Raw genomic sequence first — 135,924 nt, forward strand, 5'->3', positions numbered from 1 at the left:
CTTGTAATGCTGAGCGCCGGAAATTCACGTCACTTCCGGCGCTCTGCATTACAAGCCGGCACCGAGACCGAACAGGGAAACTCGCCGCAGAGGAGAGAGAGAGGGGCGCCGAGCGGGTAAGCGAAAACCACTCGGTGCCCCTCTCTCTCTCTCTCCTCCGCTTCAAAAAAACCGCTTGGGGCGGCAAAGTGCCGCCCCTTCTGAAGTGCCGCCTGGGGCAATTGCCCCAGTCGGCTCCATTGTAGGGCCGGCCCTGGCCACGGCCACATAATTAGTAGCCATCTCAAGTCTATTCCTTTTCATGATTTCCAATTTGGCCACTTAAACATGTCATTTTATAGACTTATTCCTTAACGAAAACTTGATAAAATATTGTGCATCTATAGCTTGAAATCAGCTTGTTTTGATGGTGGCCGTGAGCGACCATCAAAAAAATTAAATGGGTTAATGCCATCCGGCATTGAGATGGAAGGTTCCCTGCGAGTTCAGCTGCTTGTCCATTAGTTTCCATGGAATTGTTGCCCAAAGCAACTGTCAAGAGTGGCGGTAAAACGAATTTGTTTTATGCGACAGCTGGAGGTATTCAGAGCAACCTTGTGAAATTAGCCTCCAAAATCTAACGTTAACAGAGACCGACGAGCTGCAGAATACAGCATTCTGTGAATAAAGCACAAGGACAGATGAATTCATCAAGAGCTGGGTTAACAGAGGGGGAGATTTTCTGATTATAAGAAGCTCCGTTATTAAATGTGGCTTTAAGGTGCTGTCCCACTTACACAAAACATTGCACGCCTTTTATTTTCCTTCAATGTTTATTCACATAAGGAAAAAAAAAAAAACTTAAGCCTCTCGGTTGCCATAGTATCAACCAAACCGTCACGCTCGATTCCCAATTCATGATCCGGGAAGGTCTCGCACACTGCTTTTATCAACAGATTTAATCTCCGCACGGATCAGGATAGTCAGGCGCCGCCATCTTCACACGGCTTGCTGTATCACCGCACAGCTACACATGACACGCCGTTTATCACAACGGTCTTTCCTAAGACCGGACGGCGTAATGAGAAGAGCGAGACAATGACTGCTATTTAGAACATCTGAATAAATTACACAGTGAGTTTCAAGCAAAGCACATTCGGCATTTAAAAAGGAAAATACACATTTTATCCGGCAGGTTATCTGCAGTATGGAGATGCTGGCTGCCAAATGATAATTAGTGACCGATTAGTTGTCACAAAAAAGCTACTTGTCACAAACTGCCACGCGAGCCGGGGAAAATATGCCCTTTGACAACAGTCTGAAACACATGAGCCATATGACCCAAGAGAATGCAAGATATTAGAGCCAGATACATACGAATGATCCTTGCTGGCTAGCAACAGCCTGAAAAGTGGCCAAAACGGCTAATATCACAATCAAACAGGAATGAGACATCCAGCGAGTCTGTAAATATCATTTATCCAGACATCCCGTGATCAAGTAACCTCATGAGACCCATACTTAACCAGGACAGTTCCCTTGCAGGTAAAAACTTGTAATGCATGTCACGTGTTATACTCTCCAGTTTGTGATCCTCAGTAGGGGAGAAGGTAGATGTATTACACCAAAGCAAGTCAAGTATTGGTCCCATGGCTTCCAACGCTCACAGAAGGGCAGCTTGTAGACAAATGTCATCTGAGTAGGGGTGACAGTGCCTGTAGGACACGTTACAGGCTCAGTACCTGCATTTGGTCTCAAAGTAGGATGATGTAAACCTGGGGTCTTCAAGAATTCTGCCAAGATCTCTGCTCAAACAAGTTCATGCAGAAGATGGGAAGATCTTGGCTCAGGTCACCTGAAGCAACTCCCACTGCTGGCTTGGCAAATCAGACTGACACGAGTTCATGAGAACTCTAGGGGGGTCTGTATCCAGACAGAGTCCGCTGCCCACGTGCTGTAGAAAGTATCCTTTTAATTTCCATTTCTATAGGAGATAAGCATCCATAAGACGTGAAGTTAGTAAAACAAATATGGGAAACCTGTTAAGGTAAATCTTAATGATGGTGCCCAACATTCCCAGGCAGTCAGCATTTCTTGCGACACAGGTGTAATGTTTCCAGCACATCTCAAAATACATTTTTGCCAGACAGCGAGGAACTATTTTATGGAACTAACTAACATCGTCTTCTCCATCAAAGTGTGGCCTCCATAGCCAGCCCTTGTCCTCAATAGAATATACTGCAGCTGGCCCACATATGCTAGGAAACTGCCGGGCACCGATATAGTAGTCTTGCTGCTTAAGTTAGGCTGATCAGGGGGCATCTAAGTGGAGGCCGTGCTAAAAGTGTATCATGGAGAAAGCCGTTTAATGATCCCTTCTTCACATGGACATTCTGAAAGTATCAGTGTGCAAATATATTACGCCTAATGAGTCCTTGTTTGGACAGAAGGATTGAGTTCCCATCTAATAAGATACTGTTCTTCTAAACGGCTTATATGATCAGCTTTACAGATCCAAAAACTCTTCAAAGAAAAAAAAAAAAAAGGACCTTGTCCCCTATCTACACCACTAACCACATAAAACAAAGGTACCCCCTCTTTGGGCATTTTCAAAGCTTTAAGGTGAGAAATATATAGTATACTACAGTTACCTGTCTGCTGTCCTTCTGGTTGCAAGGTTCAAGCATAACGTGGGCTTCTGTAGAGAATGAAGTGATCGAGAGACACTTGTCTTGCTGACGGATTAAGGATTCGCTGAGGACCCATTCCTGGAAGAAAAACATATCAGAAAACAGATCAAATTCTACTGAGATTATAAAACTTGCATCAAAAGGAGATGTGTGGGCTGGTAGATGGCCTCCTCCCCTCCTACAGTTTATTCATCCCACGCACCCACTTGGGTATATATATGAAGTCTGGTATCCGGGGCGTTGGTTCACAAGCTGTTCAATGAGCCTGCAATTTGGCTCATACATCCGCTCCAGCTCACCCACCTCTAGTGCAAATGGCACTTGGCCTCCCCGTCTTGTCTGTAGAAAGCAGCCGATAATGGTATTTGCCCAGCCCGAGACTCGGCGATTAGATTTGTTTTTGTAAATATTGCTCTTTGGCAGAAGGCTGCTAGACATTCCATCATAGGAGTAATTAATGATGTTATACATTGGCAGGATTCCATTTAACGCTCGGAATTCTGACCAATGAAGGAGAAAGCCATAGAAACGTAATGATATTTGTGTTTACTGGACACAGTGCACATAGATAATACCCATCATATGTACTTCACCTGGGTGTCTGGCTAAGTATTCTCATCCAAGCTAGTATAAGAAAAACTTAGCAGATGTATGGCCTGTGATTGGAAGATCTGTTGCCCTCTCTCATAGTTAGTCTGATAGTTTCTCAGTTTACCCTGATGACTTAATATATCAGCACTAGTGATAAGATGAGGTCACATTGCCAACAATATTTTATGAGAAAGACAGACTTAAGTCTCCTTTCATGTATGACTTTTTCATTATAAATGGTGGTGGAAATTTACCAACGGTCAAAAATCCTGTTAGGCAGCCAAGCCTGCTTGCGTTCCTCGATGTCTGGGAATGTGGTAACCCCGGAGAAGGGTGTGCTGTGATTAAAGAGTGGCCCAAAGCACTCCTCCCCTAGTGTTTAGCCTCTACCCTTGTCCTACTCTTCCTCCTTGCCCCCTCCATTAAGAATTTTCACCCCACTCTCCAGGGGAAGAGATTAAATAGCCAGGACACAATCCTGCCTTAATATTGGTTATAGGATAGTGTGTTTCGTCAGACCAATGCCAGGGTCGGGTTCAGACCAGGATGGCTCATTCAGCAGACTGCGTTCCCTTTATTTTGTGCCAATTACAGGGAGATCCATGGTCTCCCCAACCGGCAGCCCTTTGTGGACCTTTTTTCTCCACAGCTACTGGCTGGATACACGTGGACATAACATTGTTTTTAATCTTATGCCGAGTGTGGCCCCCAATCTGTTGGAGCAGCAGATCAGGTACGTATAGGGCCATTTGCCATAGGTATGACAGACTGCCTGCATATCAGTATAAAATGTTATAGAAATGCATAAAAATGTAGCAGCCAAGCACCCTTGTGGGATTTAACGCTTTTCCTTGCTGCCTAGACATTCAGTGCCTCACCTGTGTAGCGGGTGTATTTTTTGCTGTTCCCTTGCAGACTCCTAAACCGGCCAGGACATTCCCCGCATCCTCTCCCCGAGACTCCAAGCAGTTGCTTCCCTGCTTTATGATCCTTGTAACCGCTTCCTTCTCTGGAATTCTAGAAAGGAGGACAAGGGTCAGATGAGGTCACATCACAGATTATTCCACCCCTTTCCCGTGTACTCACTTTAGCTCAGGATAGACATTCTGCAGGTACCACTGGAAAGACTTGCAATTCAATTTTTTCCGCAAATCCACCCTCTCGGACACACTGCAGTAAGAACAAGAAGTACACACAATTAACAGTGTTTAGATACTTGGAAAGCAGTACCAAAAAGGAATCACATCTACTAACCCAGAAAACTTCAGACCACATTTGCTCTAGAAAGAAAAAACATGGCAGATTTCCACTCACCTCCCATAGGACTTCCCAATGGCAGATGGTCGAGCTTGGTAATAGTACTGTTTATACTCGTCCATCCACACTTCAGCTGCGCGTTTGGTGTTTCTGGATCAAAAGAGATCTGGTTACACAGGCTAAGTCAGGATCTGAAAATAGCTTTGCCTTGTGTATGATCAGAACACAGAATATCTTGATGGCCCCCCTTGGACATTCACTGCCTAAACCCCCCCCCCCCCCGCCCAGCAGATTACTGCCTACTTCTATCAGAGTGATAATCGCTAGAGGGGACAGACAGTCGTGAAGTGTTACATTAGCATCGTAGAGTCAAGCCAGCTGCCCACATTCCCATAAACACCATTATTGAAGGGTAGGCTTGGTTAGTTAGCCTTTAAATACTCCGACAAAAAGCTTTCACTCAACAATACTAATAGCGTCATAAGCTTTAAAAAAATATGTCATGGACAGTCCTCCAGCTACAATACAGTATTCGTTTTATTAGGTCCAAAAAGTATGGACTTCTCAGTTGACGGTAGCAATCCATGTCTCGGCCACCGGCTCTTCCTTTACAAAGCGGATTGTATTACTTATTCCAAACCCATCACACATGACACTAAGCCTTATTGGCTCGCGTATGCACACTTTGCTTCAGACAGCTGTCTAGCAGTTATTGGGCACCATTATAAGCTCATAAAGCATGCTCTGTGCAGGGCAGCCCTGTAGCATACCCTACTGTAAGGAGACGGCATTTACAAATATAAACAATAGACTTTTGTAATGTTGCTTACCAGTTCAAATAAGCAATATTAAAAACCTATCTAGCATGTATAATGTGGGACCAGCCAGCCTAATGCGTTTTTCAGTGCATTTTTCACAGGCAATTAACAGCTGGAAGGCTCCATGGTTTTGCGTTCAGAGCCGTACACGCTGACTACATGCATACGGACACCCAAAGGACCCGTCTATACGTACTTGATGTAGGTCAGTGCATTTCCATCAGGGAAGTCGTAAGGGTGACGTTTTCTGAAAACGTGACCGACGCGGCTGCAGGGCACGATCTCCAAGCTGCCAGAACACATCCACACGCGGAAGGACAGCTCTGCAACATGAGCAAACATAACATGGCATTGATCTGGGCCATGAAATTCAAGTGTTGCAATGAGTTTAAGCCTAGAATGTTGTATGATCAGGGGACCACCAAAGAACATTGACCTAAAAATGATATCGATCAAGAAGAAAAAACAATCCGAGAAACAGTTCTCAAACGAGTCTCCAAAGGGTCTCTAACAAGTCTCCAAAGTTTTTGGTATATGGATATGTTTGTGTAAATCAAGATTACGTTCAAATAGTAGTTACTAGTGTCTAAATGAACACAATAGAGTGGTTTATTACATAATTTGAGAGCCAAAGTGCCATACATCATTTCAAAATGGGACACCTGGGATGGGAAGGGGCATGGATAGCGTAAGGACGAGTAGCAGGACCTAGAACGTATCACCTGGCTAAGAACACCTGGATACGATTGTCTCGCGGATGACACGCACACGTGCACTGGGATTACTCAATTTCACAGCTTGCGGGGTGGTAAGGGGAGATCCGCCGATCCCTCTAACCAACCTGTGATCCTCGCAGCCCCAAAAGAGCGACAGTGGGGCAGCGGAGCAGGACAGTGCCAGAAATTGAGGCTGTCCCATTTAAGACTACACAGTTGAGATCCACTTTGCATTTTAACCATTTAAAAAGAAATTGAAAGCACTTTTTATACATTGTATTTATACAAATTTACACATACACAAATTACTTGTGCTGTTAGGGAGAAGTCATAAGATCAGTTATCCATATTTAGGATTATTTATTGATTAATATAATGCCATGATGTCACACAGCTCTGTATTAACTGGTTATTGTTTGGGATATTGAACCGTAGGAGTTAGGAAAGTCTCAACCGACGTGGATCTGTCATTGACTGTCCTTACCGTAATAAACATTTCCTTTGCATATAATGAATCTTTAATTCCTTTTGATGGAACACAACGCAAAGACAAAAATATATACATTATATGCATACTATGTGATGACATAAGCAGACTTTCCACTGCTAATGCCCCAGTACTAGAGACGTGGGGTAAACTATGCGCTGTTAATGTTCCACAGTATTTTTCACTCCAATTCATCGTTTCTCTAAGTCTCATAAAAACCATAAAGACACACAGGAGACCTTAGTGCTACCCAGTGACAGCACATCGAGAGATTTATGGGCAGATACAGCGTTTTAACAATGAGTCATCCCGGTTTAATGGTGCAAGATAAAAATTGGGTTCTAACAGCAACATTTGGCAGTTTTCTTTAATTGCAATGCAAGTAATTTTACACATCATTCATCAGAAATTCATTCCTAAACAAATGACATCAATCGCGCACTAGAACGTGCAGCAGTGTAGAGAAGACCTAATGACATCATCATTAGTTAGACAAGACAGGCATTCAGAGCATTTGTATTTGGGAAAGAAAACACTCTGGAAAATATTACTCTCTTTAGATGTCTTACAGCTAATTCATGTTCCTTATCACGGCGCACTCTCCATCGCTACATCATAGAAGCATATTGGAAATTATAGCTATTTTTAAACTCTCATTTTACTGGAAGGGAGTTTATTTCCAAGGGAGAGAAGTGTTAGAACGAGGCCATAATCTAAAATGCAATGTAAAGTAAGGAAGTTTTACATTGCCAATAGGGCGAAAGAAATGGAACGTGGGATAGGAATATGGCTCCTGAACAGTGGCGTAACATCTGTAACCAGGTCTGTCTCCTCGTACCGGTTCTAAACGGTTTATAAAGGGCCCTTTCTAAACAATTTTGAACCAGCGAGGGGACACGTTACATTACGTGACCCCGGGGTCAGACAGGCTGACCACACACTGAGCAGCTGGACAGAAAGCTGCAGGAGCGGTGAGAGGGAAGTGGGGTGAGATGGGGTGTGTTAGCATGAACGTGCGTGTGTATGTTATTCATATAGCGCCAACAATTTACGCAGCGCTTAATACAATACAACAAGACGAGAATTGACAGACTAAGATAAACCGATACATTAGGTGGAGAGAGCCCGGCTCGCAAGCTTACAATCTTGAGGGAATGAGGTGACAAACATAAGGCATAGAGAGAGGGTGAGAGGTAGTGTGGTGGTCGTATCAGTGACAAGGAGGTTCTAGCAGCTAAGATGGTGCGGCTTCTCTGAAGTGGGATTTTAGATGTTTCTTGAATGTTGGGAGGGAGGGTGAATGCTGAAGGTTCGGTGGAAGTAGATTCCAGAGATATGGGGGCAGCCCGAGTGAAATCTTGTAGACAGGCAAAGGAAGAGGTGATGAGTAGGAGAGCCGTAGCCCATGGGAAGAACATAAGGATCCAGTAGGAGAGTATTTGCTTATGAGGGCAGAGATATATGGGGAGGCAGTGTTATGGAGGGCCCTATATGTCCGTACCAGAAATTTAATTCTAACAGTAATTGGGAGCCAGTCAAGGGTTTCACAGAAGAGGGAAGCAGAAGAGGAGCGACGTGCAAGGAACATAAGCCTAGCAGCGGCATTTAGAACAGACTGTAGGAGAGAGTCGAGACAGTGGAGTGCCAACCAGAGGAGTGTTGCAGTAGTCAAGACGGAAAATGATAAGCGAACGAAGCAAAGTTTTTGTGGTTTCTTGGGTGAGGAATGGGCAGAGGGACCGAGTGTGTATGAGTAAGTGTGTAATTTGTGTAAATGTATTTACATGTGTGCCAGAGTATGTTGGAAGTGGGGCAAGGGGGCAAAGAAGGCAGACTAGTTCAGGGGCAATGATGGCACAGGCCAGCTGTTGAAGTTGCGGGGCCCCGGGGTTTCCAGTTACGCCTCTGCTCTTAAATTTAAGAGGGGACCAACAACTGATTAAGGTCTGAATTGTTACATCAGGAAAAATGGGCAGAAAAGAGGCAAATGGTTCTTATCTGTCATCTTATGCTATGGTTATTATCATAGAAATCCATATTTGTCAGGAGATAAGAACCGCACGACCGTTAAGTCTGTTTGCCGTGTGCTAATACAAGAGCAAACATCTCCGGGTAAAAATAAATCGGTAAAGCCATCCGACAAGGCTGATCAGAGAGAATATTGTAACGCCTACGCTATTGTGATTGTTGCCAAATACATCAGCCGACTGATTCCCACTTGCCGTCGGCCACCTCCACATCTATTACATTGCTTTATGCCTCATTTGCGGTCTCAAAGTAAAAAAGTTATTGAGCTAATAGGTTTAATATTTTTGGATCTATACAAAAAATAGCAAAGTTAAATTAGATTTCTGGGTGTCTGCAGTTTACAGAATTAAATTAGTATTTTTCTCATGGGTAATTGGAATGGCAATTACGACGTAAATTGAGGAATCCTAAAACAGTTTAAGATTTCACATCAGCAATTAGAGGGCTTATCTGATGTCAGATTTATCTATCTAGAGCCATAAAATGCATTTCCAATTCCATTCAAATTTCTGGAGATTATAAATCAAATCATAAACTCACCAAAATTCTCCCCTCCCCAGATGTCCATCTGGGTGTCGTATTTTCCTAGGTGGTTGAACCAGGACTTGTCGATGACAAAGATACCCCCAGCAATGACAGGAGTCCTGAAAACAGAGATATGCCATAAGGTGCTGCTGTCGAAACATACTGAGCTCTCTACATAAATAAAAGGTTAAATAAATTATTGTGATTAAATAATCACAAAAAATACGTTTTTTTTCAGTTGCCTCTATGGAGACAACCAGTATCTTTTTGCCTGAAAAAATTAAAGTTATGGTTCATTTTATATTAAATATTTTTTGGGAAGTGTCTCTGCCAAAGTAGTAACATTTCAAAATGATACATTTAAACAAAAAAAATGAATTCCGCTTAAAAGGTAGAACACCTTAAAGGCATTGGCAGCATCCCAACACCCAACTCCACGGCCACCATCTTTTCTGAGTGCCAGGATACACATGACAACAGTTACAGGTTATGAAGGCTCGGTATATAGCACTGGATACTATACATCCTATTCACGCAAATATTTACAGATTCCTATACCTTATAGAGACCGTTGGATCAGTGCGGGACATTTTCTGCTCAATGGGAATTTGCTCCCACTTAAAATGGAGGCTCCAGTCAAACCCTAAGCAAAGACGAGAGGATAGTGTTTTTGTGTTATAGTGTACAGAAAAAAGTCATCTTGGAGCAAAGTGTTCTTATTTCCATCAGTGCGACCAGCAAGAACATTCCATTATAGATCATTGTGGTGGGACCACTTTCTCACCTTTACAGATGGATCATATACAAAAAATAAAGGACTACTTATATGTACAACAAGCTTTTCTCTAGAACTCACCACCCCGGAGATCTGCAGACGCGGCCAGGTAAGCAAAGTTGTCTAGGCTGATGACATCGATGATGGGACTCACCACCCTAGTGTGATCCTGGAGAAGACAAAGAACAAGATTGCCCTTCCCTGCACCACACAGACCCTTATGTCTTCGACAGACTACACGGCTATATACACACAAACCACACTCACCTCCTTAACTCTCTGAAGCAAAGGCTGAAGCCATTCAGTGTTCACCTCGCAATGGCTGTCTAGGAAAGTGAGGATGGGAGCCGTGGCGATATCTGCTCCTCTAACCCTCGATCGTATGAGTCCTAAGAACGAGAACAAGGTGAAGTCCCTTAGGAGATATCAAACTGGAGAGACATTAGGAAAAACATTACAATTGATAGGACAACAGGAGGAAGTTTATCTACACGTCCATGATAACATTCCCATACACAGAATACCAACATACAACGTACTGCAAGCACATGAAAATGTGTATTACACTATTTATAGAGCGCCACCATTCTGTGCTACAATGGGCTACACTTATTAGGCTTTTCTGCATGGCTAAAATACTCACGTATACAGCATAGGTCATTAATGTGGAAGAGAGTTTCTCATATTATGCATTTTTAAGGGTGTAGCAAACATAATATAATCTCTTTGCAAATTCCATACGCTCCCAAGAGCATCCCCTACATGGAGCACACTGTATGAAGACATTACGTACTATAGGAAAAATCTTCACCTACAGATAATTCATACACTGCACATATCATTCTCACACATGCACAGCACTAGTCAGTCATGCTGCACGCAGACCTTAACGCATTCTTCACTGTACAACATTGCGTGTTCTCATGGACATATGCACTCTATACCTGCCAAATGTCTGGTATTCCAAAAACTTATCGCTGCGCTTGGCTCCTAATCCATTTATCCAGCTCTCCTGGCACGTGGCCCAGGTTTTAATCTGGGATTTTAACTCTTACTCGTGTCAATGACCCACAGAACAGGGCGTTTTTTGCTTATGTCATCAGTTAGTAGGCTATATTAAGAAACTATATATTCCACATTTCGCCGACTTCCAACGTCACTGCGTTATGACATCACACCACAATTTACAGTGATGGTGTGACCACAAAAATAAGCACCGTTCCAACATACCCACCATGTTTATGATATTTTAGCATCTTTTTGGAATGACAAATTATATCGAGTAATAATCAAGTGATGTACATCCCAAAGTGTCGCCATGACTGTAGCTTATAATTGATTAGCGAAAGTAGCATTTGCAAACATTTAACAAAGCACAGGGGTTGTATGTAGATATAACATGCAGAACGCAGCAAGTAGTAATGAGCAAGGTAATATGGAGTAAGCGTAATCTTGTCCCTGCCTTTAGTCAATGTCTTATCTTGTTTGGCCTTCCAGTTGACCCTGGGAGATGTCAGACTTACACAGTGCATGGAGAGTACAGAAAAAGCTGCTTATGGACCACTGTTGGGCTATAACCTGCGATCCTCAACTTCTCTATAAGGACCATTGGAGTTTTTGTCCAGCAACAGCTCAGATATTATAGGGCGCATGCACAACGTACACTCACCTTCTCTACGGCTGTTCCTTAGACATTTAACCTTTGGGATTTTCGTGAGGAGCTGGCAGTCATCGGCTATGGTAAGAAATAGAGTAAGGACAATATTTAACATCTTATTGCAGTTATGATTCACCACACAGGAAGGGCTCCCAAATGTGTTCCATAGGAAGGCTCTGCTTTCACTTATCATATTAATCAGACTGACAGCACTAATCCTCTTAGCTGAAGAGCATCCAAGCTCATCTGATCACGCCGAAACCTCCATGAAAGCAGAAGGCTCTTATTCCTCTGCAGCAGCGCAACCCATGCTTTCTACCCGAGACCCGTTACAAAAACTTTGGAGAAAAGCTACAGCATGTAGAAAATACCGGATTATTTATAAATTCATTAATATGCTGGGATTTTGGTTCACGTGTTTCCACAATGACATTAATATTTTAATCAGATGACATAAGAACCCAATTGGTACAATTGGATACGAAATCAAAGTCTAGAATGAAACATCTTGTTGGCGTGCCTTTTTTTAAGCACGTTTATTTTTCTTTTCTTCTAAAATACAGCGATTTAGACCTCAGCGGGAAGCAAAACCATACAGTTGAACTTCCATTCGGGGGGGGGGTCATAGACCATTTGTTTTGTTGAGTGGTGAATTACAAAAATGTTGTGATCTAATATAAAAAAAATAAAACATTCCGCTGTTGATTGAGAAGTTTAATAAATAAATATATATATATATATATATATATATATATATATATATATATATATATATATATATCTCATGGTGGTATACTCATACCAGGCAAACATTGAGGTCCTAGAAAAGGGATCAAGAGAAAGGGGATCCGGGTTATAGAGAGGAACTGTCCCTCCTAAATAAGAACATCTGTTTCTCAAAGAATAATGGCTTGGAACATGTGCCTTAGCGGCCGGTCTGGAAACGTATTTATTGTAACAATGCTCCAGCAACTCAATAAGATGTCAGATATAGGAGTCGCTGAGTGATAGCGTTCCAGCAGCTGTGGATGAGCAGCGTCTAGGCTCGCCCTAAGCACGGGGCTTGCCATGGTTATTCTAAACCATGTTCCTGGTGCTTATCCACTTATTCCACACGGTCAGATCTGGACACCACCTCGACCTGAACCGAAGCTGGAAAGACCTGTCCCCTATCTGCTCAGTCCAGCCACCCATCTACCGCCTGCTGGTTTCAATCTGTTACACCTTATGTTTCCCATAGTCTGTGATCCCTACGGACCCGATCAGACACCACTCACATCTGTAGAATTCATAGTTCAAGCATTTGTTTCAATAACTGTCGTGGCTATAAAGGAACATTAACGTTCCCCGCCTTTACTCATAATCAGATCCACGGTAATAGAGCCCCTGTCTTGTGTATATGAGACACTCGTACACATAAATAGATCCCATCTGTTGTACGAAGTAATACGACTCTTCTATAGTCACATTGCAGTTATTTGTTTCTCTCCCACAGAACCTCACAACATGTTCAACGTTTGAGATCAAGTCAAACAAGCTACTCACGATCTGCACTGAAGTCATCCACCAAGATGATCTCCTGTATTAAACTGGGAGGACTTCGAATTAAAACACTATGGGGGAAAAAAAAAGGAAAACTTCATATACATAGAAATATGTTTTACAACCCAAACAATCAGCATGTAGCACATCATACAATCAGCATGTAAGACATCATACAATCAGCATGTAGCACATCATACAATCAGCATGTAAGACATCATACAATCAGCATGTAGCACATCATACAATCAGCATGTAGCGTACAAACAAGATGTCAAAGTTGCCAATAAGGGCAGTAGAGGCTAGACCTGAGTTAGGCTGAGCTTGACCCAAATGGCTAAAGAGGAGTGTTAGCCCAGCTAAGATACTGCCTCGTTATGCGAGATTAAGTCAGCTTTTGCCCATCCTCGCTCCCTCATCTGTAGTGAAGACTCATGACAAGTGCTACAAATAGAGATCCTGCGTCTAAAGCTCTCCACTCATGCGGTTCAGGGAGTAGGGAATTCATGTTCACAATGTGCGTTTTAAAAGACCTCGTATTGTGATGCAGATTGTATTCAAACCTTGAGTTCTAATCAAGTGGGTAGTCGGTCTCAGCAGAAGACTCAATGAAGCGTTAAAACACTAGCCAGCATACACAAGTACTCCCAGTGGCAAGAGTATGACGTCAGGCATTATAGAGCTTTGCTAAAGCCAATAGACACAGCCCCGGATCCTTATGCAACAAGGAACTTCATCCCTTAAAAAACAGGTAGCCAACATCAGTTGCCACCTGCAATACCAATCTTTATATTACTAGTACCATTATCAGACTTTTTAATACGGGCCGGTATCTCCTTTCCATATTTTGGAGAACAGGCTTTATGAACCTTGCCCATGCCCTGGTATCAATACCCCCCCCCCCCAAGTCAGTTTTCCACTTACAAATCATCATATATAAATATACGGTATATGCAAGCCATGGGGGAACCCACCTCTTTATGGTCCGCAGTAAGGTTGAGCGAGCCTCGTTATGAAAGGTAATGACGACGCTGGTTGGAGGTAGATCCGGATTATAGTGCACGGAGGTACATCTGGTTAGAAAGATTATAGACACAAGTCAGATTTTTCATTATATATAAGGGTATTTAATGATTACTGACATGTTCTAAACTGCCTCTCATCAGTGGTAGAGGGTAATACAGCGGGGGGGATTTGAACATACATGGGGGAGACATATGGCTCCTGAATCTAAGACGAGACCAACGACTAATGTCCGAGTTTCTGCCATTATATTCGGTTTCTCAGGGACTTGGTACTTACGATGTTATTTACCTTATTACTGATGGCATTAGGCTCACCTCCCAGGCAATGTAAATGTCCCATATTGTGTATGTATATATATATATATATATATATGGAAAACATTACCTATTGCACGGTGCAACACAAAGCAGCTTAGAACATACATGCGCAACACCTGCACCTTATACGACCTTCCATATGATTCTCCTCTCTATGTAGCCATCTTTTGTAAGTTCTTGAACGATCTTTGTATTGTTTTATTAGTTATGCACAGACCTAGAACATGAGCTTTCATGCATGAAATGACATTTAAATGTCTGAAAATGCTCAATTATCCAGACCAGATGAATCCTCATTCATCCACACACCGGTGGCAACCGCACAGCTCATTCAGATACCTCTAGAATAATAGATCAGAAAACTCTGGGTACAATTACATACAGAAACACTGGTTTTATGCATGTTGGCTGGCAGTAATGGGCATCTGGAGCTTATAGACAATGCTTACAATTAAATATACCCTGTTGGTTCCCATGTGCCTCTCAATCCAAACACACGGGCACGCTAACCAGATTTGCTTATATCTAAAAGGGTTTTCTATATACCGGTAATGTCTCGTGTCTCGGATCGGCCGGTCGCTGCTGAGTTTGTCGCTCTCCAGCTGATTGAAGGCGTGCTGACGGTATGGATCTTCTCCAGCCTTAAGAAACTTTGAGGACAGGTAGGCCTTCTCATCAAAGCCATTGATCTTCCCCTTCTCTGTCTGGAAGGTTGAGATCACCTGGAACAAGAACCATTGGTTTGTCTGAAACTAACAGATCATTCAGAAGCTTCTTGGGGAAAATATTGACAGCAAAGCTAAAAACGTCAGAGCGAGAACCGATGTTTATTAAGAGACTGGTTTGGGTTGAACTATGCCTGGATGATGAAGAATGCCAATGGCCACACATGGCCCTGGAACATTGGTCCCTTTTGACCTATCTCCAGATCCTACAAATCGCTTGGACCTTCAAAGAAAAAGAATGATGGGAACAGAACAGAAAGCTTATCCATAAAGATGCGTACATGACTTACTCTCGGTCTGAAAAGGACTACTGTACTTTGAATCTTGTTACAATCAGTCATTCGTTTCCATCATTCCGTACTTAATATATATGATTTATGTATTAAACTAATAGCTGTTCACAAAGGTTACATTAGGACCCTAAGTGTACAAATCCCTAGTCTATAGATAATAGTTTTAAAGGAGGAATTATGCCCGGAATAACTTTCAATGTAGAAGTTGAATGAGACTCAGTTGGAAACAACGTTGCATGTGTATGGCTTTAGGCAATCATTGGAAGCCAGTGCGCTCGGCACAATAGGATTTAAACACATTTCCAGAGGAAAATCACAAAGCAACTATACATCGTAAAGAGCAATGGCCGCAAAGCAAATGATTTCATGTCTGATGGATACGTTTTAGGATCTGGCACCGGAGTTCAGAGAAAGACATTAAACACCTTGTTATTTAGAACCAGAAGCATTGCAAAGCCTTAAACTACAACTGCAACCCCCTTAACTTCCAAGACAGGGGCCATTTTTACCGCAAAGGCGAAAACAGCCAGCTGGACCCATCTGACCGAGTTAAATGTATTCCGGGGAGTGTTGACTTAGGAGTACTTTAGGACCAAGCCTACCTGGCACACCAAGCAAGTGGCCAATAGGGCCACATAGTCCTTCATACTACTGCACCAGCGGCAGACCAGGTCCTGTAGGGTGTGGACGGCCGCTTGCTGGATACCCAAGACCATACACTGCAGGTAGAAAGCCACGTGTGGCCACTGACATTAAAGTGCGAGGAGCCACTAAGTTATCGCCACTCTGGCCCGGGGCTATAAACGTTTTCTGTAGGTAGTGGTGCTGCCAGTTATTTGCTAAACCAATTGCAAGCACCTTCTCCTACCTCCATCCACGGAGTTATGTTTCAATGTATATCCAAGATTTCCACTCCATATGGAAGTCCTGTGTATGAGTCAAGCAGAGAATGCCTTTGCGCAAGCAGAGATCGATCAGCATCTTACCCACCAGGGGAAAGCAACGATCCAATCGCTGCCTGCAGAAAGTTCCTGCACGCTGGCAGATGGTCCATAGTCCGATAAGCTTGCCAGAATGCAGAAAGAATCAGATACCTTCTTACATGCATGGATTGGACATCGCAGCGCAACAGGTGCCCCCACACCAAATGCCCTATACATTAAGTATACATTTCATTTTACATTAAACATTAGGGATCTAAACTCTTGGACTACAACTCCCATCACCCTAATCCAAATTGATGAGAACATCGAGCTGTAACCTGTGTCCACCAGAGATTAAAAAAAGTGTCATAATTGTAGAAATACACATTTTATGGCTAGATTCAGTTTCTTTATGCATTATAACTCATCTTACTCGTGTATACCCTGCGACATGTTCTGTACGGTCACGTACGTGGGCTCTTTGTACACAACCTTCCAGGCTTTTAATAAAGATTTTTCCTTACTTTTATTATCCAGTTAGGCATTTAATGGGAAATTTGAAAAAAAAAAATTGCATTACCTTATATCCGTGAAATGATGCATGGCGTGTGAAAATAGGTATATTTAGGAATATTTAACCCAACCTGGAAAAAAATATATGGATTTCTACCGTCACCTAAATAGAACTCTTGCCAAACTCTGAAAAAGACACCAGCTTCGCAGGGGCACCAAAGGCAAAATTACCCCAGCATTCAAAGGGTTAAATCTACAGGAAGCTCCAAAAAAAAACAAAAAACACAACTGCACTTAAGAGTTTCTTGGTTAAAAGTCAAACATAATTAAAACACAACTCTCATTTGCACTTCTGGCCAAATATTTGCACGATTGAATCACTCTGGGCCGAGCTTCCGTCTCTCAGCAGATGTCGCTGAGCGAAGCAGAGCCGCGCTGCTCAGCTGACAAATGATGGGCCGTACATCACATCAGAAATATATTGCTTTTATTTCATTTTAGGTTTTTTTTCGGCTTTTACTTTGACATATTACACTCAAATAAAATTTCCCATGAATAAAAATGGTAAATAAAAATTAGCATCTTTAGTCCTTTGCCGATGTGTTAGATGAGCATTAAAGCGGATCGGTGACTATTACAATAAATCTGTCAGACGGGGGGGGGGGGCAAAACTTATTTAGAATAATTTTCTGTACAGCAAAAGGGAGAACGGAGTAACCAGATTTCCCCTTTTAATGAAGATGATTCTAAAGGCAGTATCATGAAGGGCAGTCAAGTGATATATATATATTTAAATTGTACAATGCTATGGAATATGATGGCGCTATATAAAATATGCACCCATGCAGCATGCATCTTCCATACCTATCCCATGTTATAGTGAACATCTGGCCACCTTAAGGCCCACCAATCACAACATATTAACCCACCAGCCAATCGCTGAGCTCACTTTGGAGAAATTACCCACCACCCCCTCAGTAAAGTAAATCTTTACATTACACGGCTCTGACCCTCTCCTCCTCGGAAATAAACGTCCCTCCTGTACTTTGTTAAATCCCTGTAAGTATTTAGATCACATCTCTCCTCCTCTCCTCCCAGCCGGACATATTGATTGGAGCTTTCATCAGCACACGATGGGAACAGACATTCCATCAATAACATATAATATATATTATATTATATGTTATTGATGGAGTGTGTGTATATATCTATATATTATATATAAACAGACACCTGGATTTACATTACACATGTTCCTAGGTTTAGAAGTAGCCCTGCCATGTTCTCTAATGGTTTATATCAAAGGGCTTTAGGCCTGGCATAGGGTTGAGAAATGCCCCAAGGAGCAGGATATAGCCAGAAATGGGCAAAGCCCAGAGACTATTCTAGATAGATGACTTATAATAGGTTATACATATCATGAAATCCTGTACATGCTGACTGTCTAGCGGCTCTCTGGGATAGTCCTCGTTTCTACTATAAGATTAATAGATGTGCCAGGGCCTGGGAGAACATAGAAATATACAGCATTAAGTGGAGGGTGGGACAGCGTTATTACATAGTTGCCCTGAGCCGGACACGGCGCTGCGTACACATAATTGGTTCAATGAGTCCAGATCACTGGCTGACAATCACCAAACACTAAAACTACAGATGGTAAAAGCCAATTAACTCCCTTCGACGCGCTGGAAAAATCCAGACTGCATGCGCAACATTTTCTCCTGCGCATTTAAATAGCAAATACCTCCCAAGTGTCTCTGATCACGAGTGACAGTCCCCCATTAGTAACTAAATCCCCCTGACCTTTCTGGCAGGTATGAATGTATCACCATGTGCTAATCAGTCTACATGATAATTCCTCCCCATTACATTATCTCCCACCTATTAAGTTACTGATTGTTTAGGCAGCCTTTGTAATGGCGGGCAATTATAAGGGACTCTGATCAGTTAATGTTCCGCCACCCTGAAGCATCCATGTCGGCGTCCTTACCCTTATTGTTTAAGCTATTTGCCAAAGTTAAATTGCGAAGCAGAGCAGCTTGACATTGGGACTGTCCTGCAGGAAACAGGACAGTTGGGAGTTTATGCAAAAACTGTTAAACTGTATATTCTGTATAAGGGATAGTCCAGGAATACTAAAGTACAGCAACTGTTAAAATTCTCACCCGCTGTTCTTCAGACAGTCCCGTTACACACCCCACCCATCAGTTAAGTAAACCGACAAAAAACTTTTGCAATGAAGTCACAGGGCGTTCGTTCTAGAAGGAAAGCTTACATTTTAAAAAGTCAATATTTCCCCACACTTACTATTTTTACATGAGATTTTCTGTAGTAATCCAATGATTGAACAAGCAAAGGCTGGGTACGTTTTATTTCACCATCTCCGCTGTCAGCCGAGGTAAATTCGTTTTAGTGAATTCACCCATAGCCGGCGTTTCTCTGCTTGTCAATCAGTTGGATTGTTTCGGAAATACTTTGTGTATAAGAATGTCTCTGGTTTTTGCCCCAACCTCAGAATGAAGGGGCAGATCTCTGGGCGACAGCCTAAAGCCAACTCCTATTTATTCCACACCGCTGATCATACGCAAGGCCCCCCCGATTGGAGCTTTTGCTCCTAGTTTTTTATGGTTGACTATATTCCTGCTTGAGGACTGATATTGGCGAGAATCTTCACGAGGGGCTATTAAAGAGTTAATATTCCAGCTCATACAGAAAGTTCCCAGCTAAGTCTATAGGCATTTTGAGAAGTTCCCAGGACCGGCTGCCCAGAGATCCTCCGGAGGCTGGAAACAGAATGTGGGAATATATAGAATTACGCGAGTATACGCAGGAATGTACTGTGTGCATGAATGTATCTATGTGCATGTATGGCACTTGGGGGGGGGGGGGGGGGAGAACTCTGAAATTCAATGCCAAATTCATTTTATTTGGGAGATACTATACCAGCTTATTGTATTTCTTATTAATGGTTTGGAAAAACCAGATACATTTTAATTTAAACAAAAAAAAAAACTTTAGAAGTATAAACAGAATTTGATGGCAGATAAAGACCAATCGGCCCATCTACTCTGCCAGTTGTTCCTGCTGTAAAGACACTTTCAGGGATCCTTGATCTAATCTTAAATTCTGGACCCATGCATGTTTCACATTTACTTCTTAGAGGCTACCACTTCTACTGGTTGACTGTTCCAGTTATCTACCACCCTTTCAGTAAAGTAAAACTTTTCTACATTACATCTAAGTATCTGCGAAAAGCTACTTATGAATATGGACAAAGCTAACCCCAGTTAGGGGATGGAAGAGAGCAAAATTATTTAAAAAACACATATATATATAAAATTGCTCTCCTACATGGATTGAAGACGCTAACCCACTGCCCCAGGGAAACTGCGTTTCACCCCGACTTTTGTTGAGGACCCATTTTCTTTGTGGAAGTTGATTTTTAGCAGAAGGTGGCTACTCCCACCAAGCAGGGGCAATAACTTGAGTGGCGTCCCTTTAAATTACAGGCAGTGCTGCAGGCGCTCGGTCCAGAATATACATTGAAATTATTTCCTTTATTAATGCGTTCATCTTTCTCCCGGCTACAACATCTGCACAGTTCCGAAAAGTCGTTTCAACTGCTCAGTGGGCTGCATTTTTTTTTTCATTTAATGGCAAAAAACCATACATTGAAAAATCTAAGTGATTGCATTACAGAATGATAAAAGCCTTCAATAAAAGAAAAAACATGAACTAGATCAAATATTTAAATGGATTTATTTTAGTCACCCTGGATACATAAGAGGACAATCCATATAATGAAATTATAAAATCACTTTCCACATCAAAGTCCTCGAGTATTAATACGTTACAATAACAGTTTAATGCTGAATTCATCTTTCATGTGCTTTTAACCGATTTCAATTTTGGATAAGAAGAATTAGTCTCCACATATTTATATAGGAAAGAGACTAAAGAGGCATAGAGGAAGCCAAGTGGTGTATTAAACATATGTGGATCACATGCCAAGAATAAAAAGGTAGTGTGCAGCTGCACATATCCAGCCGTCAGCCTGCTTAGGTCACATGGCCGCTGGCCTTAAAGCACCATGTCTGGCCCGTCATCACTTAACCAACTTCCTCTCCTCTAATTCCTTCCCAAAACACAGCCCCCTACCCAAAACAGCTCAAATGCAGCCCTCTACCCAACAGCCCTCATACACAAGTAACCAATGAAACTCCGCCAAAGCAAAAAGTCGATTCATCTAATAATCCTTGATCTCTGCTGCTTTTGGATCACCACCGCCTTGACTCTTCTATAGGTATAACGAGAGTTCTCTCCTGAAACTGTCTAACCATTCTCTCTGCCAAGACATCACCACCTCTTGTGTTGGCGTCTCCCAGGGACCAGTCTTTGGTCCTCTGGTCCCTTTGGATTATCCAAGAGAAATTATAATCTACCCATCTTCTCCCCTTCTCTAATGTTCCCCATTACCACCTGCTTGTCAGCTACTCTTTGATGTCACTACGCCACCTGAAACGATCTCCCAAAAACCTGAATCCTCAATCTCCATTAACAATACCTACTAACCAGAACCAGTGCCTTGGGCTCATCTTCAACTCAAACCTCTCCATCCCCCATTCAGTTCAACAGATCCTGCCGCTTTCACCTAATAAAAACCATCTCGCATCTACCTATTTCTCACTCAAGAAGCCACAAAAACCCTGTTCATTTTCTTATCTCAACTATTGCAACACTTTTGGTTGGCATTCCTTTGGATAGACTGGCAATCTACCTGGCTATGCCCATCTTCCATGCACGACTCTTCTGCTTCTCCGAAATCCATCCATTGGCTCCATATTACCTCAAGCATTACATTTAAAATCCTTGTTCTAATATATAAAGCCCTCCATACATTCTGCCTTCATAACAAATCACTCCCCTACTGGATCCTTATGCACTTCCCATGGGCTACGGCTGCCCTCCTCACCATCACCTCTTCCTCCATCTACAAGATGTCACACGCATGCCGTCCTTTACTTCTGGAACTTTCACCGAACCAGCTTTAACCCCTCCAGCTTTAACCAATCACACAACCTATTCAACCAGAACCTATTGACATCAACACAACTCCAACACTACCCTGTCTCCACACCTTGTGTTTCTCCTCTCCCAGTTCCCTGTAGGTCGTAATCTTGCGAGCCAAGCGCTCTCTACACAAACGAACCCCACTAATTGCTTCACTTGGAGCTCAAATCCATTCCTGACATGGCAACTTATGGCTCATTTAGATTTCAATGACCATGGGAATTATCCATGTTTTATCTGATTTGACCTCCATGTTCCATAAATAGAACCCTCTACTTCTGCACAATCAGTTTCCTTACAGTCAAGATGTTCCATAATTATTATATAATACAAAATAAGGACGACCATCTGTTTAAAGCTTACAAGTGTACCGTTTCCGAATTGCCCATCCGTTCTCAAGCCTGGAAAGCCAAGTGAGATTCACTTAGAGGACCTATTGATTAGCTGTAGAGAGAAAGGAATAACGGCCTTTTAATTTCCACAACCTCATCATTTTGTTAGAATTCACAAGACCTGCAACGCTTAACCCAACGACACACGCGCACACGCGCACACACACACACACACACACACACGATGGCCGGTACCCAACGCGCCCATCTTCCAGGAAAAGCTCATCTCTATTGTAAATTAGAATTTGGTTCTTCTCGGTCACCGCCATTTAAATTTATGGCGTTTATGGCTTTCAAGCAACCCCCCTTTTGTCGAGAACATGATTGCCTCTATCTAGAAGCTAGTCGGTTCCTTCCGTTAGATGGATGTGAATGTATGTGACGGATATACCTTGCCAGGAACATAGTCCCGGCGTTTCCAGCGGTGTCAGCATCTCTGCCTCGGACCTCTCTGGGGGTTAATGCAGCTGTACCAATGGATTTGTGCCTGAATTACAGACAGAACTGTTATGGATATAGCGACAGAGTACCAGGATTGGACAGCAGATAACGATTTGGCCCATCTAGTCTGCCCATTCTTTTCGTACAGACGCAGACCTTAATCATCACTGGGTCTCAGTTTCAGGAGAACATTATCTTAATGTGTTAAGCTCTACCACTTCTGCTGGGAGGCTGTTCTACTTATTTACCACGCTTATTTTAGTCTTTCCTATTTTTATCCTGCAAACCATTCGCCATTTTAATCGCTGTCCAATACATCAATAGATCAGATGAGGTCCCCGGGACTGTACCCAAAACTCTAGGGGCAGAGGGGTTAGGATCCAAAGAGGGGACCCTGCCTCCCAAAGACCCTTGGAAGGTATGCAATGGACAGGGTAGGGTTATTTGAGTCTTTTTTGGGACAGCAGAAGCACTCTGGTTATACAAGTTTAGTGCTCTGGGGTATAACATGGGGTTAATATGGAAACACCTGCTAGAGAATTGGAGACCCAGAGAAGCTGCAGACCGTCCCTCCTAGCTATCCTGACACTGAACGGCAAGCCTGCGACCGCACATCTCACAGATAATAGCTGGAGGTTAGACTGCTTTATTGATTCAACTCTCAGGAGCCTCAGCCAGCCAGAACAAACGTACATCTCGTTAATAACCTGCTGGATCCAGTGGGGGATCCGAGGGCCCCGGTAGAGTCCCCTGAACCCAACCGGCACCTGGTCGGCTGTGGAAAAGCATCTTACATAGCAACCAGGTGTCATGATTTTGTTGGGAAAGTCCCGTAGCATGGCATATGCATTGCTGGCCTGCTGTCTGAAGAAACAAACTGCTTGATCATGCCTCCCAACTGTCCTGCTTTGCGTGGGACAGTCCCAATTTCGACCATATCCCACCGTCCCGTCCGATGTCCCCAGCATTCTATAACTCTGAACACACAGCAGTAAACGTATCAAAGCAAATGACTGGTAAGCAGCTAACAAATCACGGCTACTGCTCGGCGAGAGAAGCCACAGGAGACGTAGTGAAAGATGATCAGGCCGGTTATGAAGAAGCGAAGCCTCGCTGCCATGGATACCAGGAGATATCAGCACAGACATGGATTAACAGCCCCCCCCCCACGCCTTTGTCCATGCTAAATATACCCGTCGTCTCAACATCCAGATTTACTATCAATTATCAGGTTTAATTATTGCACAAAGCACTCTGATCCCTTAAAAAACGGGGGGACATCAGAGAAGGAAAGGATGTTGGTCCCATATGGGCGACGTCTCTAGTGAGGAGGACCAGGAGATGCCACCAAGACCCCTCTCCCTATAGACATGCGCCGCCATGATTCCAGATCCCGAGAACAGTCCCGTTACCGGGTAAAGGCAATCCTCCCCTCATCCCTGCACAAGAGGTTATCACACATCACGTGAGGCCGGGTTACAGGCCACGGAAGGACCACGAGGAACCCCGCGATAGCCACGGTAACTGGAACTTCCATCCAGAGCTCCGAGTTGGCTGGGACCACATTAAGACACAGCGCCCAAGACTTTCACCGCGTCATTGGAATAAGTCGATAAAGTGCTTATGTGTTAATAGCACCAACATATGCTCCAGCGCTGTACAATAGTCATGTTGCCTCAGGGGCAGCTTTCTGACAATAGCCAGCCTCAGAAACCAAGCACGGGACAGTTGGGACTAAAAGCAGGGGGGCCGGGGTCATGGGGTAGCAGGAACACTACAAATACCACACGGCCAGAAGAGTGAAATACTCCGCATGTGTAGGGGCAATTAACGTCCGTTAACCCTTCTACTGCTGGGCTGTTGTGCAAAACCACAAATTAATATGAGCTTGGAGGAAAGGAGAGACGGGAGACGTGATAGAACGAGAGACCATAACCTAAATCTTTACGGAGATGGCAGTAGTTAAGTGGAACAGCCTGCAAAAAGAAGGGGTAGAGGGTAATACAGCGAAGGGAATGAAACATGTTTGGGATAGGCGTGTGGCACATTAAAGCCACCGAGCAGGACTGGAAACCTCAAAGAGGGCTGAAGGGCGACAGGAAGATGAAGGGGTCACTGGAAAGCGGCTCGACACCGAGGATGAAGTCATGTCTTAAACATTTAAAAATTAAAGACTTAAAAATGTTTTTTTTTTACATTGTTTTAGTCACTACAGCTGGGGTATGATGCACCGCCCGCGAATTGTTGGCCCAAAAATCACTTAAACATTTTAGCCAGGACCATAACACTACTTTTTCCTCCCCACGTTTAGATCAAAGTGCTACAAAACCTGAACCGATATTTTAATTTAAATGCAAATATATAGGCTACTTTTGGATGCGTGCATTTGCCGATATTTAGACATCCCTAGATTGCCTCTTCAGTAGGAACAAGGAAACGATTAGACATATCGGAAAAGAGACCTTCGTAATCGAGTCCGGGATACAAGCAGAGTGCCGCCATTTAACAGAATCCACATATCAGACCCATTCAGCCCATCTAGTCTGCCTGTTTTTCATGATTTAAAGACCATAATCAGTCCTTGGTCCCGTATCAGATTCAGGATAGCTTCATGCCTAACCCATGCATGCTTAAATCCCCTTACTGTATTAGCCTTTACCACTTCTGCTGGCAGGCTGTTCCATGTCTACCCCTTTTGTTTTAAAAGGGTAAAAAACCTTGGGTGTTTGCCCCGACATGATAAACATTCCATACCTAGCCCTTGGGTTCCGTTACTTCTCCCTCTTGTTTTCTAGATTGCCATTTAAAGAAGCGCCCCTAATGCGACTGTCCAATACGATATGGATCATAATGATTGGGATATCATGTGCCGGATTAGGTACCCCGGCAGAGAAATTACTTTCTAGATTGTAATCTATGCCTCGTCACCCGATGTTCCATTTCATATAAAATGTATCAATTCTTGTTGCATTATTATCCCCGCAGCGCAACAAACATCACTGACATTTATAAACAGTAATAGAAACATTCATCTCCTGATAATCCACGCTTCTCAAAGCTGGGGATGTTGTGTATATATATATTGGGACAGCCTGTTAGTTCGGTTAAACATGGAGATGTTCAAGTGTTTACTGGGAGGGTGGTAGATAAGTAGCACAACCTTCCAGCAGAAGTGGTAGAGGGGAACGCAGTACGGGAATTTAACCATGCATGGTACGGGAATAAAGATAGCGTGAATCTAAGACGAGACCAAGGACTGGATGGGCCGAATGGGGCCGATTTGCTGTCAAATTCTATGTAGTTCTAAATTATAATGCACAGAGATAAGATGACAAAGTAGAGGCTGCTGCATATCATACACGTACATATATATACCCTATAGAATTCTTTATCGTATAGAGATGGGGGAATGGGGTGTAAAGAGGATATAGATAGGAGGCACTGTATGAGGATTGGCAAATAACTTTTGGATTCTGCTAGCCCTGAGTAATACAAGTAACGGGGGTATTAGGGGGTTAAATAAAGGCGAGGGGGATACAATGTATAGCCGGCGAGGGGGATACAATGTATAGCCGGCGAGGGGGATACAATGTATAGCCGGCGAGGGGGATACAATGTATAGCCGGCGAGGGGGATACAATGTATAGCCAGCGAGAAGATGCTGTAACATGGGACCGGATCCCCATCAGCTGCTCCTACTTACAGCATCGGTGCTGCTCCGGTCCTCTCTGTGCACATCCTGCCTCCCGGCTGGGCGACTCCTGCCTGGAAACCTGCTGGCTGCTGCTGGTCGGGGCTTGCTGTCCTGCCATAGGTAATAGAAGGTGCCCAGGATCCAGGCTACCGTCAGGATGGCTATGGCATTAGCCCTGATCCTCCTCATCCTGTGGGCTGGATGGAGGGCTTGCAATGAATGGGGAGGAGGGCAGCCAGCAGCTCCTTCACATCATCTATCTGCTCCCTGTGTATCTTCTCTCCTCCTCCTGCTTTCACTTGGCTCTTTTCTACCCCCTCTCTAGCCCAATATCTACCTCCCTTCCCCTCTCTCCCCCCTCTCCATCTCACTCAGCTGTTTGTTTTAGCTCAGTCCTGCAGGGAGACTTGATCCACCCCAGGGTCCTAATGTCCACCCAGATGAAGCCACATTGTGACGGCCCTTTAAGTGGCCACCATTGGACGATACAATGCAAGACTATTTTAAGCCACTGGTCACTTTCCTTGCATTTGCTCTTAAGTGATCACATTTAAAGGGGACAATGACTTCAATATATTACACTCAAATCAATCTCTTGAGTCATTGGAGTAAAGGGTTAAATTTCATCTATCTATATATAATATATATATATATATATATATATAATATATATATAATATATATATATATATATATATATATATATATATATATAATGTTGTATTAGACATGATTGGAAAGCAGTCATTGGGGCTTGGAGATGATAGGAAGGCAATTTTTCCCCAAAGATATTAAAAAAAGGTAATTTATATAAAAGCTATTTTTCATAAATTAGGTGTTCTCAACCATGTTGAAGAATAGCCACAAATGATACATATTTCCCAAAACATAAATATATAGGGTTAACATTGCCTATTTGCATGTATTTAAAGGTTATAAATCTGTATCCTTTAGGGATCAAACAGCTAGATGAATTAACACATTTATGTATATGCGCCATCGCTATATAACGTATTGGCTCGAACATAGGCCGCAATTTTTCACCCCACTTTAAGTCTTTAAAGTGGGGGTGCGGCCTATATTCGGGGTCTAGCGCCCGACGCCTGGAACATGCAGTCCCGGGCAGGCAGCGGGGTTAGGATACAGATCCCCCGCAGCGGTGCAGGGGACCTGCATCCTACTCTCTGATGCGCTCAGACAGCCTCCCCTGCCAGCACTTCTCCCGGGGGGGGGGGCACGGGAGATTGTCCAAGCGCATCGCGCAGACGTTCACCAGCAGCGGCTTTGTGTGTAAACAGCCTCAGCTGACAGCACGTCTGCACGATGTGCTTTAACAATCTCCCTTGCCGGGAATTCCCACGGGGGGAGTCCCGGCAAGGGAGATTGTTAAAGCACATCGTGCAGACGTGCCGGCAGCGGAGGTTGTTTCTGCTCACATCGCCGCGTGAACAATCTTCCTTGCCGGTACTTCACACAGCAGAAGTGCCAGCACCTGAGGTTGAATACGTGTTATGTGTAGATGTCCCCCGCCGGCCCCGTGGAGTCTGCACCGGTAAATCTGGTGGGGGGGGACAGAGTGGCAGCATATCCCAGGGGGGGACAGAGTGGCAGCATATCCCGGGGGGGGACAGAGTGGCAGCATATCCCGGGGGGGGACAGAGTGGCAGCATATCCCGGGGGGGGACAGAGTGGCAGCATATCTCGGGGGGGGGACAGAGTGGCAGCATATCTCGGGGGGGACAGAGTGGCAGCATATCTCGGGGGGGGACAGAGTGGCAGCATATCTCGGGGGGGACAGAGTGGCAGCATATCTCGGGGGGGGACAGAGTGGCAGCATATCTCGGGGGGGGACAGAGTGGCAGCATATCTCGGGGGGGACAGAGTGGCAGCATATCTCGGGGGGGACAGAGTGGCAGCATATCTCAGGGGGACAGAGTGGCAGCATATCTCGGGGGGACAGAGTGGCAGCATATCTCGGGGGGACAGAGTGGCAGCACATCTCGGGGGGATAGAGTGGCAGCATATCTCGGGGGGATAGAGTGGCAGCATATCTCGCGGGGATAGAGTGGCAGCATATCTCGGGGGGATAGAGTGGCAGCATATCTCGGGGGGATAGAGTGGCAGCATATCTCGGGGGGATAGAGTGGCAGAATATCTCGGGGGGATAGAGTGGCAGAATATCTCGGGGGGGGCAGAGTGGCAGCATATCTCGGGGGGATAGAGTGGCAGAATATCTCGGGGGGATAGAGTGGCAGAATATCTCGGGGGGGGCAGAGTGGCAGCATATCTCGGGGGGATAGAGTGGCAGCATATCTCGGGGGGGTACATCTTCAGGACAGAGTGGCAGCATATCTCTGGGGGCAGACTTTTTTCATTAAAAAAGCACCTAACCTTTAGGGTGCAGCCTATATACGGGTGCGGCCTATATCCGAGCCAATGCGGTATGTGCCATCACTATATATGTGCGCCATCACTACTACACCATAGAGAAAGTGACAGCAGAACACCATATATACATTTTTTTGCATTAAAGGGCATGCTGGGAGCAGCACTGCTTATTAACCGTTAATCACTAGAACAAAGTTCAGGTACAAAGTGAAAATGCCAGACTAAATTCCTTGGACAGATGGTATGACAGCAGGACTTCGCCAGGCATGACACTAAACCCTGGGATTTGTGGCACGATCTCGTCACAAGTTCTCAGGTCTAACAATGAACACATTTATGTATGCGATACTCTCATTTTCAATTAAAATGTTGGCCGCTAGCGCAGTGGACATCTTGCCCTTATATTTAATGGTTCTGCAGAAAGGATCGAAGTGATGTCGTGCAAGAAATTGTTACTTCACCGAGGGCAGACAAGGTGGGGCTGGATGCTTATTTGATACCAAAATGATGTTTCTCTCTGAACATTGGCTCCCATAAGAGATCATCTAACAATTCTCCTTGGCCACGCTACGCAACTTATACGTATTAAAAACCTGATTAATGTGTATGAAGAGAGTCATCTTAACCTTATTTCTTCCCTCCTAGTTTGACTTTTAGTCTGTGTGGTAGGTCCCATGGTGTGAAAGCTGGAGAGGAGCCATGGAGCCATGTATTTAAACATTACATTTAAACAGGTAATTCTATAAAACGGCTATTTTTCATAAGTTAGGTGTTCTTAACCATGTTCATGAATAGTCACAAATGTTAAATATTTGCCAAAAGAAATATATAGGGTTAACATTGCCTATTTGCATGTATTTTAAGGTTCTAAATCTATCATTTAGGGATCATACAGCTAGATGAATGAACACATTTATGAATACGTGCCGTCGCTATATACGTGCCGTCGCTATATACATGCCGTCGCTACTACACCATACAGAAAGTGACTGCAGAACACCATACATGCATTCTAGGAGTATTTGGTGTTAGCACTGGCCCTGGCAATAAAACTCGAATTGATGTGTGTTTAAACAGCAGGGAATGAGCCTAATAAATTAGCCGTGTAAATAAAGTTCAGTGTATTAACGGCACTCAGATAAATGGATCCGAGAAGTTCATGAAATCTTTAAGAACCGATCTTTAGGAAAATATCCCTCTTTAGGATTCACATGGGCGCCGAAAACCCAGTTGTATTTTTATTTTTTATTTATTTTTTTTTTTAATTGAAATGCAGCAAAACAGCCATTCGTAGAAATGTTGAAAATTGCTTATGAGAAACATGGTATTCATAGCAGAAATGACTTTTTTTTTAATGCTACTTTCTTGTAATAATTTGGCTTGAACTTGTGTTTTTTTTGTAGTTCCCCTCGCTATAACCTCACCAGATCAGTGGCTTACATTAAGATACATTTTCCCAATCAGAAATACGATTTTACCAGATTTTTATTTTAATTAGTATTTCAGTGTAGGAAAGTAGAAAGTCCTAAAAGAATAGCCAGTAGTATTATTACAGGACTATTTCCTTGGTAAAAAATAGAGTTTGTATGAAATGATTCTAGTTTTTAGCTAATGCACCATTTCCAGACAGCAGTTTATTAGTCGTGTGTGTGTGTATTCTATCAGTTATTTCAACCGAGTACACCAGGCATTGTTAGAACTCCTTATCATACTGCATTATGGTAAACAATAGAATGACTCAGTGTTAATCACCAAGTCAAACACTGACTAATGAAAGCCTATGGAGGAACGGACTTCATTAGCATTGCCCTAAAGCATCAGCTCGGTGTGGTCTTTGAACAGGGAAAGTCATCCAAAAAGCCATTTTTAAGGGAGGTGGCATTGCTTTAACCGAGGGGAGTCAAGGGCCCAGGAGTAGTCAAATCAGCATGGTAGGAAAGGGTAGATGTGGTATGAGAAAGCAGGGCATTTCTAGTAGATTGGGCTCAGGGGTGGAATAGTAGAAGTCAGACCTGGGGTTACAATATCGCATGGCTGCATGATTATGCTGGCTCATGCACGAAGACATAGAACCCACCTGGCATTGTAGTTTTAAGAGGGGGTCAGGTTTAAGGCCGGGTCACCATAAATACACCAATGCTCAACACAGCCCACAGGCGATCAGATATATAGAAAGAATGAACACGGGGACAGACTATGGGTGGCAGGAAAGTTGGACAGAAAGCCAGTGGGCGCTCGGAAGAACAAACACCAAGTGGGAGCAGAGAGAGGAGCAGGGACGCAGTCTCAGAACATCTTGCAGAATAGATGAATAATTGTGGGGGCACAAAGAACAAACACGTAATTAGAGGCAGTGAAATAAGAATCGGTGGAGAGAAGTAGTGTTTGCTCTGCCCGAGCTACAAAGAGATGCCAGGCAGATAATGTCCCTCTCAACGGGGCATCTACTGTAAGGGATGGCATGGGGCATTTGGATTAAAAAAACACGCAAAATTACTGAACTCTGATATATGCTCAGCAGAGGTATAACAGTTATTTGTGACGCACATCAGTAAATAGGGCAAGGATTTGTAAGAGTCCGTGTCAGTGTCTCCTGACCTGCCCTTTGTGCAAATAAAGAATTTTCCAACAAAGTGTATACACGTATATAAAATTAGACATGCAATTATTCAGCTAAGGTCCGTTGGTTACACTATCTGTGCCCAGTATGTAACGTGGCATTGTGTGACATCACAATTTCATGTGCATTTTAAGTAGCATCAGCGTGTAATGTGGCATTGTGTGACATCACAATTCCATGTGCATCTTAGGCAGGATCAGCATGTAATGTGGCATTGTGTGACATCACAATTCCAGTGCATCTTAGGCAGGATCAGTATATAATGTGGCATTGTGTGACATCACAATTCCATGTACATCTTATGCAGGATCAGTGTGTAATGTGGCATTAAATGACATCACAGTTCAACAAAATACTCAGGCTGCCGACCGTCCCCCACAAACTCATATGTACTAAAAACAGCAGCCACAGGAGAAAGGGTCGCCGGTTGATTAAATAGTGGAATCGGGGTTAAATAAGCCACCCGCTGCTCAACGAGTGCAAATGTTTACTGCCCATAGATCATTTCGCCTGGAAATTAAATTTGATTTGTCATCTCAATGTTTACATTTTTCCCCTATGACATTTGCCCCCGATTGCGATATTTCTCCTGCTTTACAGGTTCCAAGTAAAAAAATGTATAAAGAATTACATAATTTGGAAGAAAACATTAAAATACTAAAAACTACTAAAATAGCTTGTTTCAATCCTACATTATCCCAGATAACGCCTACGAAATCACACAAAACTAAAGTGGCCACCGCCTGAGTTAAATTGTGGCGGTTCAGATTTTTTTAGGATAAATTCAGCAGTTCCTCTGATTGTTCTCCGTCGGGTAGCACTGTAATAAAAAAAAAAAAAAAAGACCATGAGTGCTAAGATTTTCGGCACAGATTTAAAATCAGTAAAAATATAAAAGATATGCGGAAAAACAGGGTACGTGGCGCCATACTGCCATTTTCAAAGATAGGCTAGAGGGAGCGCTGCTGAAACTGAGCTTTTTATGGGGAAGCACAAAAACAAATTACCTTTAACAATAAAGCCGGCACTTTAAGGCCAGCAGCTCCCTCGTGATGTCAGCTGGTGTGCTAGAGAAGGGGGTTGAGTTGGAGGGAGGAAAGAGGGCCACATGTGGACAGCCAAACAAGGAGTCTGATTAGAGATATTGCATAGGAGAAAAGCGATTCACTCTTACAGTAAAGCCTTAAAAGACGCACAAATGAGCCATCTGTGGTCAGCAGCCATGTTTCTTGGCACGCAACTCATGAAAGGGGCTAATCGGTTGCCGGGTTGCACAAACGTAACCATGGGGATAAATTATTGGCACCCAATTCTCTCTCCTTACCGATGGGGATATTGCGCAGCACCTTACAAAGTACTGCCGCCCTTGGGGTATTAAATCAAGGACTACAAACGAGGGGAAAAAAGCCAACTACGTGAGCAGAGGTCAACCTTTAAAGCAGAAGCAGCCATGTCCATGAAGCGACCCGTCTCCGACACGTCGCCGTGCACAGCTCAGACAATTCTACAAGTCTACCCCACCCCAGAAAAATCCCATAAGAATAACCCCTCACTCAGGATATGAGAGTCACATCCGGCCAGTATTAGAATTTCTAATACAAGCTTGCAAAAAGTTTGGTTGCCTCGACACGCTTATAGCATATGTATTAGAATGCCAGTGTTACTGTGCTGTTGCCATGGCAATTCAATACATTAAACCCTACGGGTTAGGGATACCATCTGCACCCAGTTCACATACCCCTGCTTGCAGTCATTAAACAGCACGGCTTTGCAGGTTTCCTTTGGCACAGAGAAGGTTAACAGCCTCAGCTTTATTCTTTCTCCTGCGAGAATTCTAACCGTTCACAAAAGATCCATTCATGGCCGGCTCAAGAAAACACCTAATGCCTTACTAATGGCCGCGTCTGTCATATCAACCCAAGGACAGACAACAGGACAGCTGCTGGCCCATCGACGGATCTCTACGAGCAACGGAAAGCATGCATTTCATTTCAAAGGGTCAGATACACATATATACATACACACATACATATATATATATATATCCATATCTATATTAGACACTCGAAGGACAGATCATAAGAATAAGGACAGAAGCTCAAACAAAACAATTGTTTTCCAAAAATCAGGAAACGCAACATATCAATATAAAATAAGCTTTTCATTTGACTAACATTCTGCCTCCATACCAAGCTTTCACTAATCCACTTCACGGAAGAGGGAGCCGGGCCCCGGGAGGACCCCAAGGGAGCCGGGCCCCGGGAGGACCCCTCTTCTGTGAAGCGGATTTATGAAAGCGAATGACGTGGGACTTATTGTTTGGACTCTTGGTACTGCACCACCGGGGGGCTTTTTGATTTGAACCCCGCATCCAGACACCATGTTACATACAATGCAGTCGTGCTTCCTTTAAACATTTTCTCAACCCAGTCAAGTTCAGCCAAGAAATCTCCCCGCTGCGCTCCTCACATACACAGCCCTCCCCGCTCCGCACCTCACATACACAGCCCTCCCCGCTCCGCACCTCACATACACAGCCCTCCCCGCGCCGCTCCTCACATACACAGCCCTCCCCGCCGCTCCTCACATACACAGCCCTCCCCGCCGCTCCTCACATACACAGCCCTCCCCGCCGCTCCTCACATACACAGCCCTCCCCGCCGCTCCTCACATACACAGCCCTCCCCGCCGCTCCTCACATACACAGCCCTCCCCGCCGCTCCTCACATACACAGCCCTCCCCGCCGCTCCTCACATACACAGCCCTCCCCGCCGCTCCTCACATACACAGCCCTCCCCGCCGCTCCTCACATACACAGCCCTCCCCGCCGCTCCTCACATACACAGCCCTCCCCGCCGCTCCTCACATACACAGCCCTCCCCGCCGCTCCTCACATACACAGCCCTCCCCATTACTCCTGAGCTCACTGTGCCTATATGTTGTCCCATTTTATGGGAGTCTCTTACCGCATGTCATGGAGTCCAGGGGCAGGAGAAGAACCGCACACACGTGCAAACACAGTTCCTAGCAGTTGGAGATGGGAACAACTGCAGCGACAGAGGACGGGTGCACGAGGGCAATAACTCCAAAACGCATAATACAATATGTTGAGGCAAAAGGAGTAGTCAGGAGCGGCCTCTAAGGTTCTTGCTCAAAGAAAGAGGCTGGAGGTCAAAGTATTAATATCAGCGCAAACAGGCACTTCTGGCACACTGAAGGTAGACTGAACAACTAAAGGAGGAGCAGGAGTGGGTGTGGCTGTATATATAGGCATCAAGGTAGATCTCTCACACCTGGAGAAGGTCTCTTTAATTAGCAATGCTAATACCCTGTCTGTATGGAGGTAGGAGCCAGGCCACGCCTCCCCACGGCAACCCAAATGTGTCAGCAAATTGCTGTCCTGCATGCTGTGGGCGTGTTCCCATCACTCCTAGCAGGTGGGTAAGAGTGAGGTTGCTCCTGCCATCTTGGATGTTGGCAAGGTCGCCCATTTTAAGGCTTTGGCGCCTCCATCGATGGAGGTAAGGCAGCTGGGGACATGACAGGTCCACAATTGCCCCATGCCTCTCCTGCCCCATCACTGCCAACCTTTTCATGTTCTCAGCCTTAAAATTCCTATTAGGTGTCCTTCATATTGAATCCATTGTCAAAAAACTCCACATGACCCTAAACCCCCGGGAACGTTCTGCAGATAGCACGCTTTGGTCATATATTCTCCCAGTTAATAATGCTGAGATCCAAAATACTTATTATGGGCTCACTATTCTGTTTTGAAGCCATTTAATAATATTCAACATTCATTATTCAACATATATATTATTAAAGTATTTACTATTGAAAGTAATATATTTCTTATGTCATGGATCTAAATTCAAACATTTCCATATCAACGTGCTTCCATATGAACCAAACTGTACAGATCGATGTGCCGAGTGCTTCGTTCTAAATGGTCTTCCGTCTGCAGTTGTTTTTCCATTCCATTCCATATCTGCTGTTTTCATGAATCTCAACTTGGATTCCTTCGATATAAACATACTCATCCGCACGGTAACTCTACTTTAATACGGTAATAGCCTGTGTGGGCAACCGTAAGTGCAGCGTCTGCCTTGGAACAGTACAAACAGAATAAAACATGATATTTTTGTGCTGGCCGCATTTCAGTTTAAAACATGACTTACATAGAAATTCATAACATGCTTTGATTAGTGGTAGTCCAAAACTTTTCTACAGTTGCTGGAAACTTAACAACAGGGGTAGATAGGAGCATGAGCCCTGGTACAGGTATGAGTCGGGGGGTGCAGAGGGGTCCCAAAGCTTCTGGATTCAGAAATGGGCCCTTTGAAGCCAGCAGCACCTCATTCAAAAAGCGAGGTCAGGCATCTGACGTGTGCCTAGAAGCCCCCCGAGAATTTAAATCCGGCCCTGAACGGAGCATGTATTAATGTCTAAAAATAACTCTCCCCCAATTTTTGGGAAGAGGCTGGCATAATGTATACAAACCTTGGGCACAGCACAGAACAATGCCTAAACGCTCCCGTAGCGACTCTCTCCCCTTCATTCTCTTCCTCCCTCGTTTATTTGTTCCGCACAAAGCCAAGGCTTCGCTATCAAGGTCTCTATGGAGACTCAGTGTGGGAGATGTTGTGTAGTGTAAAAAAAAAATAGCATTTTCAGTCCAGAATTATATATAAAGATTATGCGGTTCAATAAATGTTGGTTTCGATATTTTTCTTCCATACCTCCATTGACTAAGTAATTATTCCAACCGCTTATTCAGGACCGCATATGAAACCTTTGTGTGCGGCTCACGTGTATCGCTTGGCGTAGCCTAATGTAGCCATGGGATCTATACCTATATAATTTCTGAATGTAAAGATATGTTGCAGGAAAACGTGACAATAGAGCGCGCTTAGCTGGATTTAGGTGTACGGGGTCATAGCAGATACACCATTATAAAACACTTGGCCCTATGTAGAGACTGACTTACAGAACTTAGTACATTAGCCGAGACTGGCCCTCTGGTACACCGGGGAAATGCCAGCGGCCATGGATCTGGCCAGCGGCATACTACGTGGCAATAAAATCGCACAGTGCAGCCGCGGATACATCATCTGCCGGCCGCTGGTCTTAAAGTGCCAGTCCAGCCCTTGGGTACACTGGATCAATGGCATGAGAAACAAAGAGATCGACTCGTATCCATGTCACGGGATCATTATGCTTTTGTTCTTTGTTACCAAGTACCGCGTGCAACGCATATTTGAGGCATATGTTTGAAAACGTCCCCGTCACGAAGGCAGAACACTCAGTGCCGGCGCATCCGTACAAATCTCCCAGCGTGACAGATGCTCCGAGACAAAAGTAAAAAGTTTCTTCCAGATGGCGCATAAAAATTTGGAAAAGTACAACACTTATAGCCATTTTTAGATCATACAGCATTCCGCCGACAGCTTTACACTATGTACAGAAAAGACGCAAGCTAACAATACCGTTTTTTGTTTTTTTTGTATTTGTTTCCCATATCTATAGTCCCCGTGATCATCCTTAAAACAAATGAAAGGAATAAGTAATAATAAATAATATTGGAAGTGTTCTATATGTGTTTCAGATAGCCTTTTGTGTTATGTTTTACAAATATGCCCTGCCCAAGATTTAATTAAAAAATAAAAATTGAATGGGTCAGCGTTTACACCTCTGGCTTCCAATGCCATCTGCTGGCAACGAAAGAAATGCTCCCATAATCCCACCGCACCATCGCCCTGCATGTTCCTCACATCGAAGAAAAAAAGAAACAACGCGTCGACAAGAAACACAAAACAAAAGTAAATATATGTTTTATTTCTTATTGTGCTGAATGCAAACTTTTATTGATTTTGATTCTCTGTACTGAAAAGAGAGTGGGAGCTACTATGTTCCCATCAGAAGACCCCCTTAAAGCAGAAAGACCCCCAGTGAGCTAACAACATCCCCATGCACGAAAGTGTACTTTGTCCCTGTGCGAATTTCAAAAGGGACATTTACCTAGCGGCCCAAAGTGTGAAAGGGGGGGGGGGTGTAATTGACTTTTTTAGGTAGATCTTTTATTCCCTGGCTGTTAATCGGATTATACTGAATAACCAGTTTATCGTCTGATCATTTTTGTACGACAATTGTATTCATTTTTTGATTGTGCGGTTTGTGTCATATGAAAGAGCGTATCGTGTGTGACGTGACGGCGCGCGTAGTTTAAAGGCTAGAGCTGATGGAAATTAAAATGCTCCACGTGCATAAGAACATGTTATGGATGTAGTTTAGCGCACCTGCTTTTATCACATTTTGTTCCAATAAACTGTTATTTGCAGACATGGAGGCGGCCATTATTGTCTTGTAATACTTTGGGTGACTTTCCCTGATCAATCACCACACGGAGCTGATGCTTTACGGCAATGCTAACAAAGTCCATTTGCACATAGGCTTCCATTAGACTGCCTAGGTTATTAAGATTGAGTCACTCTATTGTTCCCCATAAAAGGAGTCAGGGTGTATGTCTACTACATTGGGCTAATACGCAGCGGCCTGAGAACATTATGCAAAAACTAGAACTGCTTTAAAAAAACAAAAACAAAAAACAAAAAAAAAACCCACTATATTTTAAAAAATCTATTTTTTTTATCTGATGCTAAAAGTAAAAAAGCAGGAATCCCATTTACATGAAAGTAAATACCGCTGGAGAATACGTATCAAACCTTTGTTTTAAATACAAACACATCTGTAATAATTTTGAGTATACGAAACAAGGAACGAACCTTTTTAAAAAACAATCTTTGCTACGCATCCATCGATTTCCCAAAGCACGCGACACAGTTACGGTAAGCAGATAGATACAGCGCAGCGGCTTGACGACATTTGGCTGAAATCCTCTATGATGGCACCCGAAGGTGGCTCTTGCGGTCAGTATACTCAAGACGGCCCCAAGCTATGCCCACAGCAGGGCACGCGGACACACAATGACTGCTGACGTAAAGAACCAAGTCAGCTGCCCCCGGCTTTGGTTAGTTTGCTCTTGGCCGTACCGTTCACCCATTATGCTGCTGTTATACAAAAGGACTCAGGCGGCTGTACGGATGTAATCACCGTCAGAACCACAGCACAAAAGATGACAGGCCACGTGATTCATACACAGTAGGGGCTACTTAAAGGGGCAGTCCCATTAAGTATCCCCCCTTTTTAATACTAGATTAAAAATGCCGGTTTTTTTTTTTTTTATTAATACTTAGTTTTGCATAATATAATCTCTTCAGGCAGTTGCATATTTTTAATATATATATTTTTTTTTATTATTTTTTTTTTATACAAAATAAATACCACTGAAAGATAAGGATATTTTTTTCTTTAATGCATTTGTGAAGATTAGAGGCACAGTCAAAGGAAAAATTGTCATTTTCTCCGCACAAAAATTATAAATAACTTAACGGGAGAATTAAAAAATAAATAAATAAGTCTTAAGAAAATGAGAAATCGGTCAACGGGGAGTCACAGATTTCTCACGCACAGACTGCTGCATCCCAAAAAAACTAAACTATTTAGGTCAGCCTCCACTCAAGGAGGACACACGTTTCATAAGAATATAGAAAAGATCCGTCTGCTAGATTACTAAAAGGATTCAAGAATGCAGCACAGAGAAGGTCAGCTGGTCCTCCATAATATTAAAGTAAAAAAAAGGTCGCTCTCAAATGCACAGTACATTTTCACCGTATGCCAAAACAGTTTTAGCAGAAAATGTATCTCAATCAGAGTTAAAATTGAAATCATCCTTTATCCCACGAGGGTTAAGGAGCTTCTATAAAACTGTTCTGGTAAAATTCAAGGATAAATACATATTTTTTTGTTTTTAAGTTTTAAACAAAAGAAGAAGGAAACTATGGTAACCAACATCCACAAAAATGAGACACATTTTAAGGAATCCGTGGCTGATCAGTGATAAGTCATTAAATGCGTCTATCATTTTCAACCAGATGTCCTTACAATGCGGCGTATAAGAAAACATGGATGAATCCAGGTTCAATTAAGTTTACGGCAAGAACGGGTCTTTCGATGCGGGGCTAGCCCACAGGGATAACCAAGTTTTCACCGTATTTCCTAAGCAGCTTGCTGTGGTTGTGATCCACAGACCAGTGCGGAGGGAGATGCTTGGGCTGCATGGTGTCCAAGAAGTGCCGACGCCACCGTTTCTCCAGCCGCATTAGAGATTTGAGTCCGCCCTTAGCAAAGCTCTGCACCACTTTCAGCCCGTGGGGCACATAGGTTTCGTTGAAGATCCTGTAATCATGAGAACAAGTAAGATATTAGTACGTTCGCACACAAAGTAAATAAAACGGGGCAACAACAGTACTAAAGAACGCAAAGAAAAACATCATGTACAAAGAACACACAACGATGAGCAGAGCCTCGAGGGATTTTGGAACCGATCCAGTCAGGCTGTCACGTGGTTTAAAACAGACTGACAGCAGATCCGTTAATGCTGTCCATCTAGGCTGCCATTTGTTTTCCTGCACGTGGAGATGTCCCCTGTTCGTGGTTCACAATGGGAGAGGGGCCTATTACACATTCTGACACATCCAATAAGTTTGCCTTTGTCCGTTGGCATATCCAAAATTCAGTCACGCTGTTCTACACGACGCATACGATTGCTTTCATCACCTGACTTCGGACTCTTGCACGGAAGCAAGACATCCCAATCTTTTGAATACCTTGGGTTTACAGCTTTACGTTACCTGGTTTCAAGGTTTGCCGTCTCTTGCAGTTGTTCTTCTGCGACAGCGTCCACCCCATAAAAGTCTTTGATTTCTGCCAGGAGCTCATCCCTGCGATGCTCGGGGAGCTTGGATGCGTTTAGGAGAGCCCTGGCCGCCGAGCGCACCTGCCTGCGCACCGGATCTTCTAACATGCGCACGCCTTCCTCGCAGCCTATGGGGGCGCTGAACTCCTCAGACAACCTCTGTTTCAGGGAGGTATCGTGGTAGTTGGACACCGCATGGCATGACGTGCACAGCAGCAGCACGTCGTGAGAGTTGTGATCCTTCATTTGAATAGGGAAGTGCCGCCGGTACTCGTGGGGGACAACGTTTTTCCTGTTGACGTACACAAGGGGTACGGTGAGAAAATGAAATGCTTTGAGTTTCGATCATGTCGCGGAGTTGACGCCAACTCACCTTATATAAGACTCTCTTTTGCCGCACACTACACAAAGGTTCTCTTTCACAGTCAGATAATAGTCCACGTTGGACTCCGGACGACCAGATGGTTCAAACCGTAACCGCACAATAAATGGATCATTGCTAATCAGGTCTAAATAAGAAAAGCACAGCGTACGAGTTTAATAGGTAGATGACACAATGGAAATACAAAAAATGTCTAGAACGTGCAAAAGGCAAAGGTGAAAGATGGATTATTCTAGAATCTATAGCTTTTGTAGTGCACTCACTTATTTCCAAGATCTCGGCACTCACCTGAGCGCTCCTCTCCTCATTGCTTGTCCACATATTAAATGATAAATAAGTATATCACACACGCAGCTTTATTATGGCCTGATAAACACTAACATTTCTGGGGACTTCATGTTTGGGCAGCGGAAGTATTGGTAACCTCACCTCCAATCCCTTTATCCAGGTACCACTGAGCCTTCTTACGATCACAAGTACACAGGGGTTGTCCATCAGGAGCATGCAGGAAACAGTTATCATAAAGTGGTGACTTTCTGTAAAAGAAAAAAATACAAAAATGTAAACCTTTTTTCAAACTGCTACAGAAAGCTTGGCCCATATTATCGCCTACTCAAGCAAGATCTAAGGCTCTCAAACATTTCACACAGAACCCACCCTAAAATAGTCTACCTTGCAGAGTATCCAACTCCAAGTGGCTTTTTCTTATTCTTACGTGGGTCTTTCCCAGGAGAACTTTGTTTCTCGTCGTTGCCCTCTTTTTTCTGCCTCGGTCCTCCGTTTGCTCCGCCATTTTCAATACTGCTAGACTTTGCTCTAAAAGGGATATCTATCAAGTCCTGGCACTTCCCCAGCAATGATTCCCAGGGGCACGGGGAGTTTGCCGAGAAGAACCCCAGCAGCTGAAGAAAAAGGGCAACAGAGACTTGGGCGTCCCTTGCGGCGTACAAAACCTGCAAATAAACACCACGTATAAGCAGATACCTCCTAGACTATCTTGCTGCTGATTGGCCAATTGATGCGGCTAATCAGAGGCACCAGGAACCAGCACTCCATATAGTGGGTCTTTAAACTTGACTGGGTGAACATTTGAATGTGATGTTTTGGGAAGGGAAGAGGCTCATTACGATGTACACTTTATGACGCTTATCACATGGCTAAAGAAAAGTGGGGTATAACAAGAAGCAATAACCCAGCAAGACACCCACCTGATCCTCACTAAACTCTTCTGCGTCCCAGTTGCTGCAGCGCAACTGAAAGGATTTATCCAGGGGGAAGGATAAGACGGTCTCCGAGAGAGATTTAAGGCTTAAACCGTTTTGAAAAATGTCTCTTCTACGCAAGGGGGGAAAAAAATAAAGAACGTTAATATTTAATACATAGGGGGGGGACCCAGACTTTATCCACAGTCTCCAGCCAACGTCAGGAGAGTAATTAAAGTGGATCACCTTATTGCTGGAGTGTTGTGGGTCAGCGGTACATACTAACGTGAATTAGAGATTTACTACTTATTGCCATCATGAGGCCTTCAGGCCAGGAAGCTAATTAATGCTAGTTTTACTACAAAAAAACTAAGTAAAATAGCTCATGACATTTAAAATAAAAAAAAAATTTAAACAAAGGAAAAGCAAGTATAAAAATATAGGTAGTTTAATTGAATTGATACGAAAAGCTAAAAAAAAAAAAAAAGTTTGTTTTTGGGGAAAAAGGAGGGGGGTTCTATGCAATACTTTGTTACAGTAACAAAGATGGAGCCCGTGACAATGAGCAGTCTGTACTGTGGATCCCCAGCGCCGTTTGGATGCCCTTGATTCTGCTCATACCACACAGTAACGGAAGATGGTGTTTTAGGATATTTCAATCAGCGCGTGAAACATATATACCTATGTCTCAGTGCAAGATAACGGACATCCACAATCCCTTTCACAGAAAGACCGTAGTCACCCAGAAGCTTCACGGAGTCTTCGTAGCATCCAACCCCAACTTTGAGGATACGGCTGTCTGCCAAGAGATCGCGGAGTGTGTTTGGGATGGGATCTCCAGAACGAGTCAGCTGGGGCAAGCGAACCAAGATGGAGAAGCCACTGTGCGAAGCCATCTGAAGCAAAGAAACCGGGTTTGTCTTTCCTTCCACGGATACCTGCGTAGATTACAAAGACAACTTAAAGAGGACCTGTCATCTGAAAATGTGGAGATGACTGGGTCCACAGAAGGTAAGTGTGACGACATATATACACTGTGCTAAACACACAACACACAGCAAAAGTTTTAAGCAGATGTGAATAAACGGTTTCAAAACTAGACGTTCAATTAGTAAGCAAAATGCAAATTTAGTGAACAGAAGTAAAAACCTAAATCAAATATTTGATGCGATCACTCTTTGCCATCAAAACAGCATCTATTCTTCAAGGTAGACTTGCAGGTCTCGGCAGGTAGGATGTTCTAAATATCTCGGAGAACTAACCACAGTTCTTATGTGGCATTAGGCACATGTAACCCCAGACAGACTTGGTGACGTTGAGATCAGGGCTCTGTGGAGGCCATACCTTCTTTCCGCTGAAGATAGTTCTTAATGAACTTGGCTGTATGTTTGTACAGGTGCCCAGTCCTTCGGCTAACAAACCGCCTTCTGCTGCAGCCAAATATTCTCTGTGTTTTCATAAATAGTTCAGTGGCTTGGCCCCGTTTCCATGAAGACCACCTCTAACCACACGTCTTCATCCAGTAGATGGGTGTACAAGGGTCCCACTGCTTTCTGCCAACGCAGAGCTGATGGCACTGCTGGACAACGCCCAAGTGCAAAGGCAAGTAGGCATGATGTGCCTTTCATCTGGCCAACGACCGCCTCTTCTGGTCTCCCTTAAAAAGCTCTGACGTGGTATAACTACCTTGTGTCTTGTTGCTGTGCTCAGTCATTAAACGGTCTTCAGAAACCTCACCTTGTTTGTGAGTTTGACTGTTCTGTGCCGTTTTATTCATCCTACACAACGGTTTCTGGTTATAATTGTGTTTTAAACTACATAATGCATCGATGACTATTGGTATCTGTTTGGTATAAACGCCTACAAAACCCCTGAAGACAGTACTGATATAGAGATGTATATTCTATTACTCCACACAAAGCAGGCAGCATTTTTGTAAGTAATACACTGTGATACATACCCATTCACAATCCATACCAAGCACCGGGTATTCGGCGATCTCTTTCATCATTAGAGGCCATACTTGCTCCCATTCATCTGTTTGCGAGACCACGTTAATGTCTGCTTCCAGAATCTGCTCTGCTGAAGAAACGCCCGAGTACGCTACCCGCTCGATATGGTTCTTCACACCGTTAGTGCAAGTAACCGCTCCGGCACTTGTGTTAGTTTGGTCATTCGCAGCACGGAGCTGCCTCCTCCGGTGATTTATAAACTTCCAAAGAACAAGACATCCTACAGTTGTTCCCACCAATGATGCCACACCAAGCGTTAACCCAGGATGCCTGGGCATTTTAACCGGAATACCTATAATCCAAAAAATAAAACGATAAAAAATAATTACTTGAAATCAAAATACAATAAACTGCCTAGCGTTTGATATAACTGGCTACAAGGCGTTTTAGTTTCAGTGGCACTAAAGAGACATGTGGATTTTTAGTTTTCTTTGTTGAATAAGTGCCCTACACAGCTGCGCAAGCAAATATATATATATAGATAGATAGATAGATAGCTATAGATAAACATCTATATACAAGATGCTGGAGCTCAAAGCAGCCAATCAGTTGCAGGAAAGCGCTCGCACTGAACTCAACGGGAGAATTTTATACATATGGGACTCTCATGAGAGCCGGCGGGGCAGCTGGGGACGCAGAAATAATCTAATGCACGGAGGGGGGTCTCTCCATGCATTGTTAGAGGGACCACAAGAAAATGTAAAGGGTATATATATATATACACACATATACCTTATATTTTATCTACACCCCATGCAGTGCCTCACTAAACTTGAGAACAAACATTGCCCCGCACAAGGTGGACGTCTCATTTGTTGACAGCGGCAGGCATGCCTGCCTGCCTGGCAACCAACTGCAACAAGGAGTCATATCCTTGGCCTGTCTAGACTCGTTACCCCCAAGCCCTGCTGTAAAACGGGGTCCTCTGCGGAAACAGGTACCAACTAAAAGGCTTACACACCGTTTCACAAACCGGCAAAAAAAAATGTGCTTTACCGTAAACTATACGAATCGTTCAAGTGCCAGCACACCGGCACTCCATAATGACTTCAAACGACAAGCATACCCGGTACCCAATTACCTGGTGGCTGCGTCCGCACACACGCAGCTGGCACGCACTCAAGCGTTCCACCGGCAGCCCTCACACACCTCCACTTCCTACGATGACGTCATCACGCCACGTACGCTGCGCTCCTATTGTACGGAAAGCCGGGCAGCTGTTTAACCCTTAAGGGCCCCGAGCTGTCTAAAGTCCCACGGTGACAGGGGCCAGCGTCACTTTACTTAAAAAGTAGTGTTATCGCTGGCATGTGGCGCTGTTACCGTGTATAGCCGGGGTGCGCGCACACGATAAGGTACATTACACGCACGTGACATGATGACATGCATGTGTCTATTAACATTTAATGCCTTAGCCAAGAACAGCCCTGATGTTGTTGGAACGCATGGTCCAATCCACGGTGATCATGAGTGTTCCACGCGTGGGAAGCAATCAATGTACTAAAAGTATCTTATGTCACAGATCCGGGACACGTTGGGTATACTCCCTAAAGGGGGGGGGGGAGCGGGTATGGCTTTAACCCTATCACTCCACTATTCGTTATGGCAAGTTTCCTAGTGAGATTGGATGAGCTGGCCCCGTATAATGTATAGTGCAAGAGACTGGAGACGTCCCACTGATTTAATCATACATTATCCAGGGCCAGCCAAGCGCTTCCTGCAGCAGGAGCTCACTGGGGTTGGCCCTTCGTGATGTATAGTGAAGTCACGGCGTACCTGTGGCATTGCCAGTGCTGGGAAGTGTGTGTGGGGCGCTTTGTGCGGTACGCACCGAGCTCCTGCGGGGACGGATGACAGGGCTCTCCCGCTGTTAGTGCGATGAGCCTGCCCGGTCAGGGGGAGGAAGCTGTAGATCAGCTGAGGGAGGAGGAGCTCGGCCCCGCGAGCGGAGGATACACAGCTCGGTGTGTACTGCCGAGTGTGCGCGAGGAGGCTCGGTGGGCGCAAACGCACACAGACCGGTCCGGTAGCTGCCACCATGAGGCGGAATAAAGGCTGCGGTATGCTGTCGGTGGCAGGCTTCCTGTCGCGCAGGGAGCTCCACGGGGATCCGTTACTGAAGGAAGACTTCCAGAGGAGGAGGCTGCAGGCCTGCAGGAACCTCTACAAGAAGGACCTGCTCGGGCACTTCGGCTGCGTCAACGCCATCGAGTTCTCCAACAGCGGGGGCAGCATGCTGGTGTCAGGCGAGTGCCCCGTCCCCGAAACACCTCCCCACCCCCCGGCCGCACCCCGAAAACCGGGCACCGGGGCGGCCACTACCCCCGGAAACATGCCGTGTCACAGGCCTCACCCCGACAATATCCACCCCACGGCTTCCCACTCTGGGCTGACAGCCCCCCCGGTCATTCTAACCCTTTTCAAGGATCTTTACAATATCTGGCATTTATGACCTACGTAGCACTTTGCATAGGGTCTAAAGTGGCGTGGTTACCATAGCAACCAGTGGACTGATCCCGTGTCGCCACTTTGGACCAGAATTGCGTTTGCTGCGTGACTTCCTGTGTGTGACGGGCCCTATAGATATCATACAGAATGCATGCGGCGCACACGCGTTAGCCTTCGTTTGCGTGTCAGCCACCTGCCCCAAAATACAACAATTTCCCTCCGGCCATCTGAAGTGTTATGAAGTGTAAATATTACATATCGGCTAACACAAACAGTGACAACGTACAACATGAGTGCGAGCACACGTTATCGCACGACACACGTTATTATTGTATTATTATTATTTATATATATGTTATGTGTTGTTGTTATTATGTTGTGTTATATTATTATATAATATGTTATCATATCGTACTATGTTATATTGTATGTTTTCTATAGCGCCACCATATTCCGCAGCGCTGTACAATGGGATCTGGGGTAAAACACAGAATATGACGGCAGATCAGACCCGTTCGGCCCCTCTAGTCACCCGTGTTTTGCTTTCTACCTGTTCCCATGAATGTTTAAATTCCCTCGCTGTGTTGGCCTCTGCCGCTCCTGCTGGGTGGCTGCTCCGCTAATCTACCCCCCTCTCGGTAAAGGACACCGTGAAAGAGACCAACATTAACCCTGATTTAGCCCTTGTACTTGTAATGTTAAAAGCAGGCAGGCGTGGGGAACCCATCAACCATTCCATGCAACGCAGCTGCTTCAGAACCTCTTTAAGAGTAGCTGTTATTTCCTTACTTATTTCCACATTTTATTTTCTTAAATGTAACTTACTACATGAGGTGGGAAGTGTGACATCATCATCCCTTTCTCCTGTATGAAAATATTTAATATGTTTTTTATATAGGAAATAAATGATAAATGAAATGAATATAGCATGCGTTGGGAATGCCACGTTTGGGGTATACGGTTACAATGTTGCAATACCTGCTCATCTGTTAATCCACATTGCAGGGACCCTGCCGGGGTCTCTGATGACCCCCTGCCAGCCGATCATGGGTACTGTGATCAGGAGCACTGCCGTCTGATCGCTGCGTGATCTGCTGCACGGGGGATCAGAATGAGAAGGGGGGGGGGCATTCAATATATAACCTTCTGTTCTGTACATTCTCATTGTCTCATCCAAACATTATCACACCTGGAAGTAGATACAGAGTTTGTCTGCCCAGTTAATAAGGTACCGTCTGTTACAGGAGGAGATGACCGGCGCGTTTTGCTGTGGCATATGGAGGAAGCCATTCACTCCAGAGCTAATCCCATCCAGCTGAAAGGGGAGCATCATTCAAATATTTTCTGCCTGGCGTTCAACAGCGGAAACACGAGAGTCTTCTCTGGGGGTGAGTCTCCTCGTAATGTTACCAGCAAAGCACAATACATCCCTGATAGATGTCTACAACGATACTTACTTTACCGAAAGGGTGGTGTATAAACGGAGCAGCCTGCCGTGAGAAGCGGTAGAGGCTAAAACGGCGAGGGAATTTATCCTCTCCGCGACCATACGGAAAAGCTGTGCTAAGAAGCCCAGTACGACGTACCGGTACTTCCTGACTTTGCTGCAGCGACAGGGACATCCCCTGCGGCTACACGGGAGATCGTGATGTCTAATGACAGCCTGGACTCTCCTATGTTGGCCCTCCCTTCCCACGAGTCCTGTGGGTTAGTAGGTGTGTCACCACATGTCCCCGTGATGGCGGTATTTGGCAATGGGGGGTCCATCCCTGCTGGGGATGCAGTAAAAGTCTATCTGGGATTTATTAACGATAATAATAATTAAATAATATGGGAGCATTCTCTGGTCACATGTATTATCTTACACGGTAATGTGAGGTTACAGTAGACCTGGCGGGCCGAAAGACTTGACGGCATGGCAGGCTCTAACAGTTGTGCCATGGGGGCTTCCTCACGGGCGAGTCTTTGTTCCAGATGTTTCCAGCCCCGGGCTTGTGACATCAGCGCGTTGGCTTTGTAACCCGCCGGTGTGACTGTTCACGCTGCGAATGCACCGTTTCAATCTGTAAAAGGTTGTCGTTCGTTTCTTCGAGTCATAATGTCGTGGAAAACATTCCCAATGGAACGAGCGTGTCCGGGAATGATGCCCAGCGGCCCTGATCAAAGATGACATCATCGCTTTAATTAAGCGTCGATCAAATACGCATAAGAGAGGCGGACGTGTTTATTCACGGATCGGACTGTGTTCACGTCGCTGATCCATGTATGCCATCCAATCGAGTTTTTCAATGAGAAAGCCGCGTGTTTGATCTTTTGGCAGCACCCCCCATGTTGGCAGGCGCCATCGCTGGCATCTGTCCACGGGAACACATGCACAGACATGGGAAGCAGCCCTTCGCTCTCAGGTTTGAACAGAGGCGCAGCTGCCCGTGCCATTTGCCTGCCAGGGGGCATGGAAAGGGCTTAGCTGCCCTACAGAGTCTTTAATGTATAAAGAACCCATAGTGCAGGGTTAGGCTGGGGCAGAACATTATTATATTTTCATTTAAAAGGAAAAATGAAAGAGACACTGCAGCCATCATATGTATTATGTATATGAAAGCTGAGAGATCCCTTTCATTCTCTGCGGTGCCGCTCCAGCATATCTCCCCACACGTAATATACTTTCCGCCGGTCAGGTCCAGCGCTGTCTAGGCTGGCGCTGCCGGTGGGGCCCAAATTAGACCCTTGTGCATATGCGCAGAAAGTACTCCCCTTGGGAGTACTTTCCTATGATTGATTGGCTTCATGCAGCCAATCAGAGGTGTGAAACGTCAGGCAACAGCCGGAGTGGGAAGCTGCAGCTCTGCAGCTTCTGCAGCTTCTGCGTCTCCCTAAGGTAAGTACTTTTTTTATTACAAGGTACGAATGCATTGTTGGTTCAGGGGCTCCCTGGTATTCTGGAGTGGTCCCTTTATCAACAAATTACACCAGGCAAGCACACCAAGTTACAGTCATAAGGACACCTTAGAAAGGGTGTTTGTTCTTTGCTTTAGGAAAAGGACGCTGTTCAAAGTGCCGCTTTTCACCTGTTGCTGGTTAATTCGAGCTCTAAGTGCTTGTTTGCTCAGATTTTATTTATTTTCTAGGAAATGATGAACAAGTGATCCTTCACGATGTTGAAAGGTATGTAGCGTTGGTGGTGCCCTGATCCATGCTGCGTGTGAATCAAGCTTTTGAGCTGGATTTATATGTCTTTTGTTGCTTTCAGCGGCGAGACGTTGGATGTTTTTGCCCACGAAGAGGCTGTGTATGGCTTGTCGGTCAGTCCGGTCAATGATAACGTGTTTGCAAGCTCATCTGATGATGGGAGGGTTCTAATATGGGATATCCGGGAGTCTCAGCATGGAGGTAAGATTTATTATTATTAATTATTATTATTATTAGCTCTATATAATTCATGCATCCTTAGTAATAATGGGACAGCCGCTTGGACACTTTCCGGAGGACAGGCCTTGAGGGCACGTGGCTACAATGACCTGGGTGAGATGGGATATAGAACTTGGTTATGGGGCATGACGTGCTGTATTGACCAGTGTCTCTCTTGCACCGCCAGATCCCTTCTGCTTGGCTCATTACCCATCGGCGTTCCACAGCGTCATGTTTAACCCGGTGGAACCCAGGCTCTTGGCCACGGCTAATTCCAAGGAGGGAGTTGGACTTTGGGATATTCGGAAACCACACAGGTAAGAAGCTAGCCCTCCCCGTACGCGAACTGCTAGTACTGCTATCAGGGAAACGTGCTGGTGCAGTAAAGGAGCACTTAGTGAAGCTCCCAGCCCGGCGTCAGGACATGGGGGCCCGTTCCCTAAATAGAGAGTCGATGGGTGTATTCAGGAAAGCTGGGGCTTCTGCTTAGTCCTTTCATTATTCATTATAAAGAGCCAACACTGGCAACCTTCTCCTGCAAAAAGGTCTGAGCTAGTGTAATGCATAATTCAATAGGTGAGGGGAGAAATCTCACTTATTTAACTATTTATAATACAGTCAGCCATGCTACCCCTGCAGCAGAAGTGTATTGGTGATGTCCTTCATAATTTAAAGAGAAGCCAGGGAGCTTTTTCAGGAACTTTCCCTTTAGTGAAAAAACCCCGATCTCCCAACAACTCATCGAAGCACTAGGGTTCTTTTCTATATTTGCCACGGTCTAATTTAACAAGTGTCACATAAAACGCGGTGAATACCCTGAGATTAAGAACATCATCTGTGGCTTCCTCAATCCTTATAGCGGTTTTTAACTTTTTTTACTGTGTGCTGATAAGGTTGGATATACTATAATCCCATTGTACAGCGCTACGGAATTTAATGGCACTATATATATAAGAATATATAATATTATTCATATTGCAAATGTTATTCCATGTCTCCACCAGCAGGGGGAGTGATATCCCTGCTCAGTGAGGGCAGCCTCCTCTTGCTCTGGTTACTATCACAATCTCAAATCCGAGGCGATCACCGCAGGTCCCGACAAGAAGCGCGACCGTTCCAGACTTCGCAGGGTGCCACATTCCTAAAATTGCTGGCTTTCGTGGGAAATGTGGGCTTTTCTTGTAAGGCGCACACAGAGATCACAGAGCCTCAGGGGGAAACAGGCAGAACTATCTTGGCTTTAGTCTCCGTGAAAATCATCCAAGTAGAAAAATACAGTCTGGATCATTTTGGGCAAGTCTGTAAAGCAGTGCTTAGGTGAGGAGTCCCCAAAAAAATAGTTTTAAGTGAAAGGATAACACAATTCCACTGATCCTCCGCGATGGCCAAAATCACATAGGGACCCTAGTTAATAATATCCCACCAGTATCAGAGTAAAAGCACCCAATGTTCGAGAGAACAAAAAAAGTCCTTTAGACGGTAAGCAAGCACTTTAAAAATAAATAAATATATATATATATATATATATATATATATATATAATAAACATGTATTATCTGATGTAAATTTAAGATGACAATACGTTTGCATTCAAACAATGAACGTATATACTCAGAGGCCAACACATCATCAGATATGCCCGTGGGACCCTATATATATATTTATATATATATATATATATATATATATATATATATATATATAATGTAATGATTGGAAAGATCAGCAGACACTTTTTCTTATGTGCGTAATACAATAGACTAAGGAGCAGTGAGGTTTTTTGTCTTTTTAAGAAGCATGCTAGATACCAGTTACAGGGAATTGTTTAGTTGGTAGCCTCCTCTTCTATGTCTTTAAACCCTGAAGCTAGAGGAGTTTGATTCGGCATGTTAGTGCATTCCAGAGATAAGATGGGGGGGGGGGGGGTCTCGAAGGTAAGAATGAAGCAAGGTGATGAGAGAGTGAAAGCATGGGTCGTAAGTAGAGATTGGAATTATTATTTCGAGCTGTTCAATTTACTGCTGTCCTCAGGCTTTCAGATTTATGGAATACAGGATATGTTAGAGTTGACGAGGAAAGCTTTCACAAGAACTCCCAGGCAAAGTTTCAGATTCTGAATCTCCGGAAAAGGGGTAGTGGAGAATGCCATTCATTGCAATCACGCCGGGTCCAACCATTCTGCCACTTATTCCTGCACGTTGGTGTCTTTCTTGCTTCTTTCTTGTTTTCTGGAGTCCCAAGGTTCCTATAAACTGTTCTGGTGCGTGATGATGATGTCACAGGACGCCAACCTGACCGCATAATTCTATGAATCATATTATAGTATTAACGTTTTGTTATGTTTCAAAAGGCTTCAAAGTTTGCAAAAACCTATCGTCACATGAACTCGATGTGTTTCCTCAGCTCCCTGCTACGATACGGTGGAAACCTTTCCTTGCAGAGTGCCATGAGTGTTCGATTCAACAGCAACGGGACTCAGCTTCTAGCTCTTCGCAGACGCTTGCCTCCCGTCCTGTACGACATTCACTCGCGTCTGCCTGTATTTCAGTTCGACAACCAGGGCTACTTCAATTCTTGCACCATGAAGAGCTGCTGCTTTGCAGGAGACCGGGACCAGGTGAGACGGCCCTTAGGCTTTGACAGTAGATATCATCAAAAGCCAGATCAAAGTAGCTCTTTGCCCTCGGGTGGTTTCTTATCAGCACCTACCATACCTATACTTAATTGTAGACGTTCACCGAGCTCCTTTATCCTTCACCCCTGGCAAGTTTCCCTTTTAGCCTCCGTACTTCTCTGAGATAAAGCGTCGTTAAAATGGTTTGTATTGAAAGCAGACTGCGCAGAAAAACGATGGATTATGAGTTTCAAAATGGAAATATGTTTACTGGTTCTTATCACTTAGCAGTCTGGAGGGATGTGCTTTTCCAAGCCTGATTTATGTTGGAAGCAGTTGCGTTGAAGGAAAGGACATATAATAAAGCAGGGGCGTCCAACCTGCGGCCCTCCAGCTGCTGCAGGACTACATCTCCCATATTCCTCCTTCTAGAGTTTATAATACATTACATTAACAAGTGGAGGTAACATCCGGAGCTCTGGCGTTGCAGTAATAACCGTGGACCAGACTCTCGTAGCGCCTCGTTCTATCAGGTGTTAATATTTCTGTTGATGGGAAATCTTATTTCTCCCATTTCTCTCGGGAAAGAAGGAAACCAGAATAAGTGCCAAATGACGAGTGCTGGCCAAAGAGCTTTGAATGTTTGTGTGTAGGACTAGATACTCGACTAACAGTAGCTTTAGTAGATTAGAAGGTAAGAAGACTCTGCGTGTTCTGATCTGACTTCTGTATAAAGGACCGTCTTGTCTATTGTAAATTCAGGGTTCCAGGCATGTTCCAGGCATGTTGATGGGCTTATGCGTTATGCTCCATGTGTACCATGTTGCAGTTTGTGGCAGTGAATGAGTAACCACAAGTCTTTTGTACGCGTGACGAGCCCCGTTTCGGATCTTTCTCCGCGCGTTCGAGCCGCCAAGGAATGCGTCTTTCTATCTGGAGCCGTAACTCTGCCAGATGCTTCACAAACCCAGCGCGCTGTCAGCGTTCCTGTAAACAGCAAGACATGGGAAACGCTTAAGTCCATCTATGAGAAGAATTCCTCGGCCCGGCATCCAGCGCTAATATATAATGCACATCAGTCCCATACTTAGCATGCCTATGGATTACTGCGATGAGAGCCGTAGCCTGGATATAGGGCGCGTTTTATAATCCCTGTCAATCTAGTAGTAAGATGTATCATAAGAACCAATTAGTAAGGCAGTTATATTCACCGCTTCTATAAATAAATAGCACGCGGTTTAATATTAATACTGGATTTGGTGCATTAATCTATTCTTCCATGTAAGGCAGCCTGCTGCAGACGTTTGCCTTGAGGCTCCTACACCCATCTAATAGTTTTCAGTGAAGACATTCAGCCTCGTTTAATGAAAGCCTTAATCCCTTCTCATTAGGGGTTTCATAGCTTCCGCGCACGTTCCTTCCAGGCATGTCCTCGCTGCACAGAGCCTCCATCAGACAAACCGTCGGGACCTCCTTCTCCGTACGTAAAAGAGGCAGGAGGTGAAGACCACCAACCCCATGGGCCACAGCCCACGAAATGCATTGCAAATGGGCCCAACGTTTTTTGACGCCAAAAAATTATTTACATTTTTCATACAGAAGTTGGGAAAAAGTAAAAAAAAAAAGTTCTTTTAAGTTAATATATATATATATATATATATATATATATATATATATATATATATATTGCGTTAATAAGAATAGAAGTTTAAGCAAAGTTATGGTCCATCTCTTTTTTTTCAATAGGTCGATGGGGTTTCATTAATAAGAAATAAATTCACTTTTTTATATTCTTCAAATAATGACGGATGTGGTTTGGATTCCCGGATTGGATTACTTTAATATATGGAAAAATAAGAATTAAAGCACTTATCTGACACAGTAAATGCAGCCCTGCTGCAGCAGCTGCCCTCCTCAAAGTGGTCCACTTGCTGCTGAGCAGCTGCTTTTGGGGGACAAAGGAGCTCATGGCAGTAGCTAGACTTTAATATCGTGCTGCCGGCTAAATATCAGCCCTCTAGAAAGTCATTCCGAATGGAACGAGCTGTCGAGTGTTATGTAAAACAGACGCATAACTGTAATTCCTTAGAAAATACGGAGCTGCATCATGTTTCCCAAACCTCATTACATGCTCAAGGGGAACCTAATATATCCTAATATATGCCCCCCTGTATCAGGCGGTAGGTGATACCCCCCCCAGGAACATGCGGAGAGAGCCTCCAGTGATTGGTAGAACGGTATGAAATAACCCTTTTATTTATATTTTATGTGTTCTTTCAGTATATTCTATCTGGCTCCGATGATTTCAACCTGTACATGTGGAAAATCCCATCCAGCCCAGAAGCAGGTATGTGAATGTCATTATGACTTAGGATGGATCACAATGTAATTATGACAATATTAGGGACGTTTAATATATACGTAAGAGGTTAATTGGCTAAATAAGCAGATGTTTTACTATAAGCCGACTATATGCCACGAATGTAACTATAGAACTATGTGGTTTGTGTTATTTCTATAGGTGGAGCCGGGAGAGTTGTGAACGGGGCTTTCATGGTACTTAAGGGACATCGTTCAATTGTAAATCAAGTGCGTTTCAACCCCGACACCTACATGATCTGCTCCTCTGGAGTGGAGAAGATTATAAAGGTGAGATCTGATCATTTATTTTTGTCTTCATTTTTTTTATTCGTCTTTTTTCCGTTATTATTATTATTATGTGGCTTTTTAAAAAAGATAGCCGCCCAACACGACTGCGATCAAAGACAATATAGAATGCAAATGCAAGGATCCCTTTGTGTAGTCCCATAGAAAAGTTACTATCAGTGCTTTGTAATGCATTGTGTACATCTGTCCATCCACACACCCGTGGTAGGTCTTCAACGTCCACCTAAACTTAAAGGGGAGGAAAAATAAGGACCTATTGCCCTGTTTTGGGTTAACGTGTATAGGTGAGGTAAGGGGAATGGATATCTCGCTAAGGAGATATTTGAAAGTGAGAGTTGGCCTAGAGCTTTTTATTCCCAAACTTGGTTCTGAATTAGTGTTTAGCTAGCATTCCGTAAAGTCTGTAGGCCGGCGGGATCCCATTAGAAAACGTTATGATCCGTGATCTCCTTAAATACCAATTCATTTCTGTACCCTGCTCTAGCACATGTCTTATTTTGCAGATATGGAGCCCTTATAAACAACCTGGATGCTCTGGAGACCTCAATGGAGAAAGTGAAGATGACTCCCGCTCCTTGTATACTCATGAAGAGTATATTGGTCTTGTGCTCAACAGTGGAAGTGGTTTGTCTCATGATTACGCCAGCCAGTCCGTTCAGGAAGATCCACGAATGATGGCTTTCTTCGATTCTCTGGTGCGACGGGAGATTGAAGGTTGGAGTTCTGATTCCGATAGCGACAGCACCATTTTACAGCTTCACCCTGGCGTCAGTGAACGTTCAACTTACAGCGACTCCGAATCTTCAGCTTCTTTACCTCCCTCGCCAGTGCAAACAGCAGGGTTGTTTGACGAGACTGTCACTGCTGAAGAGTCCCAGAGGTCAGCAGAATTCCCTTCTACAAGACAGGAGTTGTCATCCCATGAGCTACGCTTATTAGCATTAAGAAGATACAATGATAAGCGGCTGTGTGCCCCCTCCAACAACTCAGACACCGACGAGAACGCCTGCGAAACGGAAACCGAGAATGAGCCTCTTCCTCGGCCGCAGTCCCCAATTCCAGAGGAAGAACTTTCCAGCACCAGTAGCAGCGACGAAGAAAGCAACCTCAACGATAGACGTGCCACAATGCGTCAACGCAACGCACTCCGCCATCGCCAAAAAATGCAACGGGAGGAAAGAGTCAAACTAAGCAATGAAAGCGCGTCAACTGTTGTTGGCGAAGACGTGTACGATTATCCTCAATTAACGGTGGATGAACTTTCAACGTCTTCGGATTCATCACCCGAGAGAAGTCGGCCAAAGGAGGTGGGAAGAAAGTCTTCGTTTTGTTCTAGCATAAACTCCGTCGAGAGAAAGATATACAAAGCTTATAAGTGGCTGCAATACTCGTATACATCCTACTCTAAAGGGAAAGATGGAGAGCCATCCAATGCAGATGGGGAAGGTGAAGAGGGAAGGCCAGGGTGTAGCGGAAGGCGCAGTGTATTGCCGCATTCAAATGAAAATGACCATCCCGTTGCATCTCCTGCACAAGGCGACGACGTTTCTTCAGACACAAAGCATTCTGCGCAGAGAGATTCCACGCCAGAAAGCCTTAGTACTTGTCAGAGCTATCAGGGTGAGAAACCGCTTTCCTCAGAGGATCTAGAGAATACTTCACAAGACAGCGGGTCCATAGAGTGTTCCTCAGAGACTAAGAAACTGAATGGGGTGTCCATCCATAGAGAAGTTTCACTTGGTTCAGGAGGTTCTTGTAGTCAGTGTGGAAGTGAAGAAGCACAAGGCAGCCAAAACTACCAACAGACTCTAAACCAGCGATCCCCATTAAGCAGAGAGTTTCCTCCTCCCGTGAATACAAGCATAGACCATTCTGTTAAAAGCCAGGAGGAGGAGGTAGAAGGTGATCAGACGGACATTCTCTGTACACATCATAGCAATGGACATTTACATTGTCATTCACCAGTCTCTAGTAATAATAGACAAGAAGCTACGGCGGCATTATCTTGCTTTCACTCCAATTTGGACGGTGCCGTCCCGTCGCAGGGGGCATCCCCGGTGCATAGGGACTCGTGTCTAACGGCAGTAGGTACGCACACATGTACCAAAGAGGTCTTCACGGATCATACAGACGCCGGTGGATACCAGGCATCCAGCGGAGTGAAAAGGCACCGGCCGGATCACGAAGAGCCAGGGGACTCTTTTTCAGAGAAGAAAAGGAAAACATAAAAAGTACTAAAAGTTATGCAGTCGGGTTCAGATGTGTGGCTATGTGTTACTGACTCTCTAAGTCAATATATACCTGGCTTCATTGGTTTTGAACATGTGGCACAGCCAAAGTTTAGTTTGCACTAATGAAAACTGTTTCTCCTTTAAGCTATTTTTATAATTTCCTCATTCCCGTTCTGTTGATATTTGAGTGAATGGGCATCTGGCGCTCCCCCACCCCCACCCCCATGCTCTTGGGGGTATCTTTGATACAGAATATAAAAACTGTGTTGGTGGCTTTTGTTTTGTTACCTTCTAAGTGATGAACAATAGAGGAACTTACCATCAAATTCATTTCCAAACAAGGCTTTTTTTATTTTCTGAACAAATTTCTGTATTTAGTAATTAATTTGTTTGCAACAAAACAGCTTTCAGAATTACCCCACAGATTAAAGAAAAACCCTTCTCCCACCTATGTCTTGTTTGGGTGTTCATTTGCAGAATGCTTCATCGTGCTCGTGTTGGTTCTCCTCTAGTACACTCGCCCAGCAAGGATAATCTTGTACAAGTATCGTGATTGTTCACTACGGCCCTGCAAAAACCTTGATTTTCTGATCTAGAATAAAGGTTCAGTTTGATCTGAACTTACTTGATTCTGAAATTTTGAATCGGCATATGGCAGCCGATATAGCACCAGCTCCAAATGTTATTTCTGAAAGCTTATACCTTGGCCTAATGTATTTTGGTTCATTTGGGAAAATTTTCCCTCTAATACAGCTGTGTATTTAGGTGGAGGAATGCCCTATGCTTGGCTCAGGACGGCGCTTCAGCTGCTCCTCACCTACTCTCTGCCAAGTGCCGTGATGTCATAGAAGCGCCATGATGTCAAAGACACATAGAGAAGATACAGCATGCTTTGGAGGTTGTGCCGCTGTACACGGGCCAGTTACAAAAAGAAAGGACCCTCTAAGTCAGGGGTAGGCAATCTTTGGCTCTCCTGATGTTGTAGACTACATCTCCCATAATGCTCTTAGTCATAATGCTGGCAAAGCATCAAGGGAAATGTAGTTCAGAACATCTGGAGAGCCGAAGATTGCCTACCCCTGCTCTAAGTAATCTGTGCACTAGGGCCTGCCGGTGATTACACGACCGCTGGGTCCTGTCACCTAAGCGGTGGTGTGTCTTGGCCGGCTGCTGCCCTAGGCTGGGTTACCAGCCTGTGGTATAATTCTGGTAAACCCAGATTGCAGACCATCTCATAAAAATAAAGACTGAGACCAAGTAGTTGCGCGGGGGTTTGGCAGCACGTGGCTAGCTAAATAAACTTAAAATACTTTATGGTAAAGTGCTGTATGTTACCATAGAAAACAACATCCCACTTATTACAGTTCTTGCTTAGGCTGTTATCGCTTCCGCACCAAACTGACAAACTGTAATTATTCAGCAACTTGGTAAACTGAGCACAGACAGCAAATGTGAGCTACCTGAAAGAAATTGCCAGAAATGTAATTAAATGGCCAGAGGCTGTATGTCGCAACAAGCGCTGCAGGTTTAACCCTTCGAGTGTCGGGGGGTCAGGACACATTTCTCCCTGTAGGACGAGCCATACAAGTAGTTTACGCTTTCCTTAGTGCCATACCTGGGAACATTCAAGCTTCAGCTACCGTTTTTCCTGATGGCGGTGTGCAGACGTTGGTCCGCAGACATTGAAGGATTGATAGCGGGTGGGGAGGGAAGCATGTCTCAACGTGGATCACGCCACATGGGGATTCTCCGCAGAGACCAGAAGAATGGGCGCTTCACCGGGGAAAACCTGTAAAGTTCCCAGGCATGTCTCGTGCAACCTATATATATTGATTTCTTTTCCAGGACAAGTTGAGTTATTCATTTAATGGATACCATGTATCCAATCACACAATGTAACAATAAATATACGAATAAAAATATTTACCCATATCTATGCCAAACCAAATAGAGTAAGTAAAACTATTCGGCGTTCAGACTTTACAGTGACTTAACCTTCTTGTATAGAAGGTCATCAGCTGGTCGTCAGCTTTTTCCTCCACTTTAAACATCAAGCTTTCCTCTTTCTCTAAAGCTTCTTCATCATGAAGGACTGGGCTGGCCCTGTATCATGTGTAATTCAATAGACGAGGAGACTTAAAAGAGCTGTTATTAAACTATACATCATACAGGGTCAGCCAAGCTCTTCCCGCAGCAGAATCTTGCTGGGATGGCCCCTCTCATGATGGACAGTGACATCAACGAGTTAGAACCAAAACTCTCCTGCCAACACCCTATTTAGTGAATAGACCCCATAGCCAAGGCATTTAATGCACATCATCCTCTATTTCCCGCAGCTCCTTGGTGAAGATTACATTGGAAAGCTCTTTTTCCTCCCGTTCCACTAGAAGAACATTCAAAGACACAAGACTCTGCCTGCATTGTCTCTGCACACTCCACACGTGCCGCTAGTGTTCTAGAGATTGTAAAGATATTGTGACAAATATCTTGAAGGCAGAATTTTTAAACATGATGCATCAAGTTGGCAGCTCTCACAGCGCAACAGCAATCATTTTCCTATTAGTGAAACCAAATGGTGTCTATTAGATTGTAATTAGCATGAGCAAAAAGCTGGAACATTATAGTTTCCCTAATGTCTGCATTCAAGCAGGGATATCAACCATAGCCGAAGCACCAATTGGAAGTCTTATATAGGATCACAACATATATAGAATAGTAAGGAGTCAGCTATAGACAGTGTGACCCTGAGAATCTGACTCTTCACACTGAGTTTGGGGCAAAAACCCTGAGAGTTCCCAGATATGTAAATGTAGCAACAGCCGGGGCAGTTGTATTGCATTCGATGTGGCCGCTCACGCCCTGGTTTTGATGTTAAAGGTGCTGTTTCACCTACTCTTCTGACTTTAACAGTTTCATAACCCTCTGGAAGAAACGTATTGGCTTCATCCGGCTCTTCCAGAACCCCACGTGTGTCACTAACAGACTTCACTCTCCGTAGCTCCTGTTACAGATATATATATAAAAAACTGTCTCTGGAATGTATTCCTAAAACATCTGAAATGAAGCACCTTCCAGATGGTGTGTTCAGTGCTGCAACATGTTTCCTCCGTCAGTCACATCTGTAAATCAGATGTTTCCTCTTTATCGGCCCCGAGGTATATCTCTGAAGGCATTTCAGGAGAGCTGAGTGCTACAGCATGCTCTGTCTATATTTACCAACACCTTTAAATGTGTGCCTTATTTTGGAACGCGGGGAGCAATGAACAATGGGATAAGATGAAGACGTTAAAGGTTGAAGACGTGGTGCATTTGGACTTAGTGTCTATCTGTCAACATACTTGGGAACTCTTGGGTTTTGGGCTCCAGGTATCACTTCTGATTACTGAGCCTCCAGCGCAGTCTTCGATCTCTCAATGGGAAGACTGGTGTTTGGATCTGCCTCTGCCCACCTCATGCCCATCCCCAAGCCTCCTGAAAGTTACTTCTGTTTCCACACACAGCTGTTCTCAACCCCCCATTCTTATACCAAGTCCCTCCTTTGGACCCACAACTCTGTGTTTTTCTTTCCTTCCCTGATGTCACCAGCTCCTTGGAACTCCGTGTGAACGGTGCGTCTGAGAATGTCATCATGTCCTCATGCTTGGGGACTTCCTTGGGTGGGCTACCTACGTGCAAAAGCAGGGCCTGCCGCAGACAGCCTTTAGTAGGTGAGGAGCGGGAATGACGTCTCTGCTGTCCCTGGAGAAAGAAGAAACTGACCCGGAGATACAGAGAACCTTCCCCCGGAGACTCGGGGTCAATCCCAAAGAGTTTCTAGGCTCAATTGTGTATATAGAGCTGAAAATGTTTTTTTTTTTATAATGAAACGATGTAAACTAAACACGTATGACACAAATCATAGAAAAAGTCCTAGTAAAGCCCATCCCTTGACCACACCCACTAAAATTACTTCACATGGCCATTTGACATGTTAGGGATGACATCATACCATGACATGACTAAACGTACAGTATCGGTTTGTCTTAGTCTGTCCATTCCCGTCTCGTCATACCCCTTGAATATATGTATTGTATTAAGCGCTGCGTAGATTGTTGGCGCTATATAAATAAAAGATAATAATAAGCCAATTATTTCTTGCCTTTTAAACTTTTTTTGTTTCATAGCCCAGCTTCCTGCTCAGATGATGTTGAAAGAAAAATTGCTTCCCCTGCATGCTTAAAATAATACAAATACGACATATATAAACATATGCATACGTGGCTTTTAGGAATATTTAAACATCTAATTCCATTTACAAAGTTACAAATATTCTCTCAATGACTTGTCCGTCCAAACATCTAAAACATCTAATGCTCCAACGAGGAAAAACCTTGCAAGTTTGGCACAAACCCAGAATATAACGGCAGATAGCTGTATGGCCGCTGTCCAGGCTGCTGTATTGGTGGCCCAGGTGGACCTCTGGGTGTAGTGCTGCCCCGTTCTGCCCTGTGTTGGCACGCAGTGGGGACATGGTAGGGAGGGCAGGTAAAGAATGCATTTCTAAGTAATAAAGTACCCACATTAATGCATGGCTGCCTGGCGCAGTGTACTCTGCATTTTCTATGTGATCAGTTTAACCCTTTCATTCAGGATGCTTATGGAAAATGTATAAAATAGGATTACATTAAAATCGTTGCTCTGCATGGTGCGTTTTTAATAAGCAGTCTCGGTAACAGGGGACATCTGGTGATTTGTTGCTCCCGTTCCTTTTATATTAAACATAATAAAGTATCTAGACTTTTTATTTCCACTAATTATTCATCCCTTATTCCACGTCTGGCATCCACCGGCGCACCACGTTCTGACAGCTAGCACTCTCATCATGACCGGCAGCGCTCCTGCTCTGGCTGGGCGTGATGGGAAGTTGCAGTTCAGATGAGGCACCAAGTGCTTCTACTTTGAGACGCTTGACCTTTGTGCCCTGGGATTAGTTGAAATTTGCAAATTATAAAAAGGAAACATTCTATGTAAATTCAAGACACTTGAAATAGCAACTAAGGGCTGAGAACTGCTGAGCCTTTCATTTAACCCCCACCTATCCATTGGTTGCTATGGTGATTGCCTTAAATTGAGCTTTCTAAGTGAGTTTTACCTTGAGACTTGAAATATTAACCGTTTAATAGTCCATCATAATGAGTCTATTGTAACTTACTAATGATGGCAACCATATGGTTCTAATAACTGTCCATATGAAAAACCTATATTCAAGCAGGGAGTTTTAATTGTGATCCAACCAGGAGAGGTTTAGTGCTTTCTGTCCTATAGGGCCATGTAAAGCCAAGTGGCAACCTGCCCCCTCCATAACTAACACACAAACGCTAATAGCACCTGCTCCGAACCCTTGGGATTTAGGACATTATGTCATATCCTGGCACTCCACTTTTAAAGAAAGCGCGCGGCCCTCCATAGTGTTAATGGGCCGTTGGGGAGACCAGTGATCTTCATGCTTTACATTTGCCTGGATACCGCATATCATACTGGCAAACACAGCCGTCAATCATTGTTTTACAGACGCTGTAGCTCGGGTTTTTATCCTGTGGCCTTCACCCAGGTTCTAGCGAAGCTTCTGCTCTGGAATTCCACCCGGTGGGCACGGCCTTTTCGTTCCGTACAAATGACCAAGCACGTCAATAAAATGTCATTTGTGCTTTCTAGTCTCTTATTACACAACCCGGAGGCTCTCGTCCAAGTCTTGTAGAACATTTGTAGGTGAGAGTTCCAGTGGTTTCCTTTTTTCCCGGTGTTTACGCTGCTTTTATCCCGGTAGCACTGCCCGGGCAGGCCGCGCTTCCTATTACACATCACAATACACCATACAGGGCAGCAGGATTATTTCGACACGTTATCCCGATCCCCATCTCATAACAACAAGCTGAGCCACGAGCAGCGGTGACATCACCCCACGGCAGCCAATCAGGGGCTTACCAATACTATGCCCATATAAGGAGAAGCTGTGCTTGGCTCCCATGCCTTACCTTACATGGACGGGAAGCTCCTGAACCGCCCCCCCCCCCTGCATACTTTGCAGTGTAAACCCGGGAAGCTCTAAAGTCAGCGAGCGTTTACCCAGGGTTCCCTCCAACACATTGTCTCGCACGCCGGCCACCTTTTATCCCGGGTTACATATATGAAGATATTTGTAGACTACAGATGAACCAAATAAATGAAAAAAATAACTTCTTTTATTAGACTAGACATGCTGGTCTGATGCCACCTTTAGTGAAAAAAAATACTTATAAAAAGTAATACATACAAATATACAAACATATCTCCATGATACGTATATATCACAGACATGTATCACGGAGATATCTTTATATATCACAGATATGTATCACGGAGAGATGTATCACGGAGATATGTTTATATATCACAGATATGTATCACGGAGATATGTTTATATATCACAGATATGTATCGCGGAGATATGTTTATATATCACAGATATGTATCACGGAGATATGTTTATATATCACAGATATGTATCGCGGAGATATGTTTATATATCACAGATATGTATCGCGGAGATATGTTTATATATCACAGATATGTATCATGGAGATATGTATTTATATACCGGTATACTACAGAAATGTATCATGCAGATATGTTTATAAATATAAATAAACATTGTACAGAGCTGCACAATATTTTGGCACTATATAAAACAACAAATAATAATAATAATATATCATTAGATATATTTATCATGGAGACATGTTTATATATCATGGATATGTATCACGGAGGTACAATTTTAGTTAAGAAGTGTCACTGAATATATCACGTTAACCACTGATTTATTTATATTTATTATGAACTTGTCAATAAAAATCTCTTCAATCATTTGACAATATAATAATAGCGCTATATAAATGAATAAATAATAAAATGTGTGTAAAATAAGCATGCCTTGTACGTATATGCTAAAATATAGAAGAAAAGTTTGACATGTGAGATTTTTAAATATAAGGGCTGCAATACCCGAGTGGATTTGAATATACAGCACTGCAGAATATGTTGGTGCTATATAAAATTGGTAAGATTAGACCAAAGTGGTCTTAAAAGCTTGCAATCTAATGCAAATCAGTTTGCCTGTAAAAGTATCATCTTTACCAAATCTTCAATTTTTTTTAAACCTGTAGAGCATATATCTCTCTATATCTATATAGATATATGATATTTATATATAGCCTGGGTGCTATGAACCTTCAGTCCAATCCTAGATTGCTGGTTGCTGATATAACATAGAGGATTGTGGTTGCACATATGCATGCTTAACCCTCCCAGCAGCCATAGTTGTAGTTTTTTTGTATTTATTTTTTATGGCGTCTGAGATTAAACATACCTATTCACATACATATGTGCTAGCTAATTAGCTAGCACAATGTATAGGTGAAAGCGCTTTAAAACACACTATGTTCTTGGAGAACCACAGCTCGTAATAACAAATAGTAAACTTCACAACAGCAAGTAAGGTAAGTCCCATAGAAGGTGCCATAGAAGAAGCTTGGCACCTTATGTGCTAAGGACGTTTTGTGATTTGCCAGGAGCCGACTGATCCTGGGTATGGAACAGATCACTGTCGGAGACTATCGCAGGCTGATCCTCAGCTTGCTAAGAGACTACTCCTCATCTCGAGGAGGACTAATCATTGGGGAACTTCATTGTTGATGGAATCTGATGGGTTTTCCTTGTATGTTTGGTACTTGAATGAAATTACATCAAACAAGTAAGTTAAGTCATCGATAGGTCATCTTAATGCAGGGATCTCCGACAGGTAATATGCCAGCTTCTGTTAGCACTAGAGGAATTGGCATACTCCATACTGTCTAGAAAGAGTGGAGCGTGTATCTACTGTAACACAACTAACCCTCAGCCTTAAATACAATGATGAAAATGAAACAACGTGTGTCTTATTCTCTTGAAATTGTTCGTTAATCATAAATAACTCTTAGTAAAGGTACACTCCAGCCATCAAACGCACTGTAATGCATATGGTACCTGTGTGTCACCTTTTAAGGTTCTTTTTTTGGGGGGAATAGATATGTTTATAGGGACTCAACAGAACTCTCTTTATGGTTTTGTCAATGACCTCCCAGCTCCTTGGCTGTCCATCAGGTGTATTTACCTTGGGCCTGACCCAGTTGCCCCTTTACAGCCACCGTCCTTGCGGTGACTTAAAGGCCCACGTCGCCTTTTAAAGCACTAATTAGAGACTGGTCTAGCGTGGTAAATGGGCCTGGAGAGATGAAGGGCCTGTAGGAAGGCACTTTGGATGAAGTCTGACAGTTAACTGTTAGTATGTTACTAATTGTAACTGTATAGTGGCATTTGTCACTGTCTCCTGGTGGATCTATTGGGAAGGCAGGGACTGCACGTTATGAAAGGAAGCACTCAGTACCGCAGAAATGTAACCACCAGAGAGGCGTTTTTTTTAAAAAGTTTCAGGTTCAGGAGGTTTCCGTCTCAGTCTGGCGAGTGTGAATAACACAAAATGTTCCTGCAGTCACTCCCTGCTGGTTGTGAAGCCCAGCATTCCTTGCATTGTGACGTTATAATGTGTTTGTCGTGTTGTTAGAAGGTAAACAAGAAAGCCATTTAATAATATTCATTAACTCCAACATTTCCAGAGATATGGACACACATGGTTCTGGTCTGCCAATCATCGAAAAGCCAACATGGAAACATAAACAGGAATAGCAATAGAACTTATGGCGGTGTGTAGACACCTAGCCCCAGGGTAAGGTTGCCATATGGGCCATTTTTGAGGGACACACACACACATATATTTCACATGTTGCTGAGTATACAATATACAGTATGTAACATGCTGCTTTGCAGTGTCTGGGATGTATACAATTACAGAAGGAAATTACTTGGTCATACATCCCACATACTGCAGGGCAGCACTTTACATGTACTGATCAGTAACATGTAAAATGTATGTGTTCCTCAGAATACGGTCCATAGGGCTCCTTCCCCAGGGACACACCAGTTACAGCTCTCCCCTGGATGTCCTGAAAGAGGGAGCAGATTATCCTCCTTTTCTTTATTCTCCTCCAGTAGAGATCTATGGTTTACTCAGCTGCATCCTGTAGTGCAGTTCCTTAAAGGAAGACATTATGGCGGCCTCATGGCAACAAGCTGAGCCACGAGCAGCAGTGACGTCACCTCAATGCAGCCAATCAGGGGCATACCACGACCGTGCCCATATAAGGAGATGCTGTGCATGGCTCCCATGCAAATGCCTGGTGGGCCGCAGGCCTAGAGCGCCACATACTTACCCTCCCTTCTGCTTTAGTGGCAGTGGTTGGCTGACAACTGGATACTGTACATGAAGCCTGGCTGGATGAACATTCTGTACATCATAAAGCTCCAGGGCCGCTTTTCATCCTTAGTCCGGCCCTGGTGCACAGATTTCCACTCTTTGTGTCCTACTAGACCATCAATGATGGCGGCTCAACTAAGGAAGATGAGAGAAAATGGCAGCAAAGGCCCCGATAATGTTGCTTTGGGATATTTGGGCAGTGGTGCTACACGTATAGCAAAGCAGCCATGTCTTTCCTTCGCCAGATGTACTTTCAATGTCAAGTGTTTCTGACTTCCCCTCCCGTGAGCCTCGTTCCCCAAGACTTTTACTTTATTTGTGTGAGTCCTGACTTCCTTCCTGTTCACTCACATTCCCTATAACTCAGCAGTAATACAGTGCAAAGCTTTTATCCCAAAAGCAGTTAGGGGAACACTTGTCAGCGCGGTCTGATTTGAACATTCCTCGGTGCACATTAGGAGACATGTACAATGCAACATTGTTCACATTAGATTGCTCCCGTAAATAACCCTTCTAAACCGAGATCACGGAAATCAGCAGGTACCCTGGGCATTTCATGATTTATGAAGATCCAACATAGTCCTCAATGGCGTACAATTCCCAGACACAAAGTAGTTAGACGTTTAGACACATTGTAACAGAAGGTAATGCTATCCCTGCTCTAGAAACATGACGAAAACAGTACAATCTGCATAAAGTAGGTGTAAAGGTTCCAAGGTTCAAAGTGGGTCAAGCAATGGTCAATGTATATAGTTGGATACTGTCGATCCATCTTCTCAATATGGCAGGGGAACATCAAGACCTATAAGATAGGTGCTCTTGGTGAAATGTTTATGTCTCAGAAAGTCTAGCTGCTCAGCACTCTTGCAGTCTCAATACTTGATGGTCTAGAGTGGAATGAGAGAAGTCTGTAAATCTGCCATGCAGGTCTCTCCTTGTGGCTCCCAGGGTCTTAAATGAGTCGATTAACAGGTTGGGGATCGTAAACCTGGTACCCTGAGTGTGGCATGGCAGAGTGGCAGAGGGCAGGATGGCACGTGTCTCTTTGTCACCGCTCCAACAATAGGCCGCCAGGCGAGGTGACCATAAGACAAGAAGAAAACATTTATGAGAGGGGGTATTCATTGACAGGGGTACCAGGGCCCAATTACCCCTCTGACTGAGACCAACTTCATTTGTGACGCTATTATGTTTCCCTGGAGAGCTATAAGCCTAGTGTCCAAGGCTGTAATGAATTTCATTGTTGACGGAACCCGATGCCAACACATTAAAAACATCTTGTTCATTAAAATTTACCTGTCAAAATATTTGTTCACAAACAAACAATAACACAATTGTGATGCGTCACTAAAACAATCAAGGCGGCAGTTGAAACTTTAGTTAATTAAACGGTTGGAGAAAACGTTTGTTTTGTTCTGTGATGAACCTGACGTTCCCTGAGCTCAAAGTAGGCGCATTTGTGCATATCAATAGAAACGGAGCTTGTATTATGATGGCAGATTTGTTCTTTTTGACAACCAATTACTCTCTTTACTATGTTCTGATTTGGATTTCTTCTCCCTTCTGTATATCTATTCTGTTTTTTCTCCTTTCCCTTGTCCTTCCATTCAAACACTACTTTCCCCGAGTCCTGACTTTTAGTCAGCTGAATGCATTGTACAGCCGGAGTGGCCCTTAGCCGTGCACTAGGTCTTTAATTGAGCCGTTTAAAGCATTAGCACATACCCTATGCTACATCTGTTTACATCCCAAAGGGGCATGCTTTAGGGAAACTAGGATGGTCAGAGATACACATTTCCGTCTTTTGCTTGCCTTGTTTCTTTGCTGCATCGTTGCTTTATATGTCTAACCCTCTTAGCTCCCTATTCTCTTTTTTACAGAATTCTCCATGCCAACCCTGACCACAGGATAGGGCAAGACACCAGATTTATCTGGATACACCTGGAACTTTACCCCAGTTATTCCAAGAGCACAAACATTTCTGTGCAAATAGTGTCCTCATGGAACTTTTAGGGTGCCAGGAGAGCTAGGGGTAAATATACATCTTGGAATGTAAATCCTATTCCTTGTTCCACCCAGCTCTTCGGTGCCAGGCCAGATGCCATCCTTGAGACTGGCACATTTACCAGTTATTTCGTGTTGAAAGGTAAAGAGGTTCTCAGAGAGTTCCTAGAGAGAGTTGGGTTCAGCTCCTAGAAATCTAGGTCATCAAGCAACCAGAACTTCCCCATTTATTTCGGGAAAAGGGAAGTTTGATGACCAGAATCAGCTTCTAGCAGCTGGTGCTCATAGTGGCCTGTTCTGTTTAATCATATTGATATATAAGTAATAACCCAAATCTATGTATCTACTGCCAAACCACCTTAAAACATAGAAGTTAACAGCAATTATTGATCTCATCTAGTCTTCTCATTGAAATCCCATGTATGTTTAACTTCCCTCATTGTGTTAGCATTGACCACAACTGATGGGAGGCTGTTCCACATATCTACCACCCTCTCAGTTAAGTAAATCTTCCTTACATCACATCTAAGCCTGTGACCCTCTAGTTTTAGATTATGATCTCTTGCTCCAAAATATAGATAGATAATGATAGATAGATAGATGATAGATAGATAGATAGATAGATAGATAGATGGGGTGCAGATGTTGAAGGTACTGATGACTGTCACCAAAGCCATTCAACATGATTTGCCCTCCAGAGGTAAAATTCTAGCAGGCTGCCCCTCCCCTGTATAGTGCATTCCAGGCTTATTACTGGGACTGGCACCGGTGCTGGGGAAATGATTCATCCGTATCTCCCGGAGAAAGTAAAAAGTGCTTTATAAAACGTCTTAAGCTTCATAAAACCCCGCAATCGCTGCTATTTCATTAAAAAGCAGAAATAAGTGCGAAGGAGCAAGGTAATAAACACACGAGAAGTCACACTGATTGATGGTCTCTGTCGCCAGTAGCAGAACTAACAGCCATGGCTGCGCCCCAGCCAATCAGATCGCTAGGAGAGGTGGGCTGGGCTGGAGCAGGGCTGCCCCCTCCCGGGTAGTTACGGATCCTTCGCTCGGTTACGTTGGTAGCGCTGGCTACACGTTCGGATCTGCTGTCGATCCCAAAAGGGGGGAAAATAAACTTCAGGACCACCGCAAGTACCGAGATCGGGCAGAATAAAGCGAGCTAGTGATGGATCATCATTATGATGGGCAGCAGAATGATTACATGCAGCCAGAGGAGGACTGGGACAGGGACCTCCTGCTGGATCCAGCCTGGGAAAAACAGCAGAGAAAGGTGAGATCGCAGGGAGGATGGAAAGAAATGCACTTATCCGGCCTTGTGCCAGGAGGCAGCTAGATGCAGTTCAGTTGGCGTAGGGCAAGGGGGTAAATCCTGCCAGGCTCCAGATCCATAGTGGGGGTAAACGATCCCAGGTTCAGCCAGAGAGGAGATGAATGGCTGTGTTCTGGAAGCCCCCATAGAATTGGCTGCAGTGCATTCGATCAATAGTCATTTAGGGCTTCTTAGTTGCCCAAGTAGACCCTGCTCTTCCAAACAAGTCCTCTTTCTAGATATAAGCTGCAGACAACCACATATATTCTGGAAATTAGAACCCTTTTGTTCTCTGTGCCCATTCTAATTCTAGATCCAGCAGAGTTCTGGATACTGAACCCCACATCTAGTGGTGCTTTGCTCCTGGAAACCAGATCTTCACTGGCAGGATGTAAAGTATCTGTTTTGTGATACTATAGTATCTAGAACATTTGTTTTGAAACATTGAGGCTCCCCAGCTGTATTCCACAAACACACATTACTAGACTCTCTAGACCTGCGGCTGACACAGGGATTGCTGTCACCTATAGCCCAGATTCTAGAAAGCTGCTTAATATCTGAAGAGGTGAATGTTGCAGCTGTGCTAGAGAAGCTAATGACTGCATTAGCCTTCAACAGACCAGGCTGATTCTAGAGGCCAGATAAAGTGGGTAAAGCCACTTAGCGGTTGGTGCCCAACCCCTCTGAACCATAGGGTTTGGCTTATTGAATTGTTATCTGGACTGCTGGGTATTGTGACCCCCAGTAATTATGATATATATTATTACACACTAAGCGAAGGGAATTTCTGAAGGCAAACTCCAAAATAGGGTGTGGAATTGTCATATATGGGTGGTGGTTTCCTATTATATAGCCCTGGAAGGCAGTAGGAAGTTATAAGTGAGAATCTGGATTCTCTAAATTGGTCAAATTACATTTTAAATATAGAAACTATCCTTATCATATGAATCGAATACCAGAGATATTATTTTTAACATTTTAGATAGTTATTGAGAGTTGTTTGTGGTAGCAATAAATATAGAAAATAAATAGGATATAGTCCCTATCAGCTGCTGATCATAGACTGGGGAGATAGGTGTCTGGAGAGGTTATTTATGGTTGGGGGTAGAACTTTGCTCATAGTTGCTGAATATATATAAATGTATACATGAATTAGTAGCCAGGGGGCCAGTTAACAAGTCCAATCAAGTGGCCCTGTAATAAAGCAAGCCTGAAACCCATATGGCAAAGAACATATCCATTTCTGTCCTAAAGTCATTTATAAATGACCCATAAAAGTTCTAGACCCCCCCCCCCCTTGCCAGCCGTTCCCTGATAGTAGCCTTGTGAGTATGTGCTTATGACTTGGAATTGTAGGCAATAGTAAAAAAGGCAATAGTTCTTCCTCATATGTAGTGGGTGTGGATGGATTACCGAGTGTGAGTATGAATGAATGACCTTGTGATTACGTCTGCATTTGGAGATGTGGTCTGTATCAGGAATGTGAATTGCACAAGGGCAATCTGATTATTTTCATTGTATGCGCGATGTAACCACGGCTAATTGTCGGGAATGGGGCAATACTCTTAAACCCCTGGGTAACCAGGGGTATGTGTGAAAGACTCTAGAAATAAAGTACGGAAAGGTACAATAGAAGATTGTGGGTGATATAGTCTTTAGCGGGGATTGTTGTACTTGGTGTATGGTAGGAGCAGTAAAGGCAGGACTGTTTGTTGAGGGAAGCAAAGTCCAGAACAGTCTGGGATTTCTGGTTTCCCCAGGGAGTGATCTGTAGCCGGGCAGTCAGTGGGCCGCACATCCTTTATAGTCTGGGTCTGGGGGCTTGGGTGATATAGGCTGTTACACGTAGTCATTATTAACAATATGGGACCGGCTTAATGTAAAGGGAACAGATACACGTTTTGATGGTGTGCATTTTGGACAGACTCCAATGTGGAAATCAATGTTGTGCGTGATTTTTAGCGGTTTATCGGTTAGCAGTATAATTGGGTTAGGGTATTTTCCGTGAGTTGAATGCCGTGGAGTTGTTTAGCGGACCCTGTTGCTTTCACAAATGTAAATTGTTTTATTAAAGCTACCTGTAGTTTAGTTTGTTTCTAACACATTTCCTGTCCCAAAGTTACCCCCTTCAATTCCCAACCCAAGCGAAGGCTGCCTGAACCTTTGGCCTCATTATGAAGGTCAGCGGTTAGATGATAACCGGGGAAAATCATTTCTCTGAATGAGGGAAAGCATTCTTGGGTTATTATCGTGCCTGAGAACGTCCATGCACCCTACTTCTTTGGGCAGCTGTCGGCGGGTTGTCTACTGACGTGGTAGGAGGGGAAGTGGGCAGGGAGTTTGGCGGGTCTCCATACCACTCCCGCGACCCAGAGATTGTCCGCAGTGACCCAGTAAAGCTACAGTTCGCTCAGAGCTCCCGGAGCGAGAACCAGAGAGTTCTCAGGTATGGTTATTACCTACAGGCCAGCCAGGTGGCCATGATCAAGAGTTTCCCCGAAGAGCTCCAGGCATGCTCCTCAGGAGAGGGTGAAACCTATCAATCTGTTGTATGAACAGTAAAGCAGTTTTTGAATGTTTTGCCCCCCTTATTTTGGAATATGTTTCTAAGAACATTGTGGCGCAAGTACATTCTAAGTCACAAGCTTCTAACTTGTATGACATTCAGGAGGTATACTTTGACCAATACCTGACCATTTTTGAACCTTTGCTTTAACAAATGTTAAAAATGTATATCTTAACAATGACACTGGCTCCTTTAATGGATAATTCCTCGAGGTACCTTAAGATTTACTGGCTCTTTAAGGTTTTCATAGTAACACACTTGCCGTCATTCCCTGTTTGCCGAGAACATACTACTTACCCTCTCGCACCTGGTGACTTGGTTGCACAGATTGTATGTTCTCAAGTCCTTGGAATTTTCTTTTATTCTTGTTTTGTTTAAAACGTGACTGGGTAAAATATGGATTAGGGTGATAGGACATATAGACAGTATAACACTAAGTGACCCAGAGCAGAGTGACGCCTGTTCTGTCGGACCTCTCTGTCTACCTTGAGCCTGTTTGGCTCGTGTGTGGATTCTGCAAGCCAGCAGTGGTTATGGCTCGGCTCCGACTGCTTGTCCCATGCAATGTCTAGCTCGATTACCTCTTAAATAGTAAGGGGGTTACATATTTTAGCACATTTGCAACTTTTGTGGACCATATATGATTCTTTTCAGGAGCTGGGCTTGAAATATCCATAAACGCTATCCATAAACTCTATCCATAAACTTGTATAGCAGGAGCTCGTCTGTGTATTCCCGATACATCCTCATATGTGTGTTATTTGGTATGATCGGTGTACTGAAATTAAGGGCTGAAACCCCTTTTTCTCCATAGAATGCTCTTTATGGAGTAGTGAAGGCCTCAGCATTTGCTTCCATAGTCTTCCTCCCCAGGAGTCCATGCCAGATCTGCTGCATGCAGAATAAGGAAAGCTGGATCTGCTGGTTATTAACTATGTGGCCCCGGAGGTATCAACATACTTGTTTGGATTCCTATAAGAGTGCTTATTGTATGGCGGGGGTACTGGAAACAGAATGACTGCAGTGTGAAGTATGAGCACATGGGGCAAGCCCTAGAGCCTTTAATCCTTCTTACAATCGTCAAGATCGCAGTCCTAGGTCACAGTGTGAATAGTGCATCTGTTCACATCAAAGACGGGTCATTCTTTGGGGTTTACAGACATGCTGGCAGATGTATAGTTAAAGAGCTGTAATTACCTGGACCCTGCGTCCATTGCTGGTGAGCAGGCGGGAGATCCTCGCAATGCAACTGGTCCTACCACTGGAATTGCCAGCATCATATGATATATTTGTGTAGCCCGCATTTTGGCCATACTTGGATGTTTCCCTGTTTTGTTCTCCTAAGGCACTGTTTTACCTATACCATTTAGCAAAATGTATAGATAAAATTTATCTCTATGGTGCAATTGTTCCCCCCCCCCCCCCCCCTTCGTTACTCTTAACAATCGTCACTGTCTGTTAATCCCGGCAGACTCCTCACTGCAAACGTAAAATACTTGGAACATAAAAACGGTCTACAGATGCAATGGCGTAACAAAACCAACATTGCCACACCGACATACTACTTAACATCATGTAGTAACACTTACACATAAGCAGTGTAGAGTAAAGCAGGGTTTAACTTTTCAATAGCAACATAATAGGACCTTGCGCCAGGAGTTAAACTCTGGGCATCAAGTTGGGATCAGACCCTATAGAAGGTCCAAAATCCTTGGCCCTTTGGCAGATATGGGTAACTTGTCCAAAAGATTCTGTGGACTTTTCCTAAAGGTTAATAAAGCTGTCCTCCTCTTGAGTTATATAATGATTTTCCGCTTGGTGAATGTGTCGGTTTGCTGGCAGGCTGTTCCGTTTATTTACCACCCCCTCAGCGAAGTAAAACTTCCTTCCATTACATCTAAGCCTCGGCCTTCTAGTTTTTTAGATTATTATTTTGGTGATGTCGTGATTGTGTTGTACTTGAAGTTTAACTTGTAGATAAGAAGTGATAGTGGCCAATACAATGAGGAAATTCAAACATGCATGGGATAGGCATACGGGTCCAGGCGGCTCCAACGACTCGGTAAGGTTCGAGTCCTGTCCATCAAACATTCTGAGCTCCTGGAAAAGGGGGGCATCAGGTATCAGGCAGAGGGATTTGGGTCTTTAGACAGGACAGTGGCTGCTTCACTTGGGAGGTACGGTTCTGTATGAAGAACAATTCTGAAGACTGACGGCAGTATTTGAATTGCAATAACCAAAAGTAATCGCTGTAAAGCAGCTGGGGAATGTATAAATATTGGTGCAGTTTCTTAAATCTGAGAGATCTTCTCCCCCGTGTTGAGATAATTGAGACATTTCCCTTTACGTTAGGTTTTATAAGCCGTGCAGATAACGCTAGAATATGTTGGCAGAGAGTTTGATGACTGCTGCTTTATTTGTTAGTCTCACAGCACCTCTCTCCCCGTTTCCGAAGCGGTGTATATGTGTGAAACACACCTGGCTCCATTCCTTTGACTGTGATGGTAGCTTAGCCTACCGAGAAGCTCGATGGCCCAGTGGTGGTAGCCACAGAGGAGCGGGCAGCAGCTGGGAGAGTGAATCGGGGGCATTGCTAAGTGAGACACCTTTTGTGTAATTGAAATACGGGTATCAGTAGGGAAGGCCGGCGAGATTTGGCCTAGAGGCATGTCCTGTCGCGTGGCCTAATAACACAACCCATGCCTGTTCAGGACACATAACCCCGAGACAAACCTCATAGAAAACGCTAACAAAAGCACATAAAGTGTCCAGTCAGGGTTTAAATTCTGCCTAATTACTGATTGTGATATTGTGTGTAAAGCACCCAGAGGCTTGAAGACAATGGCCAAGATCATCAAGTCAGAAATGTCCAGGGGGCGACTACCATTTTTGAAGCAATGTTCTTTAAATGGGAGCCGCGTCTTCTGGGAGGATAACGAGCTCCCTCTTCTCCAAACACATAACAATTGCTGTGATAGCTGTTGACTTTTGTTTTATGCTACTGAAGGGTTAATGTTTGTAAAGAGTCTCTGGGTCATCTCCTTCTAACAAGGTTCCCAGGTATGATCACAGGTTCCTTTGTTTCCTCCGATTACATCACAATGCCTCCCATCGGCTGTGCCAAGAGAACATCCGTAGTGGCGGGCTTCGGAATGGAAGAGAGATTAAATACGGTCACACGCGTTATGGAACGTTTCTCTAAAGAGAGAGGCGTACAAACTCTTGTTAACACATATCAGGGATGTTCTTTTGTTTCTCATTTACGTGGAGAGGCTCAAGGCTCCATTGAGTGATTTTTTTTTTTTTATTATTATTTTTTTACAAGAATAAGCATTTCCAGTATCCTGGTGGATTATTAAACGTCCAGAGTCCAAAATGTCCCAGTGATTCCTATTCTATCGTCCTGTGTAGATATAGACTCTAGTGTTCCACATGATCTTTGCTGACAACGTTAAGCATGGTCATCTTACGTTATCACGTGCGCGGTGACCCACTGTAGTATAAATGGCCATTCTTAATAAACAAGGGTTCATTATTCTACCGAGGAGGTTTTTGTGTAAAGTTACAAATTCTGGCAAGTTTTTGTCACACTCCACATAGGATGTCCCTTCCATCCCTCCAACCAGAAGGGACCTTTTGGATCAATCGATCCTGTATTCAGATGGTCTTTTGATCCTTTTAACCACGCAAAGAGCAGAATTATTGAGAGTTAAAGAGACAGTTGAATGTCCCTGACAGCCTCGGCAAAGAGAAAAAGGAATTACACTGGATCTAACTGGTAATATATAGCATGCAAGGATATTTGTTTGGCCAGCACATCTCCTGCATGGAAAATAGATCTGGGGTGGGGAAAAATGCATATGGGGGGATTCAGCAAAATCCTCCCTCCATTTATTTGAAATGTGGGCACCACCGAAATAAAAAGAGACATCTCCGCTATCGTATAAGTGCATATGATGGCCGACCTGTCCCATTTTGAAATGATCCAGGACTTTGGGAGCTTCAGGATCGAAGGAGGCGTATCTCCTGGAAAATAGCCCTGCTGGCTTCATTCTTTGAATATTTTAGATCGATCTGCGGGTCTTAACTATTTTCTGGCTTCTTTCAACATCAGAGTGGCTGTAAAAAGTCTGCCTGGCTGCTGAATTACACACATTTGTCAGCCCTTGCAGTTCATGTCCAAATATATTCACGGGAGGAATAGACGTACGAGAAGAACGTTTTCTTATTTCACAGAAGAAAAGGTGATGTAATCCTCCTCCTAAATTAGAGTGGAAAATGTGAATATGGACCATTGATGAGAAGTGCTACTGTTGGGTTATTAGTACATAGATTCGCCTCTCTATATCAGTGAGGGTAAAAACATGTATCCAGGTTGGAGTATGATAGAATAATGTCTCTTGCAATGCATTGATTTATATAGCACCACCATATTCCTCAGCAACGTACAATGGGCGTACCTGGGAACTCTCTGGGTCTCCTGGTCTCTATGGAGGAACTCGGGGTCGCGGGACGCAATGTCGGCGAGACTGTGCACTGATGTAAGCGGGACTGCCTACCCGCGTCCTGAAAAGCTAGGGCTCCGGGCAGCTGGAGCCTGGATGTTCCCAGCTATGACGATGGGTAAACAATGATAGCTGCGTGGTCCCTTTAAATGCTCATTGGGTCCCTTTTGCAAATGCACGAGGGGTTCGGCAGAATACCCCATTCTCCACCCCACAGCTATACTTGCCACCAGTCAAACCATGGCAAACATTCCTTTCCTGCCATTTATTGGTTGCTTGAAGCAGCCAATCAGTGGCAAGAATAGTCGGACCATGGAAGAAGAGAGCTGCTGCAGCAGGGTTGCGTCTTCAGTGTAAGGTGTTCATTTGCATTTTTTCTTCTTATGGAAGAATACATGTTAAAATACTCGCAGGTTTGGGTTAATGTGCATTGCGAGTGTTGGTGACATTAAACTGTCCCTTTTAAATTTTGAAGACCAACCAGTTCTTGTCTGCATTCGTCGTATATTTCTGTGAATGACCATCCCCGGCCCTTAACACAGAGCCAGACAGAAAGCTGCAGCAGATTTTTTCCCTCTCCCACCAGTTCCTTATAGCTGATCGCAGCCGTCTTGAGTTTATGTTCCTGTCTGGGTTTGTGGTTTAAGGCAGGACTTCAAGAGCTCCCTCATGTCCTAAAATGGAAATGTTAATCTTTTTTTCCTACTCCTGTTATAGTCGAGGGCCGGTATCTTAGGAGGAGCTCTCGGCTCTTACAAAGCCAGAGGAATCCTGTATTAGATCACTGTTTGGAATTCGAAACCCCGAAACGCTATGCTTTTAGTCACAATGTTAAACAGCTCGTTCTTGCTTTGCGTTTGGAAATCTCCATATGTGGTTGTACTAACATACGTTGCCTGAAGCTAACGCTGTGTATGTGTTCATTTATTTTCGTACGGTTCATTTCTGTACGTTTATGGTGTTTATTTTGTTAATGCGGTGATGTCATAGACACCTAATCTCCTTGTAAATGTGAATTAAACACCTGTAACTCGCGCATGATGTGTTTAATTGCACATAGTTTTTTTTTCTCGTAACAATTAATCGGCGCAATTTAACATAATAATGTATTGTTTTATTCCATTTTTTGGGAGCGTATAAGCATACCTGGGACCTCTCCGGTTTCTGCCCGAGGCTCCGGGTGAAGCGCCTCGTCTCCGGGTCATCGCAGGGAATCTCCCGGCTCCCAGGAGCCGTGTAGAGACACGCCCACTTCCCCTCCTACCACGCCTACTTGCATGAGTAGACCCGCCCACATGCTGCCTGAAGAGCTCTGGCTCTGGGTAGCCGCAGCCTGGATGATCCCAGGTATGCCTATAAGTCAATGAGGGCCCTAAGCTTTGGGGGCAGCAATGCCTTTTTTAGGCTTCTTCATAACAAATAATCGTAGCTGCCTCCTGACATCAAACTGCCTGTCATCTGCGCATGCACGGGTACTGGGAGTGAATGCTCCTCTACTAATGCTTTCTCCCTCGATCCTGAACCTAAAGGGTAATGAAATGGGGGGCAGGACATAGGTGTAACCTTCTGTGTTGGGGGTCTTAGAGGCTCAAAGGCTTCTTTGGAGCACAAATGTGTTCTTACCGGTGGCTAGTAAGCACACCGTTTGCTAATGAATGATGCCATTATTTAACAGGGATGCACAAAAGGTTTGCCATCATGTCACTTGCTTTTCAGCAAAATGTTTCTTGCATAGCCAGAGGCACGTAGTATTATACTATGGAAGGGGCCAAATACCTCTGCAGAATGTTTCACATATAAAGAACTTTTTTTGGGGATTGACTTTTTTTTTCCATATAACATGTAGTCTGTTTGTATGGTAGCTCCACGGCACCGTCTAGTTCTGCAGAATACGGTCATTATGAATAATCCCTTTATTGATTATTTTCGATATGATTAAATGCTGTGTATTGATTAACAAGTTGGACAACGTCTGTGTTTTCTTGTACAGGGTCGGAGAGATAAGTAACGTAGAAAGGTTGATTCCCGAGAACAGAAATCAATACTTTGGAACGAGGATTTATGCCACTCAAGTTAAATAAAGGGGATTTAATGAATGTCGGTTTTAGTAAGTTTTCTTGATCAAATCTCTCATATTTAAATAAAGGAACCTCTGGCTGCTCAGCTAAAGTCCCGTCTTCCTTTTATCTTTATTGGCGCTGATAATAACGGGGTGTGATAGGAGCGTGGCTTGGAATTTGCTTCTCCGGTGTTGGGATTGCATGTGTGTGGGACCTTCCCTGGACTAAAGTGCATCTCTCCAGAAAACATGGACTATGCGTTGTGATGGGGAAATGGTTTGCAAATATATAGGACCAATGCTTGCTGTTAATTATTCCTTATCACTGCTTGAAGCAGCCATCCAGTGGCAGGAAAGCACACTCCCATTGATATCATGGATATGACATCATATACTGGCGTGCTGCGTCTTTTACTGCAGCCTATGGAATCTCTATAGTCTTATAGAGGCTTACAGTCTCTATAGTGTAAGCTGGCTGGCTGGGGAGATAAAAGATCTCCCCCCGTAACCAGTCCATTGTGCAGCGTTCTGCCCCACAGTTTTGAACTAGGGGTACTGTCGCCCCTAGACCTGCCGTCTAGTTGGCCTTGGCCTGCATAAGTCTCTGAGCTGGGCTGTCTCATTAATGCCGAAAGTTCATTTTCAGAGTGTTCGGCTGGAGACCGCTAAACTACAAAAATGTTAGAAATGGGGAAACAGTATAAATGTTGATCTTGTTTCAATGTATCTTTCACGGAGTTCACCTGTGTCAAGCGTGATCAGACAGGAAAACCACATTGTAAAGAACAAAAAAGAAGACGGAAGCCCTCGCTGACTGAATACTCAAAAGCTAACAAGTTTTACCAGTGGCTTTCCAACCAATGGTTTGCATGTGCATGTAGAGGGAGTGAGGGCCGGTTGTGGCCTGTAATATTTTTAATTGTGGTTGGTTTAATGGCGTACTTTGGCCTAGGGGGTTTTGCATAACCTCTGCCACGTTAATGAGGGTAGACCGTTTGAGGAGTTCGTAGATGGTCCTATTACTGGCCTATTTGCCTTGTGCTCTCCTACCCTGTCACACAGCCTTCAAAGGCAGGGCATCTGCATGATGTGGAGATCCTTGGAGCTGCTAGCTGGCCTGACTATGTAGGCAGACTAGATGGACCTTAAGGGTTACCGGCCATTAGGTTCTAGGTGTCCAATGAGATGTTCTCATCGAAAGAGAACATGGTTCCATTTTAAGCTTTGCTTGTTGGAGGTCACCATTGTAGACCATCCAGACTGGTTACGGTCCAAATATAAATATCACACAGGGTTTATTCTTTATGGCAATGCTAATGATGTTTTATAGAGCTCGGTGAGAAGGTCCCAGTGTATGATTAAGACTGAGACATTCTGTTTGTTATAAGGCAGTATGTTTGTCTAATAGAATGGGCCAAAAGTACAAACGGAAAACCACAGCTGTTGCATAGGATTTTGTGAAAATCCTTGGCTAAAACAGAAAATGGTATATTTATAAATACATATTTTTAAAACAAAACTGTTGGTTCCCCTGTTAATAAGGGCATTGTGCCATTGGAACGGTATTAATAGTTTTATTTAAATTTTTTTTTTTTTTGCAAGCTTCATTCAAACAAAGATTATTGTAGGTTTATACTGTGGAAGAATAAATAGCGTTTAGATAAAAACATTGAGCCTGCTTAATTCTTGACCTCCCAGAAGCCGCACTCAAATAGTGTGCATGCTGAGTATCCAAGACCTCCGTGTCTGAAATGGTTATAATAAATAATAATTTTGGCCGTGTACTGCTTTCGTATGTGAATAGTTTGGTCATATTTTTAAATACAAAGGTGAGGAAGTCCGCCACACAAAGTATGAAATCGCTGTGCTAGTAAAATGTATATAATGGTGGATTAAGTTGAAGTCTGAAGCTGGTAGTGTCGACCTTGTAAATATGGCCACTTGGTGGAAGCAGCCAATCGGTGGCAGGAAAGCTCCCCCAATGGGGCATTTTCCACGCACCGGGGTCTGAAGAAGAATATCTTCTGAAGATGTCGTGTAGGGTGATGTGTTCATCTTCTGGGGAGGGAAGAGGGGCAAATAGATATGGGGCAAGGCTATGCATTGCCATATTGGCTGGGGTAATTAATGTGTGGCTTCTGAAATATAGAAGAATCAATCTAGAAAGAAAGCACTTGGGGAGGAAATAAGATCTGCCAAAGATGTAGAGTATAGATTAGCGCAACTAGCTGTTTTAGTCACACGGATTTAGGAGCCGGGGCAGATAGTGGTGTAAAAGTCTCCAGGTAGGTTAGGAGGTAGCAGAGACTTTTGTGGCGTCTCTTGGATCTTATAAAACCTTGCAATAAGTTTAGCACTCTGTGTTCTTTAAGCTTCTTTTAATCCTAAAAATGTAGGTGATTTCTGGTTGCCATGCCAATACCTTAGTTACTACATGTTACTATAGTAACTCAAAATGATCGGTGTAAGTGTTTTTTGATTATTTTTTTCCCCCCATTGAACGCTAAGCTAGTTCGCACAAACTGGACTCTGTGATGGAGGCGTAGAAACGCAAATATATAGATATCTACGTTTGGCCAAGGTAAATGTTTAACGTTTGCTGGAGAACAGTGAAGCTCATTATTACGATCACACAGGAGCTCTGCGCCCCTCTAATATTATTTTAAGTAGCAGTCGGTATCCGGCACATCTATCAAAATTTGCTCTGTTCTGCTACCGTAGCCGAGGCTAAAAAAAATTGGGCAGATGGAGGTTGGGGGGGACTTATATTTTATGAAAAGGAACATTCAGGTGATGCCCCAGCTATAACTGTGCTGCTGAAACAAAGGGTCCCTTATTTGGCCAAGACTCTGTGACCTATTATACTATGTAACTGTATAAAGGCGTTTAGAATGATGTACTTTAGTAACATAATTTAGCTTATGAACACGCTTAGGAACCCCGTGTTATACCCATAGGCAGCAAATATTATGAGGTGTTTGAAAAAAGGGACATCTGGAGATGCGAGCGGGACTTGGTTCCTAAAGAGGGAAGCTTCAGAAGTAGTAGAGTGTAGTTGAAAGGTGGAAAAAGAGGTAATCGAGAGTAAATGATTGTGAGTATGGGTATCTGCCAAACAGCTTTACCAGCAGATAAGGTCTTCTTATTGATCCCAGATTTAATTTCATCAAAAAAATGTTGACGGTAGCTGATTTCTGGTGCTGTGAAACCTCTTTTGGAATAAATGATGGCTTGGATTTAGTGTTGAAACAAAGGTGAAGAAAATGTTATGGAGGAGCGGAAGGAAAAGTAGCACAGGGGATAAGTCTGACCCTGACCTAAATAGAAGAGAATATCTGCCATAAAGTACTTATTATAATTCTAAGCACAGTTTATAAAATAACTAATATTTAATTGATGGCTACTGGCATTTGGGGGGATTTTGCCCTTTAACCTAAATGTATTTGGGCATTGTCTACCTTTTACACATACACATACACATACACACATGCTCACTTTTTCCTCCTCTTGCCCATCATTTCACGTGTTGGAAGATTTAAGCTTCATAGCGATGGTCACATTGGAATTTAGGGGAAATAACCGGTTTTGCCGTTACTGTGAGAACCATAATCTATTTTTACCTTTTTTTTTTTTTTTTTATTATACTTAAATAAGCATTTTAGGTACACTAGGGGACATCGGCTGTATTCGGGGCTAACTTTTAGTAGCTCTTAAATTTCTATTGTATAAACAGGCATGGCGGTAAAAGAGCTCTTTGCCTTATTTGAATTGGTGCAAGGATTCAGAGAATCCTAAATGCTCCTCCGGTACTTCTGAGACATAAACCTCCGTGACAGTGTTTACCTTACAGTGTTACCCTTTTGAAACCTTTCAGCTGTTCTAACGGCAAGACAAGTAGACACTATAGAAATTTTCCACCTGGGCTCACTTGAGAAGATACAAAGAACCTGTATGGGTCCACAGCAGAGTGTCTGGTAAGCATGGAGACCACCAAGCTAATTTCTCTAGGGTTCATGGAACCAATGAACCCAAAGAACTCGGATCGATGGGCCTCTGCCGTTCAAATTATCTGTAAGACACCACTAGGGTCAGCTGGAGCTGGAGGTCTCCTTGTCCCATTACCTGACATGTCTCTTTGACCATGGAGCAGAGACCTGTCATCCCTGACATGGACACGGTGGCAGATACCATACCTCCTAGGAGACCTTCTTTAAAGTCCAATGTCCTGTACAGCCCTGCCAACAAGATCTTAAAGTACTAAATCCTTTTTGAACTCCAGATGTTTGCCAAGTATGAGGGTGCCACAAAGAATTGGTAAAGCGCTGCCCTTAACCACCCCACTCAAAAGAAGTGTCTCTGTGGCCGTTTGAGATGTTGAGTGGTATCCAGGTGCGCATAGCTTAAAAATAACAAATCCCCAAACCAGATGTTCCTTTTTCTGTTCCCGTTATGACCCGTATGGCCTGTGAGGCGCATGTGTCTTGTGATTCAGATCTATATGCATAGGGGAGGTATGCCCATTCACAGCAAACAGATCTCTAGACTGTTTCATGGATCAACATGCCTGTCAAGCACAGTATCAAGTTTCAGGATTGTAGTCTTTATTTGGTGAAGATGTCACTGATGCTTTAAAAGCTTTTACAACAAAGAAATGCTATTTTAGCGGAATATGGAACTCTTTAAGGCATCCTGTGCAGCTCAATGGGGTAAATGTTGGTCCAGCCTAAAATACGCTCTGCCGTACAACTTGCCATCAACTCTTCTCGCTGCCTAACATATAAAGAACGCGAGATTCCTCTTTATAAAAAGAGATTCTGGTGCTACCGGTAGAACATTTATCATCGACGATTGCTCCACATTCCTAGTTTGGCTGAAAATAATGTTGGAGAAATGGGGCAGGTTAACCCTTGAAACAAGTATTGCAATATCACAGTATTAAGCTTCTAACCTCTGTTTCTATTCTCTTTTATACAACTCTACGTATTGCATCATTCTCATTTTGTGGGTCTATAGCTTAAAAAAAGCAGCTTTTAAAAATATATCTATTTTTCATTTGAAATCAGTAGTCGTTTTTCCCATTATGCAATGAGGTTGTGGGAGAGCTGGCGTTTCAACTCCCTAATGTTATTATGCATTGTCAACGGGCAATGAGTAATGAATATCACCGATATATCGCATGACTGCCTACAATAGTCCAGGTCTGCAGGCAAAAGGTTTTTAAGATAAGAAATAAACTAACTGAATGGCTACACTAAATCAATACTATATATAAAATTAGAGGATTTTGTTTGAAATAACGACTTTTTAAATTTATTTTATATTTTCACTTGAAGGCAGGGGAAATTACATCAACGTTTGTCGTTATCAAATCCATTTCTGATTGTGCAATTTGGTTTTTATTTAGGGTCTTTTTTGGGATTTTTGGTTTAAACTAATAAAAATTATATATATATCCATACATACATATTGGATGTATAAAATAAAAGTATTGGGCTTTGTAGCTGTAGCCAGCCCTACATACAGTCGTGTGTATTTGCCTTCACCCCGTGATTCACGTTGACAATAGGAGCTCTGCTCTTGTTGACTCGGTTTGGTGTTGCAAGCGCAGCGTGTTACGACAGTATGCCTCGTTGCTGGCAGTCTTGTGCCCATACTGCCGGAAAGTCCATTTTCTTTATATTTGAAAAAAAGGTGTTGTTTATTTCATGAACCTGGAATATGTGGTGAGTGTTGGTAACCACTGACGTTAGGATTTACTCATCAAACCATGAGGTTAGTCAAGGTGGAACATTGTGCCTCACCAAGCTTATCTATCCAATATGATGGGCCTACCCCGGTGAATGTCTCCTGCAAGAACAAGGAACAAGTTGCCCCCAAATAATAATCCAATCCCTGATATTATTTTGAGAGGGTATCTCAAGGAAACCAATAAAATGTCTTCTATTTCTCCGCATTAAATTTACACTTTATGAAAATGCCCCCTTTTTGCCATAGTTCTCTTTGGACCCCAGAGAGCCGGTATAGAAGGCACTCCGGTTATACCATGGTGCCAGAAAGCTTCCAAGAACCTACTTTGTCTCAACTCTGGATGTCCTCAAAGTCACCCCCTGTATCCCGACGATATAGAAACATGTTTCCAGCAAATATATGCATATATCTCTACTACTTGTACGTACTTGACACTAATTCTACCTTCCTTTTCTGCGATCGAAGGTAGCCATGGAAATTAATTACTATATTTACCTGTGTCTCCATCAATTGTTTAGTTATTTACAAGCCGGCACGCTTCCGCGAGCATCTTTGTAGTCATCTGAAAATAAGAGTTCTATTTAACTTTTTTGCAATTCTCATGAAGTGAGTAAGGGACCTTGTGTGGGTATCAGTAGGCCAGACATTGTCTACTTTCTGTTCTTGTATATGTGATATATGGCTGTCCTGTGTAAGTACAGTAACATAAACCAGGGATCTAGAAGCCAAACAAATGTAGGAACCAGTTTGCCCTTCCATCATGTTTTTGATTTTCCCCAAACCATACACTCATACACATTAATACTGCACACATGCACCAACATCCAACAGCATACACTAACTCACACACAGACTCTGGTAATATATATATACACACACACACACACACACACTTACTCTAACACTATTCACACACACACACTTACTCTGGTACTATGCATACATTCACACACACACTGACACTACAGGACAGTACACACACACACACACACTGACTCCAGCACAATACATATACAGACTTACACACTGACTATAACACACACACACAAACACAAACCCTTTCCCTCTTACTTGCTCGGACCTGTCTGCACCGCGTGCAAGCCGTCCAACGGCGGCCTCTCGGGTGGCATAATGCAGGTGCCTCAGCATCCCCCTATACCCAAGCAGGGGGGCTCGGCTGGGCCTGAACTACCCGGCATGCCTCCCAGAAGTTTTCTAGTCGCCATGGTGACCTGGCGCCCAGGATTTGTTGAGCCCTGATTTAAACTGATTGCCTCCTTTATTGTGATTATATTACACAAAAGGACTATTTATACCTTCAAAAAATGCAGATGGCAGACGTGTGTCTTATGAAGGATTGTCAGTCCAGGCGTCTAAACAAAAATGACCTCTAAATCCGAGTAAATAGAAGAGCAGTTAGCATACTTCCCGTAATTTGGTTACTTTAATAGTTTACAGATGGAAGAACATATGTGTAGTAACAATGTAACATGTATAATAGAAGAAAAAACACCATGCAAAGCCTTTAATCGCTGGAATCGAATGTACGGCTTGACGCTAACCATATGAAACCCCGTCTACAAAGCAACAAAGTTACATATAATTTTATTCATGGCTTACTAACCTGCGGCCCTCTAAATGATACTTGACTATACTGTCCTGCTTGCGATGGCCGTTCATTTGAATGTACCGATTTTAGTCTACGGTAAAATAGATGGATGGAGGCCAAATGTGCGTTTGAATGAAATGAATGAAACAATGGTCTCGTTGACGTATAGAATCCTGATGGTGGACGGAATATAAGATGCAAGAAGTCTATGGTTCAAAGACTTCCTCAGGAATGCTAAGGATTATTGATGACGTTGGATGATGATGATTACTGGTCAGTCCTAAAGCCCATGGGTTAGGAGCCATTATATTCGTGTGTTTTACATAAATAAAGCCAGATAGATGTTTATGTCGCTATGTTTGATGGAAAGCATACATGGTCCTGGGAAGCTCAACGTAACATCGCACGATACTGCAAGTTTTTTCATTTTTACAGTAACTAAATGCATTCCGAATGAGGCACCAAAGACCTAGCTGACCTAGAGTGCCGGAAGTCCGTGGCGGTACTGTGCATGGATGCCTTAGGGCCCCTGATAACTTTTTACCTGAATGCATTTGTTTTGAGAGGGGCTTTAGAATCTTAAAGTAGCACCCATTGGGGTAACATTGTCCACAGGAATGCAGACAGACTGCATTTCCATATTTATTCTAGTAGGAAGGAGGTGTTTTTAGTTGTGTGTTTATTCTTTATTTTGTGCCAACAGATGTACTTGGCACCTGACCGTACAATAAAACGGAAGTACAAAAAGTTCAAACGGTAGTTTATATCGATGTTTGGAATGGGGTACACAGATTAGGTCCGAGTCTAAGAATGTTTATAGCATGACACGCTCTTGAGTAGATATGTTCCCATTCTCTTAGATTACATTGTATTATGTTCCACAAGATCTTTCCAAGGGCTGTCCATCTTTGGCACTCTGGCTGTGGAGGATTATGATTTCCATGATGTTTTTTTTGTTGTTGTTGTTTGTTTATTTTGACCAATTAATGTAATCTTCTTGCAGACCTTCACAGCATGGTGCAACTCCCATCTCCGTAAAGCTGGAACACAGATTGAGAACATAGATGAGGACTTCAGAGATGGCCTTAAACTAATGTTACTTCTCGAAGTCATTTCAGGTGAGCATTAATGATGTGAATATAATTAATTTAATTTTTGTGATTAGTTCTTGATGCTAAACTTGATGTTAGTTTAGCAGACAAATTCCTCAAGGAACCTGAATTGATTGTGACACAAATAGCATTTTCTAATGCTGGTTCCTGGCTTATAACATGCTGGTGGTGTGCATCTTAAGCAGCCATTGTTTTAATGTTTTTTCTTGATCGTACAGTTATTTGTGTGTCAGCTACTGGGAATGCTGGTGTCCCTATTATAAGAGTCTTCTAAATTGTCACTTTATTATCTTGAATGTTGACTAGGTGAGCGTTTGCCAAAACCAGAGCGAGGCAAAATGCGTGTGCATAAAATCTCCAATGTGAACAAAGCCCTGGATTTTATCGCCAGTAAAGGAGTGAAACTTGTATCCATAGGAGCAGAAGGTGAGAACTGGATGTGGTTTTTTTTTTTTTTTTTACATTTCCTTTGGCCCTCGCCAGTGGGGCATTGTTGGTATCCTTCAAGGCTTAGTGAACAAGGAGGTCCTGGTCTTGACACACCTCTATGGGGATATAGTAGTTACATTTAAAAAATTGGTTCCTGTCACTCTAGCAGCCAACGACACAATGTTGCTGATTCGACTATTCCATTGCTTACATTTATGATAAGATCAATTGTCGAAATCATGCATCGTGGTCAAATAGCTTCCTGACCATATGGTTAACCTCCGAAGACTCAGCGCCTTTTGGAGGATTTAATCGTTATATGCAGTATTTTCTCTTAAGAAACAGGTGTTTCCTTGTTCGGTTTGCCGTAACTAACCATGTGTTGCATTACAGTTCATAGTAGTAGATTGTTTTCATGCGTTGTGTTATGTAGGGTTTCTCAAAAGATAATGGATTCACGCAACACAAAAACTGTGATATATCTTAAAAAACCTGTGTGGTTTGCACCCCACTCCCCATAGCGTCTTGAGTTTTTAGGCTGGTCCATTTGGACCGCTGCTAATAGGTATAGCATTATGAATCCTAAAGAAACAAATATCAGAGCTGTGGTTGGTAAGGCTGATATTTTACTTGAATAGGCAAAAAAAAGTCTGATGGGAAGAGATAACGACATATTTTAACGTATTTTTCAGAAATTGTGGATGGCAATGCCAAGATGACTCTAGGAATGATTTGGACTATTATCCTCCGTTTTGCTATCCAAGACATTTCTGTTGAAGGTAAGTTATGGAGCTTGCATGACAATGAAGCCAAAACACTACCTAATGCTTCCTTTAGTGTTCTGTACCAGCCGGTGCTGTAGAGTTCTCACTGTCAGACCTCGCAATTCTAAAAAAAAAAATATAAAGACCACTTTTTGGATCTCCTATAGAAGATCTTTTGCTGGTTATCTTACCGTAGCTGTATACCATACCACACAAAGAATGGGAGGCTTCAGTATGTTTAAAACAAAAAAAGTGTGGCTTTTTGTGTGTTGTGTTTAACACAACGTATTCGTTCTCAGAATGTAATATTCATCCCTGTTTCCACAGAGACATCTGCCAAAGAAGGATTGCTGTTATGGTGTCAAAGAAAGACCGCCCCATACAAGAATGTGAATATCCAGAACTTCCACATCAGGTCCGTGGAGTGGGTGCTGGCCAGAAGAACTGTGGATGCTTAGGGGGGGGAATCAAAGCCCACGGATACTCTAAAAAAAAATACCGAGTGCAAAATCTGTAGTTTTATTTTGCTTATTATTATACTTTCTTCACAGTTGGAAAGATGGTCTTGGATTCTGCGCTCTCATTCATAGGCATCGTCCAGAACTCATAGACTATGGCAAGCTACGAAAGGTATTTTCTGATAATCTATTATTATTTGGTAAAGCAATGCAGAATATAACATATTTGTCATTTCTGACCGACCCCCAAGGCCATCCTTAACAAGGGCAAAAGGGGAATCTGACCCAGACAACAATGTATCTATCTTCTGCCGTCCTCTCTGTGGCGCCATCGTTACCGCTGAGAGCCGGGATACATCATCAGCTTTTTAAAGATGGGTGGCACCGGGTGGAAATTGACTAGGGAGGCTATGGTGACACTGCACAGATCCGCAGTCTTCATTTTAACAGGCCCATTGAGAAGTGCAGAAGGGCCTGATTGCCCAAGAGAGCAGCTACTTGGAGTACCCACTCTGTTTATTGCCCACGACCCGATTATTATTGAATAAGTGGTTTTGTATGTTTAAGGTGTTAATGCCAGGGATCTCCTTTGCATGTCCCTGCGCTAGTTTAATTTTAGCAGATATTTTAGTTAACTGTATCTGCCATGAGATGATACCACTAAATCATTAGATACTGACCAAATATATATTTATTTATTTTTTCTTGTTTTTTAGGATGATCCCCTGACGAATCTAAACACCGCTTTTGATGTGGCAGAAAGATTCCTGGACATTCCCAAGATGTTGGACGCTGAAGGTAATTCAGATGCTTGAAGTAGCTTTCATTTTGTGGGATGGAGGAACTTTACGTATGTAAAAAGCGTGCTATGCTGGGGGCATGTCGATCACTGGTTCAGCTGGATCGAAACTAAGCTTAACGACATTATGCATGAGTTTGTTTGCATGTGTCCACCCCACACGTCTTTTATTTTGGTAAAAAAATTGTTGATTTTTATTTTCAGAAGCAGGTTTATATAGTATTTTTTACATTAAGATACTGTGTATTACCATTACTGGGAGCTTTCTGAGTAAACTACAAAAAAAAAACAGACTCCAATATGAATGAAAAAAAAATGGCTACTGCACAATCTCTTTCAGAAGCCAGCTACAGACTGTGTAAATTTACTCTGATTTCTGTAAAATTCCTTTGCGTCAAGATCCAACCCTCAACATTTCCTAGTATGATTATTGACATACAATAGTGAACGGGAATCCACAATAGAAATCGTCTAAACTCTGAATTACCCTATAGTCTCTCCCAAACTGAATTGATAGTTTTAAGAAATAGTGGCACGGTATAGTCTTATCTGTGGCGCTAGGAATTTACAGAAGGCCACGCGCTGATTGATGGAGTATTGGTGAGGACCAGGTTGTCCCTCTACTCATATGAACAAGCAGGGTGGCAACAAAAATTTACGAAATGGGAAGCCTATTTCTGTGAGATCCATATACTTTGTCATTCATGTTGATAAAACCTCATTAGCCTCGCATTGTTTTGCATTCCTCGTTTATCACAGTTGTGTATCCATCTCATCCTGTAAACCAACATGCTTTAAACCTTCTCTTGACAGACATTGTTGGAACTGCTCGCCCTGACGAGAAGGCCATCATGACCTATGTTTCTAGCTTCTACCACGCCTTTTCAGGAGCCCAGAAGGTATCCCAGGATCTCTCCCACCAGCACATTCGTCCTGTCTCTAATGTGCAAATCTTCTTCTCCCTTTCTCAGTTTTAGCTCCTGGATATTTTTCCTTTTATTTCATAGGGTTGGCAGTTTTTCAAAGTGGTAGCCAAAGGCATGTTTTATGTGTGTTTATATTAAAAGACCTTTATCTGCTGGGATAGTATTGGACATTCCAGGTCTATGTAATGTTCTTGAAATGCAACACTCCTTTCTCTCATTCCTTTATATATTTGCAATGGTGAAGAAATAGTAATTTTTGTTTCCAGGTTCCAGACAAATTGGTGGATTTATGCTAAGGGCCAGTTATAGTCAACTTGGTACATTATGATTGATCCATGTCCTACTTGTTCCAGTTAAGAGCCACTGACCACACCACATATATGCTGGTCTCTCCCATGTGTGGTGGTTTGCTGTGACCATAAAGGGTCTTCTTCGTGTCTGTGATATCGTGGGGAAATGACAAGAGACAAAAAAAAGTATTGGTTGGCATGTCATTTTTGATAGCCGAGTTTGGCTAACATGATATATAGCTTTAAAGGTCCTTGAGCTCCCTTAAGGAGTATTGTCAAGGGTGGATTGTATAGAATCTTTTTATGTGCAGGTTTCTTTAGATGAGCTCCGGAACATCTGTGATAGATGTACGTCTTTGGAACAGTGGGGTTTATTCACTAAAGCAGTCCATAGACGAGTAAATCATAAATGTATGATTCCATTTAATGCACCAGCATTCATAGAGTAAGGTACCGAGCCACATATTTTAAAGACTCCAAATCTTATTTGGTCAACTTGAGGGTATCACAAACGTCTTTTGACAATCTTCTGTGGTCAAATATGGCACCCTCCGACCTTACCTGTCTCACCAACTAACAGAGCACAGCTTCAACGTGTTGCAAGGTGGCAACGAGCAAGATGTGATAGATGTTTGTGCTGCAAGAGCACAGGTTTCCGTCGGTATCGCAGCTTGGTGGGATGGTCGGTGAGGATTAAAGGATCCCACGTTCTGTCCGTAGTCCTCACTGCCAGCAGATGTAGGACAGAGAGGCCACTTAGGACATTCCCTGAAAATCACATTGTCATGCAAATAAAGGGACACTTGGGAGGTATCCTGACACCATAGTGTAACAAACACGCTCCACTTCTCTCTTCTTCTGACTGTGGGCCTGCTGCCATTTCTGTCATACACGGAGGCAAGTGAAACAAACGTGCATGTTCCTTGGTTACTGTATAAAGCAATTTATAATAGACTATTTTTCTGTGGAAAGGCTTATGTACTTAATCATTAATTCCATAGTAAAGGGAATTAAGTGCAATCATATTAAACCGTTCCTTTTGTGGCCTATCGAATAACATTACTTTCTGATTTTTAGCAACTTATTGATCTCAAAGCCTTTTGACCCATACCGTGGTTCGCAGATTTCATTGTGGCTGCATGAAACATGTTTGTAACTTCTTTTTAGTAAATGTTTATGACGATATACTTTAAAAAAATGATCTGTTGTAAGGAAGTCGTACGTAGGGACCTCTAACCCCGCGTAAGACATCTTGGTTAGAGTTGGTCATTCATACCTTCTTCCATATCACTTAAACATTGACGCATCGTCTTGGTGGTCATGCTGTATGGTCCAATGGATTGTTATAGTGTTGGTATGTCCTTGAGATGTCTCTGTCATGTTTATTTTGATACTGGTGGATACGTTAACCGTTCCCATTAAAAGAAAGAAGAATGTCAATCTGGCATTCAAATCATGTGTGTATTTTCTACCATTCTGTGTATAAACCATATCCTTTTCATATGTCTTGCTGTCCTATAGTGATGGACACTGAGGGCGACGAGTGTCCTCTGTTAATCATAAAGGTAAAGTTGGAAAAATTACATATTTAAGTTATTAATGTGGAAAACCAATCTGGTGTGCGTACGCTAAACGCGATCTGACGGGTGAGGGCGAATTGGAGGTGGATACCATTTTGAATGCTACGCCAACCCTGCCCATGCCTTTATTACTTTAATGGCAAAAGTGTTGCATAGAATTTGTTTGGTCGGTCTTGCAATGCATGCTGGGAGATCCTGCTTCTTCCTGCCCTTTTTCCTCCTTATTCCATGTGGCTGTTCTGATTCTGTGCCCTCTGCTTCTTCTCGCTGTACCCTTTCAACCTCTTCTTTTCCTTCTCTGTACAGATATTATAGGGACGCTAAAGCCGGATAAGAAGGCTATTATGACCTATGTGTCATGTTATTACCACGCCTTCTCGGGTGCGCAGAAGGTGAGATTTTACTTGTAACGGGCACACCAACGCGCTGGAAAGCACCTTCAATCAAGACCCTAAGTCTTGTGTCGTTGGGAGAACGCAGAGGTGCATTGCACATCTCCATGTAATTGGTGCATTCGCTTATACCCCATCATTCACTTTTCACTGGAGTGTCACATTTTTTTGCCACTTGTAGGAGCTACTTTCTCTTTTCGTTAAGCAACTTTCTTTTTTTTTGTAACTTAGATTTTTTTGATTGCTCTCATTTTTGGTGAAGGATAGCCCTGGTTTCCTATTGCTTGGCTCTACAGTCTACACCATTTATGCCCAAACCCAATAAAAACCAAAGTGAGGACCATGAAGAACCAGTAGCTCTGTGTCTCCTGAAAACTATATATATATATATATATATATATATATATATATATATATATATATAGTCATGCTATATTATAAGCAATAAGTCTCATAGTTTTCTTTTCAACACCGATTCCTCTTATAAATGCCTTTTTAGAAATATACAGGTTTTTGTGAATAAATAATGATTCTGTGAGCATATGGTGGGACAAAAGTGTCAAAAGCCCTCAGCTGTCCAGCGCACAGTAAGCCAAATATAGTTGAAATATAGTGATATGCTCTTTTAGATCTAAAAATGCTTTCTTATCTAAATACATGTTCTTTGATGCTGATTTCAGGCTAAGGATCTGGCTATCCATCTGGATAGTTGTACTGAGTTCTAAAGGTATAGGTCCGCAACCGTGTGCTTTTAATTCTAATTAAACCTGCATGGGTTTGACTGTTTTCTCTGAACATTCTAACATAATGACTCCGAGTAACCTTTTGTGATGGAATACTAATCTAACGAATTTCTGTTATAAAATTAACCTAGGCTACGATATATGTGTATCGCATATAGGGTTGGGCAGACATGTGTTTGGTTTCACCTACTTTCTTCAGTTTCCTTTGAATTAGACCTCTAATTATTAATAATAATAATTTAATTCCGTTGTGGCAACTGGACTAATAGAAGACTGGTGTCCCCGCGGTTCAGAGCCTGCTCCGAGAAACAGAACCCCTTATTAATTCTAATATGAACGCTAAGGGATCTTTTGACAGAGGTCTAGGACAACGATGTCCACTATTCTGTGGAGGGCTCCAGGATCCAGATAAGGAGACCTTCTATAAAGTAAAGTTTGGCTACCACTAGCCACGTGTCCATCACATCTATTAACCACCTCTGTTCAGCAGCAATTTATCTAAAGGGTGCGTTACAAACCCTAACACATAAACTTTTAAGTCTCCCCCGTCCTCCGTGGCTTCTTCTGATGTGCACATTGTGGCGAGAGACCAAAAACCCTTTCCAGGCAGACCTAGTGTATCCGTACGTTTTGTAATCGTGATCCATTACACGTATACAATTCACGTCTTCGTATATATTACATTTTAAAGATATTTTAGAACATATACAATGCTTTTGTGATTATTGCTTTCACAATATCCTAGAGGTAGTCTGCCTTTAAAGCAAATATCGTTGCTCCCATTAACCAAGCGGCACATTTTATAGGAATATTTTCACCAGGTCCCTCCAAATGTTGAGTTTAATAATCTTTCTTAACGGTTTGTATAATTTTGCTATATATGGTTTGTTACTTTTTTAAATGTTGTTTGAAGAGCTCTTTCAACCCCTCAATGGTTTATTGGACAACTTTGAATGACTTAATTTAACTTTTAAATGACCATTTCAGAATTTTTTGTTGAGCCTCGAGTAATAGATGATGGGAGATACACTTGAGTAGTAGCTGGGATGTTGGGCTTTGGCTTGGCCGTTCTTCAACAAAAAAACCCCAGGGCCCAATGCTATTGTTCTCATGGCTGGTTTGTGATGGAAAACCAGGAATTTTAAGCAATGACAAGGAAAACATCTTTGGCGAAATATCAGGTCTTGGTTGAAGGACAGCTCCAGTCTATAGGAATCCCATGTGTACGTTGAGGAGAATAATGCAAATGCTATTGAATTGCATAGAAAAAGCATGCGGTACCGAAATCCGCGTTATTTACCGCTGGGACGTGTTGGCAGATTAGTAGGAAGCGTTAAGACCTTCTAGCTTATAATCAATATTTTTAGCCTTTGCCAAAAAGTGTAATATGTCTGGTAGTTTCTTCACATGCTTTCTCTTGTATTTTTCCTGCTTGCTTTTGTAAACATGTAAGAAAAGGTAACGTTGTATGATTTTTTTTTATTTTTTTTTTCTCCTATAGGCGGAAACAGCGGCTAATCGGATCTGCAAAGTGCTGGCGGTAAACCAGGAGAATGAGCAGCTCATGGAAGATTATGAGAAACTGGCTAGCGATGTACGTATTTTAAAGAATGAAAAGTAATAAGAGGTTCACTTGTAATGGCAAAAGGAGGCGAGTGGATAACCCCCTAGCAGGGGTGGGTAACTCCATCCATTCAAGCTATTTAGATGATTGAACCCCAAGGAGCTACATGCTGTAGAGTCATTATCTATCGTATGTTATAGGGGGGATTTCTTTGTATAGGTTTGTGTTCACAAATATAGTTTTATTTTTACATGTGTCAGTGGTTGGTAAATTTAATTATATTGCACCAGTTTGATATATTCTGATCATACTATCAACACCATATTAAAACTGTATATAAAAACCAAAGCAAAACAAAGTTAGTTCATGTTTTAATATCCCAAACTGGCAAATATTGTAATATATATATATATCTATATAGCAAATAATACCTTATGCCAAAAACTGAAATTGAATACCAATCCCGCCGCACACACAAAACTGTCTGCCGATTTTATATTCTTTGTACAACGCTGTGGAATATGATATAAAACAATAAATAATAATAAAAGGAGGAGAAAGTTATTTTGCTAGTTTAGTGCAAATAGGGTAGAGGCCGTGTCTCTTTCAGGGACCCTGTTGGTTATATGATGCCTGAATGAATGCGATTGTATTGAAAATCCAGATAAATGATTTTATATATATATATATATATATATTTATTTTTTTAATCCTGGCAGCTGCTTGAATGGATTCGCCGCACCATCCCGTGGCTGGAGAACCGAGCTCCGGAGAACACTATGCAAGCCATGCAGCAAAAGCTGGAGGATTTCCGAGACTATAGGCGCCTACACAAACCCCCCAAGGTTCAAGAGAAGTGTCAACTAGAAATCAACTTCAACACTCTCCAAACCAAGCTACGGCTCAGCAATCGACCAGCTTTCATGCCTTCAGAGGGAAAGATGGTGTCGGTGAGCATCGCATAACAGTGTTATGGCTTTTAAACGTTCGTTTCCTGATGAAGTATGACGTGACGTGTTCATGTAAACCAGTTAAGAAGGGACCAAGATTACACTAATTGTTTTAAATTGTGGATATCATAAAACTCTTGTCATGGTGATGATCTAAGATGTCGTTCTACCAAAGCCGCCTAATTTCTACGTGTTGGACGCACATTTGAAAACCTTGTTTGAACATCGATGGTTTTCATAAGGACTGACCTTATTCGACAAACTGAATGGTACCCATACTGACACTTTTCGTCATGGGACGTTTAATGGAACGTGCGCCATCTTGTTTGGTAAGTTCCCAAGTGCGTTATCATTTTGTATCCCTTTTGTTTGTTGTACCTAGGACATAAATAACGCGTGGGGTGGTTTGGAGCAGGCTGAGAAGGGCTATGAAGAGTGGCTGTTGAATGAAATCCGGAGGTTGGAGAGGCTGGACCACCTGGCAGAGAAGTTCCGTCAAAAGGCTTCTATTCATGAGGCTTGGACAGATGGTAATCTCATTAAATTATTTGCAGAACTGTATTAGTACATTAATAACGGACGTAACAGAGAAAATAAAAAGTGCACCATATTCAGATTTTTGGTAGAAGATAAAATATCACATTTTTCTCTTTTTTTTTTTTGTTTTTCCATATCCCTGCCAAGCTCACCGTGGAGCATGTTGGATGCATTGTAGACCAACATGTCTGAGCTTGCAATAAATAGGAAATAAAAAAGTTTCAGATCAAATGTCCTCTCAGTCCGCACAAAAACAATACACGGCCGTAACAGTCACACATTTAATGGGGCATCTCGTGTATAAATATTTGTCAGGGTTTTTGTGCCAAAGTAGTCAGCGTGTTGGCAACACAGGTATATACAATCTCTACACGTCATTGTGCCACAGTCATGCTTTTAGGCATTGCATCTATCATGCCGTTGTGGTACCTTGATAAATCACCCCAATGACACCTCTGGAAATTATATATTGGGTATTCGGTGGAACTGATGGTTCTGAATAGTGTATTAAGTTTCGAGTGCAATATATAATGTGTAAATCCGCAGTACTAAGCTACTTTTTGTCTCCGGCGATACCCTTTGCTGGGATCAGATGGGTATCCCCAACGTTATCCTACTATTCTCTGGCCTCCTGTGTGCAGGGAAAGAAAGCATGCTGCAGAAGAAGGATTACGAGACGGCCAGCCTGTCTGAAATCAAAGCCCTGCTCAGGAAACACGAAGCTTTTGAAAGCGACCTGGCCGCCCATCAAGACCGAGTGGAGCAGATTGCGGCCATAGCCCAGGAGCTGAAGTACGTGCGCTCTATTCAGATGCCAGGAGGCAGCTGTTTCGGGGATCAGTTTGCTGCATTGATCCCTGAAAAAAAAAATGATGGCTTGTTCTCTACTCCTTTAAGTTTCAACCTCTCGGTTCATCGATCCGTTAGAAATGTGAGCTCTGTGGCTTCGTTTTGAAGTTGTGAATACACATATGCTCGATTGTTTTAGTATATTTGCATGAAGCCGCGCTGTCCCTTTGATGGGAATACACTGGTACAGCGTGTTCTTCGCCTAAGGCAATTCCAGGCTTGTTATGCTGGATGAGATCCGGATGAGAGGAAATGTCAATAGATGATAACGCTTGCTTGTAGTGGGATGGGCACTTGACCAGTGCGAAGAGTATTAATGATGATGTGAATGAATGTTTATGCTGACCTCTGGTTGTCTTCATGCAGTGAGTTGAATTACTATGACTCCCCGAGTGTGAATGCCAGGTGCCAAAGAATCTGCGATCAGTGGGATAACCTTGGCGCTCTCACCCAGAAGCGCAGAGAAGCTCTCGAGGTAATTGGGGGATATACAGTAAACGATATTTGGACAGAATACTAGCTGTGGGGTTCCCATTCCATCATGAGGATTGTCCATCTTCATGGAGCCTTGCTGTAGAAGTGCTCCGTCGTACATAACGTTTCTAATTTCATCTCTGAGTAGAGTGGTCCTTGCTCTTGAAACCTTACCTAAACAATTTGAAATCTGTGTTTGTCCGCTTCACACTCCAATGCCTTTTTTGTTTAAGCCATAAGTGTCTTTCTTCCTCTAGTGGTTGTTTTTTATACTATATATACTATGTAATGTACAGCCTGTTCTTAAAAATTACTGATATAACTACGCATTATGCAAGGTCAGCCCTTCTTGCAAGATTATTTATATAAATTGTCCTTTAGAGAAAAATGTTTTAAGATCACTTAAATCGGCACGTCTGCCAATCCAAGGCACTCCCATCCGTGCTCCCGTCTTCACAAAACGTATCTCCGTGCGCCTGGTGTGTCAAGTGACCCATCAGCTGGCTCACACGGCATGCTTAAAGCGGTGAAGGCTTCTTTGTTAGAACAAGGATGAAAATAATATTGTTTACGTTCCATTCATTTAAACATAATGGTCTTACATAGTGTGATGCTTTTTGTTGGAAGTGGGAAGTTAAAGTGTATTTCTAAAGGATCTAAGCCTGATAAAATAATTCCTCATATGACATTTGTTCTTATGCCACAGGAACTTCATTTAAGTTACCCCTTCAAAGTTCTAACTCTCTCCTTACAATGTCTCTTTTCCCCCCCACAGAGAACAGAGAAGTTGTTGGAAACCATTGACCAGCTCTACCTAGAATATGCCAAAAGAGCAGCGCCCTTCAACAACTGGATGGAAGGAGCCATGGAGGACCTGCAGGACACATTCATAGTTCACACTATCGAAGAGATTCAGGTACTGTAGACAATTCCTGTTTTGGTTATCTTTCCAATACAGCAAACTCCTTTTTGGTCGTCGTTACATAGATACGATGTATGATGTACAATATATTGATCATTTGCTTTGTCTTTTTACTTCTTATTTTTCGGTTCTGCCATATGCATGATAGATAGTTTTCGACAATTTAATTACAGCTTTAATTAATTTCTATTTAAGATATTAAAGATTGATAAATAGCTGTAGTAGGAATTAAATGTAGTCCTCTGTACGCAGGGATTGACATCGGCGCATGAACAGTTCAAAGCAACGTTACCAGAAGCAGACAAAGAGAGACAAGCTATTCTGGGCATCCATAATGAGGTTTCCAAGATCGCACAGACTTATCATGTGAACATGTCTGGAACCAACCCCTACACCACAATCTCCCCCCAAGAAATCAACAGCAAGTGGGATCATGTAAGGCTTTTATAGTTATTATGGTATAGCACACTGTGAGTGGGGTAGTGGTTATAACCGGGGGAATGCTGGTGATGGTAGAGAACTTAATCGTATACTTAAAGTTGGACAAGATGGCGCGGCTGATTGAATGAGTATGGTGCGCTGTTGGACGTTTGCGTGCCAGATGGCCAGTGGGGGCCCGATTATAGAAAAATAACCCTTTGTTGTGCACAGGTGAGGCAGCTGGTGCCCCGCAGGGACCATGCCCTGATGGAGGAACACGCGCGTCAGCAGCAGAACGAACGCCTGCGTAAACAGTTTGCAGCGCAAGCCAATGTCATTGGTCCATGGATTCAAACAAAGATGCAGGTAAAGACCGCAGATACTGTTCCTAATCTTAATCGTGACAGAAGAGGGAGGTATTTTTAATGTAAAGGGAAGCGCCAGAATCCGAGGCGTTGATTTAAAGTTAGAGGGCGGAAAACTCTTTTACTTCTTGGTAAACAAAGAGGTAAAGTCTACGGGGAACACAGTGCTGTTACTTTGCACCCTCTTGTGTTATTACCACATACACGTTCTCATTCCGCCTTGCAGGAGATCGGCCGCATCGCGATAGAAATGCACGGCACCCTCGAAGACCAGCTTAATCATTTGCGGCAGTACGAGAAAAGCATCGTCAACTACAAACCGAAAATCGATCAGTTGGAGAGCGATCACCAACAAATACAGGAAGCACTTATCTTTGACAACAAGCACACCAATTATACCATGGAGGTAAGTCTGCTGGGGATTCTCTGCTAATCGGCCCGTGAAAAAAAGACTCTTCTGTCTTTGGCGTTTGAGAGAGAGAAATGGACCTGGAATCTGTATTTATGGAGGCCTTTCGTACACCTCAGTCTGTCAGTCACCATTCATTGGTTGATTTTTGAATTATGTCTTACTCAAGAGCGAGGCCAGACTCATTAGTCCTCAAGAAATGTCAGTGCCATAGCAGCATACCTGGGAGAAACTCTGGGTCCTAGGGAGCAGCCTTGCGGCCTTCAGTGGGGCCGACTGCTGACGTCGGCAGGACCACCAACGGGAGGGTTCCGGGTAGCATGGATGTTCCCGGGTATGCATAGGATGCTTGGAAAAGTCACATCCCACCCAAAGGCCCCACTGACATTTTTAGACCACATGACACGGAAAGAATGCCTGTCCCTGAATGTTTACCATGAAAACCACCAACAAGTACTTTTCTTCTTCTATTCTCAGCATATTCGCGTGGGCTGGGAGCAGCTATTGACCACAATTGCCAGAACCATAAATGAAGTGGAGAATCAGATCCTCACACGTGACGCTAAAGGCATCAGTCAGGAGCAGATGAATGAGTTCAGGAATTCCTTCAATCATTTTGACAGAGTAAGTCTGTTTCCAAAAAACCCCAAAATGCATACTTGTGGTCTGCATTTCCACGCACAGTCCCTAGTTTATCGAGGCTGAATCACATATTTGCTGTTTTTGGAGATACGCTAAACACGGCAAAACTTTGAATGATTGCACATATGCCAAATATCTCCAAGGTTCAACAAATGCCGCTATGGGAGTATAACTAAGGATGGGAAAGAGTACAGTTTAGTGAATAGATCCCTTGTTTCAGTAGTATTTCAACTGGAATTTCTGTTGTTTACATGACATAATGGCAAGTATTTAAATACTAGTTATATCTATGGTAGCCAACTTGTTCTATATTAAGTTGCTGAAAAATACCAGTGATTTTTATATAGCCATAGACTTGCTACAAATCATGGGAGCTCTTCTTAAGCTGTAGAGCTTCCCGTTGAATAGCTCTGTTATATAATTGTCTGCCATTGGTGTCATATACACTACTGTTCAAATGTTTGGGGTCACATAGAAATATCCTTGTTTTTTGAAAGAAAAGCAAAATGTGTCCATTAAAATACCATAAATGGATCGGAAATCCAGACATTGTTAATGTTGTAAATGACTATTGTAGATTTATCACTCCGGTGTTCCAATGGCCCTTTATCACTCCCATCACTCCGGTGTTCCAATGGCCCTTTATCACTCCCATCGCTCCGGTGTTCCAATGGCCCTTCATCACTCCCATCACTCCTGTGTTCCAATGGCCCTTTTATCACTCCCATCACTCCTGTGTTCCAATGGCCCGTTGTGTTCCCTAACCCACATTTAAGTGTAAAAAGGCTTAGTTTGTTAGAAAACCTTTTTGCAATTACGTTACAGCGAGAATTTTCCTTGTTTTCCGTAAACAAACACCACCACAAGTGACCCCAAACTTTTGAATGGTAGCGTGTGTCTAGACACACAATGAGATGTAACATGTGTGATGATTGCTGTATTTGGTGTGCATGTGCTTGAAAATGGTGCATGTTTGTGTTCAGTATAGGAAAAGTTTGCACACATCTAATACACGTAGCGCTGTTCTGTCTCGTGGCTACCTGTAAGGTATGTTTTGCACATATACATATTAATAACACAGTGGAAAAAAGTTTAGTCAATTTTTTCCTCTTTCTTTAAATATGCTAGATTTTGAAAAGTAAATAGAAGCACTTTAATGCATATGATAGCTGTGTGGTCCTGTTAAATGTTTGTGGTGTGCATGAGGGGGGGATTCGGCAGAATCCCCCCCCATATGCATTTTCCCTTTCACCTGGCTCCGGCTGTTTTTACACCCGACCGTACCTTTGCACATGTAGCATTACCGCCTGTTCCTTTTGATGCTTTGCAGTGTTGGCGGAAAGTTTACTTTTTAGATTTAGTTCTGTTGTTTCGAATGGCAGCCAGCACAGTCGCCTTTGAGTCAAGGTGTAGTAAGTGCCAAGCCGGGCAATGCTTAGCCTTCTGCCACCCAGCCTTCTTATGTAAATCTGCATGTTTCTAAAGACTTTATAGGTCATATATATATATATATATATATATATATATATATATATATATGAAACTAACCCCACTATTTGAGACTTAATAAATAAACCCATTATTATATAGAATCTGAATAAAACGCTTGAAGGCTTCAGGATACTGAGCTGCGAGTAGCACCTTTTAGTGATCCCACCGAGAACTCTCACTGTGTATGGTGGTATGGGGTCATGATGGTGCCAGAAACTTCTGTATAATGCATCCTGCCCACTATATGAATTGTAACAGTGTCTTGTTTTTCTTCCGTTATCTGCATGTATTTTCCCCGCTGCTTCCACTGCATGACCCACCATTCACAATCAAATGTGCCACTTGTTTGTGCTGTCACCTTTTCACCCATCCTTGGCATGGCATGTCCCGGACACATCACTTGCTGTACCAAGGAGCACTCCGGCACACTTGGCCCTGAAGAGTTTAAAGCCTGCCTCATCAGCCTGGGTTACGATATTGGAAACGATCCTCAGGTACTGAAACCTTGGTGTGTGTGTGTGTGTGTGTGTGTGTGTGTATAACCCCAGGTACAGGACAGTGATTTGTGTTTTGCCCCAGGTACTAAAGATAAATCATGGTATACCTTCATTAAGAGAAAATATTTTTTTTTCTCCCTTCTATTTCTTGTCTTTATCGTTCTTCGTTTCCTCTCCTCTTTTCCTCGCCAATGGCTCATATTACCTTTTATATCCTTCACATTATGGCCCTAATGCTTTACTCCTTAATACACTTGATTGGTGCCATATATAATTTTAACTCTCCCCTATTTGACATTCTGCTTCTTCATCTCAATTGCCATTGGATTTGCTTGAATTTCTTCTTTATTTTCGACCTGTCCTCTTTTTTTTTTTCTTCCTTGCGCTATTCTGTATTGTTTTCTTTCATTTCCCGACCATTGAACAGAAGAAGACTGGTATGATGGATAGTGATGATTTCCGAGCCTGTCTAATCTCCATGGGTTACAATATGGTAATGTAAAACACGCTAAAAATCATCGTGTGTGTGATATTGTGGCGGCCGCAGTCCAATACGCATGAATCTTTGCACCGGGAGAGGGGGACATTTAAGAAAAAAATAGGGCTCAAATACAGCCCAAAATTAAGTGATCTAAATTGGGGGATAGTAACCATTTATCTTTCTGTTACAAGTTGTAATAAATATATCAAATGACCCATAGGGTCAATTTTTAAAGTCACGGTAAGTGTATGTATAGGTGCACAGTCACCTTGCACGTGTCAGTCCATTTTGTTGGGATTTTTGTTTGGGGGTGCAAAAACCTTACAAAAATGTATGCGTTACATGGACCGTTTTTTTTTTGTTTGTTTGTTTTAATTTCTTAATATATTTTCAGTCCCTTTTTATATTTTTGGACATTGGAATAGTTGCATTTTTGCACATTTATTTTACACCAGGGGCAAGTTTATAAACCACCCCTTTGCAGCCCTTAACTGGTAAAAGAAATGACGTGAAATACTCTTTAGTCAAGCACTAAAATTTAAATACTACAATAATGTTCGGTATATGTGATCACTCACTATATATATATATATATATATACACACCAGCTCAGTTCTCTACCAATTCTAGATAACGCTCGTGTACCCGCTGGCTATATATGGTATAATATAGTTGGTTTTTTCCATTGTAATGGAAGCATGGACACCTCATACTGTAGGGGTTCTGTTATTACAAGCATCAATGTGAAGCAGGAAAGCTGGAAAGGGGCAGCAATCACCATGACAACCAACCAAATATTCCTGGAGATTGATCTTTTTCTTTTACTATTCATTGTACAGTGTCAAAGTTGCATTAACGCTTTAGTATCATCAGGCCTTCTGCGGAATGTGGCCTTAAAGGAACAGAAGTCTCGTATTCCAACTCCAATAAAAAAAGCGAACAAACACATTCGGTTTACATGCGGTAACGTGGGCCGCAGTCCATGCAAGCCGTGTACCAATGTGCTTTTTACTTTATAATTTCAACGGCTATGAGCTCTTCTACATTTTGTCATCCGAATAATAATTTTAAATTGATTTTGTAGACTACAAACGCTAACTCTTTTTGGTTTGGTTTCCAGGGTGAAGCAGAGTTTGCTCGTATAATGAGCATCGTTGACCCCAATCGACTGGGCGTAGTAACATTTCAAGCCTTCATCGACTTCATGTCCCGCGAGACTGCGGACACGGACACCGCAGACCAAGTTATGGCTTCCTTCAAGATACTTGCTGGAGATAAGGTATGTGCAGATCTATCTATTCGCTAACGTACCTGCGTATCATGTGCGTTAAAGCCCCCCTCAAATTTTTTAACGGGTAATTCTCATAACTTGGAAACTTTGAGTTTGTGGACAGTTGAGATCTGTCTACATATGGCAGAACCAACAGCATCTCATCAATTTTCTGTGCTGAAGATCTCTCTCTCTCTCCTCCACACCCAACCCATAGCAGGTCTGTTTAAACCAGTCCTCTATCAATTAGTGAAACGTAACATAATGAAGGGAATGATCGTGGAGTTCCCAAGAAAAGAAACAGAAAGCTAAGGTGGTTTCTCCCGGTATTTTACACCCTATTAAAGGGTTATGCACCCTGGATCTTGAAAGAGAGAGATGCCTGCGCGACTGCTTAATAGAATCTTGAGGGATCTGATAAGTGCTCTTATCGCCATAGCAACTAATGGAATAATCGAGTCGGCGTGAACCCTCAGGTGTAATAAAAGCCACGTTCCAACAAGAATCACCTTTTTTTATTTTAATACATAAAGCTGTTTCCTATAGACTTAAATGTGCATATCGCTAGGCACCCCTTTTTTCTTTATTATTCAAAGATTTTTTTTTTTTTATGGCAAACGCCGTATATCAATAAATTTAGGTATCATGAGAATTTAGCTGCGTTGTAGCACGTCGGTAGCCCCCAAAAAATCATAAAGTTATTACTGTGATATATCCTTCTTAAATGAAAAAAAAATATGGTTTGATCCGGAGTCTCTCGTGCGGATTGCCTCTTTCTCTATGTAGAGGAGCCTACGCTCTCTCCCTGCCCACCTCGCCTCCTCTTCCTAGCTCATTTAAGGCCGTCTGCCTCTAGCTCTTCTCCACCTGAAGCCACCTACCCAAAAATGGAGCGACGCCAGGTAGCTAAGCTTCGAAGTTCCCCGGGAATGCTGATAATTCGTGTGTTTTATATACGTATTACTTTTGTGTTTTTTGTAGAATTACATCACTGCGGATGAGCTGCGTCGAGAGCTTCCTCCCGATCAGGCAGAATATTGCATTGCGAGGATGGCACCGTACATTGGACACGATGCCGTGCCAGGAGCGCTGGACTACATGTCTTTCTCAACAGCACTATATGGAGAAAGTGACCTTTAACCCTTCTTTGCGCGTCTAGATGTCACTGCACTGCTCATCGTGCACCTTTTCCTGTATGCAAAATGGTTTGGGCTTTTTTTTCACGTGTTTCTGTCTTTTTATTTTATTTTTTTTTCTCTTTCTTTCTTAGCTCACCAGGTCATTTTTTTTTAATTTTTTTGGGGGGTTGTTTTTGTCTCTCTAGTGCTGGTAAACCATTCTCTTTTTAGCACTAGTAGGGTAAATGCCTGTTCAAAGTTTGTCCTATAGAACAACTGTTTACAAATAATAATAATAAAAAAAAAAATCATTTTTACAAAAGACATTTAGGAATGCATATTTTATTATTAATGAAAATTTGATGGAATGTATTTTTCTGCCAAATAAATAAATATTCGGTTTGTGGGGCGTCAGAAGAATTGTGCAATGTTCCATCTATGTCTTTCTCTCCCGTTTTTGTTACCGTATGTATCAGAGCAACAACTGATTAGCATGTATTCCTTCGCTCACAATTTTCTTCCCATCTAAAAAAGCTGTTTTTCTTTTTTCTGGCAAAATAACAAGTTTCTTGTAGGATTATGTTTAGTTAGTAAGTAGCTGAAATCCTTCTTTGGTTCTGAGAGGTTTAAGGATGGAAATTTTTTTTTTTTTTTTTTTTTAAATCCATCTTTCTAAAAATTAAGTCCAACCTTTTTATACAATATTTAATTTAAAATGAAAAAAAAAAACCCTTCACCCGCTCCTAAAGTTGCCCAAATTTTGTTTGGATGTGATGCTTTCATTTGTTCTCAATATTGCTTGTCACAAACTTTATTAAATAAGTTCCTGTTTCAATTTTAAGTATTCGTGTCATTGGTTATTGAGACTGGCTTATCAATAGATAAGGATACTCTTTTTATAAAACGATATGTATATCCACACACAGAATTATATAATGTACATAAAGATGCCTTGCACATATAATATGTATAGCTTTAGATACTCTGGCCAAAGACCCATAAGAATGCAGTGATGTCACACCGGCACATCCGGTTACTGGAACTCGATGTATGATTAGGGCTGGAAAGTGTCTTAAGCGTCAATAAGAGGTTAATGGAAGGGAACCAACTGCTCAGTTATACACCCCCAACACTGCAAGGTGGTACACATGTATGTGAAAATGACACATGATCTAGAAAACATGGATGACGTGGTTATCCTACTACTATGACATCATCTTCAGTAAGTAAAACTCCTTTCTTAAGAAAACAAATTAAGTAACAGTAAAAGTTCCAGAGAGTATTGGCAAAATAATACTAAGTCTCCAAGTAGTGCCAAAAAAAAAAAAATGGATAACATCATGAAGGCTGACATTTAAGAAAGTGGTTAAGAAAATGTACACCCATGTAAAAAGAGGCCACTTACAGTAATTGTGATGGTTTGGTTTCAGGTCCAACTGTCGGCCACCCCAAGAGATGTAGGAGAAGTACATGTTCTTAATTAACATTAATGAAATGTTGCCATATTCCAAATAATATTGCATCTGTCTGGACTGGCTATGTTGGTGAGACTGGGTGTCAATCTCCACATACCCCAAGTAGCATGGTAGATCGTGAGCTCAACAAGCCACCAACTTGGATGTTTAGAAAAAGAGAATCTGAAAAGTCCATCACCACAGGAACAATCCTGGATAATTAAACCAGAATAATGGTGGGTAGGAGCGTTCCTATTCATCATTCATAAGGTCTAGTTTTGGTGATGAGGACGGGATCTGTCAGTAGTTCAAGTCTTTGGTTGGAGTTGATACCTTTTATGGGGCCAACTCAGAAAGCATATGCTTTCTCACAGGTCTCTTCTAGAGGCATATTTACGTTGGGCATTGCCTTAGACTTGAGCAAGGGCATCAACCCCAACCACCGTCTTCACTGCAGAGCGCAAGGACGTGACATCATATCCTGCCGGTCCGTCACTTATAGGCGTACCATGCCTTTTAAAGCATTTCATGGAGGCTGAGCCACCTCGGCATAGGCGCCATAGTGTAAATGGTTTGGTCTATAAACGCCCCATCGAGCACCGGGAAGCCTGATCACACAAGAAGCGATATACCTCCTGGTTCTTGCAGGGGTGGTTGGCAGTGACTTAGGCCACAATACGTCACTGGTCTCTTTGTCACATGAAAATGTATCTAACGTGACATCTTTTTCTATTATGGCCTGATAAAAAAACTTAAACTAAAGACTCCATTTTCTCTTGGGCTAATACTAGGATGACCACATATTATTAGCTTTTCACACTATGAAGTGCATGAGATCACAAACAGGTTTATATATATATATATATATATATATATATATATATGCGTTAGACATGCATTTTTAACTACATAATATATACTTATCTCTTTGAAGTAAAGACCGTGATTGAAATATAATTTCAAAATATCAGCTGAACTGGCAGTTATTTTTCATTCTTTAATATGATACCCTGCTGACAATATATATATATATATTAATGATAGACCATGTTGACAATTCATTTTATATTGAAAAAATTGGGCCCTGCTCCACGCTACCTAGCATGAAATCACTCCCTTTTTCCTGCACCAAATCCTCCACACTGAATCAGAATCAGACATACAAATTCTGTATTTACAGGTATACAATAATAATGTATGGAAACATAGCATTGCAGGTATATATCAACAGAACACACAAACCCAGCATTACAGGTGGAGATCAACTGAATACGACATAAAACTCTGTATTTGCAGGTATACATAAATATTGTATGGAAACATAGCATAGCAGGTATAGATCAACAGAATAACACACAAACCCAGCATTGCATGTATAGATCAACTGGAAATCACATGTAAACTCAGCAATGAGGGCATAGATCAAATAAACACATGGAAACAGCATTGCAGGTATTGATCAACTGAATAAGACATACAAACCCTGTATTTGCAGGTATACATAAAGAATGTATGGAAACATAGCATAGCAGGTATAGATGAGCAGAATAACACACAAACCCAGCATTGCAGGTATAGATCAACTGGAAATCACATGTAAACTCAGCACTGAAGGTATAGATCAAATAAACACATGGAAACAGCACTGCAGGTATTGATCAACTGAATAAGACATAAAACCCCTGTATTTGCAGGTATATGTATAGCATAGCAGGTATAGGTCAAAAGAATAACAAACAAACCCAGCATTGCAGGTATAGATCAACTGAATAAGACATACAAACCCTGTATTTGCAGATATACATAAATAATGTATGGAAACACAGCATAGCAGGTATAGATCAACAGAATAACACACAAACCCAGCACTGCAGGTATAGATCAACTGGAAATCACATGTAAACTCAGCACTGAAGGTATAGATCAAATAAACACATGGAAACAGCACTGCAGGTATTGATTAACTGAATAAGACATAAAAACCCTGTATTTGCAGGTATACATAAATAGTGTATGGAAACATAGCATAGCAGGTATAGATCAACAGAATAACACATAAACCCATCTTTGCAGGTATAGATCGATTGGAATTCACATAAAAACTCGCCATTAAAGGTATAGATAAAAACCCTAAATTACAGGCACAGACCACAGGTTGTACACACCAAAGCCAGCCCTGGCGTTCCACACGGCCCACATAGAACCTGACCAGCACCCAAATTACACATACATAGGACGTGCCATCTTTGTCCCCAAACAGCCCAGCATGAGTCAACATTGTCCCCAAACAGCCAGGCCTATGCCATCTTGGTTCCCAAGGCTCAAAAACTCTGCTTGTGCCATCTTTGCCTTTCCACAAATCAATTATACATGATACACACAAACACTTTTACAGTCATTCACTAACACACATCCTTACCTTCTCACTATCTACCCCTCTCCCCCACTTCTCACAATCTACCCTCCTCTCACTATCTACCCCTATCTCCCTATCTACCCCCTTCTCACTATCTACCCCTCTCCCCCACCTTTCAAGCTCACTTACCTTAAAGAGGTCCTGCAGTGGGAGCGCGAGGCCTCTCTCTCTGCCGCGGTGCGCGCTGTTTAACTTCTGAGCGCCGGTATATGACGTCATATTCCGGCGCTCTGCATTAAATGCCGACACTGCGACCGAGCTAGAAGCCTCGCGGAGGAGACTGAGGGGTGCCGAGCGGTCGCTGAAAACTTCATGAGCAAAAACCACTCGGCGCCCCTCTCTCTCCTCCGCGTAAAAAAAATGACGGGGTTTCAATTCAGTGCTTTATTCGTAACAATACACTCAATTCATCCTCTGGCTCCATGAAATACGGTGACAGGGAGTCACCGTAACAATATATTCATACGGAAACAAGTATTCGCAGTAATGGTACAAGTGGTTAGAGTTTCGTATTTACCGGCTTTTTAGAATACAGGCGTTAGAAGGCGCCATGACCTGCTGTTTCCATAGCAACGGACCCTGGGGTTCGCCATCTTGTCAGAGTCACATCCGGAACGTCCCATCCGCCATTTCAGTCCGTGCGAGCAGCAGACGGTGCGTGCGTTCCAGTCATTAGCTTTTCGTAATGGGAAAAGAAAAGTCGCGTTTAATTTATTAAGGTATGACGGGTCCGTCGCTCGTATTGCGAGTCCAGAGAAGCCGCTAGCGGCGGGGCCCGGCTTGTGGGGCGGGTTATGGAGTGAGGCCTAGTGCGGCGATGGCGGGGCCAATCCAGATGGAGCTCTGGCGAGTTTTCCATCAGGAAAACAAGATCGCGAGGGGACATTTTTAATGTGTCACGACACGAGCGAGCCTCCGCCCGTGTGCGTGGGTTCGTGCATTAATGTATGATATTGTGTGGGGGCGCATCGTGCATTAATGTATGATATTGTGTGGGGGCGCCCGTTAAGACCTGCGTCTGCCATGTACGTGCATTATGCATCGTTATGGCCTTGTAAACAGGCTTACTCTGTGGGGAATTTATGTAAATCTAGTGATTTAGTGGAAAACCAGTTTATTTCCCTTAAAATGGGTCTGTTGGATTGCTGTCGATGCGGTGATCATGCTGGCTGTTTGTGTATTATTTGTGTTTGCTAACGCTGTTTGTTTGTATATTGCAGGCAGTGATATTCCGCAGCCCGGCCCTTCCATACACATCACTTAAGACTCAGGCCGCGAGATCCAGTCCCTGCGTTGTCGTTGCTACCCCGTATCCGGCTGGTAAGTGAAACAGGTTGGTGTATCTGCGGTGACTGTTCTTTGCGTGTAAAGGGACGCTCCAGCCGTTGTATGCGCTATAATGCGTATAACTGAGCTGGCCATTTATATTGCCGTAGTGTCTCCTTTTTAAACCCATGGGGGGGATTGTGTGTCTGCCCCCACCTAATAGATTGTAAGCTCACATGTCTTAACGTCCTATATTGTAATAGCGCTATGTAATCCGCTGACTCTATATAAATATAACGTAAAGTTACCCCTTTTATTGGAACGCAGTAATGGCTGCCGCAGCACTCCTGTGTTGACATTCCAGTGCTGATCAGCCAGCTAGATCGCTTTGCAAGGCATCATGGGAAATAGGTCATATGGTATCTGTAGGGGTCAAAGTTCAACTACCTATGTGCTGAATTAGCATTCAGTGTCTGTCATTGACCGGCGCTCCGAACTCTGCGATACTGAAGAAAACCCGTTGCTGGTTATATAGGAAATCTAAAATTACAGAAAGCGCCCCCTGTTTCTCTTCGTTATCGTGTATTATTATAGATTGATTTATATAGGGCCATCATATGCTGCAGTGCTGTACAACAGGATACAAATTGGATAACATTTCCATAGTATTGCTGAATTCTGAACACATCCGACTATTCCGCGTTGGTATATAGAAGCAATGGTCAGGATCCTTGGTGGCTTTCGTTTGCATGGTGGTAGATAAGTGGAACGGCCTTCCGGCAGAGTTTCCACGTTGCCCCGGTAACGCTATTGATGCGGTGCGCTTTGAATGTATTGCAACCCATCTTGTAACGTTTGATTTGTTTTCTGGAAGGTAACGTTGCCACTTGTGTTTTTATTATTTTTAGCACCAGGTAACATGAGCGGCTGCAGAGTGTTCATCGGCAGGCTAAGTCCTCACGCCCGAGAAAGAGACGTGGAAAAGTTTTTTAAGGGATACGGACGTATCCGCGAAATAAATCTGAAAAATGGATTTGGGTTTGTGGTAAGTTGGAAACTGGATATGTGAAAATAAGTAAATCTCGTCTTTACGGCTTTACTGCCTCTTAAAACAAAACAAAAAATAAAAGGGACCACTCAGCGATTGTATGCATTAAAGTGATGGCTGGGGGTCCCGTTAAAGTCTTCAGTAGTATTGTCTGCAGAAACATATCGCTTAGGATTGTTCGATGACGCGTTTGTAGTTACGCAGACGCTCTGTTTAGTCGTCGGAGCCTAGTGGACGTTTTGTAATTCTGTGCCCTGGCTCTGATCTTCCTTAGGAGTTTGAGGATCATAGAGATGCCGACGATGCCGTGTATGAGCTCAATGGGAAAGAACTATGTAGTGAGAGGTAAGTGAATTATCCAAACCCACAGAGATGCTGTAACCACCCTGCTGCTGGTTGATTGCCCGTTTCGGCTTTGATTGCGGGAATTTGTGACCCTGCCGTGGCAGAGAATATGGGGTATAGACGGTTGTTGGTCGGACTGTCTGTGCGTAGTTAGGCGTACGCTGCATATGTAAAGCTCCTGCGGTGCGTGATGGTTTGAAGATGTATAAACATTGACCTAATGGAAGCAGAAATCCACCCTCCTTACAAAGACTGCCTGAACCAAACAACAACTGCATTGAAACAATAGGGGAGGAATATTCGCGCAGATCTATAGAATAGCAGATTGTGATGGCTTCCTCCGTTGTATACACGTAAGGCGGGTGTTTGTTGTGTATATGTAGCTTTTTGAGTCTGTTCGGTTTATTGAACTAGGCAATAGTCTGAGGACAGCGACAGATCTGTGTTGCGTATAAGCAGCCCACGTCGACCCAAGTCCTCTTAAGTGAAAATACATGTCCTTCCGGAGGATATAAATACTTGCACTTGTTTTTCTTTGCCCCCTTTGCTGCGGAGATTAAACAAGCTTTCCTTTTTATTTTCTTATTTAAGGGTTACAATTGAGCATGCCAGGAATCGTCGCGGAAGAGGAGGAATGATGGGAGGTGGAGGTGGTGGAGGGAGGTATCCCATGCGCTTTGGCTATCGTCAGTCCAACAATGGTGGACCAAGGTAATGAATTTCATTTAACCCTTTCACGGTCCTCTCCCGCCTGTGCCAGGCCTGATATATTTATGCTGTTTATCATTATTTACAATTAAGTTATGCTTAGATCTAACCTGAATGTAGTGCGTGGCCAAGGGCTGGAGGTAGAACATCGCGATTGATTGATTAAAAGGGCTCGTAACAAACCGTGGATTACCCGTTTTTGTATTCTCAGCAGGTACGGCCCTCCCGTACGAACAGAGCATAGGATTATCGTTGAAAACCTCTCCTCTCGTGTTAGCTGGCAGGTGAGACTTGCCCAGCCTTTCTTTCTTTACATGTTATCTCAGATGTGTTTTCATATATAGGAAAGGCTCACGTTTTCATGCTTTATAAGGCATTTTGAAACTAACATCTCTTTCAGGTGTTTTGTTTTTTTTATATATATATATATATATATATATATGTGTGTGTGTACAGAATCTTGTTCTGTGTAAGGGTTTACCCTGTCCACGTAACATTATAGAGCTGCCGTTTAACCTGTTGATATTAATGTATCATAAGTGTAAATGCTGGACACTTCCATTACAACACTGTGGAGTTCAACATAAGGGTTTAACATGGTGCCGGCCAAATTACAATCAAGTGTACATCAAAATATATCTTAATGTGTTATCCATATACATATATGCTCATTCTAGGGATTGCGCTCCCACAATGCATTGCGCGTGGTCTTGTCAATGCACTCTGGGGTTGCACTTGTATCACTATTAGGCGTGTTTACCTTATTCATGCGTAGATCACAGTATACACTACTACCTCCAGGGACCATGCCAGGTTTGGATGACGGCTTCCTGCCAAATTCACCGTAATCACATGGCGAGATTTCTTTGCAGCAGGAAGATGCCCTTTTCAATGTTGGACCCAAAGTTTTACTTCTGTGAATGAGGGAACATGTATAAAACCCATCAACTTTGACTGCACTCCGCATTTTTCTTGCATAAACTGCATTTGAGATCAACATATAGGAAAGCATGGGTTTTAGTGTATTGGCAAACCCAGATCACATGACATTAAGTCTTACCGCATCCTTTTATTCACATTTGGACAGCAAAAGACTGACTCTCGGACACTGTCACATTGAGTCCATTAAGACATGGGATTGTACTCACAGTTTCAGACTTCATTATACATTGTGAAGGGGCAACTCCAGTTGGCCCTGTATAATGCATAGTTAAGCTAGATGACTTAGATGAGATCTGCCCACGGTAAATATGCATTATGCTCGGTCTGCTTATCCTTTTTGCAAGAGAAGCTTATTGGGTTGGCCCTTCATAATGCATTGTGATATCAGCTCCCCTGCAAACTCCTGGCTCTGTGAATACAGCCCTGTGATTACTCTTTAAATGACAATGTCCACAAGCGACAGTCTCTTGCTATCTATCTATATTATATGTGCATATGCAAAAAGAGTACAATGCTTGCCGTGTGATCTACACTGAATCCACAGGCCTGGATATGCAGACATATCTGTAATATAATATCCCCAATAGTTAGGCTTCCTTAGCAGAAGAATGTTTGCCCTATAAATATCTGCCCTATTCTCAAGGTGATTTATGTCCACCTTACTAACGTTACATATCCTTAAATCTCTCAAACATAGGCAGATGAGCTGTACATTGGGTTCAAATACTGTTTGCAATGTAGAATTACCCGGTGGATCCAGTGCAGGTGGCTCGGCAAGTGCCTGGATACTTACATCATTGTATTCTTTTATCTGTGTACATTAGGGTGACCGGAAACTAGCGCTTAACACATTGTTGACCATTGCCTTAGCGTCACAAGCTATAGAAGAGCTGTATAGATTTGCCACATCAGTCATTTCTACTGGGCGCATCTAATATTTACACCTTGCTGACCGTCCCTTGTATAAACCTACAGAAGGAAATAAATCCCTTACCCCATAATACTTCAAAGAACTTTATAGGTGCTGGTCAGCAATGTAACGATTTGATTTGTCCAGGAAAAAGTGGCCCACTTATCAGGAACATATGAGACTCATTCATTTACATCCTTTCTGCACCAAAAAAATATTTTTATTAATCTGCAGAGCTTGAAAAGCTATATATTATGTTAACATTTCTCTAAATGGGGTTTAAGATATTGGTGTGTGTGTGTGTGTGTGTGTGTGTGTATGTGTGTGTATGCTTTGGCCGTGTTTCACAGCATGCTTGTTAAGCTGTCTGCTGCTAACTTTGAATCTTTAACTGTTTAAAACATGTTTTAATGGCTGGTGCAGAAATCAGGAAAGAGTGGTTTGCGTGCGTGCCCAAATTGCCCATATTTTTTACAGAACATGCACACAATTTCTACGCTCTGATCATTATGTGCTGCCGACAGTGAGCCTTCTACATAGTCCTGCATGAGAAGCTTCGGTTTCTCCTCCTTTTACTGGAAGCTCATAATATAATATATAATACTAGCTTTATAAAATCTAACCTTAAGGATTCCTACTCTAAAGTAACCCCTAAATGACATCATACAAAGATTTACATGTCTTTGTAACTGCGTGTAAAGATCAGCCATGCTTTTACCAGGAAGTGCGTTTGGTGTCATAATTTCAGGCTGATATAATATAACACCTGGTAAATATTTGTGCTGCTGTCATTAAAGCGCGGATTATACTGTCGTATGCCCCAGTATCTCGCTTATTTTCTTGTCCATAATGAATGCATTTAAGCCAGCGATGGGAACCTCACATCACATTATTACATGATCTCCAAATCCATCAGACCCCCCCCCCCCGTATATATATATATATATATATATATTATATATTTTATGTCTACCTGCGGTACCTTTTTAATTACAGTCCCAACACCATTCGTTTAAGGATAGAAAGGACACGAATGCCATTGGAAGTTTATTCGGTACATGTGCAAACTGTCCCAAATCCAGAACGTAGCACCGTGCTATATATTCTATAATGGGTTTGCTGCTAGAATTTTCTACCCAATAATTTGTGTGCCTGTTTTTTTGGTTTTTTTTAACCATTTCAATAACATTTGTGAGAACTTCGGTCACCTTGTTCATTGAAACGTTAACAGGTTAGAGTTTGTTTTGAGAATTTATTACTAATTTATGATATTGTTTCGCTTTACGATATTGTCTTTTTTCGTGAGCCAGTAAGTTTGCTAAACTAATAACTGAAACAGTTCTTTGTTGTAGAAAATTATGATTTTTTCTTTTTTTCCATTTATATATATTTTTTTCCTCAATCGTATATCTAACCAAGTGCATTTTGAACCTCTTTTAACAGCCTTTCTTTGGGTTAAGCCTCGTTTCTCTTGTGTGGAGGAGAGCCCAAGAGTTTTTGGTTTGCTAATGGCTGAAATTCTAGGGCTGGGCCTGTTCTGAAGTTTCCTTTTGGTTCCTATCACCCTCCCGCTTTGCCGATCTAGATCTTGGTTTGCCCACATTTGAGCAAGAGTGGCTAGCTCAGGTCAGCTTCAGGTTCTCTAGCCACATCCAGTGATTTCAGGGTTAACCTCACTCATTTAATGAGGCTCTGGTGCACTCCGGCCGCCTTCCGCCCTTCTCATGTCAGTGAGTTACTCACTTGGTCAACTAGGTAATGGACGAGAGACTCTTTGCTTAAGGTACCTCCAGACCCGAGTTGTATGTCATGGTAAGTAGTTTGGGTTTGAAATCATACCGTACCACGTATTTACTTAGACCGTTGTAAATATGTTAGTTAAAGCTTATTTACTGTAATACTTCATTACAATACGTGTCTTGGTGCTTCTAACGTAAGATGACGTAGACCTTTTTTCTTTTGCTTGTCTCTTTGTTTGTTCCGCTTCTTGATTAAGCGTTTAAAACTTTTAACTGCTTCTCTGTAAGACGTCCCACGTGGCTCTAACATCGGTTTGTCCCCGGAGCGTTAGACTTTTAAACTGCCGACGTAAGCGAATGTAAGCGGCTCGTGTCCGTGAAGCAAGTGTGCATAATGTGTATTTGTTGCAGGATCTGAAAGATTTCATGAGGAAAGCCGGGGAGGTTACGTATGTGGACGCTCACAGAAGCAACAGGAACGAAGGGTGAGTACAGCTGGGGGGTGGTTGTGTCGTTGATCCTTGTGGCCATTAAAGGAGGGCTACCGGGGCTAGTGAGCATAGGCGGCCCCCTTCCATGGCAGTGCTACGCTAGCCCGTTCTGCAGACAAGAATACCACCGACAACATGCCATAAGGAAAAAGGCCCGTGAAACGCTCTGACTGATACATCATATGAGTATTCATGGCAAATAACGCATGGCATTCCCTTTAAAAAAAGAGGAGCGTCTGAAATTAGACTGTCTAGATTTATTAACATAATTAAAGGTCACATGCATAAGATTCTTGTTGCCAAGGAAAGACGTAGATACATTAATATTTTCTGTTGTGGCCCTGTTCTTTGGTTTTGTTCCTATACCCGGATTTTACTTAAGGTTTTTTTTTTTTTTTTTAAGGCCATTGACAATGTTACAAGTTTTAGACTGGGAAAAGTAACTTTTTATTAACTATTTTAGTGATAGCTGCCCTAGCCATTTCCCAACAATTGCCTCTAGATTGTGTCATGTCTCGCTATGATATACCAAAAAAAACCACAATTTCTTTTCTTTCAAGGGTTGTGGAGTTTGCGTCGTATAATGATATGAAGAATGCTTTGGATAAGCTGGATGGCGTCGAGCTCAGTGGTCGCAAAATCAAACTAATCGAAGACCGTAAAAAGCACAGGTAACTTCCGATTTGCCGTTGTCATGTTGGCTACTCCCTCACAAATTTTAAAGACATGCTTAGTCTCCAAAGAGGGGATTTCAGGGGTGGCCCTGCGGCCCTGCATAATACATAGTGAGTTTTGTAAGCACTAAATGTATTAAGCTATGGGCCAGCTCAGCAACTTGCTAGCCTCAGCCCTTCGACACAGAATACAATCAGTGAATTGGATCGGTGAAACCCCTTCGGTGCAGCGAGTACGCTGCTCTAACTGAACATAAAACAGTTTAAGCGTGCACGGGCTAGGCTGCGCGCTCGTTTAACATTTATGATGCTAACATATGTGATCATCTTGAAAGTGCAGAACTGTTTCCCGGTACCTGAGTGATTACTCACTGTTAATGTTTGTGCTCTTCTGGCAGCCGGAGCAGGTCCCGGTCAAGGAGTTACTCCAGATCTCGCAGCAAGTCGAAGTCGCGTGGTTCCTCTCGCTCCGCAAGCAGGTCTCGCTCTCCCAGCCGAACGCCCGAGAAGAAATACTCAAAGAGCAGCGCGGAGCCCGCGCAGGGCTCGCCGTCTCCCCGGCCCGCCAAACGCCAGACGCGATCAAGTTCCGCCGAAAGCCGTAGTTAAGATCGTGACCTTGTAGAAAGATTGCAGTTAGACAATGTGTAACCAACGCATTTGTCAAAAAGGCTGAAGAAAGCTTATTCATTGTTTTATTTTTTTTCTTTGAGGATTATTTGAGCTGTAGCTTTGTTCGCCCATCAGAGCTGTTTAACATAGCCATGTGTGTTTCTGGAGTAAGATGCACTTGATATTAACTATAATACCCTAACTTGTCGTCTTTCCAGCGTGATTAAAGGCTAGCGTGTATATCGGGTTTCTTTAATGTTCATTCCGGATGGATAGGGCTTTGTATCTTTCTCTCTGGCAGTCTGTTCTATGCGCACGTCTGATGTGTCCTGTGTAACGAACAAGTTCGGGGACCCTCACAACATGAAATACCCCCCCCCCCCCTTTATTCTGCAGATCTTGAGTCTTTTGAGCAAATTATGAGCTACTTTCATTTAAAAAAAAAAACATACAATGAATTTTCCGTGCTGTCTGCTTGTGTAGTTAATAGGTTTCCGGCTGGATAATGAGCGGCATAGTGGTTTAAGGTGGCGGTTTTGAAAGCTGTCTGTATATATTGCCTCCTATATTCATAATCTGCTCTTGCCGTTTTATAACCTGTTTTATTTTTAATGCCTTTTGAGTTTAGTATGATGATAGATTTTTGTTTAATGAACTTTGTAAAACAAATATTATACATATATATTTGTTTCAAGCGTATCTGTGCTCTGTTTTTATTTTAAAGGAGAAATATAAAATATTTGCAGATACTACTCATAGGAGCCGTAACATTTATAAGTGGGTATGTGTAAGTATGGCGGGGGGGCATTTTTAATGACCGTATCCAAAGATTTAAATCCAATCGGAAAATGGGCACTATACCAGAGATCTAGAGGTGCAGTTCCACTGAGGGGGCGTCCGAAAATATCACCAGATAATCATCATCTGTATCATGGAAAGAGGCTGCTTTGTGCATTGGTTTGCAATATTAAAGTGCGTAAAATGACTGGAGTGTCGCTTTTAATATGCAGTAAAGAATGGGGCACAAAGGTGTAGTAAAAGTGCAAAACACAAACCTATTGAGTTTCAAAATGACCCTGTCACCTTTTAATCACTAAGCGCCAGCGATTGAAGCCGGCACATGGAATCATATCCCGGCCCTCTGTATCAACTGGCAGGGCAGATGCTCAGGGAGCACCAAAGCTCGGGGCTGACAGACTACCCGGCCACCACAGCATGGAAGACAGAAGATGAAGAGGAGAAACAGATGAGATTATGGGGATAAGGGGTGAGCCAGTGTGTGTATGTGCGTATGGGCAGGTGTGTATACGGGCAGTGTGTGTATGCATTGGTCACACCAATGACCATGATGACGACCTGACAAGGCAGTAACTCAGGTGAATATTGGTTTTGTGAAAACTACCAGCAGGCACTAGGGGTGGAAACCTGTCCCAGGGCAACATGAGAAAATAATGCATGGCGTCTGAGGCCCAATAATTACCAGTTTGGTTCTCCAAAGAGGGGCCAAACTTTCCCGTCTCCATCATTTAAATACAAATCAACAAATGACTCCCTCCAGTGGTACCTGGACAGAAAAAGAACTAAAAGTCAGTAATAACAAATGAACACTTGGTGGCGCCAGAGTGACAAAGGACACAGTTCACTATCTGAACAGGGCCAAGGGACGTGCTTATCAGGGGCCAAAAATCCCCCCATCTGTTGGCAGGCTGGGAAAAGGGTCCCAGAGACCAGCTGCTGGGGAGTGGGTGGCAGGGAAAATAAAGATTACAAATCTAAAAAAAAGATACATTTTTAGTATCAGGAAGGAACTTCCATCGATCTGTTTGGCTGAAGACATCTCCTGCAGGACATTTACCTGGAGGCTGGGAAAAAGGTGATTCTGCCAACGCAGACCACACAGCTATCATATGCATTAAAGCGCATATAAGGGCTGAGGTGTACCTTTAATATGCATTCATTAAACAACGGGGGGGAAATATAGCTCTAACCTTAAGTAGAAGCTGTAGCTGCCCTCCTGCTTTGTGGCTCGGTACGTGAAGCAGCCAGTCAGTGGCAAGAACACATCCCCATTAAGCTGGAGCTTACCGGCAGTACGTACATCACATGTATCTCACGTGTACAGAAATGTGTTCGGCAGAACATATCTTATGCATGGAAAATAGCCCGGCGTAAGCAAAGGGATAAATGCATATGGGGTAATTCTGCATTCAATCCCCCCCATGCATTTTAAAGGGACCTCTCAGTTATCGTTGTGTGTATGACAGCTGAAGTGTCGCTATAAGTGGATCATGTCACCATGTCACAACTTTTTATACATAACGCCTTACCTAGCCTAGGAAGTCTGGTTTAAGAGGTGACGAAACATTACCCAGTGGCCATAAGACCCCTCTACCTCCGCCTTGACTCCCCAAACTACCCAGGGTGAGCGGCCACAAATCGGGGAGAAACCTTGTTTTGGTCATCGAGAAACAAAAACTTGCGGAACGTTATGGCACACCTAAGGGCTTTATCTCCTAAACGACATAAAGTGATGCCTGCCCACACCGCTTTCTCTCTGCACCGGTTGGGGGTCTCCCTAGTGAGTTGTGGACTTACTTCACTATTCATTATGAAAAGTCAAAACTGGTATGTTGGCAGAGCCCTGTATAATGTATAGTTTAATGGGTGGGGGGACTAAACCTGGCTGATTTATCCATACATTACACAGGGCCAGCCAGGCTCTAACTGCAGCAGAAAGTCACTGGGGTTGCACCTTCACATTGTATAGTGAAGCGAAGGAGCTGACACTTCACTCTCTCGAGTTGAGTAGGTTTCAGGGGCAAAATGAAGCCGCTTGGGCAGAGACGCCAACAACGCAGGCTTCCGCTTTGATCCAAAGGACTTTAACAAACCTATTGTCCCAAAAAAACGTAACTTCCTAACAGCTTCATTCACTTTAGGAGCTAACAGGGTGGGCAACTAATCCACTTACCGGAGGAAGAGGCCAGAGGGGACACCTAAGGCTCTGGTGCAGTAATAGGGCATCGATAAGGGGGCAGAAAGCTTTGTCTGTATAATTGCCTCTTTGGTTGATGTGTCCGACACACAACAATATTCCGTTGGTGTTTTATTTCCTTAATGAATATATTAAATTTGGGTGATCGCGCAGGAATGTGGACGTTCCTCCACCAACGGGAAGTATATTAAGCAAGCGATTTGGCGACTTACACCATAAAATATCACGGATTACATTCTTACCAAATCCCGGAATTCCCTTCCCAAGATTTCCACGTCTTTTGTATTCACGGGAATTGCCTGATCAGAGTCCATCAAAACGATCTGTACGTATTTTGCATTTCTAATGAATAAAAATCTCATTATTTCTCTGAAGACCCTCCAACAATTGGCCTTCATAAACACCACATAAATGATGACTTCTGCACTCCTTCTGCCAGCCCTGTGCTCATAAAGGGGCACTTAATGCATATGACAGCTGAGTGATCCCTTTACATTTATTTGGTGTGCCCCCCCTGATCTTTAAGCTCCATTCTAGACCTACCTGCAGCCCTTGAGGTGCAGAGGAATCCCCATGGCCAATAAGAATTGTCAGACCACAGAGGAGGAGTGCAGCTGCAGGAGCAGGGCTGCAGCTACTATCTCGGGGAGGTGTTTTTTGGTTTTCATTGCCAACGCAGCCCTCGCACCTTTAATTACTTTCTGTGATGCGTTTTAAGTTCTGATAATATGTCCCAACATTTGGATTAACTTAGAATCTTATGAACTTCAACCACATAAAAATATCCAATGGCCTTGGCCGATGTTAATATTCACTCTCCCAGATCACACCCATATATACTTAGCTCTGTGTATCATAATTATAAAAATATTGATCAGTTGATATGAATGATTCCAGATTATACCCTTCTTTGATTAAAAGAAAATGAAAAGTGGTCACCAGTCCACCCGCAAGCTGAGGTCATCGTCCAAACCAGAGGAAAACTGCTTTGATGGGTATTTTCGGAATTGGCCAGGATCCCACATACAAAGTTACCGCTTCTATTTTTGCTTTTAGTTTATATAACACAAAGATCTTGTCTTTTTTTTTTGTTTTGTTTTATGTGCAACGTTCTCTATCTAGGTTTGCATTTATTTGTGTTGTTTAAAAGAAAATGGATTAAGGGCAAACGGAAGACAAGTCAGGGCTAATAAAACCGGTTACGCTGCAGAGTTCCAAGAACTATTTAAAAGAACACAGTGTGGAAAAACAAGGTCGTGTTCCCAACTTCAGGCAGAAAACAGTCAAAACAAAAAATGAGAACACAATTATTGTGTGGGCGGGACTAGCCACGCAAGGGGCGGGGCTATATACGCAAGGGGCGGGGCTAGCAACTTACTACTGGAGAAAGGAGAGCTGAAGGCTCAGGAAGCAGCGGCTCACCCAGAGACTCCGGGTTAAACCTGGTATCCCAGGCATGGTAACATCCCAACGATATGCTAAATGTGCTGAGCGGCCACGGCCTCCGTAGCGTAAGGAGGTTGGTTGTGGAGATGAAAGGTCTCCCTTGGAACTGGCCCATTGTTCGGAGGGACATTGGGGGGCTTGATTGCCCGAGAGGTTTAGGGCAGATGTGGGCCAGAGAGACAAAAGCCAATGCACCGTTCCAAGAGTGGCTTGCAAATCCTTTAGACCTCTGCTAATAAAAAGCACTAATATATACAGTATATATATATATATATTCCTATATTTTATATTACTTTACATTTATATTTTTATTTTTATTTGGAAGGCAAAAAAAGGCATTCAAAGTGAAGCAAGCTTTTTGTAAACGTGTGGGTGGGAAGAGGTGGGTAAAGTACTGTGTGATCTGTAGTGGAAATTTAATACGGGGTTTATATTCAGATTCAATATTTCCTATCTTTATACTCCCACTTACGTGTGAGTCCCAAGTTAGAGCAATAATTCTAAAATGAATAAGACGAGCGAGCCAGGGATCTCCCTGCAGCATTGGAACAAAAAAAATCGTGTGTCTGGAATCCCCCTCCCTCTGTCTACCACAACTAACAGTACGGATGCTGAGCCGCGCAGTCCCCCTAAATACCCAAATAACACTTCACTATATTAACCTACAAAGTGCTGCCTATTCTCTGAACGTTCTATTAACATGTTCTCTAGGAGGATTTATATATTACTTTATACAAAGGTCCTAATTTTTTAAGGGATTGTTCATAATTCCACATCGATCTATCTCATTCATTATATTGTCCCTGAATGACGATCGGCCACATATGGTTACCCTAGTCCTAGTATCCACATCTACAGAGATATGCATGAAATAGACTATAGAAACATGGGAAGGTATATTCATAAAAGGAACATTTTTGCAATAAACAAACATACTTAACTCACAGGGCAAGTGATACAAACTATAATGGTGCCCCCTATTATGCATTTGCCCCTTTTCCCCAGCCCTTAGCTATTTTCCATGCAGGAGATGTATTTGATGTACACAAATGAACTAATATGTGTGCTGCAGAGCTTACGCGTCGGAGAGCAAGACTTTGGTTTTTAAACAGTTAAAACACCGATTTTAAAACAGCCGTTTAATTCGCCAGTGACCCATACTGCAGGAGACATACCCTGGTGGCATGTCCAGGGGGGCTGCAAAACCCGCGGGGGGTCAGATCGCAGCCCCTGGGGTGCTGATGCTTAATGCGCCGGTTACAGGGGAGAAATCCCATTGAAACTATCAAGGCTGAGCCGGCTCATATCCTGGCACTCCATCGAGTTCCTTTTAATGCAGTGAACATGGTGTGAAAAGACATACCATGTATACCATGGGAGCAGCTATCTTAACTTCCTTTTTCGCAGGATCTGCATGCTTATTCCACCCCATTACTTCAGGAGAAACTTGAGGACAGAAAACTGACTGGATATGCAGATTTTGCCATAGACATCTTATTCCATGAGAAGACTATATGCCCTGACATTTCGGGTGCTTGAAGTGGGACACTTTGTTTGGGGGGGGGGTATAATAAGTGGTAAGGATGTAGCAAGAAGAGAGGCTGGGGGTAAAAATATTAACCTGCCCGATACATCCAGTGACCTCTCGATGCATCAAAGCAGAATGATGAGATATGATGTCATGGAGCTCTGCTTCATTACGTCGTGAGGTCACCACCATTGAGTCTTTGGGACAGTCAGAGGAGATCTTCCGATCTCCCAACCAGCCCAAGATCCCCGCTGCCAGCAAAACGGCATAATGGTCCAACTCGGTGCCAGCAAATCTGGACTGTCCCACACAAATAACAGGAAACTTGGGTGCTATGGGTAAAATAGTCTCTAAATTTTTCAACCCAAAACCTCCACAACAATTCCGGCGACTAAACCACAAAAAGTAAAAACACCTGGTAGTTCTGCAAAGTATCGTGATGCTTATAGGTGTGAAGCTGGGGGAAAAGTGCCCGACTCACTTAACTGTACGCTTCCTTTTTACACACATCCGTTACAAAAATATAGGGAAAATCCCAAAGAAGCATGGGGGGGGGGTTGTAACAATACACCCCGCACACAGTCCTGTGGTCTGGGATTTCCCTACATTTCCAACTTTGTCTGAACAGATTTTACAGTTTTAAGTGATCATCAAGAACTCCAGGAATCTATCGGCTACTGACGAGCCTCGCGTTACTAAAAAGAGAGAACCTACATCGGGGCTACTTCCTAACGGCCAAAGGCGATAAATAAATGGGGAAAAGTGTCATCGCTGCACATCCGCGCGCCATAGTAACACTCTTCATCTTCCTAACCATCACCATTTCTTACGTTCTAAGGGTGCGGACAATCGCATTAACCCTCTGTATGCCACGTGGAAATTGCAATGAATTTGCGTTCATATGTCAATCATATTAAGATTAAGAAACACAAAAAAAAAGACCCCTCAAAAGACCCCTTTTTCCCCGCACTTACTGCTGTACCCTAAAATTCAAACTGAATACAAAATATGTTACAGGATGAGAAATTCAAAATAAATAAACAATAATAAATTGATACTACAATAGGAGTGCAGCCTATGTAGGCATCGCTACTGGTGTCTGATATTGACTAGTGGTAGGTGTTTGGTTTCCATGCAGGTTTCACTTGAATGATTTCTGTAAAAGCAGATAAAAAACCCTTTTTTCTTAAACACGCTGCAGGTGACTTTTAATATACTTTTTTTGTCATACATCTCTGGAATGAGTTTCGCATGTAGCAAGAATCTTTATAGCAACTTGTGCTTGTTTTCTATTATTAGATGTTTAAGGGTTGTTCATATATTATCTTATTCATCATTTATATAACTTTGGCATTTTATAGTTCTATTTATTTTCTATATTTTCTCCTATAACCCTACCTGGGAGTCTCAGGGTGAAGTGGCAGATTCTAAGGGTCACCCAGTCTGGATTCTAAGGGTCACCTATGAAGTTGTGGGGATATGAACCAGCAATTCTTTGTATGCTAGGGATATTTGATTGCCTGCCTGCTCCTGACTCACATATACTCATATGCACCCACTCTAAAACATTAAACGTTAACACAATATGTATATATATATATGTACACATATATATATAAATACACACACACAGCAACTATAAAACTATATACTTACACACCATACACTCACATACAGGAGTTCAGGGGATATGAACCAGCGACCCTTTGTATGATAGGTAGCTCATCTAACTTTAAATATCTAGTCTAATTATATAGTCTTTATGACTATTAGAAGGGCCACATTTGGGCCGGCGGCCACACGTTCCATTTTTATGCTTACGTAGCGTAAAGGTCTGGCATAGCCACACACTACAGCATCCCATTTACTGCTGAAACGGCAGATCATGTGAGTACGGATCAGTGATGGCCAGCAGCCCACTGGGTATTTGCTCGGTGTGCCAGATGGCCAGCCGGGTCTTACAGTAAGGCATTTACAAGGAGAATAACGTATATTACTTATAAACAGACTCTCTGCTGTTTCATTGTAACTTTTAGGGCTGTAGAACACGGGGATACCCTCATACTCACCAACTGTTTTAAGATTATGCAAGAGACATCAGGGGAGGAAAGAGGGACTGTCTCTTTTAAAGAGGGACAGTTGGGAGGAAATGACTTGTATATATTTTGTTTCTGTTAGATAACCCTCATCCATTGTATGAATCATACAATCTCCCCAACAACTGGTAGACTCCGACCTTCAATCAGAACTGGCCAGTTTCTGTTAACGTCGGGTGATCAGCTACAGCGAATAAACTGATCACGGTGTAACTGTTGCATAATTATCGATCATTCATTCACGAGGTACTGCTGCCGAAACGCGCAGGCACAAGACATGAGTCACATTTCTTTGCACTCACCTGCGATAGCGTTTTAGTTGTGCATACAAGCGATTCTATACGCGGCCAGCAGGGAGTTTTTCGGCTGGGGATATTGAAACAGGGGAACTCCAGTAAAGCTGTATCGCCAAGAAAAAAAAAAAAAGTGGGTTAGTTCAGGGATTTTTCTAAAGGGATTCATCGCTTTAGAATTCCCAACTCTAATTTTGTATGGAATGCGTGATTCATGTGACTTTGTTAGTCGATGGCGTGCTGATCGATACACACCGGTTTCTGCGTGTGACTACAGTAAATGAGCGAGAGGACAGACGCCTCCATTATAAGCGTGATCGCGTGAATCCATCGCCGGTATGCGTGTAAGCGTTAAATACCCCAAAAATACGATTTAGTGACCGCCGATTACACACATACTGGCTCCGGCTGTTTTGAGGGATTCTAACAACCCCCCAGGTTTTTTGTTGCATACATGGTGTCCACTGCCCCTTAGTAGTAGCTTAGCGCCCCCTCTGCCGCCAACATCCTCACTATGGAGAGCCGGGATATGGGAAATTTGCCTATTCAGCAGCAGCACACCAGGGGGCCTGGTCAGAAAGCATGTAATCTGCCCCGAGGGGCCGCTGCCACCCCCAAGGCCTAGTTGCATACCTGGGAACCTTCTGGCTCCGGCTACCCGGAGCCCCCCTTGCCGGATACAGACACTTCACCCGGAGTCTCTGGAAAGTTCCCAGGTATGTCTAGTTGGCCTAGGCCAGAATATGTCACGGGTCACATCATGTCCCACATTCTTGCTTATGGGCCCTAAAACACTGTGACAAACTGGCAAACACAGTCACACAAACAAACACTGTGACAAACTGGCAAACACAGTCACACAAACAAACACTGTGACAAACAGACAAACACTGTGACAAACACAGTGACACACAGAGTCAAACACACATACTTGGTGAAGGCGGCATCTTACACGGAGTTGGTGTGAAGGAGAACTCAGCCTATCAGAAGAGGCTTCTGAACTCTCAGGCAATCAGGAGAGATGAGAAGTCTCTCCTGATTGGCTGACACCTCCTTCACTCAGACTCCTCATTCCGGGACAAGAGAGGCTACCCGGGATTTAAATTCCCATTGCGGGACCTTCCCAGCCATTCGGGACATGTGGTCACTTTAGGTGCACAGGCCTCACCCAGCCTATGGCCAAGAGACCGCTGCCATGGGCCCCTGACATAATCCCTCGGCCCCTGACATAATCCCTGGGCAGCCGGCCCTTCTTCCCGCATTAAAAAAGGCCCTGCATACTAGCCAGTGATCGGCTATACCGCGCGTACCATCTTCTCCATTGCTTTTTTTAATTGTATGCCTAGAAGATTATGTAACAGGAGAACACGTTTAATAATAATAGTAATAATAATGATAATAACACCACTACTAATCATAATAATAACAATAATAAAATAGGAATAATAACAATAACAACAGAACACTTAATAATAATAATAATAACAATAATATTTTCTATATTATTATTGTTGTTATTATTATTATTATTATTAAGTGTTCTGTTGTTATTGTTATTATTCCTATCTTGTTATTGTTATTATTATGATAACAATAACAGAACACTTAATAATAATAACATAATAATAATTAAATAGAAATAATAATAACAACACGAGAACACGTTTAATAATAATATTAAATAACATAATAATGACAATAATAAAATAGGAATAATAATATATGAATAAGTGCCATCTTAAACTAAAACCTGGAAATATAAAATTTGCGTGTAGCGTTGGGTGTCATTGTACTTTTTCTTGTATTCCTGCATGATTCTGCGGAGATATCGGGGTCAGAAGCCGGGGTGGGTGCTCTAGCGCCCCCTAGCAATCTGTACCATAAAGCGCCACATTCTGAAGACAAGGAAATTCCCTGCCGCTCGCAAGTTGCAGTTTCAATCTCCGCAGGAAGGGAAAATACAAACGCAAACTACAAAAAGAGTTTGAGACGAGCGATGAGAGTTTATCATCTCTGTGAAGTCGCTTAGAAAGCCAACCAACACACATTTAATGGGGGGGTCAGGGCCGGACCGGTGATCAACAGCCTGTCCGGGTCTGGGGATGGCGGGAGGTTATTCACGAAAGTGGAAGTTTGCAGGAGAGTTGCAGTTGCAACTAACTTTATTATGCATTAGAATATATACCGGTATATATATATATATATATACATATATGTCTCTTGCAATAATGGCTGATCTGGCCCTGCATAATGTATAGTTCAATATAGCTTGAACATTCATATCAGAGGGCGAAAACCCTTTTAGGAAGGAGATGTAACTGAGCGTGGCTGAGAGTGTTGTATATGTTTGGAGGTGAGAAGCCCCTCCAGAACTCAGCCTTAGGGGGTGGCAAGAGACCTCGGCCAAGCTCCAGGAAAGTCAGGCTCATCAATTCATGGCAATACGTCCAAAGAGCAGTTCTAGTGAGAAGTGCTAAATGTGGAGCAATCACCATGGCAACCAACACAACAATCACATTGAGGGACCTTAACAAACATGGCCCATATTATCAGTAGTACATTCCCATAGATAATATGCAGTCTCGTACCGTGAAATATTGTTCATTTCTTTAAGAAAACAGCATTGGAATTGTCCAAATTCATTATTTGTGTATACAAACGTACTTTACTGAGAGGGTTGTAGATAAATGTAACCACCTCCCAGCAGAAGTGTCAGGGACTAATACAGATGGAATTTAAACATGCATGGGATAGGCATATAGCTTCTCTATTAAAGAAGGACAGATTAGGGTCTTTAGGTAGGGAATATGGGCAGACTAGATGTCCTGAATTGTTCCTACCTGCCTAATTCTATGTGTCTATAAGTGGAACAGCCTCCCAGCAGAGGGGGTAGAGGCAGATCCAGTTAGGGAGTAGGCATAAAGCTATTCTGAAGTCCTTTGGGTGCGTAAAATGAAATGGTAGGCTGTGCTGAGATTAGTTTACAAAGAGATGCTCAGTCGCAGTGACCTTTCTTACAAATACAGGGTTGTGGCTGGGAAGGGAATTTCTCGGCTCTCTGTGTTCTGTTTGGAAGTTTTGTACTTTTTGTCTTCTAACCCAGAAGAGAATAAAAGCTGCAATACCTGGAATTTCCCGGACACGCTGTACTGAGCCCCGCCCACCTTATACATATTTATTAGCCAGGCGTACGCCAGTATAAAAGGCTTCCGCCCCAGCCTGGCCGCCACTCACCAGCGTTCCGCGCATACAGAGCGAGTTCTCGGGTTATTGTCACAGCAGCCATCTTATTCCTGCACGGGAGGGGGACAGCAGATTTCTATTTTTTGGGTGCATTATCTTCAGTTTTGGTGAACGGAGAAGCCGCGATCATGTCTTTCCGTTACATGGATTATTCTGGGAGTGCCGTGGATGGGGGGGTGAGGGATCCCAGGAAGGAGAAGGTGCTGCAGGGCACGGATGAGAGGACAGACAGCGGTCTGGACTCCCTGAAAGAGGAAGAATACGAGAGGATCTCGGTGGAGTTTAAAGAGCTCAATATCACCGGGGGGGTCGCGGCTCCTTCCAAGGACTACGAGCCCGAGCCCTGGAAGAGCCAGGTCAACGAGGACGGAGACACGTAAGTGCTGAGCGCCGTGTAGGTGGACGCGTGTGTGTGTGTGTATTGTATGCTTGAATGCATGTTTTTATATTATGTATGTTTGTTTATATACTGTGTGTGTATATGTGTAGCAAACTTTGCATGGGGTTTGATGGGCATCGGATCCTGTCCAGCATTCTATTTTGGAATGCATGATCAGTTTTAACCCTTTGATCAAATTCATATTTTAATATAGGTTCTGTTTGATTGCAATTCTAGGAATCCACCAGTGACATGCAGCCATGTTGCTGGTTTTATGCATTATATGGATTTCTATGGGAATTGGATAGAATGTTGTTTTTTTTGTTTTTTTTTGGGGGGGGGGGTGTTGGAGGCTATGTTGCCTGGGTTTTCCCTAGCTCTCCTTGAAGTGGGGGAGGGGTGGCTTTGCTGTGACTTGCTGGTGGAAGGGGGGTGGGGCTGGAAGGCACCCAGGGCAGGGCTATGTGGAAAGTCCCTGGCTGGGGACCAAGATCAGCACAGAGTACATGAGAGGCTCCAAAAACCCCAGTTTACACAATCCTGGACTCCTCTGGGGGAGGGGAAATAACTCACACCTGACACATACATGGAGTGAAGTACCAGATGATGAAATAATAAAAAAAAAAAGCTGACTTTTAAGGACAGAATCTGATGACAGATTAGGTGATTTCCGTCCCCGCCGGATCTGCTGATGCGTAGAAGATTTTCTGCATTTCATCAGGTTTCGGTGTGAATTCTGCACGAACCGTCTCGTGATCGTGGGTTGGTTTCAACCTACATTACAATATAGCGCCAACAGGTTCCTTAGTGTTGTCACAGTAGGGGAAGATGACAATCATTAACGATAGGCGTTAAGATGTACTGGTCCTCAGAGCTTACAATCTATTAGCTGGTGTTTCTAGATGTTGTGGGGTTTTTTTTTTTCGTTTTTTTTTCTCTAGTAACATGTTTTTGGTTTTTTTTTAATGCAGGATTCTCCATCTAGCGATTATCCACGAAGAAAAGGAACTGGCAAACGAGGCCATTAAGAGGTCATTCAGAGACGCTTTTTACCTGAACTGGCAGAACCACCTGCACCAGGTAACTTGGCTCCGTACCAACAAGTCTTGTGCAAACCAAACTTTGGTTAAATCCTCAAACCTTATTGGTTTATACTAAAACAAATAAAAAAAAAAGAAGAAAAAAAAAAATCCCTGAAAATCTGGTTACAAAACACTATCTTTATTAAAATAAAATAACTTCCTCTTCCTGCAAATACTTCTACAGGAAGCTGTAACTCTTGTGCTGCAACTAGCATGGTTATTTTTTTTTGGTCATGCTTACATGCTTACCCCTTTAGTCATATGACTTATTCTGGCATACATTAAAAAGGACATTAGGACCTATCTAACTTGACGTCTCGCTTACGTTTTTGTTGTGTCTTCGTCTCTTTCAGACTCCGCTACATCTCGCGGTCATCACAGAGCAACCGGATATCGCCCAGAAGCTGCTTCAAGCGGGATGTGACCCCGAGATAAGAGACTTCCACGGGCACACCGCTCTGCACATCGCATGCCAGAAGGGATCGCTTCACGGAGTCGGGGTGATCATCCAAAGTTGCCAGACCCAGCTGCCATCGCTCCTGCATTCTGTAAACTATGATGGTACGCATCCTATATGTTGCCTAGAGCTCCGAGGCTGAAAGATGTGATAGTGTTTAGTGTTCTAGAATCTAGGGGTACACATAAGGAACCAACTCTCGTGATGTTCCTCCAGCTCTCGGCTGGCCAACGTTAGTTGTAGTTCCGCAGCCAAGTTGCCTGTGGCTGAGCCTTTCCTAGTTTCGAATGTTTGCTGCATTCTTCTAGGTGTATTACTGTAGCCGTGGTATTAAGTTCTTCTCTGGTTTCCTCCTAACAAGGTCACACATGTCTCCATCTGGCTTCAATCCATGGCTACCTCGCAATTGTGGAAACCTTGATCTCCCTGGGAGCCGACATTAATGCACAGGTAATATCCCGCGTGCCTTGTAATCCAGCCCTACGTCTACCTCTTCCAATGGTTTTCTAGTAGAAAGGGACGTGTCCAGTCTTCAGCCCACCAATTCTTGGCTTTTAATTCTTGCAGGAGCCTTGCAATGGCCGTACTGCCCTTCACATGGCGGTGGACTTGCAGAATGCCGAACTGATGATGCTTCTTCTGAAGAACGGTGCGGATGTAAACAGAGTCACGTATCAGGGGTATTCCCCGTGCCAGCTCACCTGGGGAAGAAGTAACCTGCTGATCCAACAGAAGCTCGTGTCTGTGACCAAGGAGAGTTTGCAGAAGCTGCCAGAGAGCGACAACGACAGCTCGGATTCCGAATCGGACTACACAGACGATGAGGTAATAACATGGATGCGTTTTCTGCCATAGATAGTAGCTGTCAAATCTCATCCCATAATAGAAACCTATAGTGCCATGTTGCCCCAAGCTGTGGCATCTTGTGTTCTAAACCCAGAGGTTCACACATGAGCCCCCAATGACAGTCCCTAGTAAACAATGACATTCTAACTTTTGTTTTAAATGTGGTTTTATTTTATTTTCACAGATCATGTATGACGACTGGGCACTTGGGGGTAAAAGCGTGCGTTAGAGCTGTATATGCCTGGAAAAGCCTTAAGGACTTAAGTAGATGGACAAAATCTCATCCGTGGCTGCCCAATTCAGCACTGGGACCAATGACTCCTCTACGAGATCTAGAAAAGACTGGATGACCTCTCGTAGAGTCTGGGAGGCGCTTGTGCTGTTCGGTGACGGATGTTGTGCGTGAACAACAGAGGTGTTTGAGAAGAGGATAAGGTGCCCCCCCCCCTTCGTGATTGTTCTGTTTTGGGGGGGGGGCTTGAACCCCCTACAGTATATAGCATACATGATGCCGGCCGAGACCTCGTGACCTAACAGACTGTTGTAAAATAAAGATGATCGTTTCTGAGCACGTGTATATTTTGTAAATAATGTACAGTTTATTTTTTATATAAGTTGGATATTTATTAAAAAAAAAATAATGAAAAGCACATCACTGGTTTTATTGACTTGAGAAAAAAAACGTTGGAAAGAGCTTGTCGGCCTTATCAAGTTGCCTCTAATAAGCAAAACGTCAACTGCCTTCATGCTGTCTGTTCCTTAACGGTGCCATAGCGTGTGTTAGCATGTAACATGATGCGGTTACAGTAATCATAATACTATATGTGGACTTGCACAGGGAAGCAGTATTATGGCATCTTTGCTGTTACATGCGTTACATTTGAATGCTTTTAAAGAGGTTAATATTTTGGATATCGACCGAGCAGTGACTTGGGGAAAGACATCCGGTGCCGAAGCAAATTACAAAGAAGCTACTTAATGGGGAGGAATAGTCGCCGATCCTAAAACCCAAGTATATTACCCTGGTAAAAATGTAGGTAAAGTAACATCCTTTTTGTGGTAAGAGTCATGATAAAGGACTAGTAAGTGATTATTGTAGGTGGAAATCATGGGAACTCAATGGCCTCAGATGAAAACCAGATAAAACTAAGGTTCAGAAGCCTGCTGCGATGGCTCGAGCAGAGTAACGCTGAGCGTGTCTTTGTCGGCTGTTGCCCTTCGGCTTCCGTCAGTGGAAGGGTGCGGGTTCCTGTCCTCTCCCAGGTTGTTTAGAATCAAGTATGGAAAACAAAGTATTGGCCTTAGGCGGGCGATTCATTGCCTAGAAATAGTCCAACAGTGCGATCAGCCATGGGGTGGATAGAAGGGATGATTTTCCATCTATTGTCCAGAATATCTAAAGGTGAGGGTCCGGGCCGTTTTATATTGCTTTCATTTAATTGCTGGTGGAGCTTTTGGCTAAGAACATGATCTCTTCTCTTATTCTCAAACGCTGGCTACCTGCACGCCATTATCGTTAAATCCTTGGCCAGTGTTCCTCAGCCTGTGCTACATGAAGCTCTGGAGCTCTGTTGGGATTAGAGGGGGTTACTCTACCTACTTAATAGTCCAGTTTCGTTTGAGAAACTATTAAACATTAGCAAGGCTGGACGGGATTAAAATTCACCCTTCTTGGTTACAGACATGCTCCATTCAGCAGTGTAGGTGGAACGGCACCTTTAATTCCAGAGGTTCATGTGTTTAAAAGGGAACGTTCATACTAGGCAGTACGTTGGGGGTGGCCCAGATAGGGGTGCAGCGTAGGTTTTCAGCCCCGTAGCAGGTATCTGAACCGTTGCTGGTGTCTCAGCTGTGGTACATTCATGGAGGAAATAGTCTGAGGGCAAATAAAAATAGGACTTCCTCCACCGTCCTCTTCCTGAGCGTTCTGCGGTTATTTATGGAGGCATCGCTCTGACTCTCGGTTAGAGATTATTCAAAGGAATGCTGATCTCACGTTCCTCACGTGTCATACCTTTAATAACGCTACAGTGACTCAGGATACAAGCTTGTTACGGATGTATGTGAGGGACAGAGAGACAACACCCATGGACAACACCTTCCCTACACAGGAGTAATACGTTCGTAAACCTTCAAGTTGCCTGCATTGTTAGTTGGGAAATTCCCATCGGGCAGCGGCATGCGCGGGACATAAATGACCTCAGATGCCCGGGATCACATGTATAAAGCCACCACGCCGGTTTATCTGGGTAAAAGAGATGACGGGTGGAAACTCCAACTACTATTCATCGGTTTGAACACAAGGATCCATGCAATACGTTAGATTGCACAATATACAGCAGTGTGAGGGGCAGGAGAAGGGCCCTAAAGAGGAGGAAAGCCTCTCGCATTTAAGAACTGAATTGTCTTCTTCTTCTTTGCCATTTCTCGTAATTTACAGCACCCACTCGAGAGATAACTGCTAACACTCCTAAACTTGTCAGGGACAGGTTGCGTGAAAGCTTCCCATATCTAGGACCGCCGACAGCTCAGAATACAGAAGCTACCAGCAAAATGCCAAGTCAAGCACGTCACGCAACACGTGGCAGAACCCCCTGTAGCATCACCAACGTACTGTCGCTGGAGTGTTGCATGATGTCATCCCATCATCCATACAGAGTAGATGAAGTCATGCATGATGTCACAAATGCTCGGCTATCCCGGAATGGGTTATTGTAAAGTTTGCCTACGTTTTCCCCACCCTAGAAGATGCTGCGCAAAGCTCTTCCGCCTGAGTTTATTTGGAGACAGTTCAGGAACGCCAGGATGCTGGGAACCGGATGCAGTCTCGGTTTTGGGTTTAGCCAATACCTCCCCCGTATTTTAAATGATAATGTAAGGACAACAAGGTAATCTGGTTCTACAGGCCAACCGTAATCATGCACATAATGACTAAAATGTTTTAACTCCGATCCATTAGAGTTCATTCTGCCTTCACCAACGATAAAACGCGTCGGTGCCGGCTTCGTATCAGCACGGCTCTCTTATTCAGCAACACTTCTTTCCAT

General features: G+C 43.1%; 6 protein-coding genes across 16 annotated transcripts; 4 read left to right on the forward strand and 2 right to left on the reverse strand.

Annotated features, from left to right (window-relative positions):
- Positions 1-1,825: 1,825 nt before the first annotated feature.
- On the reverse strand, positions 1,826-26,648 carry LOC149284647 (polypeptide N-acetylgalactosaminyltransferase 16-like). Its single transcript, XM_089496372.1, has 15 exons — positions 26,469-26,648; positions 14,955-15,130; positions 14,040-14,138; positions 13,069-13,136; positions 11,536-11,601; positions 10,134-10,255; positions 9,948-10,035; positions 9,650-9,734; positions 9,107-9,210; positions 5,532-5,658; positions 4,575-4,667; positions 4,347-4,430; positions 4,139-4,277; positions 2,631-2,747; positions 1,826-1,963 (listed from the first exon to the last, which is right to left on the reverse strand). The coding sequence occupies exons 1-15, from the start codon at positions 26,646-26,648 to the stop codon at positions 1,826-1,828; spliced, it is 1,686 nt and encodes a 561-aa protein (XP_089352498.1).
- A 12,898-nt stretch (positions 26,649-39,546) lies between these two features.
- Positions 39,547-44,157, reverse strand: LOC149284648 (exonuclease 3'-5' domain-containing protein 2-like). The gene is made up of 8 exons (XM_089496289.1): positions 43,828-44,157; positions 42,549-42,805; positions 41,874-42,000; positions 41,338-41,618; positions 41,095-41,201; positions 40,657-40,792; positions 40,219-40,575; positions 39,547-39,763 (listed from the first exon to the last, which is right to left on the reverse strand). Exons 1-8 carry the CDS (start codon positions 44,155-44,157, stop codon positions 39,547-39,549), a joined length of 1,812 nt encoding a protein of 603 aa, XP_089352415.1.
- Positions 44,158-45,917: 1,760 nt separating this feature from the next.
- Positions 45,918-57,244, forward strand: LOC149284649 (DDB1- and CUL4-associated factor 5-like). The gene is made up of 9 exons (XM_089496410.1): positions 45,918-46,125; positions 47,572-47,715; positions 49,456-49,492; positions 49,578-49,717; positions 49,923-50,052; positions 52,139-52,352; positions 54,630-54,696; positions 54,871-54,998; positions 55,520-57,244. Exons 1-9 carry the CDS (start codon positions 45,918-45,920, stop codon positions 57,242-57,244), a joined length of 2,793 nt encoding a protein of 930 aa, XP_089352536.1.
- A 12,550-nt stretch (positions 57,245-69,794) lies between these two features.
- Positions 69,795-105,929, forward strand: LOC149284650 (alpha-actinin-1-like). Of its 11 annotated transcripts, none has more exons than XM_089496381.1 (22): positions 69,795-69,899; positions 87,429-87,543; positions 87,844-87,963; positions 88,659-88,745; positions 89,058-89,145; positions 89,282-89,360; positions 89,905-89,986; positions 90,801-90,886; positions 95,420-95,512; positions 96,202-96,432; positions 96,815-96,962; positions 97,611-97,761; positions 98,185-98,293; positions 99,068-99,208; positions 99,467-99,649; positions 99,866-100,000; positions 100,226-100,405; positions 100,886-101,032; positions 102,955-103,035; positions 103,466-103,531; positions 104,640-104,798; positions 105,771-105,929. In XM_089496381.1, the coding sequence occupies exons 1-22, from the start codon at positions 69,795-69,797 to the stop codon at positions 105,927-105,929; spliced, it is 2,745 nt and encodes a 914-aa protein (XP_089352507.1). The 11 variants fall into 11 exon arrangements, with proteins under 11 accessions (XP_089352507.1, XP_089352509.1, XP_089352510.1 ...); XM_089496383.1 differs by lacking the exon at positions 90,801-90,886 and adding an exon at positions 93,090-93,175; XM_089496384.1 differs by lacking the exon at positions 103,466-103,531.
- A 6,033-nt stretch (positions 105,930-111,962) lies between these two features.
- On the forward strand, positions 111,963-118,509 carry LOC149284651 (serine/arginine-rich splicing factor 5-like). Its single transcript, XM_089496394.1, has 7 exons — positions 111,963-112,088; positions 112,366-112,436; positions 113,028-113,147; positions 113,356-113,428; positions 117,147-117,220; positions 117,787-117,897; positions 118,299-118,509. The coding sequence occupies exons 1-7, from the start codon at positions 111,963-111,965 to the stop codon at positions 118,507-118,509; spliced, it is 786 nt and encodes a 261-aa protein (XP_089352520.1).
- Positions 118,510-130,241: 11,732 nt separating this feature from the next.
- Positions 130,242-133,106, forward strand: LOC149284652 (NF-kappa-B inhibitor alpha-like). Its single transcript, XM_089496290.1, has 6 exons — positions 130,242-130,489; positions 131,464-131,572; positions 131,928-132,135; positions 132,393-132,481; positions 132,599-132,856; positions 133,062-133,106. Exons 1-6 carry the CDS (start codon positions 130,242-130,244, stop codon positions 133,104-133,106), a joined length of 957 nt encoding a protein of 318 aa, XP_089352416.1.
- The last annotated feature ends 2,818 nt before the right edge of the window (positions 133,107-135,924 follow it).

The sequence above is a fragment of the Sceloporus occidentalis genome, unplaced genomic scaffold, assembly GCF_023333645.1.
Source record: "Sceloporus occidentalis isolate IW3139 unplaced genomic scaffold, rSceOcc1.0.p SCAF_89, whole genome shotgun sequence".
NCBI lineage: Eukaryota > Metazoa > Chordata > Lepidosauria > Squamata > Phrynosomatidae > Sceloporus > Sceloporus occidentalis.

Coding starts and splice junctions, on each gene's coding strand:
- LOC149284647 (XM_089496372.1), bottom strand. CDS start 26,648: ATGAGGAGGATCAGGGCTAATGCCATAGCCATCCTGACGGTAGCCTGG. Junction 4,668..5,531: donor AATGCACTGACCTACATCAA/GTACGTATAGAC, acceptor CTTTTGATCCAG/AAACACCAAACGCGCAGCTG. Junction 2,748..4,138: donor AAAATACACCCGCTACACAG/GTGAGGCACTGA, acceptor TTTTTCTTCCAG/GAATGGGTCCTCAGCGAATC.
- LOC149284648 (XM_089496289.1), bottom strand. CDS start 44,157: ATGCCCAGGCATCCTGGGTTAACGCTTGGTGTGGCATCATTGGTGGGA. Junction 41,619..41,873: donor AAGAGTTTAGTGAGGATCAG/GTGGGTGTCTTG, acceptor GTTTATTTGCAG/GTTTTGTACGCCGCAAGGGA. Junction 39,764..40,218: donor ACGGCAAACCTTGAAACCAG/GTAACGTAAAGC, acceptor TCATGATTACAG/GATCTTCAACGAAACCTATG.
- LOC149284649 (XM_089496410.1), top strand. CDS start 45,918: ATGAGGCGGAATAAAGGCTGCGGTATGCTGTCGGTGGCAGGCTTCCTG. Junction 47,716..49,455: donor CACGAGAGTCTTCTCTGGGG/GTGAGTCTCCTC, acceptor TTTATTTTCTAG/GAAATGATGAACAAGTGATC. Junction 50,053..52,138: donor GATATTCGGAAACCACACAG/GTAAGAAGCTAG, acceptor GTGTTTCCTCAG/CTCCCTGCTACGATACGGTG.
- LOC149284650 (XM_089496381.1), top strand. CDS start 69,795: ATGGATCATCATTATGATGGGCAGCAGAATGATTACATGCAGCCAGAG. Junction 89,146..89,281: donor ATCCAGAACTTCCACATCAG/GTCCGTGGAGTG, acceptor CTTTCTTCACAG/TTGGAAAGATGGTCTTGGAT. Junction 100,406..100,885: donor ACACCAATTATACCATGGAG/GTAAGTCTGCTG, acceptor TTCTATTCTCAG/CATATTCGCGTGGGCTGGGA.
- LOC149284651 (XM_089496394.1), top strand. CDS start 111,963: ATGAGCGGCTGCAGAGTGTTCATCGGCAGGCTAAGTCCTCACGCCCGA. Junction 112,089..112,365: donor AAAATGGATTTGGGTTTGTG/GTAAGTTGGAAA, acceptor GATCTTCCTTAG/GAGTTTGAGGATCATAGAGA. Junction 113,429..117,146: donor CCTCTCGTGTTAGCTGGCAG/GTGAGACTTGCC, acceptor TATTTGTTGCAG/GATCTGAAAGATTTCATGAG.
- LOC149284652 (XM_089496290.1), top strand. CDS start 130,242: ATGTCTTTCCGTTACATGGATTATTCTGGGAGTGCCGTGGATGGGGGG. Junction 130,490..131,463: donor GTCAACGAGGACGGAGACAC/GTAAGTGCTGAG, acceptor TTTTTAATGCAG/GATTCTCCATCTAGCGATTA. Junction 132,482..132,598: donor GAGCCGACATTAATGCACAG/GTAATATCCCGC, acceptor TAATTCTTGCAG/GAGCCTTGCAATGGCCGTAC.